A 106,173-nucleotide genomic window follows, 5' to 3' on the forward strand; every position below is an offset into this window, starting at 1 on the left:
ATGTTATTTTTTAAAACACAGTTCTTCAAATTTCCCAAGACGACATCTTCAAAATGCTAATTATCCAAACATACAAAACCCCACTGACAATTAATTAAGAATGATATATTGTAACAGTGAAAGGAAGCAGATCTTCATATTTAAGAAGCTTTTTTGCATAAGAAAACCTGACAAATATTACTGCAAACCTCCTAAAGAGTTTTCAAAAAACTTTGAATATGTAATTGTTTATGTAGTACGTAGAGTTCCTGTCTGTACATTGAGAGCAAAGCAGCCAGCAGAGAGCACCACACACCATCAAAAAACAAGTGAACCAACCAACAACCACACTGGACTGACCTTGACAAAAAAAAAATGCAAACAGAGCCATGAAATTTCACTCTAAAATTTATCAACAGATAAATATACAGCTCCAACACGACTTTAAACATCAAACATACAGCACACTATAATGGAAATGATATTCAGTGACAGTAGTATACTCAGAACAAAAACCTCAAATAACGGTGTGATTAACGGTGACAACAAACATACAAACAAAATATGACCATCGCACTCGTCAAGTGTCGCTTTCTCTGCATACAGGTAAAGCATCGCTTTAACAGATGCAGAGGGAAGACGTGAATGTGTACAGTATATGCCGTCATGCCAGTGGAATTAAAAGGTGAAATAAAGTGTATCGGATCAATAAAAGATTCAAACAGAACACCGGAGAGCCAAGCAATCATAATGAGCCATAAAGTGTCTTAGCACTGAAGTGTGAAACATATTAAAATATATTTTTTGTTCTTGGGCATTGCACATTTAAATCTACTGCAAAAATATTTGTTTTTAATATAATTAATTAGAACTTGTGGTCATTGAAAAATTCTTCAAAAGTGACAGCAAAACATTTTTGGGGAGCATAATTTACATTTTGTCTTCATGGTTTGTTTTTTTGCAATAAAACCCTGCAAATGTATAAAATAGTTAATATTCTTACTTCTTTGGGGACATTTAATATAACATTTCATTCACAATAAAACCCAGCTTTCAGAAGACTCTCAAGAACATGTGGGGTAAAGAATGTGAGTACTGAGGAGCTGTGAACTTTAATAGTGGCTGATTTTCAGGGAGCTGACATTCCTACATGTTGACTTAAAACAAGCTTTTCCCATGAGCCCCAAAGAGCGCGTTTATGTGTAGTGATTGAGTGCAGCACATTCCCACCTATTTTTAGGGCATTACTCATGCCATGGGCCCCTGTAAATGACTGTAGGTGGACTGCCATCACAGACTTTCATCTGGCCGTGGAGAATAATGTATCTCATATTTCACGTTAATACCCCAAGCTTAATAACATAATAGTAAAATTGAATATGGACTGTAGGTGAAGTCTGGAAAGGTTTTGGAAATAAATCATGATCAGGTATGTGTCATGATGTAAAGTGAATCACATCTTACAGTTCTCAGTCTTTAACTTTTGGGGGTCCATCTAAAAACATCAGCTGAATACCTGAGCAATAGTTTGCAAAATCATCTTTAGATTATTCACTCTACTGCACATTACACTTTCAAAGCATTTGTTCGTTCAAAGCACTGCGGAGTTTAAAATTTAAATCTGACAAAATCACTTTGTAACACTTTTATCATCTACAAACAACTTGGTTAAAAGGCAGACCATAACATATGAAATGCTAATGGAAGTCACATGACTTGAAATGTGAATAGGATAATTAATAACCCCTGCATTTCAGGCGTGGATAATAAAGGACTCAGGCAAATAAAGTGTTAATAGAGAAGAGAGTGCGGTTGATTACCACATCCTGAACTAGATGCTAATGACCTCAGAAAGGGCTTTTACTGGACCCTCTGCGCCTCTGAGACAACTCTGACAACACTACAGGATGACACAAGGAGGACACGGAGGTTTAATCATTGCGTGTGTGGGTCTGAAACACAGAATTTGCTCCGGCTGATAATCTGTGGGAGGGAGAGGCAGTCAGATGTGTAACACAGATATTCATACACCGGAAATAATACAGAAAAGATACAATCTTTCACTCCCAGGAAGAACTGCATATACAAACGACTCAAATCATATACTATACAGGACATATCTTTGGCAAAAAAAAGGAAAGCTATGGAGCCAAAGCATTCATTCTTATCAAACATCAGTGCTTTTAGGAAAACATACTGTAGATACAGTATGTTTATAATGGCCTTCAAAACCCCATCTCTATTCGAAGCCCAGTTTTATACAATATGGCTTAAAGTGTATGTATAAAAATAAATGTGCTATGTAACACAGCCCTGAGGGTTTTGTTGTCCACCAGTCTTCCCGCCGTCTCCACATCCCTGTACGGATGTGGGTCTCCATCAACAGCTCCACTCTCGCTGGCTGGGAGTTACCTCCTTTGAGATTAGCTGAATTCCACAGCAAGTGTCCTCTGGCAAGCCACAATGTCACCTCAGAAGCCTGTTTCCTGGACCCCCACCCACAAAAAAATATCAAGTCTCCAAAAAATATGGAGAATATTCTTCTCTTCCACATATGGAAGACTGAAGGGCCTGGTGCCACTGGGGCGGCTGGGCTGCGAGACCACGTGCTATTGGATCCTTCTCGACCCAATCCCTAATCTCATTGGCTCCTGTGGGACCCCCACTGCAAGTCTCAGTGGTTCTTTTCCATCCAGTCCCAGCTTTCATCACTGTCCTTTCTGTTCTTTTCAGCCTCAATGATCTCTCTGTAGCGTCGACGGAAGAATCCCACCTGTCAAAGAACAAGAGGAACAAAAGTCAGAGTGGTTAGTAAATGAGTAATGTGTATCCGGGTCAGATCGGATTACAGCAATGAAAGATCTGTGGTTTTTGCATATTTGAACTCTGTACAAATCACATATACTTACATCACCGCGGCTCATTTTCCAAAGCATGTCATAACTTTTTATGGTGAACTTTCCTCTCTTGGGGAAGTCATTTGAAAACTTGAGATAGGTAAGGATTAGCTGTGAGCCCGTCCACTGGTTGATAATCTCACCTCATATTAGGATATAGTCTCTTATTGGCAAATGTGTCACACTTTAAAGGAAAAGTTAAAAATAAAAATAAGCTTCGGCTCTCTTGAGATGAGAAAATATGAAGCAACATCCAGCAGCAGCTGATTACAACACAAAGTCATGTCACGGGGGGTAATGTGCTATTTCTCTACTGGCCGCAGTAACTTCTTGGCCTAGAAATATTCCTTAGAGTAACAAGACATTGCGGTACATAAATCCACAAGATATGTTGATGATGATCATTTAGAAACAGTGTTGTCGTTATATACCAGAAATTACTTTAGGGAGCACTCACAACTATTAGTATTTTTCAGTAAAATGTCCTACTCATGTCCTGGTTCCATAACGCAATTTAAGGGATCCTTAACAAAAACGTTTGCTCGTGTTATTCATTTATGTTAAAAAGATATTATCTGGTCCAGTACATTATTCGATTCCACAATTCGGACGATACTGTGAACTTTTAGTCAGCTTTACTCTTTTGTCAAATGAATGTTTGTCAAGTGTCACAACATAGTAGAATTTTGCCTTTTCGAGTTTTTGTTTTATTAATGTTTCATTCATTTATAAAGGGAGCGTTCTATCGTGTTGTTTTGGAAATAGTTACATTTTTCGTCTCAGTAACCGAACAAGAAAGCTACAACGGATTACTTGTTGAGTTACAATAATGACATAATTTTGACTCAGTAATAATAATATCTCAAATCTTGAGTTCACCATGACGGATTATACATCTCAACGTTACAAATACAAATCTGAAAATTCAGATTCCTCCTGCAGTAAAACAAAATGGCAAGCAATGGATATTTGGGAGGTAGGAAATCAATTTAAAACATCATGGCATGGTATGCTTTGAAAAATGTCCGGCAGTACTATAAAGTATACACAATTTAATAGGCTAAACCACACAAAACCCCCTGTAGAAATGTGTTGTTTCTTTAAGAAAGTAATATTGTATTCTAATTTACATTTACCTACCAAGTGTAATATAAAGGAGATATGAGAGAGCGGTGAATTCTCGCCGTGTATCTAAACAAAGCCCCACTGGGATGATGCCTCTCTCACCACGACTCCATTAATTTATCAGCGTTTGGCTACTAAAGTTTATTGATACAGACCTGTACTCTCCTCAGGCATTTCCTGAAAAGAGCAATACGGGACATGTGCTGCTCTTGTAAGTGTGGTTTATTTTGGCAAGGTCCGAGGACCTGGGGATCGGGGTGGGGGGGTGGGGCGGTGGGGGGTGTATCCCAGGACCAACATTCCAAGGTTTCGTTGCAGTATTCCCGGTGGAAGATCAGTGAAAAAGAAAAGGCGTTTTGTGCAAACAGGGCCTCTGGATATCAGTATAATTGTCATGTCCCTTTAAGATTCTTCTTTCATGTGAGTGAGTGGTATGGTGTGAATTATTGTCCAGTTCATGATTTGTCTTTTTTTATGGTTATTAAAGCCCCAAAGCAAGCTCTCTTTCCCTTACCTCCAGATGTCTCTGTACAATTGGATACCTTACGCTTACGCAGCACTTCTGGCTTTGACACACAAATTCGTGACAACTGCCAACTTATTGCCAACTTATTTACTTCATATATCGTGAGAAAATACTCTAAACTGAAAAATCATAATCTGTGTTTGTGTGTTGGTTACCTTCCAGAGTAGCACAGCTAACAGCAAAAAGATGAGGATTCCCACCAGCAGACTGATGGCAATGATCCAGCCGACTACGTAACCCCTCGGCTCCTGACTGTGGAGAGCCTCGAACACCAGCTGAAACACAACAACAATTCAGTCATCCTGTGAGTCACGCTCAAATACAACACACACACACAAGAGTAATCATTTAGTCATGTGTCGCTAATGATGCAATGCAATGCAACAATAACATCCAAGACACATCTTGCCTTCGTCGCTTTAGCTGCGTAACTCTTTATTTGATTCAAGAAGAGCTATGTGTAAGCCCAAAACACCATACAGCATGACACTGGACACTAATGGAGTTTATTTTATACAGAACACATTTAATCAATCGGTCACACACAAAGAAAACACTAAAACGGTCAACATCAATGCATTCAGAATAAGTTTATACTGTAAGGTATCATGTTTCAAGCAATTGAATTATAATTAGATTTATTTTATTGAAAATATATACTCTTCAGTCTGAGTTTTGAGCACACCCAGGGCAGGACAAGGTGAATGCCACGCGTTTTGCCACGCTAGCAGCAATGTCACTAAATTTGTCCAGACTGAAATATCCGAACAACGAATGAACGATGAATTGTGAGGACATGTTGTACAGGCTTTCATTGTCTCTAGAGGATGAGTCCTACTTACTTTGAAGATCCCCAGACTGTTGATCTAGGTTTAAATTTGAATTAGCATGTTAGCATGCTGATGTTAGCTTTAGCTCAAAGTGTAACCTCACAAAGCTGCTAGCAGGGCTGTAGACTGGCCTTTTATCTCTGGTATGAATACAATCATAGCACTAGTCAGTAAGCTTGACCATCACTGTTTCATAAAGCACCACTCTGTGTGTGTAATGCCAACAAGTATTCATCTTATTAGGTCAGTGCAGTTAAAAATAATATACCATCCACAATGAGGCTGATTCTGATCTCGGGAGGATTGGCAACTCTTAATAAATAGCCTGGCTCCACAATAAATAAGAGCTACTTAGGCAGTTTCCCATAACATTAGTGAACACTGACCTGCTGGATAATATGTCACTGACAGCAAACTCACTTAACCCAATGCACACACTTATTTTAAATACTTTTCTAGCACCAGTACTTTGATTCTTATTTGATTTTATTTGTGTGCTACTAAAACAACTATTTTGATTTTCTTGGAAAACTTATTTTGAATATATTTGATACTTCTAGTCATGAGTCATTTCCAACACAATTACATTGATTTGATTTGCACTTAATTAACAGTGGTGTGAAATATTACATTACTCTGCACCACAGCTAAGCCTGCTTTATTGTCCTCATTTGTGTCTTAAATAGAAAACAACACATTCACTGGGATCATGAAATACATGAGTTTGTTTACTAATAATCTTAAACAAAGGCAAATTATGTGTATTTTCCTAAATGTCATAAAGTCTTGCATAATTTGTTATTACAAACAATGGGGACAGTTTCAGAAATGACTGAGGAAGTCACTGCAGTGCTGCATGGGCTTTGAACACAAACGTGGCATGAGACGCCAACTGTGAGCCAAGACAGAACCAAGAGAACAAGTGGAGATTAGTCTCTCTGTTGAATAGTTTGCCACATTAACACCTCCCCTTACTCCCAGCTCTGGAATCCAACTGTTGTCATGCATGCCAAAGCGCTTGCGTGTACAGAAGAGATGAAAGCTCTACTGGTCGTTGATCTCTGACTTTCCCAGTTTAACTTGTACAATGAGTTAATTCTAGGAATGTGTAATTGAAGGTTCATTCAACTGCAATGCTAAGTTTGTAACTTACGTAATAACAACAGAATCCCATATATGCACGTCAGTTTGTTTACACGTCACGGGGGATAAAAAGTGAGCAAGTCGTTCTGCCAGTCGGCTTGCTGGGAACGATACAACCAGCGACCACAAATCATACTTTGCAGTGTGTACTCTAGCCAGCAGGGATCCTGAGGGAAAAGGTAACTGTGTTTACTACATGGCGGGGTAACAGTCGCTGGAATGAGCACAACCACTAAGTGCTGAAAGAGCGGCATGGTATGGACATATTCATAGCGGCTCTGAATTTTCCGAGGACCGCTGAAGCTCAGGGTCAGCAGGGCTGCAGGCTCGGTCAGCACCCTAATCACTTGAGAGATCCCACTGCGAGCATGCCGGGCGCTCAATATAATCATCACGTCTGATCTGGTGGGCCATTCAATCACTCAGCAAACAACAATGGGGGGAGGGTCTGTCCTTGAGCACAGCTGAGGACCCCGAAAAAAAGCAAATAGAAGTGCCACCATAAAGTACTATACCCAGAATCCCCAGCTGTTCCATGGGCTCACAACAGCGGCTCAAGGATTGTCTAACCACATCACAATGGACTGTGCATCTAAAGATACAAGTATTTATGCGCATTGATAGAACAGCGGTGAGTGAGTACGCTGTCCTTCAACCAGAATGCCTGGATTCAAGCCGCAATTATTATTATTTTATTTAACCTTTATTTGAAACAAGTAAGCTGGTTTCATTCTCAAGAAACACCTGGTTCTAGCATCTTCCCTGCCACAGTGCCTTTGAGCAAGACGTACCAGCTGCTGAAGTTCTGTTCTGCAATTTAGCCTCTAAATCATGGCAAGAGAAAATGTGTCAAGGCTGTTAATCCAGACTGAGCGAAAGTGAACACATTTTAAGTGATCTGTTCACCCAAATGATAAAAAACACGGTTTGTATATCCGGGTCTTTAGCATCTGGACTGAACTTAAGTCAAACTGTGGTCTGTAAAACCAAAACAATGAGCTGAGGGACGCTAAAGGAGTGCTGAAAAGAGATATGGGAAACTGCAGAGTTTGGTGATAATTCTGTGTGTTTGTCATTATAAGCGTTACACATAGTCATCTGACCAATAGTTAATAAATCGAGCAACTTTAAGTATTTTCTAAACATTAAAACCCAACCTCTGATACGCCGAAGCTGCGAGACATCACCTGATTGTGATGTTCACTGTAGCTATTTTGTGTGCTGTAATTTGCCTTGTTTTGCATTCTGTCAAAGGTGGTTAAAGTATTCCAATTAATGTGGGTAGTTGATGAATTAAGAGTTCATAATGTACTCACAGAAATGTCCTCTGGCAGGCCCTTTGGCACCTCCACCGCCCTGTCATTCACTTCCACGCTGCCCCTTGTCACAAACTGGATCACAGAGGAACTATCCTGTGGGTCGAGGGTGGATTAGTGTTTCTGTTAGAATAAAAACAACTTGCAACTACATTTAACAAGCTTGTGTCATGTTTCTTACCCTCTTGAGAATTTCAGTGTTGAGTAGAAGTTTTATATCTATGCTCAAAGCTTCTTCTTTTAATTGTGGGCCCAGATGGCAGGTGATTGTCATACACGCTCTTCCAGGCCGGTCACAGTCCTTTTAAGAAAGACAGAGAAGAAACAAAAAGGGGGGATGAGAAGGAAAATGTGTGTGGGAGAGAGAAGGATGTGTGATGAACAGATGTTAAACTGACTAAAACAAATACAAACAGGAACCCTCACAAGGGGGTGCCTGTCAGTGACCACTGGAATGTCAAAGTGCAACATTAGTGCTGCATATTTACCAAGACTTTGCGTCCTGATTTGGTGAGGAAGGCAAATATGGAGTGGAAGATGCTCTCTCTGTCCTGGGGGATGGTGCACGGTGTTGGGTTCCTGTGAGGGGTGCAGTTCCCTCGGCCGTCGGCCACCTGAAACAGGACAGAAGTAGAGAAAAACTGAGTTATGAAGACTAAGATTTTAGGTAAAATCTAATCTGATTAACAAAAATGAAGTCGTAACGTAACACAGTTGAGGGCAAGATATAGGCAAGAACAATGTTTTTTCATGCACAGGTCAATTTTGAGAGTTTAACGTGTCTTCTTTCAGACTAGTGGAAAGAAAACATTCAAAATACACATTCAGGTGTAACTCTATTTGCATCTGTAGATTTTCCTAAATTCCCCAAAAGTTAGCATTAGATAATGGCTGCTTTGCAATTTTGAAATATAACATTTGAGAAAACTTGTAATACAAAAAAATAATTGTCTTAATGTAAGTAATCAACTGGGGAAGTTTCATGGTATATATTAGTTTAACACTCCTATTCCCCTTCAGACTGCATCTTTAAAGGCTGTTTTCTCAAAGTGATGTTTTTCTCATACGCTGAGAAAAGAAAATCACCACTTCAGCAGAACTTACAAACACCAAACTTTCCCAAAAGCTTTACAGAGGGGTTTGTTCATTTCATTTATAGCCTTTATATCTCACATTTTATTCCTAAAAACAAGGTGAAAATGTTTTATGGCTGTTGATGGTGTTTTCTGATTTATGGAGTGATACAAAGAGATATCCAAAATTCCTTCTGCAAAAGCTTTTAACTCTAATATGTCAACAAAATGAAACAATATTCTTGAACCTGGCTTTATCCAATGTTAAATGTTATGCATATTAACCATAGATATTAGCACTAGTTTAATAAGATAATGCCTCGAATGCATATTTAAACATACAATTTCGGAAAAATGTAATACAAAACATCATTTTCTTAATGTAAATAATTAAGTGGGGAAGTTTCATTAGTTAAAATGAAACCCCATTCACTTATAATGTCTCCCATTAAAAAGGAGTTTTGTCATGTTTTATGTAGCAAAGATGGGTTTGACAGCAAAAAAGTAGACACAAGCACTTTTTTCACCTAAACTGGTCCAATCCCACTATTGTTATGAGTCTCCAGGGCTCACAGGAAGTTCTCCCCAGCATGAAGCTGGGACCCCTCCCTGCCAGATTTCCCATATGGAGTGATTTAGAGGTGTCTGGTTTACTGCCCAGCCCCTCGGGAACACTTCCCCTTTCCCCTTTCCTCGCTCCGACCTGAAGCTCTGGAGGTGGAAATCTCCTCTGGCCTTCCTCATTGTCCGCTCTGTTGCCACCCAGCATGTCTGAGCTTTTATTGCGGGGCTTTCTCATGTCCTGTGATTCTGCTGCCGTGAAGATTCATAGGCTGCACTAACTTTAACCCTCATGAGGACACACATTTTGGAGAAAGTCATTTTGAAAAAAAAACTAATACATATGAAGCAACAGTGAGGAACGTGTATATCATGTCTGAACAAATGGAGGTCTGTATAAAATGTAAAAATATCTGGCTATAAATTTAAGTGTGCAACTGTCCGGTGTGCCACAGGCTGGGCGCAGTGTTAACAGCGTTAATGATCTGTGTTTCCAGGCTGCGGATGGTACAGGGCAGTAGCCAGCTCTGCAGGTGTCCCATTCCCGTTTCGTGCAAGCTGTCTGATCCCCTGAAAGTAATTCCAGATGGGCTCAAGGAGGGTGGGATACAGTCAACCCCGCCTACCCATTCACAGTAAATACAATTAACAGCTTGAGTTCCCCCATGATCTACCTATATGAAAGGAGCAATGCAAGGGTTAAGAAAACATTTAAACCCGGTGGGAGTATTGCGTTTCTTTATCTAAATGCAAAATGTTGTGAAACTAAACGGTTGGCGAGCTTCAGTAGCAACATCAACAGTTTCGCTTCAATTTTCACTGGCCCAGTGGATCCTCACACTAAGCAAATTGGCCGTGCCGTGACAAAAAGCCCACCGGTTTAGCAGCTTGCTGTGTATAAAAGTGTGCTCTGAGGTGGATACAGGCAGCTGTGCCAAGTGCAGATGCAAGACCGACAGGCGTAGGCGGGACAAATGAGCTAAAAATATGGCTGCATGCAGGTGGGTAAACTAATAAATAATGATTTTTGGACTGGGTAAATAATGTAGATAGACTGCTGTTGGCATCCACCTGTGTTTCAATGATGTGGAACATGTCAGCTCCACTGCCAGCCAGCCGGTTAGGTATCCTGACGTCCACAGTGGAGCCAGGCAGCCTGCTGGGCCCCTTGTTTATGGCCTGGGACAAACATCAGACAGAGACGGGAAAAGATGGAGACAAAGGAAAAGAGAAGTTAATATATAGAGAAATATGTATAAAAAAAATACTGAAAATCATTATGGTATGTGCAAGCAGTACCTGGAAAGTGAGATTGAGAGGCTGAAAGTTGCACTCCATGTCTTCCAACTGGACGAAGCGCGAGGCATCGATGGAGTTTCCATACACAAAGGAGCTCGGTGTCACCACACTGCAGACAGCGGCCACAGTGTTCAGGAGAGAGACAGAAGACGATGCATTAACGATTTATTTAAATGCCATCAGAGTTGGCTCAGGCTCAGGTTATCTCAAAAATAGCCTAAAGATCTCTGGCTTCTGTCAGCAGAGTTTTCATTAGCAGATGAGATATGCGTCAGACGTGTCCAGCTTTGCTCTGAAGCATCCCTTCACATTAAAGACAGCACACAGCAGCTTTATCACATGTCAGACTTCTGGTGGATTCGGGCTGTTTTACATCTGTGAAGCAGCAGAGCTACGATAAAGCCTTCAGAGATAAGGCTTTTCAAGTTGACATGCTCCATACTGACAAATGTACTCCCTTTCCTCCCAAAAGCCAGCAGATGGGAAACCAGTTCCAGCTTTAAGCTTTTAGAATAGTAACGACACAGCTATGGTTTTCCTTGTTCTTACCCAGTGATAGTCGTGTCCGTCTCGTGAATCAGAGGGATGGACAGATCTAAACTGTTGTCAGAGAGTTTGTGCTCGGGATTGGCGCTGCAATGAGGAACAATAAAGTTATTCAGTCACTTTATATATTAATTCAAAGACTGTATACAGGATTTGATTCTACAAAAACCCACAAAAAACATATTTACACATTTATGGGGATAAATCAGCATTTTAAATCACGAGAAACAAACAAAAAATAACTATTATTATGTATGCACTAAAATGATAGTTACCTTTTTGCTTTAACTAAGAACTGCAATATGTCATTTTCACCAGAGAGTTGACTCGTGTCAAAAATCACTGCAAAATGATACTGGAGAGAAAGAAATTTGAATAAACCAGGGTGTCATTGACTGTATTCTCAATTATTAAACTGTTTTCCATGTGATAGAGTATGTTGTATGCAGTCAGCAGGAGGAATCTGCACACTATATTGTGCTTTCCTGAGATTACAACACCTCTTAAACAAGGTATGTATGTATACTGCATGTTTTTACATTGTGCAATTCGTTCTCTCTTGGCTACCTTAGTCTGTGCTCTCATGAAGGGAAATCCCACGCTGCATTTGAGGAAGTCCAAATCAACAAGTCCACAGGAAATGCCCTTCTCTTCCTGCAAAAAGACAGATAGACAGAGAGTGAGGGGAGGATATAGAGACAGACAGACTGGAGACAGAGTGGATGACACTCAAAGAGACTGCAATAGGAAACAATCATCTTGATAAGCTACCAGGCAAACAAGCATCAGCAATGGCTTTGGGTGGTAAAAGAATTGCAAATATCAACATAATTTACTGGTAGAAGCTTTACTGCAGCTTCAGAAACACACAGACAGATACTTGCCAACATTTACAGTAAGATCAAAGTTATTGTTAGAAACTTCTATATGTAAAAGAATAGGTTCTCATATCTTATTGAACTTCTGAATTAGGTAAAACATAAAGAATGTACAAAGCAGTGATGGCAGACACACATGTCTTAGCCAGTGGGTAATTGGACAACCTCCAGGCTGTGTGTTTGGAAGCTTGTCTAAACAATATGGAGCTTCACCGGCTGCGCTGTGTAAACACTCGGGCCTTGACCCTACGAGGAGTAAGAATTCTTTTAGCGAGAGTTCACTGGGAGGCTGTCGGCTGGGCTCGTGTGCTGCCTGGGAGCATAAAAACAGGGCATACCTTCGTTCAACGTAAAGATAAAAAATAGAGACAGACAAGCGCTCCTGGAACATTCAGCAGGGAGCTTAAGGTAAGTCACACAAAACGTCCGCCTGCGTCGGCTGCCTGTGTGTGTTTAGAACATGTTTCCAAAAGTGATAAGGAAAAGAGGAGTGAAGGTTGTCTCTGCTGACATATTTTAAGGCAGACATCTATTCACAATATCATCCATGCTACCATTCCACTCATTCAGCAGATTCCCGGTGTAAATCCTGGGTGTGGCTGTTCTCCATCTTCATTAAGTCAGCTTAAATAAGCAGCACTTCCCTTTGCATGGAGACTAACGGCGAGGCAATGGGACCCCAACGCAACCGGCAATGATGGAATTTCCTCTATTTCCCCTATTTCTTAATGCTGCTATGCAAACACCGCCTGTCCTATGGGGCTGGGCAGGATTGGGGAAGTCAGCCTGTTTACCCATCATCCACCTGGCAGCCCTTGAGAGAGAGCAGAGCACTTAGACATATGGCGTGTTGTGCCTCCATGGGAAGAAGAGTGACAAAGTCTGTTTGTTCAGCACTTATTCACTTTCTCTCTCTTGTCTGTCTCTGTCAGGAACAAATACACGCCGGGATTTTCACAAATGGCAGGCCCACTAAATACCACCAGGATTGTTTACCCTGCTTTAGTGTCGGCTGAAGCCTCTAACAGAGATGTACGTCAGTGTGGATGACAACACAGAGGAGGCCCGTTTTCAGCAAGTCTCTTTATGTCTCCATCCACTTTGGTATTTGTACATTTGGCTTTACTTCGGTCTACCTCTTCCAAGCCTGTGTCATTGCCTACTTAACACTTTTGACACAGGTATGAAGATTGAGATTTACCTTTTGGCTTTTAAAAGCTTGTGCAAAGCTGCGTTTCAAAGCCAAGAAAATCAGTGCTTCGCATATTCTTTGGTTTGAAGGTCAACTGAAATTCACAACTTCACACATTTCTCAGTTGCATTCACTATTTCTTGGCTTTTCAGGCCTTTTTTTCACTTGGCCAAGTTCATCTGTTCCAACTGTTAAATCACCAGAAATCAGTGGAGGAAGAAGTATTCAGATTGTTTTACTTACATAAAAGTAGTGATGCCACACCATAATAACACACCTTTACAAGTAAAAACTAAAAACTAAAAATGTACTTAAACTATTTAATGTAAAAGTACTCATTATGCAGAATGGCATACATTATTGTGACATACTGTATATTAGGTTTGCAACTAATGGTTATTTTTATCATCGATTGTTTTCTAAGATTAATAAATTAATTGTTTGGTATATAAAATGTCAGAAAATAGTGAAAAATGTCCGTCCCAGTTTCTCGAAGTCCAAGATGATGTCTTTAATTATCTTGTGTTGTCAGTCCAAAACCCAAAGATATTCAGTTTAATATGATATAAAACAGATTAATGAACTGTTAATCGATAATCAAAATAGTTGCCGATAATGCCACTGCCAGAAATACAATGGCACAAAACATCTGACACAGCTAACAATTCAGAGATAAAAAAGAAAATACAGAAGCCGGTGCAACTGTCTCTGAATCCCCTGGGAAGTGAACGCTCCTGAAACCAATTCACCTTCACAGCTTCCTGACAGCTTGTGTTGCAAGAACAACAGACAGATAACACACCCCACTCTCAAATATGAAGGGGGAGTGCTAAGTTCACGCTTCGCTCACTGGAGAAAAAGCCTCAGGGGAGGATTGGGAGTTGACCTTAACTTTGCAAAAAGGGGTCACATCCTCACCTCAGACTTTAGAAATTAGAAATGTCTCAAAAGGCATATGGCAGTAAATCTGCTCGGTGGCCTCTTTGTCATCTCTTCATACTGTTCACTTCCTGCTCCCTTTGTGCAGTGGTCCACCCTGACTTATCAGGTTCCAGAACAAAATGAGCCTCTGTGGCTGCTGGTAACATGATACTTAATTAGTTCATTAGATTAGCTATGAAACTCAAACTGAAACACTGTTTTTCTAATATTTTCCCGCAGCATGTATTCTATTTAAATTCAATTTCAGCTTTGTTGGGGGTATCGCAGGTTGTGTGCTTTACAGAGATGATCTTATCCATGACAGGGCATGCAAAACCCAGCTGCAGGATAAACACAAGGTCCATTATGAAAGGAAAAGCCTTCTTGATGGATGTTGTCCCCTCTAGCATCTGCTGAGCCGGTGCAAGCTTGTGTCAGAGCGCTCTGACTGACTGACGTGGCCAAGTGAGCAAACAGACGTGAGCAGAGGCGGCCGCTGTGAAATCCATCCGCATACAGCACAGCGGGTTCTCGAGGAAATTCTCTCAGGCTTAATGTGGGATGGCAGTGGGTAGAAATTTTTTTAACAGAGACAGAATGCAGATTTTTTTTTCTGTTTGAGGTGAAAGAGTGCAAGGAAAAGGCCTGATCAGTATCTCCATGAAGGTCAGTCATAATCCTCACTTTACCGCGTTTACCCCATAAATTATAGCCCTTTTTATACATGAATACTGCGATTTGTCCGGTACATAAGTCAAGCTTGTGGGAATATGAAGTATGCGTGTTCTGATTTGTTCTCATGCACTCAGCTCATATGTTGTTGACATGGTGTGTCTGCCTTGAATGAGTCAGAGAAGCGTGTGACAGCTCAGCCAGAGGAGCTGTGAGACGGGACAGCTGCTGCTCTGCTCCACTTCGTCCTTTCATCTTCAGGGCTGCCTACACAGCTCCGGTGAAGCTTTAAATTAATCTGTCCTCTCGCAGGTCCGTCTTTCTTTCTGTGCTTCACTGTTTAGACTGCGCTCCTGTCTTTTTAAATAAACCGTCTTTTATGATAGAAAGTGATGATATGCAGCTGATACGTATGTGTAAAATGTGGCTCTCCACTTTATCAACATCTTTTCAGCCAAACAGCCAAATACATTTCAGAAACAAACATGGCACTCGAGTAAATAAACAACAGATACTTCAACAAGAGTAACAGACCTTTTGCCAGAAGTTGATGTAGAAAACTTCTCTGGAGAAGTTGAAGTAGATGTTGGTGTCGTAGGCGTCGTCCCCAGTGTTGGAGATGGTCAGGTTCAAAGACACGTTCCTCACTCCTCCGAGAGCCAAATGGGGTTTGCTATGCAACCTGATGGGAAAATAATGCATTTCAGAGAATATATAAACTTCTTACAAGAACTTGGGGATGTCACAGAAGCAGCAGTAAGCTAATATTAATATTAACAAGGAGTTTAAGTTTTATTTTGACATTTTTACTTAAGTGTAAGTTAAGAAGAGAGACTTTTAAATGCTCGTTTCGGGAATAAAAAAAGATGACGTAAAAGATGACGACTGCTTACCATGACAGACACATGCTGTCACTAAATGTACAGAGAACAAAAGATGCACAATAAAAAGAAAGGGAACTCCCTAAGTATGGAAAAACATATGGATATCCTCCAAGCATGCGTCATGGTTCCACTCCCCACACCCATATGGCCTATGACGTCAGCTCGCTTCCTCAGTACTGAGGAAAGCCAAGACACAGACTGAATCCAAACTGTGAAGTTGAACGTTTCTTACCCAGAAAGCAACAGTTTCCCGTGAAGCCTCAGGTCTGCAGCACAGTCGTCTGACAGGCAGTTCTTCTCGAACCAAGTCTGAAGAGGAAACGGCAAAGTACACAGTTCATATGACCTCATGCTGTCCATGCACTGAACACACCGACTCCACATTCAGTCTAGGGGGCAGTGTTGGGTTGTTGTTCGGGCTACCCAGGAGTTTTTTTTATCCAGGAAGGCCAACATCTTTAGTCTATCTGATCTCTTTTAATTAGTCGGAGGCCGGTCTTTGGTTTGAGGCTAAATCATGAAAGGAAACTTAAGTAAAGCGGAAAAGTTCGATGTAACCTTGATGAGTTTTAGATAAATGGATTCTGGAGGTGTTGAGAGACGCAAATCCCACCGTTTCTTAAGAAGTGCAGACAGTGGGGAAACACATGTGGGGCAGGTTAGAGGTGGTCGCAAAGAAAATAAATGAATCGGTCTTTTTGGATTCCACTCAAGAAAAGCTAACACAGACAATAATAAGCTGGTAAGTAACCCGCACCAAATGATTATAACCTCAATTTGAGCTATTTCCTTCATTCCTTCTGTGGTCCAAGAGAAGACACGACTTTGTTCTTTATAATCAATTGAGGAGATGCAGAATCAGAATAAAAATAACTGTTGGAGTAATTATCCTCATCTGCCTGCACCAAAGCACTTCTATATCAAAGTGATGCGGTATCTGAATTGTTTACCAATAGAAATCAAAAACTACATTGAAAGAGGTTTAAATGAAAAAGCAACACATTTTGTGCTCATTTTCTTGCTCAGAACAATAAATGCTGTATTTGATAACAGCTATAATCATCCATTATAGTATATGAAAGTCCTACCACAGGAAAATAAATGTCCAATGATCAGGGTAATGATCACCTTTCTCTAAACATCTTTTCTCTGGAAATGTACTTCCACCACACATCAGACATTGGGAAGACCTGAAACCTTCGACATCCTAATTTAAGGGAATTTCTACACATTTAAAGATCAATTAATCCCAAACAGCACATAATTTCTTCACAATTTCACAATAGTTTACCTCATTCCTCGCTGCGATCTTGTTTCCTTTCTTCCATCGTAGCACTGGCTTGAGCGCAGGCAGGTCTCGCGTTTGGTCTCCCGTCAGCACATGCTTCCCAAGGCTGTAAGTCACCTCGAACGTGATAGCTGTGAACACGTCCTTCACATCTTTCTGCAGAGAGCATAAACAAAACACAAAACTAATTAAAACTAGTATCATGTAACAGCCTGCCTAAGTCATTATGGTAATTTAACATCTTTCTCCAATTGACGCCTGGCGCAAAGACCACCAAAAGATCATACAGTGTGGATATGATGTTATGACTGTGGTCGCTGGACCAAAGATCCACGGGTTTGAATGCAGATGTAAGTATACTGATGAGCCACAAAATGATCTGAATTGGTTTGAATGGATGAGTGACACACTCTCTCATTAATTATTATTTCAATCATTCATTTTGCGGAAAGTAAAAAGAGCCACGAATAAGTTATCCGAAAATGAAAGGTTTTTTTCAACCTGCTGGCACTGCCTCTGAGAGATATCTTTGAGATCCTGGCGGCCTCGTCTGAGACCACAAGAGAAGTGTTTGATTTGGCATCAGGTTTGGAAACAATATAGCAAGAATGAAAACAGAGAGCTAAATATGATCAAATCCCATATCTTCATTAGATGATGGTGCTGAAAGACGTACATGGCAAAAGCAGATACTGAAGCTGATTGAAACTCTTCTGTCCATTACAGTTACACTCAGCCCTTTGAAGGCAGCTCTGGCTTCGGTCTAAAAGCCGCAGCAAAAAAACTGATGTCTACCAACATGGAGCCAAACCCACAATATAAACACAAAGGTCTTCCCCGGGTTTTCCGGTGGTCACTAAGGCCACTCGTTCTTTTGCGCTTTCTCTCTTTTGTCCATTATTGCAGCATTTTCCAGTGTCCACCCTCCCATCCTCTTTCCTCGGGCAGAACCAGTCTGAACACATCACCAGTGGAGAACACAGCCAATTCATCAACAGCGAGAGAGTTATAGCAGGAAAGAGAAAACCTTAGTTCAGGACACGAATAGACAAAAACAGAAGATTTGGGGCTCATTTGGGAAATAGTGCTGCACACAGATAAAGACCAAAGAAATCTGGACTCATATGTTCTCTTGATATTTGATTGGCTCTACCACTGGAAGTTTAAAATAGTTTTGTAAATCACATCTCTGTTCACTATCAATGAATCTGTCCAATATTTTCTTGATTTATCAATTAGTCGTTTAATTTATACAATTTCCCAGAGCCCGAGCTTCAAACTGCTTTGTTTGACCGACCAACAGTCAACAGTCAAAGATATTCAGTTCACCATCACGAAAGACTAAGAAAAAAACAGCACATAGTTACAGAATATTTTTTTTCTCCAATCAACAAATGGATTTTTCCACTAATTGCTTCATCTCTAATTGAAAATGAAAACAGTAATTGTCCATTACCACAGTAGAACTGGTCAATAGCATAAGTGTAATAGCACTGTAGATGCAGGGGGTTGACCTCACATCCATCACTGGACTGCAGTTCATGCCTCATTAGACTTATAGAGACGGTGCTGTTCTAATAGCATGTCGTCTCAGCTGGGAGGTAACATGACACAATGTTGTAGTCAGTTCTGAACAAGAGGTTGTATACTATGTGAGGCACTGGCGAACGACTTAATAGCCACTAAAGCAGAATGCTTGAAATGGCCCATGTCCGCTGGCCTCTGAGTGAACTGACCCCCTGGGAGATGACTGCTCCGAACTCCCAGCGATTATCTCACATTTTCATCAACCGCAGGAGAAGTGGGGGTCATAATGACCTGAAATGAGATGTGGTGCTTTTGAACAATCTCATGCTTAAAGAAGGGCTTTTAAGTACAAGTAAATAGGCATAATCTTTCCATCCTCTAACAGAGCATCTAATAGTATGCACATACAGGATCTCTTTCTTCTTGACACACAGGATGACAGGCTGCTAACTAACTGGAGAGCTCCCAAGACACGCAGCAAGCTCACATTAGGAGTGCCAGAGACCGTTCGGTAACACTTGGCCTTAGCTTTTATTGTCCCTTGATCAATGCTGCCAATTGCCCCACCCAGATCCACGCCCCTGGCCCATTCACCTACTCCCTACTGATCCTGCTTTTAATTCTTGTATTTATGGAACAGTGGAGTTCCTGAGCTCCAGCTGAGAAGGACACCGGCTAGTGTTAACTGCCTGCTAGCTATAATTTTCTGGAAAGAAAAGCAACAACTGTTCCTTACATGCTGGTGAAGCTTGTGACAGGTCATTCTCTACTCAAAGGCTTCCACTGTGTTAATCCTCATTCAGATATAGAGGCCGCAGGGTGGGTCTGTGATCGCAGGTCAGATAGAGCCATTCTGGGATTCAGGTTATTTAAAGACCATTACAATGAACGTGAACATATAAAACAACAGGTTTATATCAGTTTATACCTGTTTTAATAGTTACTATATGCAGTTTAAATCAAAAGTTTACTTCATAAAGAAGTAAACTCATTCTTGCTCACTTGTCTGGTATGAGCAGTAGCTTATGGTGGCTAAAGTTAGCTAATGTTAGCAATCTTTAGACATTATTGATGTGTTTGCTGACTTTATGACTCTTTCCCCTGGTGCTCACTTACACTATGTTTAAGTATTTCACAGATTAACATTTATATGGGTTTATCATCTTAACAATAATCAAAACAAACGTAAACACACCATTACGGAGGCATGGTTATCGTTTCCTACTTTGGGTCCGATTTAATTTGCTTTCTTTCGGGTCTCTACGGACGTCTTTAAGGCAACTGGCTCGAGAAAATCTTGAAAAATGAAGGGTGGCATCGTCCTGTAATTACCACTTATGGCCATAGACTTAATCTTTCAAATGATTCTCATGCCATACGTTTTTTTTGGGTGGTTACAGACCTTAATGTCCACCAACATAAGTTGTTTAGAGTTTCGAATATGTCTGGTGTTTTGCTCATTGACAGCTATTTCTGCCTGGAGAAGCAAACAACCAATCAGAGCTTTATATGCGGAATTTACAATGTGGATGTCATCTTCCTACATAGTTACCTAGCTACACCCACGAAGAAGTAGCAACAGAAAGTTAGCGACAAAGTGTGAATGAGATGGACCCAGCTTTGGAGGTTGTTGTTAGTCAACTTAGAGAAACAACAGCACCACATTTGCATATTAATAACATAACTGTTATTATACTTATTATTATAATTAATAATAACTGCTTCTAGCTTACATGTTGACTGTAAATGACGTCAGCAACTTAGATCTGTTTAGGGGTGTGGTCTGCTTTACTAACATTAAACTTTGTTTAAAACCACTATATATATATTCTTTTGTTGGAGTATCCTTAGAGAGGGAAATACTGCCAATAAAAAAGGTAAATTTCCTGCATGGCCACTTAAAAATAGTCCGAAACCTCTCATCATCCCAAGGACAAAATTACTTATTAATGGTTCCAGTCGTATGCAGAGATGCCAGCAAACTCAGCAGGAAGCAACTGTTTTCCAGCAGTTCCCACCACATTTTGGAAACTGTAAATCCTCAACTATAGGACAAAAAAATCTGCATGTTACAGCGGTTGCAATCTTTAATGACACACTTGATACAGAGTCTGCCTGTATGCATATTCATATAGTTAACTCACAGGATGGAGGACAGCTTGCCACTCTGCATGTTTTGAAAGAAAACAACTGGGATTTAACCCTTCACCTACAACACCCCTTCTCAGTGGAACAAGGTTTCTGCCAATATACTATCTCAATGTTTATGTTCACACTTGGGATACTTTTCTTTGGTATAGCAGAGCATAACTCCTACCTTACCTTCCATTTCCCCCCTTCATTTCCCTCTCTGCTGCCTGTATGGCTCTTTCATACGTTAATTAATCTGACTTAATTGAACATCATTAATAGATTTCACCCTGATCTCTAGTTGAGATGTACTTTATACTGTAGTATAAACTCCGATTCTCACATGTTAATCTGATCAACAAGATGGCAAACTGCCCCTGCATGCTCACATAGCTGCTCCGCCATGGTGGGTGCGGGGTGAATGACGTCAGGCAGCGAAAGGCTCTGATCCTCAGTTTAAACGCCTCATGCTTGGCTGAAATGCACAAGAGCTCCACTCTCAGCCAAACCATTGCCTAAAAAAGCATATAGCTTAAGCCCGGTCGTGGGAAGTCTTTATTAACTTGTGAGTGAAACGTGCACACAGCAGTCCATATTAGGACAATGGATATTTGGATGACTTGCAGGTTGAGGCCATTTCATTCAAGGGCTAAACGCCAGGGAATCTTGGTTTAAATGGAAAAAGCTTTTTAGTTAAGTGATGAATGGATTCAGCCTGTCAAAGGTCAGGGTTATGTGTGTGTACTGGGACACAAGGAGACGACTTGAAATTGAAAGTATTTACAGTAATGTCTGCAGCATATGGCAGACATGCACTTAGGCAGCTTATCTCAGTTTGTCCATGAAAAAAAGTCGAGATGGGGACAATTGCTAAAGTTTTTTGTGCGTGTTACTCTCTGCCAGATTGACTGCTGGTCAAACTACGGCAGCTGCTCAACTCAGAATAGGTTAACAGATGTTGAGAAGTCTAGAATGACAAATTGAGTGGGACTCGGAAAGAGTGTCGTCCAATTGTTTTAGCTAGAAACCTTTTTGAGTATGAACAGCTTCATTCTGTCTGTGAAAACAATCCTCTTGGTCCTCAATCTTTCTGGTCACGTGTCACGACAGAATGTCAGAGTGAACCTACTTTGACACTATAGATTCTTAAAACTGACAAAACTGGCAAAACTGCTAACTCTATTCTTATACCAAAACAGATCACACATCTATTAAGAAGTCCCATGGCTCATACATATATTTAACATAATTCCTTTTGGTTTGATCCCTTCTGACTTGATTGATCTGTTGAACTTCACTCATAACAACCACCCTTTACATCCTGATGAAATCCCTCAAGGAGCAGCTCCTCGGTTCAGACTGCTGTTGACCGTGACAGGATATTTAAAACATATTTTTGAATGACTTCCTTCAAGGACATTGTCAAGGACCTCTTAGTGAGAATGAGTGCAGCTGCCTTTAAAGCTGGTTATTTGTTACCGTTATGTCCTTTATGTGCTTTTCCTGTTGTTGTTACTGTTTGTTACTTTAACTGAGCCTTGGTTGTACATTTCCTGCAGCCAAGAGGATGCCCTGATTGGCTACACATTTCAAATGGAGGTGTTTTTCTGCCTCTTGTATATTAATGTAGTTATTATTGTATTTTTTTATTTGTCATTTTTCTGGTGTTATTTTAGTATTAATTGATTGTTATCGACATTTTGGGGCAGCAGAATGAGCTGTAAACCCATCACTGACACATTATCAGCTAATAAAGGTTATTGTTAGCTAATAGTTGTTTATTTACACATCCAGCAGACACGGCCATCTGGTGAATGTTAGTCCAATATCTCCTATTAGCTTTATTTTGATATCCTGAGGAAAATATCCGGCTAAACAGTTGCGGGCTGTAAACATGTTAGCAAACAGTTGCATATTTACACACCCAGTTAAGAAGCAACATTAGCATTCATATGGAGTCCCGTTTCTGATGAATATAAGTCCAACATTTACTCTTTTAGCTCTGTTTTGGGAACTCCTGAGGGAAATATCTGGCTCTTTAGCTGCTAAATGCTCCACCATGTTCACTAGCTAGTCGCTAACTGTGTCTGTCTGTTGTTTGGTGCTAAGCAGGTAGTGTACAGTGGGTTATGAAAACTATTGAGCTGAAAAGAGTTGCTCACTGCAGTCATAAAAGATGCTATAAGGGCTTTGAGAGTGAAACAAAACAGTTAAGTTGCAACCAGACAGCTAAACAATGAGCTCATGGGCACTATAAAGCTCAATAAGGACGAAGGGAGCTGCACATTCAGGGGATAATTCTCTGTAGGCTCATCACTACCAGAGACCCCTTTTCGTCACATTGTTTTCTCATTGTCATTTGACAAGCCACTTTAAACAAAATGTCTTCTCTTAAACAATGACATGAATCAGTGAAACTACCGATGTTCTTAATTACCCGTGTGGTTCAGGAAAGTTATGAGTCAACTAAAAACGCACTTGGGTTTTAATCCCTTCAGCCTGTCCAAAGCCAAATTATTTCTGAGTAATCTAAAAAAGACCAGGCTACCAGTCATACCAAATGTATGCAGTATGCCTTTGAAACCTGTTCCCATTCAACATGAGCCATGTTTACTCCAACCACTGGAAAATAATTCAGCCTGTCTAATGTTATAAGTAGTGGCAGTGCTTCTCAGATGTCTGTCCAGCTTCAGGCACTAACCTGATAAATGACACACTGCAACTGCACAAACTGTTGTGCATCCAAACACACTGTGCCAGAAACAAATCCAACGGACAAAGCGTTTCACAAGAGGGAATGACTGAGCTTATTGTACAATGTATCTAACAAAAGCAAATATGTTGTTATTATTGAGAGGGACTCTGGGTATATGAGTAGTGCTCATTTAATTTAATTCTGACTGACAGGTCAGGAATGTACCTTCAAATCAGAATTGTTGGTACAATGAGTAAGTCAGACATTCATGGAGTCATATTATTATAATTTCTCCTTTCTAACCATTTCTATTTGTCATTCTTTCCCTGCCTAAATCATTACTGTCTCATATTTTCACTTCTTTCCAGATGTATGTCGAGTTTGATGATGCATTTGCGAGGTCATTGCTATTGCCGGATCAGAATAGTCCTTAATTAAGATTTCCCTTTAATTCCAAACCCTCTTATACCCTCAACACCTACAACAGGTATAGAGAGAAAAATAAATAACTGTACATTTTCAAAAACAGAACACAGAATCTTGAGTATGCTTCCAGTGAAAACATAAATCAACCATATCCTAACCTTTAGCATTACTGAGAGCTGCTAGATACGGCTGTGTTGTAATGTCTCCCATGAGCAAACACGTATTTCCTCCCGGCTACCATCTCTTAACTGACAGGAAACGTACACTATCTGTACTGTCATTGATGAGGCTGCATCATAAATAGATAAAAACAAAAAAAAAGAATACCATGTTTTAGCGCAGCATGCACGCAGGAACACAGTATTTGCTATTAAAAATCCCTTATGAAACACACAAACAAAAACACACACCTCTTTGCTTCAGACTCTCCCAGGGGCGCAGATAAGAAGATATGCATCTCTTACGCCTCGGAGAATCCAAGTGTATTGAATTTATTGCTTTTTAAAGCATCGTTCACGTAAACACAAATTACAGGAAACTTTTATGGTCTCGCATGCATCATGAAGAAGGCATTCAACATTTGACCCTCAGACAGTTAAGACCACAGCTGGGATTTATAAAGGAGGAGAGAAAGGTGCCTCACGTCCCCCTGTGGAAAACAATCGCAGATGGAATAGGTTTACTGCTCAAACATACCAAATTCATCAGCATGTTATTTTTTACTACATTCTATCAACAACAGCTTGATTTAGCGCCAACGCTAAGTAAAGCTGAATTAGTGTATAATATCTGAATCTGAAATCCAGCCAGCCGCCTATAAATACACAGATGTGTTTCCTCATATCTCAGTTCCTCCTCACTTAACTCCCACATTGTGCTGTTCTCAACACATTTTTTGTTCCTGTGCTATTTTCAGTCTCATTATTACATCTCATGTGAGAGCATTACAAGGCTTTTCACTCTTAAAATGACCCCAAGGCCGTAAAGTTGAGTTCTAGCAGCAACAGGAGCAGAACTGATGGGAAATTAGTCTAACAGGTTCCTCAAATTCTCAACCTGAAGCACCCATCATTGCCTATCTACCTTTAACCCCTCGCTGATCTTTATTGCAACCCGGCTGACGAGCTTGGAGTCACCACAAGGACACATGCACGGCTTTCCTAAGAAGCAAAACAAACCTTGTGCTGGTAAGAAATATAGGAAGAATCTAGATGAGATCCTTTTAAGGAAGCAGTTTAGGGCCTCGAGAACCGGGAATGAAATAGAAACAAGGTGGATTTAGTCACCAATCCGTATTATGTGTAAGGCACTAATGGGAATTATACTAATACTACTAATAATAGGAAGAAGAAGAAGAAGAAGAATGAAGACTTCCTCTCTCGGACAGACTCCCCTCAACATCCCGGTAAACCTTCTTTGTGCATAAACAGGAAACTTGTTATCTGCACTCTTATGAAATTAATTGCAGAAGCACATTTTCCAAAAATAATGAACATTACTTAAAAAGGTTCACAGTTGCTGATATGTGCACCATGTACTGACAGTTTGAACAATACTGCACTGGAATTGAATGCTTTTGTTGAAAATTGCTATTTGAATCTCAGGTGAAAGAAACCCTCTGATAGATGAGATACGAGCAGGGAGGAGCAGCTCAAAATGTGCAGTTTAGTGTGCGTTTGTGTGTGTGTGTGTGTGTGTGTGTGTGTGTGTGTGTGTGTGTGTGTGTGTGTGTGTGTGTGTGTGTGTGTGTGTGTGTGAGTCTGTTCCATCCTGGTGATAGAGGAGGTCTCCAGATGCTTCCTGCAGCTGATTTTGTCACTGCGCGCAAAATCTGGGGCACTTTTACTTCACTGTTATTGTTGGAATCATTGTTTTTAGACATAGCCCTGATAAACTTGCAGCACGCCAACACTAATTTGTCAAATCTACCTGGTGAGGGCAGGTTACAGTCTCCACCGGACGCAAACAAGCGTCTTGTGCATATATGTGTTCCACTTCCTTTGTGGCAGATCCTGCCCGTTTACACAGGAAGCAGAATTTGAAGTTGACGCCACCACATCAGGAATATACACTAATATTAACAAACGGCTCAAGTAGTGGGAAATGATAACAGGGTCGCCGCCAGGTTGTTAAGGAAGCGCCATGACGATGCCAAGTATTGACGTAATCCCAGCCTTTTGTCTCATCCCGGTGTGGTGAAGCTCATCGTACTTGTGACGTTCTGATCCAACACGCACACACTGAACACCCGTACATGTTTCCTCTGCAGTGGAAGTGGGAAACATGGCGAGAGAAACTCTTTCATCGTGGTCAGACTTGGCCACACATTACGTTGCCTTGCGGGAGCATCGTGTGGCAGTAACGCGGCCAAAAGACTGCGGAAACATTTTGCCCAGCATGCTTAGCTGCCAAAATCAACAAATAATCAAATGTACCCAACCTTTGGTCGGTCTTGATATGAGTAACAATGAGGCATTTACTATGGCAACGGCATAGAGCAGGTCTAATGAGCAGCCATACCAAAAGTAATACCTCACTTACATCTTCAATGCACATGCATGAGAGGAACTTTATGAGAAATGCGACTTGTTTTACTCTAACAAACGTCTGTTGGCTGTGCACTCCCAAAGCAAGCCTGGAGAAGAACTGTTTAATGTTCACTCTGGCACGACCATGTAGGGAAATCCTGACCAAAATATTACCCTGAGCTAAAATTAACCTGAAAGCTCTTCTTTAGTATCCAGTGAATGGTATCAACACTAATACTTGCAGACAAAGCATTCAGCTGAACGTGTTCGTTTGTCAGTGTCTATGACATGTTCCACTCGATTTATTATCGTAGTGCACTGCTCGTATATTTAACTTTTTTTTTTTATTATATCCTTTATAAATAGACTTGCTGCCATGTGTAAAAAAAGACAGCTGGATATGATTACCTTCCTGCTATATACTTACATTGTATCAGCTCTCTTGGCCTGAGGTAAATGAAACCGGGGGAAAAGCATCAAGGGAATTGCACATTTCTGTTGAACTGTAAAGAGGCAAACAAAGCAGGCAGTGTGGCAGCGACCCCGCTCTGGGTTTCCACGTGCCAGACAGTGTTGAGGCTCTGGGACTTTGTCTTACTGGAGATTCTTTGGGACGCAGCGACAGGAAGTCCTGCTTTGCTTTACTCTCCAGGGTTTCCTGTTTGTCTGTGGAGAGCAGACTTAGGTCAAAAAGTAAGCGTAAATTATTTTTCAAATTAGTTTTGACTTCTTTGGAGGAACAGATTAGTAGATTTCACTGCATAACACGATACAAATACTGTCAGGTGAGTTGTCAATCACAGATACTTTTGTTGGGCCCAAGACTTCTCAGTCTTCCAGGTCTTGAAAAACACACTTCCTGTCCAGCACTATATCCATGAAGGTAAAGCAACTACAAAAATACCTTTTTTAACAAACTCTTATTAAACTGGGAACAACTTTTTCTCGATTAATCAATTAAACATCATGAATGTACAAAATGTCAGAAAATTGTAAAAGAAATAAAAAAGGTCCTTCACATTCTCCCAAAGCCCAAGTTGACACATTCAGATCGCTTCCTTTGATTGACTAACAGTCTAAGACCTGAATGTTTGTTGTAAAAGACTAAGAAAACATGCAAATGTTCAAACGAGGAGCTGCAACAGGTAACTTCTTGGCATTTTTGCTTAAAACATAACTTAAACAATTAATCGATTCTCAAAATAGTTACGGATTAACCACTTATCAATTAATCAACAAATTATTTCAGTTGTACTATCAACCATTTTGACTTTACCGTTTTCTAGAGCTTAATTTCAGAAGTCAGTCATTTGTGGATACAGGCAGATTGTTCTCTAGGTTATAACTGCATACAAGTCAAGCTAACAAATGAACCTGAATAATATAATATGAACAAAATTTAGCATGTAAACGATGGATCTTTCCACTAAATGAGATACGAATGAGGTGCAGTACGATGTTAACAAGCAGACACATTGGCAGATTAAAACATTAGCTCCTTTCAATTGAATTAGCTGAGGTAATGACACAGAGAATCTGCTTCCTTCTGTAACTTCATAGACCATCATCAGTCCATCTACCCAGTAGAAAAGCTCATACATTGCATTGCTCAAATCCCACAAGCCTCTCTAGTTTGTCACTCAGACATAAGAGACTGGTGATGGCGTCAGTTCATTCACTTTGACAGATACATGTTTATCCTGCAGATGCCCCACTAACAGCAGCAGTCATCACAATACAGTTTGGTGGACCTTTAAATACTCCGGTGGTGCTGAGCAAATGTTAGGGGGACATGAGATATAGGGCACATACTCAGTGGAATATAGGCCAGAGGAAAGCAGGGGGGAGAAAGTGAGCAGGATACTTTACAAGCTAAATTAAACAGACAACTGTTACAGGCACGGCTTTAAATGGCTATTCTGGCTCCTCCTTGGAGACTGCGATGCATCTACAGAGCTACACAATACCACTCATGACCACACATGGAATTGGCTCTTGGCATGATTTCAAGGCTCACGTGCGCTGTGATGGGACTGCTGGAGGGAAAACATGTAGCCTTTATGACCATGGATAAACTGCCAGAGACGTAAACATGCCATGAGATGTATAGATCATGGAAGAAGTGCAGCACATCCAAGAAAGGAATATTGTTTACTAAGACGATAAAATAAAGCAAAGCTAAGTGAGCAGTAACCCTCCACCAACTAAATAGAACTTGAATAATGAATAATGAATCCTTTATAGTTTATAGCATAGGTCTTCAACAGGGGGTCCGCGACCCCCAGGGGGTCCGCGGAGGTACTGCAGGGGGGTCGCAAAATTGTTTGTAGATAAAGCAATTAAAAAATATATATATATTTAAGTTTTTATTTTTTTTTATTTAAAATGTTTTATTTGCTTTGCCATTCACATTCCCTCCTCCGCTGTACTTCACGAAAGGCGGCGACACACACCTACAGTCAGAGACAGAGTGGAGGAAAGGAGAGGCGTGAACTAAAATACATTTCCGCTAATATCAATCAATCCACCAGATTGAAATATATCAACAAACGTTGGATGGATTGCCTTTAAATTTTGCACATTCATGGTTCCCAGATGATGTATCCCAATGGCTTTGGTTATCCCCTGAGTTATGAAATTATCATAATTAGCATATCAATTCTTGACTTATGGCAAAGAAAAGTGTTTTGTGAGGTCACAGTGACCTTGACCTTTGACCACCAAATTCTAACCAGTTCATCCTTCAGTCCAAGTGGACATTTGTGCCAAATTTGAAGAAATTCCTGCAGGCGTTCAGGAGAATGTGACGGATGGACACACCCGAAGACATTATGCCTCCAGAGGCATAAAAAGATACCAGTTTCATAAATATTTGTACTACTCCAGTTTTCTGTCCTTGCTGCCACTCTAATGACGTTAAATTACTGAGGCGTCAAGTTGCACATGAATAATACTCGGAAAAAAAACCTTCAAGCTATTTTACTACAACTTGAGACACTACCATACCACAGAAGGATACCATGCCAATTGTGCAAAATAACTTAATGCAACACATCAAGCTGAAGAATTCCTGCTCAAAGTTGGTGGTTTTCTTGTAAAATGACTCATTGCCGTCTCACGCACACGGCACCTCTGGTTATCGGAACCCCAATCAGTCATCACTGCTAGGAACTGTTCTCCCTTCCTAAATGTGAGGTACAGCTCAAGTAAAAGCCTGCATGGAGTTTATTTAGCTAAAAATAACCAAACAAAGACCATCTGGATGGCTGGTATGCTGTTGATCGATGCCAATGAAAACATGCTTAAAATTATCAGCATGAAAGACTTCGTAATTTCAGGAGAAATTACTCTTGAAAAAGTTATAGTTTGAACTATTAGCTTCTGTACTCCGCGCTCTCTGAATAACTCCAGTTGTGCCCTTGTGTTCTCAACACTGCATGATTTACTGAGTGGCAGGTCAATCTTTTGACTTTATGTCAGATGGCGAACAAATGGTCTGTTCCAGTCCTTTTTTTCTGCAAGTACAGTACATCATGTAGAGCAAACACTACTGTAACAGTGCCTTATTAAGTGTGGCTGTTAACTGAGGTCCTTTAATAATGTTTGTATTATTCATAAAGCCAACAAATGGGGTCGACAAATGGTCAGCGTAGTTACAAACGAGAGTAGCTCAGAATAGCTCATGGTCTGCTTCCACCGACCCCTCGTGTATCAGGGCTTGAGCAATCAACCCTGACGTGAGGGGTTTCCATCAGCAGCGCCGGCATGCAGCTCCAGTTGACACAACAGCAGCCCAGCACCCTGCTGTGACGCCAGCCTCAGTCCTGTGTTTTCCCTGTGAGTTTTAGCTGAGAGGAGGGTCGGGCGGGGGTGCGGATGCAGTCGGGCAACCAGCTGGTTCCCATTAGCATACCTCTTCTGGGGAATGGGAGGACTGGCATGTGGGCAGACACATGAGGAAGATAAATGATGCGATTGGTCATGCAGACTAGACCCATCTCAAAGCGGAGCCAGATCACCTCTGATTATGGTGATTCTTGACAAACACGGACTGTATGATGAAGGAGACTCCTGGCAGACAGCGATCATGCTAGGTCCCAATCTTTGTTCTCTTTACTTTTCATACCATTTCTAAGGTCATTTAGTCTCTAAACTGTTTGGAAAAGTTGTAATTTGGGCACCACACCTTTACCGTCCTGTGTGGCTTTTCAGATGTTGGTAACTCTGGGAATCTCACCTCTTATTTTAGCTGCTGAGCAGGTGGAGTTTGTGGCCATATAGAGAAAAAACAATAATCCACGCAGCTAGAGTGGCAACCGGGCTGCACTTCACACCTCAGTCAAGCCAAACCAAATACTCCTACAGACAAAAGACGTAATGTTTTCTGCGTCATCTGCTAACTTATATGCAAAGGCATAATGTGACATTTTTGGAAACACACTTCACAAATCACTTTCTCATATTCTTTAATAAGCTGGAGCCAGGAGACGGTAAATTTAACTTAGCATAAACACTGGAAACAGGGAGAAACCACTTGCCAGGCTTTGTTCGAAAGTGAAAAAAACCCCATCCATCAGCTTTAAAGGCCACTAATTAACACTTTATATCCTGTTCGCTTAAACCGTACAACAACTTTAATGTAAAAACGACAAGTTGAAGACTTCAGGAAGTTACCACACCCGGCCAATAAAAGGTTCAGCACATAACCCCTCGTGAATCCTCAACAATGTTTCCTGATATTTCCCAAAAAATCTATTCCTATAGCAACATCAAAGTGTTATTACATCCAGGAACATTAGTACCTTAAGCTGCAAAATACTGGCTCGTCCCTGAAGTAACATCTGGCCTGATGGATGACACTTAAAGTATAAGTGTGTTTATCTCACAGCTAGAGAGATGCCACTGATATGTGGCATCTATGAGCTACGACTGAGTGATAATTCACTCGGCCACCCACACACCTAAAGAAGTTTGGTTCAAGTGTTGAAATGTTTGATTTACTTTGGGCAGAAACACTACTTTACGTGACTTACCCTACTGTTAATGTTCTGCGTGTTAAACTTTAGATGGAGAAGTGAAAATTAAATCAAAAAAGTTAGATTATTTTATCCAGGTTCACTGAGGAGCCTGGATAAACACATACCAGTTGCACTAAGTAAAACTTGCTAACTGTGATGTGTATGTTGTGATACATAAAAGGAGATTGCTGCAAATGCTCTGTGTGCTATACACTCATTACAGTCTGAATGGTTGAAGGAAGAGAGCAAGGCGCGGTAATGACAGCCCCCCTCGGTCAGCAGCTCAGCCTCCCACGGTGAAAGCGCCTGGAGAGCACAGTTAAGAATGGCAGTGAAATTTACAGACCCGCGGTGGGCCTCCGCATTAGAGGTGAAAAATGGATGGTGCCCTCAGGACGGGGACCCTCTCTGAGGCTACACGGCTAAATCACAGAGGAACACAATAGAGGGACTATGTGATGACAAAGGAGACTCTGTTTCCTGTTTCTGTCAGTTTCTGCAGGCGCACACTTGAGCAGCATGGTTCCACGAACCATCAAGCGCCTGACTGTTACCTTTAACCTAACCCAGCGGCGTGACAGCTGAAGCCTGCTGATCCGTAGCATTCAGCTGCAGCAGCCGCTGCTCTTACATAAGAGATGTGATGGTCTTTAAAAAGACGTTCTTTTTCCTCTTGCTTTGATCTGTCTAAACATTTTAGCAGGAAACATACGGACCTTGACGCTCCAACCAAAAGCCACATAAACAGATAAGGAAAAAAAACAGACCGCATAAGCAAATAACTTGTATCACACATCAACATCGCAGGGTCATAGTGCCTGAGGTTATGTGAAAGCAGCTTAGAGATCAGCTGAGGACAAGAGCAACACATGGACAACCCAACACAAACACACCCAGCACTAAGACCAAAAAATCCAACCTTACCTTAACGTAGGCAGTGTAGCGCTGGCACTCCTGCCTGTTGATGTCCAAGCTGAGCTGCTGGCTCATCTGGCTGATCTGAGATCCGCTCTGAGTGAAGTAGACCCGGGAAGGCTGGCTCTTCTGTCGCTTATCCACATCAGCTGTCAAGTTATACAGCAACTCTGAGAAGAGACAGAAACACTGTTACACATACAGTAACATCAAGTGACAGCGATGGTTCCTTGAGTTAAGATAATCTTGAGAAAATCTTCAAGTATGCAGAGTTTGGTTTTATGGTGACCGCCATCAAACACGGGTAAAAATGAATTATTGCTTATTTCAGTAAATTAATGTGAGTCAGAGGGAAGATTAGAACATGTTTGACATTTCTTGGTCAAATCATCTGATATTACTTGAACAAGAGCCCTTTGTTCCATGTTGAGTAATGCAAACAGTTTAGATTTCCGTAGATTTAATGCAACTGCCTTTAGGTTTGCTACTGTGATGAACACTGACTTAGCATTAGCTTTGGAAAATCAGGAATTACAATTGCATCTTGAGCGAGACACAGATCTTTCATCCACAAAACAGCAAATACGTTAGCTAATTAATCAAGTTAGCTCAAACTGAATTTATACATAAAAAGAGACTTTTTTTGCTGATATTTTATTATTAACAAAGAAGTCATTTTCCAGCTGGTAGGACATAACTAGAATTACTGTGAAAGAGGACATTTCAATAACAACATTCCCGCTGGTCCCACCCCTGGCCTTAATAATATTGAGACACAGAACATTTTCAAATCTATTTTGAATTGAGAAATCATAAGCATGAAGTAAACATTACCAACATTTCCTGAGAAATCCATATATGGGCCTCTGGTCATTTAACAGCCATTACTCTGAATGAATCAGCCTCAGTCTGTAGTAATTGCATCAAGAGGGTGTCACACTGGTAAAACAGCGGGAACGGTGGCAACACACCCCAGTCGGACCAAAGCCTACTGTTTCCTCCGTCCAACAGAGGGAACGCCATGAGCTCACCCCAGAGGAGGCAAAGGAAGGTTTCATTAAGGGAGTCACCTAACACATCGTGCTTCACTTTCCATGGTGTTTGCCAGACGGCTAAACAGAGAGGCTTTATTGCTGCGAGCCCGAACGTAGTCTTTATGTAACGACAGGGCTACTGCTCCCCTGGGGGGCCGTGAATGACCACACCCAAACACTGGGACAGGACTGCACCTCAGTACTCAACAGGCACCGCACCCAAGAGCCAGTTAGACCATCGGCCAAACACACTGACAGGCCAAAGGCTAGCCACACCGGCCGTCTCCGAGCAATGGGGAGAATTGCTCAGCATGATCGTGTTAACAAATTTTCTCCATTTAAATGACCAAGGATCAAGGAGCGTACATTTCACTTTCTCACAACATTAATGACCAAAAGATACTCTATATGATTACCACCAGTGACACATGACTACTGAGATTTATGGCTTTGAGATTCATTTTCAAAAGGTGTGACTGGACGCTGGTCACCAAGAAATACACTAACTCACCATAAAACCACAGCTTGTAGTTTTTATATTTCTGGTTGTACGATTTAAACAAATGAGAAACAAAGTCTTTATTACTAAGTTTTAGCCACGCTAGTTGCCTGCTTTAAGTCTTTACTTTATGCTAAGCTAAACTACTGTAATCACCTCGTAGCCCTTTAGCTCCAAAGTTAGCACACAGACACGAGTGGTATTAATCTTGTAACCCTCTGCAAGAAAGCTAATAAGCTCATTTCCCAATAAATCAAATTATTCCCTGAAGTCACAAAAACTAAAACATGATTTGAGTATTCTGCATTCTGCTTTTTAGCTAGCTTACTTTTTTGGTATGGTGAAAATATGTTTATGTTTCAGTGGGATCTATGCAAGTAATATAAGATGGAGGTAGGTTTGTGTCCTTTTCAGTGTGGACTATAGTTTCTCTTGTTAAGGATTTGTCCTTACCTATCTGTCCGGGCAGCTGTCGTCCCTGGAAGAGCATGCAGACGGTGACGTTGAAACAGTTTAGGTTCTGGTTGTACAGGTGGCCCTCGTGGCACTGCGGTACAGAGATGTTGATGGAGACGGGCAGGAAGATGGAGACATCCACCTGTAATGACAGGCCGGGTCCTACAACCACATTGACCGACACAGGAACACAGTGTGAGAAAGACTGGACATAATAACATCTCAGAAGTAGAAAACAATAGTGCAGTGTCACAGAGAACAACCTGAGTTGCTCACCTCAGCAGCACCACACTGTTCGACATGAAAGCTCCAATAGTGACATCTGTAACAAAAAAACATAAATGTGATTTATTGGCAAAGCCAAAAAGAAGATATGATATTAATACAACACCTGCTGACAGCACTCTTTACACCTGCAAATACAAAACAATTCACAGAGGTCTTTAACTGTCATGCTGGCTAAGTCTGAATGTCAGCTTAAACAAGATGTCTCTATCACAAGTCTCAAATCAAATCACTGCTATTGCAAGAGAATGAGGGTCAAAAGCATGAGAGCGGAAGAAAAAAAACTAATGTTTAATGTTTTCAACTTATTATCCTGATGCTGTTAAGCCTTCATCCAGTCTGTTATGACCGTACCTGCGTATCCATTGGCATCCATGTCAACATTGCCAGAGATTGACTGGCCAAACATCTGCAGACCAGGGTTTACACTGCGCCCAGACAGTTTCTGTAACAGATAATACCAGCCTTCAAATAACACATGAGAGCCAACATGGAAAAATTGAGCACATTGTATGATTTGTTTTTGTTCTGGGTTTGTTTTTCATAGATGAATTATCTTTGTTTTTACAGATTTATAGTAAATAACACATTTGTTATCTTAGCATTAAGACGAAGCACAGGAAAACAGAGTTTAGAGTTAAGAAATACAACTACTAATTACTACTACTTAAATGGACAACATAAATTGTGTTAAATAGTGAGCTTTGGAGATGCTGGTAAGTGGATTGTTTGACATTTGTTTGATAACTTTAGTTACTTTGCAGATTCAGATTAATAATACAAAATGTATTCAACAAATAAATGATGATGTATTATTAGAGGTTAAGATAAAACTTTATTGATTTTGAAATTCACAAGCTACGTGGCAGTACATAAAACATTAAAGTAATGTACATATTAATGCATCCATAATTATAGTTCAATAATAAAATGGGCCATTCTGCATGATGAGTACTTTACTAGTTGTACACTAGTTGTTTGTGTTACTTTAAGTACATGTTGATGCTAATACTTTGTCATTTTACTTTGACATTTTGAATGTGGGACTTTTACTTGAAACAGAGTATTTCTACACAGTGGTATTGTTACTTTTACTTAAGTAAAAGATCTGAGTACTGAGTACTAGCAGTTGTAATGATGTGAAGGTTAAAAAGGGTGATTTTTTCATTGAAATACTTTATAATCCCTAATAAAAAAAGAAGCCGAAGCAGAACTGCTTGCTCCTCATTCAGAGCGACGTGGGTTTTCCGTGTTTTCCCATTCACCACCTGTGACCTAACCACACATTACTCAGCGACTTCAACAACTCAGCACACAAGGTGAACACATGGGTTTCATCAAAATGTAGCATGCGTTGGTAAAGCTACAGAGAAACTACTACAACTAAAGAAGAGGGAAAAGAGAATCACATTAGATATTCCAATGCTTAAGAAGAGTTCTTACCATGGAGTATTTGCTAATGATTCCTGTGGCATCCCCATGGTAGATATACACGGCTCCTCCAAAGTCATCCTCTTTAGGCGCTCCTATGGCTACATCTGAGAGACACACAGAGGACAAAAAGTGTTTGTGTGAAAAGGCACGCTTAGAAATGAATGAGTAAGTAAATGACTGTGAGTGTGTTTGTCAATGTGCACAAGAGCTTTCATTAATCCTGGGAAACAAGCTGTTACAGTAAGAGTCTTAATAGACAATCAAGTGTTGTTAGAGGCCATAAAAAAAACTTGGGCGACCTCTGAGAGAGTGGAAACAAGACTATAAAGTGCCGGCAAGAGCACTGAAACAATGTCTCCTTATCCTATTTTCACGGAAAGTCCATATATAAATGTTCTTTTTATAAACCAAAACACTTCCATGCCACGTGGTACAGCATACCGAAGCAGAAATGCTAAAACAGTGGCTCTTTTTAAGTAAATATTATATACTCATTATGTTGAATTAGATTCAAACAAGGGATTTGTTTTTAGTGAAACCAAATGTGTATTCTTATTTCTACAGTAGTTATTTCAAGTTAAATGGTAGCAGTTTGGTTAGATAAATAATTGTCAGTCAGCGAGCAAGTCTGGCTCTTTCGACACTCTGAGAGCGACGAGTTGCAGGATGAGTTATGCTTCCCAGCTGCCATCTTTCTCCGCACACACACACACACACACACACACACACACACACACACACACACACACACACACACACACACTTTGAACCAGGCTGCAAGCCTGAAGGCATATCTCACACGGAGATGAAACCGGGTAGCAGCTCCCAGAACTCGAGCCTGAGAGGGACACTAAGTCACTCAGAGCCAAGTCGATGCGAATGCCAGGAAAACAGACATCGTAAATGTATGTCTGTGTGTTTGCGTCTGAATGACTCTGAGCACACAAGGGTAAGAGAGGGCAATATTTTCTAAAGAGCGACCTCGCAGCAGGGTAAACAAAACTAAATGTGTGTGAAATTGACAGGTTTTTTTGTACCCACTGAGAATCTCAACCAGCCAACATTTGCTTGTGGGCTGCTGTGGGGTATTTAAACTGTGTGAATTTATTGCTCACCAAATGACAGAGGAAATAGATTTGTAATGGCAAAATGAACTGAATGCTATTGAAAAGTGACTGGATTATAGATTTATAGAGCAACATTACAAGACTAATACATATAAAAACATGACCCCAATCTGAGTTCTGACCTCTCACCAGTGACTCCAGTGTTACAAACGGTTTACATGCCCAGAGATAGTTTAGTGGTTAAAGGACAATGCCAGTAGTTTTGAATTTAAAGACCTCTTTTTTTGTACATTCAAGGACTCTCTGGCATCTGAGACACAAGAGGAAATTAATGTTTTGTTTGGTTGTTTTGCTTTGGATTGGATTGCAGAAGCTGCTTCATGAGGAGCATGTTATAAAGACTCTCTACTCTTTATGTATCAATAAACAACAATATTAAACTTCAACAATAACAATACAACATATGGAAACTGTTATGGACGGCCTGCTTCAAGTAGGTTTTAAGTTGCAGCAAGTTTCACATCTTACTGAAACTAATTAGAAACAGTAGCTGCCTGCAAAGTCAATCTTGAAAGGTGTTGCATGGTTGTAAAAATGGTCAACATCACTATCGTACAACACATATATACGTCAAACCTCCAGTCTGCTCGAGTATGTCAGGGGTTCTCAACCTTTTTGGCTTTCGACCCCTCAAAGTAAAGCGGTGCCTACTTGTGACCCCTTGTCACAGGTTTTAGATGCCGATCAGTTGTGAGCAGTAAAACTTCTCAGGTTGTGTTATTGAATTACTGTTTACAGCTCAAAGAGGAAATACGATCAATGCAGAATGCAAAAACACTAGGAGAGTACTGTCTCTTTTAAAACATATACAATACTTTATTAAACAAATAAACAATTTATTTATAATAAACATTTTTTAAATAATATAAAAAATATATAAGCCAACATGGAGGGAAGTCCTAATTGTGCTGAGAAGAATGCAACATTTGAACATCTACAGTGACAACAGAGCAAACGTCACCTGCAGATGAAGACCATGTGATACAGTCACATGCGCCAGAACAAGCAAGTAAGTGGACGTTGAGAGGATATCGTTATAATTGATAAAAACGTCTTTATGAAGTCATAAACAGGCCGTTTTTAATAAGTTATTAATGTACTGACCTTGATATCCATCGTCATCTATGTCTCCGATTGCGGCGATGCATTCTCCAAAGTGTGCATTAAAAGCATTGTCGCCACTCAAAACAGCTTCCTCCTCCATCACCCCCTGAAACAGAAGCAGGGAAGAAAACTGTTTAATTACTGAGCTGGCAGAAGAAAAAAGAAATGTCCTACAGTATACTGCTGCAGTGAAATGATTGCAGCTCGCTGATAAAAATGATTTGTCCATGACTGCGGTTAGTTGGCTTTTATCCAAACAATTTAACAACCAAACAGACGGTCAACTTCCTCGCAATAACTCATAAATACAAAATGTACAAACAGAAGCTCTGGTCTTGGTCGGTTAAATCATTTCACAGTCGAGTCTCACAATGCTCCACTGTGTTATTCTATCATCGTGATAACAAACACGGTCAGAAAGAAATCAAACATGAACATGAGCTAAAATTGACACTGCAGACGATAATAGCAGTACAGAAACATGGACATACTGTAGTAAAATACATCTGATCGTGTTCTCATGTTCCCGTTGACCCACGGATCCCACTCACATTGCCCTTGCTGAGGTACACAGATACCTGGCCCTCGTCCCGGAGCTGGCTGTGCATGGGTGCCCCCACCAGCAGGTCCGACAGGCCATCCTGGTTCAGATCAACTGCACACAATGAGGAGCCAAAGTAAGAGCCCATCTGGAACCAAGCCGAGCCACAGAGCAATGGGTCAGATCACAGACACTTCTTCTTCACTTCATACCATTGACATACGATTCACGCTCTGACTGGATTTACTTTCCCTTTTATATCTACACCAGCATTAAAGCATCTACAAAACGTGCGTCCTAAAGCCACCCTGACCTCCTTTGATTTACTCCGAATGGAAAGCATTAGCTACCTCCCTGCTTTTGTTTCTGGCAAAGTGTGTTCCTTCTTTAAATTGCTGTTGCTGTCTATACACTTGAGGCAGACATAAACAGTGCAGTTCTGACAACAAAGCAATCAGAGTAGCGTGTCTGCAACACATCACAAGAATCAACTACATGATCCCTAGGGCAGATTAGCTTACATAAAATATGGTTTTATAGTAAAACAATAGCCTCAATGTAAAATACTGTATGTGCTGCATAATGATTGGAAACAGGAACGTCAGAGACCTTTGGAAGAATATAAGAGCACATCTGAACTCATACCATTTTCCCTGAAGCTTGAAAACTCTTCACCAAAGACGCACCGTCGATTTTGAAGATGTAAACCTGTGCGGGAGAAAAATGAATTAGTGTAGCGAGCAACACCGGAGGAGTTCAACTCAACAGCTGGAAATAAGACAAAAGAAGAATGCCCTACTTTTCCACTGCCACTGTGCTGAGGCGCCCCTGCAGCTATGTCTATCAGATTAGGAGAGGAGAAGTGTCCCGCAGTGACGGCATATCCTGGAGACACAGATAATAATCAGTTACAGCTTCTTTGGACTCATATATTTGTGTAAGTGTCAGGGCTGTGTATTAGCAAGAATCTGGCGATGCGATATGATACGTATCATGATACAGGGGTGACAATTCAATATATCGCTGTTATTAGTATTTTTTAAATCTAATTTTAGGAAAACTGTCATAGTATAAAGAACACATGTGCATTCGCATTTTTTACAGTCCGTTCAACATCATAGCACTACTATGTGTGCCATCTGAGCAAAGGAATTAACATTTGCCTATATCTGTAAAAACATTCAAACATATATATATATATATATATATATATACATATATTATTATTTAAGTTAACAAATAAAGTCAATAAAAAATGTATACAGACAGTGTTACTGTACAAACAGACTGTATATTTTTTTTACTTAAAAAACACCCCGAACAATCACCCTCTTTATCAGGCTCTCACCAAGGTAGCTGTATCTGTGTGAGTCCACGTCTTCTTTGTTCGGGCTGGAGAAAGAGTCAGAAGTCAGGTTGTACACCTTGATGGTCCCAGTCCAGTAGTATGACCCCGGTGCCCCCATCACCACCAGCTCCTGAAAATGAAAACCACATTCATTCATATGGCTGTGATTCACCTTCTGTCTGCACAGCTAAAGCCTGCTGGAGAAAAAAGGGGGAGGAAAAAAAAAAGAAAAACGCTGCTGGGTGAACGTCTGGTTAACCGACGGCCACAGACTGGTTTGTGCTATCTGCTCTGGACCACACAGCCAGATGGCATGCAAGCTGAAGCTGCCTCCTTTGATGTGATGAGGAATTCAGAGCCCAAGTAAAATGAGTTGTTCGCAGCTTTTTGTTGTGATGCTCCACGGCTATTGAAGAGCACGACAATTAATACTCTGCTTCGGCTGCACTGGAAGTTCAGCCCTTGCTCACAGTCCGGATTTTCACACCTGATTTTTAGTCAAACCTGATACTATGTCATCTGTCTCAGAGGATGTGTAGTCACCACTGAGAACTCAAACAAACTGAACAGCATAGGCAGTAAAGACCTCACTCAGAGGTATATATCCTCTGTGCTGTGGTGTCCAAAATCTGAGCACCATGGTTCAGACAAGGATAAGGTTTAACAGTTGGACATCTTTTCTTTAAATTCCTCACATTCTTTCAAGGGGGGTTGTTCAAATGCTTTAACAGATCAACGCTGACGTGCTCAGTCTGGATTTGATGACTTTCCTTTTGGTTTTAAAACATTAGGTTCCTTGTGGAAGCAAACAGGCAGGGGGATCATGTGGAATTATCCAGTATTGGTATCTATGAAAGGAAAAGCTCTTTTTTAATTCAGAGTTTGAGGCTGCTACTAATGATTATGTTCTTTATCAATTAATCTCCTGTTTATTTTCTCAGAAAATAGTGGGAAATGTTCATCACAGTCTCCCACAGCTGTCATCAAATGTCTTGTTTTGTCTGTCCAACAGTCCAAAACAAGATATTCAGTTTACAATGATAATAAACATTGTGAAACCTCAGAATGATGAGAGTTTCTGCTTAAAGAAATGACTTGACTGATGAATCGATGTTTAAAAAAGCTGTGTTTAAAAGATTTCTGTTCATTGACCAATCGATTAGTTGTTTGCAGCTCCTAGACTAGAAAGCTAAAACATGAAAAAAAAAAAAAAAAAAAAAAAAGGAACACATTACGTGAACTTTTCCTCACTCTTTCTCAACAATGAGAATGTTTTCCCCCTTAGGGCAGAGCTGTGCTCCGAGGACACATTTTGAAGTCACTTACAGTCCACTGTATTTTACTGTACGACCCAAATTGAGCGTAACTGTAATCCGAGACTTCAAAAGGACCTTTGCAGAACATGCCGCTCGTGGGCCACATCAGGAAAGAATTAAATTGCTAATGCATGAAACACAAAATGTCTAAACTGGTTAAATATACACTTACAAATTTCGATGTATTACTCGTATGCACATTTTTGCCCGTTAAACTATATTTTTGCTCAAATGCATTTATTTGTCCTTCCTCTCACCACTACTGCTCACTGCACCAGATTCACCTTATTCACGGCTTACAGATATAGTGAGGAGACCAAGGTATCTATCCTAGGATATGAGCTGAGATGATCTCATATGTTAATATCCAACATTAGGGCATCGAGGCTATAGAGAAATAAAGGAAACTCATATTTTCTTAAACGTTTTATCTTGTGGAAGCACAGCAGGTGAAGTGAGTTTGTTGAAGCCTTTTCCTTATCACTTATAAGGAGTTGGTCAGCAGAGTGCTGCTTTGATACAAATACTCATGTACAATATATGTGATTGGAGAAATGTTAACATCATTGAACAACTTGGGGGGAAGAGTCCCTCACAACCCCGTATATGAGGTCTCTGCTAACTATCTAACAGAGCCAAATTCAACAAAGAATGAGGGAGATGTTCTTTGAAACCTGACACATGTGGTAATGTTAACGGAAATCATACATTTCAGTGAGAAAATAATTTCCCTTGATAAGAAAAAAGAGACAGAAAGGAAGGAGTATGTAACATGCAAAGAACGCAAATTGTTATTGAAGACGTGCTCAGTTTACCAAACTTGCCTGAAGCATGTCCAGAAAACAGAGTTTGGATGACAAGAATCATCTATCTCTGTTCGACTAACAGAAAGAGAGTAATACATGGATTAAGAAGATGAACAAGCACTGTTACTGACCTCCGTAAAAACTCCCGCTATCCCAGCTTGGCACGACCCGTGCTCTTCCCCATACTTCCGCTTATAGTCTGAAAGAAAAAACAAACCACAAATTATTTCACTGTGTGCTTGAGCCAGCGTTTACTGGAGTTTTTCCTGCATTCCATATGGAGCTAGTCAAAGTCCCAGTCCCATCTACGAGGAGTCTGGGGCCAGAGAGCAGACTGGGAGAAGGGGTGCAGCAAGAAGACTTCTTACTTGGAGGGGGGACACGCAGTACTATCAGGTTACAAAAATATTGAGCTTGGATCTGCGGCGCAAAATGCACTGTAAACACGCACCCATGCCTGGCTTCTCCACAACTGCTGGCAAAGAGAGTTGCGGAAGGAAGTGAAATCCTGACCTGGGAGCACAATTAAGGTATAAAACTGGCTTTGATAAAAAGCTCCCAGTCATATATTAAAACACATGAAGAACACATTTGCATGAGTCAGTTTCAAATCCTATACAGTACTTTTTAAAAAAAATTCTTTAATGGATCTTGATTTTTAGTGTTTTTTAGTTAAAAAAAAAAAAACTACAGCACAAATGTAACTACAATCATATCAAAATCTAATTTAAGCACCTGACTTCTGAAAGAGTCAAAGTCCGTGCTGCAGAAATTAAACCTTTTCAAAAAAGAAATTCTTGTGCAAAAAGGTGCACAGGGAATACAAACTCTCCATCAGACGAATGCTAATGTATTTGGATTAACAAACTCTTAGGAGCTGGCTCTTGCCAAAGTACTTGTGTTGGACTGAGGAAGATAGATCACACTTCAAGGCTCTCCTGCTACTAGTCTTCAGTGCCAGAACTCCAATCAGAGGCCATGCGGATGATGGCGCGGGCAAAAGACATCACGCGCTATGGTCAAATGTAACCGCAGAAGAGGAAAAACAGACTAAAACCTTTCTCCCATTTTATTATTTTTTCTCAGGAACTAAATCTTCAGACTTTTAAAAATCAATGTGAGGCCATAACCTGGGTCTTGAGTTTAAGGGGTTACGCGTCAAAAGGAGCACATGTATTAAACCAATACGAGTTCTCACCCCTTGCAATGTATTTGTTATTTTCTAGTGTCTGCTAATGTGAGAAGTTATGGGGGTTAAAATGAAGGATCCTAATTAAATATGTGCCTCTACTGTACCTTCATAACAAGGGATGAGCGGCTTCGTCCTGCCCTGAAGAGTGGGAGGAATGATGGAGCAGTATCCGTGTGGAAGGATATGCTCGTTTTCGTAGAAGACGTTTTTCCAGCGATGAGCACAGGCCTGCGAGAGAAAAGCAGGAACGGAATACAAATTCAGTCACATGTTCATGTAGTAAACACAAACATTTCAGACAGGCAGGCGTTCCTCGGCCACACTGATTGTATAAGCCTCTTCCTCGCTGGGCTGGAGTCAGTGCGTCTCTGCGGCTGTCAAATGATCGTCAATGAGAGGGGGAATTAAAGCCCATCCATAACCCCCGACCATAACAGCCATGGTCTGTGGTGTGAATATCTCCGCTGCAGCGTGAGATCTGTGTTTTGTAAGCAGCATTTAGCATGCAGAAAGAAAATCTTCACATCAACATTTGTGTTTTTAACGTTTTTAATATAAAAACAGCTCCTCCGGGCCTTTCAAGGCTGCTGAAAAAGCCAAAAGGTTCAGACAGTGGATCAAAAGACAGAGAACAAACTCCTACTTTATTATGCTGCTGCTGAAACAGAGGGGTACATTTCTAAATCTGACAGTGAGTTATTCTCAAAACAATATTTTGCCGCTGTGTTTTTGAAAATGAAACATTCCACAGATCGATAGGCAAACAGGAGAATATAGACTCAATTTCAACACTCTGCACAAATCAGGCCACATAAATGTGTAAATGTGGTAATAATCTAGCACCCTGGAGAGATGGTGGTGTGGCTCCTGTGGCTCTGGGGACAGATCTGGATGCCTCTGTGCAGACAAAGTTCACTTCATTTCCCCTCGCACTGTTTAACTCCCCCACGCACGCACACACACACAAAGCCAAATGAATATAAGAGCTGGGCAGATTGTGGGCGTCTGGAAGCAAGATGCTGTGTTGAGAAACGCTTGTGATTCAACGGATGGCTTGGACAACAGCAGTAGGAATACCAGCATGAACTCTCCCTCTTGAGTAGAAGCAGATTATTAAAAAAAAGATCAATCAGATGACATAAACACAGCAAAAGGAGCTCTGGCAGCAGCTGACGAGTTCTAGGCAGCAAAAAAGGCTTTTTTGGTTAGAACTTGCGCTGTTGTCATGTTCTTGCTCAGTTAAAGGGCTCGCTGGTCACAAACAAGGCCTTCACTGATGAAATCACCACTGTACACATCTGCTAAGCAGCCCTCTCCCTCGTGTTGCACAGTATCATGGGTCCATTCAGATGAGATTAAAAAAGAGAGAAGCAGAGCAAACCGGACTCTGGAAAAGTCACCACCTTTCTTTGTGCAGCTAAAAGCGTGTTGTTATACAACTCTACGCTCAAGTTCCAAAGACCGACAGCTCCAAGAACTCTTCAAGTTTTGGGGTCATGGTTCAGAAATCTGCCAATACATTCCACTGAGGTAAAAAAAATCTACCAAAGACAAACATATTGAGGTTTAAGAGTGGCCAAACAGTTATCTGGACGTCTGCACGAGTAGGAATTCTTGTGATTTATTTGACTCCCATAGGAGGAGGTCAACCAGCGGCAGGTATCAAACACACACCTGTCATGAGTGTTTCAAGAGCAGCCCGGTCCACCAGTTGCCCTCAGACTGTCCTGTAAGGCTGCTGGTTCCCCTCGCTACCCACCGCCAGTGACTGGGGTTAATGTTTAATGAAAGGCTGCCCTTGGACGGGACCACCACTGAGGGGCTGAAGCCTAAACAAACCCTGCCAGCTGCCCTATGATCTCTGTGCAAATACCCAACCAAGCACCTCTGGGATTAGCACCACCAGTTAGTTAGTCTTCTGGTTTCTCTAAATCCCTCTCTTGCTTTTTTATAAACAATCTACTTTTGACAAACCCTGTTCCACTGACTCTTCCAGCTCCAAACACGAGGTAAATGTTTCACAGATTATGTAACCACACCAGCAGTTTCCAAATGTGTCTGACTTTTAGTTGTTACTCCAGCTTTGAATGTGCAGAAAGGTTGTGCATGAACATCACAGAATAGAAGGAAAGGGTTGTATTGTTGAGAGCAGTTGTTGTTTACGAGTGCCGTTCATGGTAAGACATTAGTAACAATGATGTTGGTATAATTAGGTCTGTTTTTACAAGTGTCCACGGTTTGGTTTGCATTAAACAATTTGGCGAGGTGAAAGCAGTTTCATGTCCTTGAACTCACCAGTATTTTGCCGTTGGCTTTATCCTGGCGGGCCAGGCTTACCCCCATCCACTCATCATCCCTGTCTCCTTGACACGTCTTACCACACGACTCCCTCGGCCTGTTTCCTGAAAGACAATGAGATCAGTTTACGCAGACATTGATTCATCAGGACGGAGGATGTCTGGGAGATAGTAACTTGTTATTTGTCAGCTATTATTAGCTTTGTGTTCACTACTAACGTAAATAAAAGTAAAGATACTGCTCCGTAATAATATAAGTGACTAACCCTGGACCAGTTTATGATTTACTTTAAATCATAAAGATGATTAAGAATATGAATCCAGTGAAAGTAAAATGAACACAAATGTGCATAATTAGGAGAATAAAGCCAATCAAAAGACAAGGATCTATTGCACTTCTACAACTTTTCTTCAGTCAGAAATCTTCACTTCCCCAAGTTTTATTCTCTTCTCCCTGCAGCCAATTGATTCAGCACAATGGCATGTAGCTGTGAGTGTTTCTGTCAGTGTGTTGTGAGTTCAGCCCTCTGCACCATGTGGCTCACTGAGCACCAAGCACACGCTCACTGTTGATAATGTATGTTTTTTTTGGTGACACATTGACTGAGCACAGGGTTAATATTAAATCCATGCCTGGTGCAGCTTTCTTGACCACAAGAACAGAGCTGACACTAACGTTTTGGCTCACATGCTTGGAAAATATTAGTAGTAGCATAAATCATATTTATCAAAAATATTTATGGACCTCTGCACACAGAACCCTCTTGTGCTTTGCATGTCTCCATATAGCATGTTCAGAACTAAAAGAACAACTGTCACACTGTTAAGAGTAGTCTTGTATAAGGCTGCATTATTCTGATAAAACAAAACAGATGCTTGGGGGAGTTTAGGCAAAAAGAGAGGACAAGGAAAAGCTGCAGGAAAGCTCAGCATGCGTGTGTGTGTGTATGAACTGTAATACCAGATAGCGAACTTTTCTGTGAGATGACTGTTAATTTCTGAACTGTTCAAGCTGCGTGAGTGCGTGCGTGTGTGTGTGCGTGTGTGTGTGTGTGTGTGTGTGTGTGTGTGTGTGTGTGTGTGTGTGTGTGTGTGTGTGTGTGAGAGAGAGTGTCCCTAAGGCTGCAGCTAGTGTGTTTGTCATTATATGCTTTTATATTTATGCTGCAGGCAGTAGTGACTGACCTCTCCCCAGATCCATCTCTGTGCAGCGGCGCTCTGGGTTGCTGTGAACTCGACACTTGTATACAGCTCCAGGAGAGTGCACAGAGCTACTGTAAGTAGAGTTTGCCTTCGGAGCCCCTACTATTACCCTGCAGACATGAGGAGAGGGGAGAGGATGGGACAAACACTTAATACTATCTTTATGAAATGAAAATGAAATCCTTTGCGAGTAGAAAAAGTTACAGTACAAGCAGAAATGTTTTTTCATGAGGAATATTAAGCATTATTGTTTCGTATTCATTAGGTGTCATTGCAACCTGAGATCTAGAGACACTCTACGTTTGCTTAATATTTACAAATTCATTGCATCATTGACCGAAAATAACAGCATTTCCAGGAACAGTGAAACATGGGACTCACCAGCGTGTGTTGTCATGATAATGCTCCAGCACAGAATAGCCAAAAAAACTAGAATTTGGTCCGCTGAACACCAAAGGATGTTCTAAGTCTATATTGTAAGAATAAGCCACTGAAATAGAGAGATATACGTAAAAAACATGTTGTATTCCCGTGTTGTTTCTCCGAAGAGGAGCCATCCCTTTGCGCATCATGCGTAATAACGCGGTTAAAGTGTCCAAAAAGAAAAAGAAGTGGGGAAAAACAACCAGGAGGAATTGTCAGCTCTTCAGTGGTCAAACTGTTACCAAACTATCTTTCAGTTGTCTCTCCCTGGTCTAACGGAGCATGTAGGCTGTGTTGGAAAAGCTTGAGGAGGAAAGTTAACGGTCCGGTAAATAACGGTGCGTCAGCTTCTCTCCATTCTGTGTCAATCTGAGAAAGTTGTTGCTCGCAGGCTCCCTGTCGTGGAGATAAATGCAGCCACATGTGTCAAGTTAACAAGAGGTATCCGGGATAAGACCGGAAATACGCAAAGTGTTTCTCAAAATAAAAGCATCGCTGCTGGTTGAACTGCTGGTACGATCATCGATAGTTTTATTGTGAAAGGTTACAACTGGAACGAGTACTTACAATCTGGCACACTGACACTGGTAACGCGGTCATGGAGAGACGCGGATGGTTTTGAGGCGCAAAGCTTCACATTTCACCCTTGGGCTTTGGGGGCTCCATTCACCTAAACTGAGGGATGAGGGCGCACTGCTGCCATCTAACGTTTTCCAGTCACAATGAAAAGTGTAACATCTTCATTAGCATAATAAAACCGTTTGTTTTATTGAGAAGCTTATTGATTGGCACTATATCCCGAGAGATATTGCAATTTATTTACAAGTCGGCACAATTAGACAATGGTACACTAATATAAGGAATTCAAAGCTTTTATAATAAAATAGCTTTTGTAGCAACATTTTACTCAGTAGCCCCCTCTGATATGATTTATTGGGTCATATCTTATTATATTAGGCTATATATTACAACAGTGGCTCTCCTTAAAACAAAGCAATGTCCACCAATCGTGACCAGTCAACCAAATATTTTAAATACTTTTTATTATTTTAAATACTATTACTAATACTATTTATTTTAATACTTTATTATTTTAAATAGTCCTGACTAAATTAATTATCAAGATTTACAATAAAATATTACAAAGATTAAAGGAGAGTAATCTGAATATTATGTAGCAGAAATGTTTTTTCTTTTCTTGTTTCAGGCAACCTCTTAATTTGATCTTGCAACATCTTGTGAGGGTCCCGAGGGGATGGAACATAATGTACATAATATCCTTTAGTTGTCATATGTATGGTTTAAACAAATTGTATGTAATCTATAAAATCTTCCAATTCAAGTATATACTATCAATCTGAGCCGTGTGCACAGCAGTTTGTTGTCCATGTTTCAGTCAAACTCCTTTTGTGTCAAAATACTTAAGAAAATACCAATTAAGTTTATTCCGATTCCCATACAATAAAAGTTTCTATGGTCGAATATAGCAGCATTTTTGCTGGGTAGGAAAGAAATAAAGGTCAAACAAAGGTTAGCCTTGCTGAAGTATGTGACCCAGTACATACAGGCTCTTTAAAACAGGGCTTAGGTGTGATGTCTGCATTCCACATGCGTCCATCTCAACAGGAAGTGGTCATTCTTTATCCTCCGTTAGGCAGGCTAAACAATGTCAAACCAGGTAATGAGATAAACAATTGGATTTAACACAGAATAAACCATATGACAATAAAGACAAAGAAGTGACAAAAGGTTTTCTGTAAATAAGATTTAATTTATTTAGTCTGAAAATGTATAGCAAGTCATCATATAGTACCCTATAGCACAGTCTTAATTATCATAGTACAATTTACAGTTTTCGTGTTTTTTGGGTCTCTATGTCAGTGTAGTGACAAAATATAAAGCATAGAAAAGCTGTGTTAAACAAACAAGGTCCAGAGGCCAGGATATCTAATGTGGTGCGAGTGCACAGTTAAAGGGTCGTTTACAGTTTTACAGAAGTGATTCAGACAACAGCACAACACAGAAACCTATAAATCAACTGACCTGTCAGCATAAAATACGTGATAATTATATAATTTATTGCACAAGCCAATCTGTATAAACACATTCTAAAATAAAAAGGAATCAATTTAAACTTCATCTAAAAACATAAATTAACAAACTCAATTTCAGAGTAAAACTAGATTTATGGAAGATTTGTGTTTCTGGCATATTCTCTAATTCCCTCATACTTTTAGATATATTCAAGCATACGGCACCCCACACACACACACACACACACACCCCCCGTTATGCCCCAGTGTGTGCTCAAACACACATACAAACATCCACACATGCATACACATACAATGACAAGAAATGCAGAGAGAAGGGCTCGATCACATCCATGGCAGTCTTCCCCTTCAGCAGCAGCAGCAGCAGCAGATTTCCGTCCATAAATACCCGAAACATTCACACGCTCAACCCTAACCAAGGCTGTGGAGGGACAGATAGGAAAGTAATTAAATTAATCGTCCAATCATCAATGAAGAAGTGCATGTCACATGTTTGTAACTGCAAGAGGACTGAAGTGAATGAGCTCATGAAAGCAGGCAAACAAATGCTTACCATGGCTTTTGTGTCTTCGTTTTCCAAAACCTTTTGCGCTTGGTCTGGAGGAAACTTGAGCATGGAGGTTATCACTTTGGCCATCGTCTGTGGATGAGGAGCAAATAAATAAACAAATAACAACTTGACAATAGGCATTTCTTTTGTGTTGCTTGTACAAATGTTCAATTTCAAAAACCAGACACACTAACCCCCCTACCTTGACAACACGATCCAAACAAATCGAGCTTGTTCTATGACAATTAAAGCCCAAAAAAAAAAAAATCAACTCCAGACCTATCTGTCAGGGTGCATGTATTTCCCCATAAACACAAGGGATAATCAGAAACAGGGCAGCTGTGTAGGAAACCAAACCGCTCAACTAATGCTAAACAAGGCCAGCATGTCTTTAAATGGCAAATCCGCGTCATGCAAGATGTATTTGCTAGCAGGCAGCCTGGGGGACATCCTCCACACTGGGGAGGTCTGCCATGTTGCCATAAAGACTAACTGTATGCTGAGGAACTGGGAATATCCCGCTGACTTTAGGGCCATGTCAACTGCACTGTTAATTAGGGAAATCACTGTTAATTTCACCCGAGAACACTGGACACAACATGACTTTTATATGGCGTCCTAAATGCTCTCACGTTTTTCTGTGGCGGACGGAGGTCATTGGGTATCCTGTAAAAAAAACCTGTGATGGGCTGACTCTCCGACATTTCAAGATAAATAGTTATTAAGTCAGTCCAGTGGTTTTAAATGTTCTCATTTCCAACTTCAAAAAAGAGAAAATCTGACTTTCATGTTTTATTTTTGAAAAACGTTACAAAGCAAATGCTGCTGTGTCACACTTTAAGATATGATGTAACCACCATGAAAAAAGAATTATAGCCTCGGATTGATGAAATCAAATACAAAGCTTCATCAAAATTGAATGATATAAACAATTACTCAATGTTTCTTTGTGTGTATAATACTGTAAGAAAATAAAAAGCGTACTTTTGTTTCCCGTCCCATCATGTATTCAAACAAAACCTTCCTCAGGTACTCCATCTCAGTAGGCTCGCTGCTGTTGTATACAGGTTCTGTGAAAACAAGCAGAAGACATTCAATCATCTGAAACCTGGTCAGCCAATAATCTATAGTCTATAATGCACACTCGAGTGAGACTGTAATAATCATATTCAAATTATATTTTCAGATAGAAAAGTTTCTCTCTCTTTCTTGCTTCTCGGGTCAAATTTGTTTAACGGGACTATGTGTTAAGCCAAAATGCTGCTATTTTAGCCGGGTCTCTCGTAAAAGAAATAATATATTGCAAGAGAATTTCTGCTTGAATACAATAAAATAAAAATAATAATAATAAATAAAAAATCTAAAAAACACAGCTGTAGCATCTCAATCAGGATGCACTTCTAAAAACATTAAAAATAATCTTGTAAAATAAGACTAGCATACAATGCCTGTCAAAAACACAGCATTAGCACATTAACGTCACAAGAGTCAAAGCATGAACGTTTTACTTCCACGCCCAAAGCTATAACGCCATTATCCCTCTAAAAACTACGAATGAGAAACTGGTACGGTGTGGATAGAGCTGGTAACATTTAGAAATACTTCTACGGAACAACACTCAGTCGCTTTCTTTATCTGGAATAGTCATTCAGAGGACGGTCTGTCCCTGCATGCGCTAAGAGAGACCGTGCGATTAGAGGACAGGAACAGGTTCTAGAGAAGTGCAAACAACTCTTTGATCTCTTGTGTGAAGTAATGGGTCACCAATAAATCCCAAAACCTTTGCCCTCCTGACCCCGTGTTGCCCCCGAGGAGCCTACCATCCCAGCCCACATCAAACCAAACAAACAGCCCTCAGATCAGCCCTTCTACCTGAAACCACCGCTCTGTGATCTAAGAAGGCTCGACGGATTCAAAATGCACTAATAAGTACTGTAATCCAAAGGTGATACAGGACAGAGTAGCTTGAATATAATTTGTGTATTAGAAGTAGAGGATTTGAGAAAGTAAAAGTCTGTGTGCTGCAGGGACCTGTGTGGGAAACCGTCACACCAAAATGTGCAAAACACATTAAATCCAATGATGGCTTCTTCACCGGCCCCCCCTTCTGACAGCAGATTCTCTTTATTACACCAGCAGGGATGCTCTAAGAGGAGGGTCAGATTCACTAAATCTCCCCCCATCGCTCTCTCTCTCACACACCACTATGTTCAGTTATGATTTACTTGGGAATATTGCATTGACTTACAGTCAGCACCCAGAGGCTTACCATAACCTTAACCACAAGGCTTATATGTCTAACCCTCACCCTTTACTCTAACCTTAACCAAACCCTAATTATAACCGCAGCGCTCATCTTAACCAGTGATCTTAAAATCCTGCTTAGTTGGCTAAATGTCCTCAAAGGCATAGTTAAACCAGACCACACACTCCTCAGGATCTGCATCTCTTGTCTCATTTCTGATCCAGGAAGCTATGTGAAGTCTGGAAAACTACTGGTGTCAAAACACCCACTTTAGGCTATGGGGACAATAACTATACAATTCATATGTTAAGACAATATACAATCATCTGTTATGTGTTAAAAATCCCTACTACCGTGTTCCCTGTCTTATACTGCAGGTGTATGTTATGTGTTACATGTATGTTTCCCATGATACTGCACTGTGTTTAAGCATTTTGCATGGCATCTAAAAAGGAAATTGGCTCAAGCAGCAGCAGAACTAAGTGATTCATGGTGTTAACATTACCTTTGTATGTGCTCCCGAGATGAGTTACAACAGTGGCTCGGTGGAAACATTTAATCTTGTCCTCGAGCGAGTGAATCTACCGTGGAAAAACACACACGCATGCACAGATTAATAATTAAAAAGAGAGCTATTTGACCCCTGTGGGTTAATTCTATGCGTTAGTCTAATTGTTGCGTGGGACATAAGCACAGCCTTTTGTTGATCATCCTCGGGCGATGTTTGTGAGAATGACGATGTGTGTGAGAAAACCTGTGGGAGGCGTTGCTGTGATTGTTTATAGGGTTAAACCAAATGTAAACAGATGTGCTTTGTTATTAAGTTGATGCAGCAGGAGAGCAGTAGCTCCTCGTGCTGGAGGCCACAGAATGCTGGGAATACACTGCATGGGATTTGGTGTTCACTTGTCCCCGCGAAGAGCACACACGGAGTTCGACACTCACTCTCTCAACAAAGCCCTGCTCCTTCAGCCGAGCCTCGCTCAGCAAAGTCGTCTTCTCGGCTAGCTGAGCCTGAGGTGGAGAAGGACGGAACATCGTCAGTGAGAACGGCAAGGTTTAAGGTGGAACAAGTAATGCAAGACACAAACAGTGCGTGTCCATCAATGATGTATGTTTTCAAGATCAAACAATTGTTTTACAGGGTTAAGGGGTTCAAATGTTATATGTCCGTAGAGACAGTGAAACGAGTGATGCTGGAGCCAGCAAACATACCTGTAGTTCTTCTGCGCTCATCTGTGCACAAATAAAGAAGAAATATACTTTATGTTACAATAGAATGAAAAAGGTTTAGACAAAACTGTGAGGTGACAAATATTCATATATACGCTATGGTGGGAGTTTTGTCCCCTCTGCCATAGCATCACTGTGTGTATGAAGGTGGACACACATGTTCCTTCATCCCGATCAACATGGGCACTGCAGTTTATTTTTGAATCAACCTCACATACGCAAAACTTGCTAGAGAATAGAATCTGTATTAATGCACCGATGAAAGTAGAGGCAACTTAGTCCCGTTTGAGTTATGTTTTGCACAAGCTACAATGCCCAGCTGCTTTTAGGGAATTATTTAGCATTTTTAAAGATGAAACCATATATTTTTGTGACCCATTTTGGGAGCCGCACATAGGTGGAAGATGTCAGAAAGGGATGAGAGATGGTGTTGGTCACAGAATAACACCGGCCATATCTTTTATTTGCACGGAACACAGTACTTGTGCCGTCTCCGTGGAGAGACACACTGACACACTGTCTAAATCAAGAATGCTTTGCGAGGCCTGTAGTAAGGAAAGGCCTCCCTGAGCATGGACCCATCCAATCCACCCATAAAGTTATTACCTCACTAGGGAAAAATGCAGCAGAGAGAGCAGCATAATTCTTTGTGTTGGTGTGCATCTGGACCCAGTTGTAAAGCTAGCAGAATCAGCCCAGGGGTCTCATGGCACCTCAACACCTGGGTTAAAACGTCTCGCTGGAGTACTTTTGTCCTATCTGGCCTCTTTCCAGCACGCACATATCGCCTGTGAGTATTGCTGTAGTATAAATCTGAGGCGGAGAATCACCCCGTATGATGATAATTGAGAACAGGGATCGAGGCTGGCTGCTGCCTCACAATCTCTGTTTTCCGAGGGGAACATTCCTGAGTGATTCAAACGAGCTTCCCAGCATCCGGCACGCTTTGGAGGCCAGCCACACGACCGGAGCGAGAGGAGACTGATCAGGAGAGTTTGTGAACAAATTGTCCCTGAGCTCTTATGCGGAATCCTTCAATTACAAAGTAAGACAAAAGGAAAAGGTAACCGATAACTGCCGAGGCTGTGAACCTGGATATGAACTTTCAAATAATAAAGGCATCCGAAAGGGCCTCGTGGCACGGACACAAAAATAAGTCTGGAATAGGTTGTCATTCAAAACTAGTAATGCTTCATCAGACAGACTTTTTCCCAGAGGAGGAGAGAGAGCTGAAAAAGCTGATTTCATTCAGCCATTGTTATTTCATGCAGACATAAGTGACATCACAACGGCTGATGGTTTTAACAGCATCGCTATATAAATCCAATCTAAACCTCCATTCTCGTATATAATGGACTTTAATGACTGCAGGTATGATTTTCTACATCTGTGCAAACGGAAAAATTTTCCCAATACATCAAGCAGTAGTGACAGCAATCACAGATGTTTGACCTGGTGAATATGTTCAGTCGGTCAGAAATGTTTGTACCTCAGAAGTATCAAGGCCCTTTGCTTGCAACTCCTCCAGTTCTTTCTGAAACCTGCCACACTCGGTCCCCCATCTCCTCCTCTCGACTCTGGAAAAGAAGAAAGAACGGCCGAGTCATTTCCTGCGTTTCATCTCAGCATCACAACTCAAGTATGTTGGTTTTAATCACTTGCTGCCTCAGGACATCCCATTCTTAATTATGTTATGACACCAATTTCATACCACACTCTGACCGGTTTTCCCTAATATATATATATATATATATATAAAATCATACAGAAGGCATTCATTGATAATTAAGTCAAGATTTGTTTAGACCAGAAGCTCGACCAGGGAGGGGCCTGCAGATGATATGGAGACAGATCTTTAAGTAGTAGAATTTATCATTTGATTTAATATATAAATACACATATTAAGTCAGCCATAACACCCAAACAGTGTTGTGTTTAAGAATGTGTGAAAACAAGTTAATCAACAGTTGAATAATTAGAAAAAAGGTCACGGATAAGTAGCTAACAAATAAACAGCAGAAAGATAGATAGTTAAAGTTAAGTAGCTAAAAGTACTGGATAACAGATTAAATAAACATCCTCCTTCTGTCACTAAGTGATATGGTAGAAATACAAACATTACCTGTTTATCAAATAATATTTAAAAATAAATTCAAATGGATTTGGTGATGGTCATGATGGTTGGTGTCGATGCTATGGAGGCATGTCTTACAAAAGAGGTTAAGAAGCACTGCTTCAGAGTAAGAGTGGTGCGCCTGCCAACAACTGCACTGACGGCTTCCAAATGACGGGGTGGGAGTTCATTTCCTTTCCACGATTAACTTACTGTGTAAATAGGGTCTTGTGTGAAGCTTTGAAGCTCATCGTTTTACAGTACCTGTAATACCTCTTCATATTTCTGAACAGTTCTGTGCAAATCATCCTCCTTCTGGTCAATCACCTTCCTCAGCTGACAGGCTTCTTCACTATGGCTGCTGAGGAGCTCCGCCTCTACGGTCTGGGCCTTCTCTGTGTCGAGGAAGGGAGAGAAGCCAGAGTTAGCACATAAAAAAGTAACCACGTCATATTCCAAACCGCTCAGTCACATCCCATCTGGAATGCAACACGATTTAACCGAAGAGGAAACAAGGGAACATGGCAGTTCAGACGCCACTGTTTCCAAATGCAATGATCCCTTCATTTTGTTCCACCCATTGTCCAGATTAAAAAATGCGTCATGTGTTTCATGTAGTTATTCCACCCTACATGAAGGTCCTTCACTTTCAATTTTGTTATTTGCTTGACTGAAACAGAAGTAAAGTAGAGTACATTAAATCATTTCACCACAACAAAGAAGCATGATCACTTATTCCTCCCGCTTAACAACACAGCTGTAAATCTTGTTTAATTTCATGAATGACTTTCTCCCGCCTCACCGATGGTCTCCTTCACTGTTGTAACGAGCTCCCTCTCTTTCAAAGCCATCTGTGTGTGAACTCCCTCATTAACTGCTTGATAGCAGAATTGTGCTTCATCTCCAGATCTTCCAGCTCCAGTCTATTAGAGCAGAGAAGAGAAGGACATTTACTAACTTAGTTTTCACTAGCATGTTTCATTATCAATGATCAACTTGACATCGTAAACTTACTTCATCTGTTTCTCATTCTCGCCCAGCAACTCTTTCTTCATGTATTCTAGGTCCTGCTCGTGCTCCTTCCTCAGCAATCGGATGTCTTTCTGTAGCCTGACGAAGTCCTTGTGGATCTGCTCTTTCTCCTTCTTCACTTGACTCAGATTGTTCTCGAGAGACTCCAGAGCATCACCGTCACTTCCTGCGTCGCAGAGTGTTTTGCATCACACTCTTGGTTTGCTGTACGCTGCTACATTCCACCTTCATCTCAGCTTCTGATGGATTTTGGACCTGCTTAATCATTTCTCGATGTTCATCAAGCTGGTCATCCTTTGCACATATTTCTTCTCTCAGGCAATTTATTTCTGCGAGAAGGTTTCCATTCTGCTCTTCTGCTTCCTTCAGCTTGGCCTCGATTTCGTGTAGCGCTGAGTCGGTTTCTTTGAGCTCGTCCTAGTTGCGCGCATCTCTCTGGAGTGAGGACAGCTTCTCTTCGTACACGTTTTTCAGTTCCTCTAAAGACTTTTCTTTCTCGAGCCTCTCAGAACTCAGAATCCGTTCAAGTTCTTTCTCCTGCTCTTCCTTAAGCATGACGAGCGCTTCCTCGAGAGCTTTTGTTTTCTCCTCTAGCGTTTCTGTGTGTTGTTTGCCGGACGCTTCATTGCTCTTGATTTCCTCCAGACCCGCCTGAAGAGCCTTGATCGCCTGCTCTTTCTCCTCGAGCTGCGAGGTGAGCTGTTTTTTAATCTGAGCAATTTTCTGCTCAGCTTTCTTCTTCAGCTCCGAGACTTTCCGAGCGCTCTCCGCAGATGACTTCTCCTCAGCTGCCTTCAGACTCTCCTCTTTGCTCTTGATAATCTCGTCGTTCACCCTTTCGAATTCCTCCCTTTGACTGTCGAGCTTGTGTTTGCACGTTTGGTTGTCTTCCTCGAGGGGAGCGAAGTTTCTCCACCATCTCCTGCTCCAAATTGCCATTCTGAGTGCACTGCATCTGGGTCTGCTGCAGCTGCTCCACCAGCTCTCTCTTTTCATTCTCCCTAATGCCGTGTTGCTGTTTGAGGTCAGCCGTGAGTTGTTCGCACTCTTTTGTCTTCAGGGCTAACTGTTCCTGAAGCTCGCCAAGTCGACTGATGCAACTCTCCAGCTCCGAGGTGAGCCCGCCGAGCTTCTGCTCCTTCTCGCTCAACACTTGGTCCATCTCAGACTTGCTGATGGACTGATTGTCAATACTCGCCGTCAGCCTTTGCAGGGCTTCGTTCTTTTCGGAGATTTCTCGCTGCAGCTCATCAAGCCTGGTCTGCAGAGATGTAATAATGTGGTCGTTCTGGGTGAACTTGGTCTCTGCCTTCTTCTCGCTACTCCGACAAACTGTCCTGAGTGCTCTGCCTCCTCTGAAGCAGACGTTCTCTCTGCTCTAATCTCTCAATGGTCTCTTGCATTTGAGCAGCGGCCTGCTGTCTCTCCTCTTTATACTGCTGGTTCAGCTGATTTATGGCTTCCTCCTTCTCTTTTATGCTACTTGCTAGTGATTTTTTCAAGTCACAGGTGAAAGCTTTCCAGGTTACTGATATGCAACTCGTTCGCTTTCATACTCTTCAGATATGAGTCGGTTTGCTTACTCAGCTCTTCAATTTTCAGAGCTTTCTCACCGATAGACTGAGAGTGACCATCTTCTCGTGCGTTTAAGGCTTTGACATGCTCGTGTGAGAGTTTACCTGAGCGGTCATCTGTTTCCAATGAAATGCATAGATTCTTATTCTCCTCCGTCTGCTGCGGAGATTCCCCTCCAAAGTGCAAATTCTATCTACTTTAGTGACGATGACGTTTTTGAGATTCACAACCCTTTTTCTGACTACACAGCAGTCTTTCTTTCAGCTCGTTCAGCCTACACTCAACTCTTTGACAGAGTTCATTAGATCCACACTCCACTTTAGACTGAACATCCTTACAGTGATGCTGCATTTGGTTTCTGATCACAATTAATTGCTGCTGGAAACTCAGCTTCCTTGGCTTGTAGCTGAACAGCAGTTTCTCAAATTTATTCTGCAAGTCCTCGCTTTCCTTACACGGGAACCCTTCCAGTGCTTTACGCTGCTTCTCTGCTTCCTTCAGCTTCCTGACAAGACCTTTAACTTCTCTCTGCTCTCTTCCTTTGTCATGTTGAGCTTGTCTTGGATGGAGCTTCTCTCGTTCAGAGCCTGGTTAAGGTTCCTCTCCACTGACTCCATTTGCTCTTTGAGCAACGCCTCACCCTCAGACAAACTTTCGAGCTTAACCGCTGCTTCGTTAAGCTCTTCTTGCAGCTTCTGCACAGTGGTTTGTCTAATTGCCAGGTCTTCCTTCAAATCCTTTATTTCAAACAACACTTGCTCGTTCTCCTCTCTGCCTCTGCTGAGTTGCTGAGAAAGTTCCTCCAGTTCCTGAGCTTGACCTAAAAACGATTCATTCACGCTCTGACTGGATTTACTTCCTTTAATATCTACACCAGCATTCATACATCTACAAACGGCGTCCTAAAAGCCACCCTGACCCCTTTGATTACTCATAATGGAAAGCATTAGCTACCTCCCTGCTTTTGTTTCTGGCAAGTGTGTTCCTTCTTTAAAATTTGCTGTTGCTGTCTTACAACTTGAAGGCAGACATAAACAGTGCAGTTTTCTGACAACCAGCAATCAGAGTATCGTGTCTGGCAACACACACAAGAATCCACTACATGATCCCTAGGGCCATTAGTTACATCAAATATGTTTTTATCGTAAACACTAGCCCAATGTAAATAATGTATGTGCTGCATATGATTGGACACCCATACCAAGCAGCGTCAAGACCTTGGAAGATATAGAGCACATCGAACTCATACCATTTTCCCTGAAGCTTGAAAACACTCTTTCACCAAGACCCCGTCGATTTTGAAGATTTACACCTGTGCGGGAACAAAAGAATTAGTGTAGGCGAGCCACACCGAGGAGTTCAACTCAACAGCTGGGAAATAAGACAAAAGAAAATGCCCTACTTTTTCCACTGCCACTGTGTCGAGGCGGCCCCTGCAGCTATGTCTATCCGATTAGGATAGGAGAAGTGTCCCGCAGTGCGGCATATTCCTGGAGACACAGATAAAATCAGTTACAAACAGCTTCTTTGGACTCATATATTTGTGTAGTGTCAGTGCTGTGTATTAAGCAAGCTCTGGCGAGCGATCTGATACTTATCTGGATACAGGGGTTACAATTCAATTATCGCTGGTTATTAGTATTTTTTAATCTATTTTAGGAAAACTGTCCAGTATAAAAGAACACATGTTCCATAATCGCATTTTTACAGCCGTTTCAACATCATAGCACTACTATGTGGGTTTGCCAACTGAGCAAGAAGGATTAAACATTTGCCTGAAAAACATTCAAACATATATTCTATATATATCTTTTATATAATATAATACTATTGTATATACATCATATTAATTATTTAAGTTAACAATAAAGTCAATAAAAAATGTATACAGACTGTTTTACTGTACCAACAGACTGTATCTTTTTTACTTCAAAACCCACCCCGAACAATCACCCTCTTTATCAGGCTCTCACCAAGGTACTGTAATCTGTGTGAGTCACTTCTTCTTTTTCGGTAAAAAAGAGCTGGAAAAGAGTCAGAAGTCCGGTTGTACACCTTGATGGTCCCATCCAGTCCAGTAGTATGAACGCCCGGTGCCCCCATCACCAACCAGCTCCTGACATGAAAACCACTTCATTCATATGGCTGTGATTCACCTTCTGTCTGCACAGCGAAAGCCTGCCTGGAGAAAAAGGGGGAGAAAAAAAAAAGAAAAACGCTGCCTGGTGAACGTCCTGGTTGAACCGACGGCCACAGACTAGGTTTGTGCTATCTGCTCTGGACCACACAGCCAGAATGGCATGCAGACTGAAGCTGCCTCCTTTGAGTGATTGAGGACTTCAGAGCCGCAAGTACAATGAGGGTTGTTCGCAGCTTTTTGTTGTGATTCTCCACGGCATTGAAGAGTCAAGACATTAATAATCGCTTCGGCTGCCACTGGAGTTCAGCCCCTTTCTCACAGTCCGGATTTTCACACTGATTTTTAGTCAAAAAACTGATACTATGTCATCTGTCTCAGAGGATGTGTAGTCCACCACTGAGAACTCAAACAACTGAACAGCAGGCAGTAAAGACCTCACTCAGAGGTCATATATCCTCTGTGCGTTGGTGTCCAAATCTGAGCACCATGGTTCAGACAAGGTAAGGTTTAACAGTGGACATCTTTTCTTTAAATTCCTCACATTCTTTCAAGGGGGGGTTGTTCAATGCTTTAACAGATCAACGCTGACGGCCGTCAGTGTCTGATTTGATGAGCTTTCCTTTTGGTTGTAAAACTTAGGTTCCTTGGAAGCAAACAGGCAGTGGGATCATGTGGAATATCCAGTCATTGGGTATCTAGTAAAGGAAAAGCTCTTTTTTATCTCAGAGTTTGAGGCTGCTACTATGATTATGTTCTTTTCATTAATCTCCTGTTTATTTTTCTGTCTTCCTCAGAAAATATGGAAATGTTCATCCAGTCTCCCCATGCTGTCATCAAATGTCTTGTTTTGTTTCTGTCCAACAGTCCAAAACAAATATTCAGTTTACAAATGATCCTAAACATATTTGTGGAAACCTAGAATGATGAGAGATTTCTGCTTAAAGACGACTTGGACTGATGAATCGATGTTTAACAAAGCTGTGTTTAAAAGATTTTCTGTTCATGACCAGATCGCTTATTTTGTTTCACTCCTGACTAAAAGCTAAACATGAAAAAAAAACAAAAAAAAAAAAAAAAAAGGAACAACATTACGTGAACTTTTTCCTCACTCTTTCTCAACAATGAAATTCTTGTCCGTCCCCCTAGGAGGGCAGAGCTTTCTCCGAGGACACTTGTGAATTCACTTGAAGTCCCTGTATTTTACTGTCACGACCCCAATTGAGCGTAACTGTAATCCGAGATCTTCCAAAAGGACCTTGGCAAACATGCCGCTCGTGGGCCCATCAAGGAAAGAATTATTTGCTAATGCATGAAACACAAAAAATGGTCTAAAACTGGTAGAATATACCTTACAAATTTCGATGTAGTACTCGTATGCACATTTGGTGCCCGTTAACTATATTTTGCTCAAATGCATTTATTTGTCCTTCCTCTCACCACTACTGCTCCTTCAGCACGCAGATTCCCCTGGTTGTTCACAGTCTTACAGCTATATGAGGAGACCAAGGTATCTATCCTAGGATATGAAGCTGATATGAATCTCATATGTTAATATCATCCAACATTAGGGCAATCGAGGCTATAGAGACTACATGAACTCATATTTTCTTAAACGTTTTTATCTTGTGGGAAGCACGCAGGTGAAGTGAGTTGTTGAAAGGCCTTTTCCTTATCAACTTATAAGGAGTTGGTCCAGGCAGTTGCTGCTTTGATACAAATAACTCATTTACAATTATGTTATTGGAGAATGTTAACATCAATGACAATTGGGGGGAAGAGTCCCTCACAAAACCCCGTATACTGAGTCTCTGCTAACTATCCTAAACATAGCCATTCCAACACATAATGAGGGAGATTTCTTTGAAACCTGACACATGTGGTAATGTTAAAACTGAAATCATACTTTCCGGAAATATTTCCCTTGATAAGAAAAAAGGACAAAGGAGAGTATGTCACATGCAAAAGAACGCATTGTTATTGAAGACGTGCTCTCATTTACCAAACTTGCCTGACGCATGTCCGAAAACAGAGTTTGGATGACAAGAATCATCATCTCTGTTCAACTAACAGATAGAGATAACATTGATTTAAAGATGAACAGCACTGTTACTTGACCTCCGTAAAAACTCAAAAACTACTTCCCGCTATCCCAGCTTGCACGACCCTGCTCTTCCCCATACTTCCGCTTACTAGTCTGAAAGAAACACAAAACACAAAATTATTTCACTGTGTGCTGTGAGCCAAACGTTTTACACTGGTAGGTTTTTTACCTGCATATCCCTTTGAGCTAGTCAAAGGCCCAGTCCATCTAACGGGAGTCTGGGCCAGAGAGCAGACTGGGAGAGGGGTGCAGCCAAGAAGACTTCTAATTCTTACTTGGAGGGGGAACGCAGTACTACAGGTTACAAAAATATTGAGCTTGGATCTGCGGCGAACATGCACTGTAACACGCCCCATAGCCTGGCTTCTCCACAACTGCTGGCAAAGAGAGTTTCGAAGGAATGAAATCCTGACCTGGGAGCACAATTAAGGTATAAACTGGCTTTGATAAAAAGCTCTCCCAGTCATATATTAAAACACATGAAGAACACATTTGGCATGAGTCAGTTTTCAGATCCTATACAGTACTTTTTTTAAAAAAATTCTTTTAATGGCTCTTGATTTTGATGTTTTTTAGTTAAAAAAAAAACTACAGCACAAATGTAACTACAATCAATCACAAATCTATTTACGCACCCAGGTGACTTCTGAAGAGAGTCAAAGCCGTGCTGCAAAAAAAGAAATTAAAAACACCTTTTCAAAAAAGAAATTCTTGTGCAAAAAAGGTTGCAACAGGGAATCCCAACTCTCTCATACAACGAATGCTACTTATTTGGATTAACCAACTCTTAGGAGGCGCTCTGCCAAAGTCTTGTTTTGGCTGAGGAAGATAGATCACACTCGGCTCTCCTTCTACTAGTCTCATTGCCAGAACGTCCAATCAGAGGCCCATGCGTATGATATTGCGGTCAAAGCATCACGCGCTATGGTCAAATGTAAACCGCCGAAGAAGGAAACACGGACTAAAACCTTTCTCCCCATTTATTATTTTTTCTCAGTGAACTAAATCTTCAGACTTTTAAAATCAATGTGAGGCATAAACCGGGTCTTGAGTTTAAGGGTTACCGCCGTCAAACGAGCATGTATTAAACCATACGAGTTCTCACCCCTTGCCCATGATTTTGTTTTTTCTAGTGGTCGCTAATGGTGAAGACGATTATGGGGTTAAAATGAAGGATCCTAATTAAATATGTTCCTCTACTGTACCTTCATACAAGGGGGAATGTCGGCTTTCGTCCTGCCTGAAGAGTGGGAGGAATGATGGAGCAGTATCCGTGTTGAGGATAATGCCTCGTTCTTGTCGTAGAATACGTTTTCCATACGATGAGCACTGCCTGCGATAGAAAAGCAGTAACGGAACTAACAAATTCAGCAGTCCATGTCATGTAGTAAACCAAACATTTCAGACAGGCAGGCGTTCCTTCCTCGGCCACACTGATTGTATAGCCTCTCCTCGCTGGGCTGGAGTCAGTGCTCTCTCTCTGCGGCTGTCAAATGATCGTCAATGAGAGGGGGAATTAAAGCCCCATCCATAACCCCCGACGACCTAACACCATGGTCTGTGGTGTGCATATCTCCGCGCAGCGTGAGATCTGTGTTTTGTAAGAGCATTTAGCATGCAGAAAGAACATCTTCACATCAACCTTTGGGTTTTTCTTTAACGTTTATTAATATAAAAACAAGCTCCTTCGGCCCTATTTCACGGCGCTGAAAAGCCAAAAGGTTCAAGACAGGGATCAAAAGACAGAGAACAACCTCCTACTTTATTATGCTGCTGCTGAAACATAGGGTACATTTTCTAAATCTGACAGTGTAGTTATTTCTCAAACAATATTTTGCCGCTGTTTTTTGAAATGAACCTTCCACAGACTCATAGCAACAGGAGAATATAGAACTCAATTTCAACACTCTCACAAATCATTCCACATAAAATGTGTAAATGGGTAATATCTAGCACCTGGAGAGATGGTGTGTGGCTCCTGTGGGCTCTGGGGACAGATCTGATGCCTCTGTGCAGACAAGTTCACTTCTTTCCCCTCGCACTGTTTAACTCCCCCACGCACCGACACACACACAAACCAAATGAATATAAGAGCTGGGCAGATTTGTGGGCGTCTGGAAGCCAGATGCTGTGTTTTTGAAAACGCTTGTGATGCACGGTGCTTGGAACAACAGAATAGGATACCAGCATGAACCTCCCCTCGTGAGTAGAATCAATTATTAAAAAAAAGTCATCAGATGACATAAACACAGCAAAAGGCGCTCTGGCAGCAGCTTACGATTTCTATGCACAAAAAAGGCTTTTTTGTAGAAATTGCGCGGTTTGTCATGTGCTTGCTCAGTTAAAGGGCTCCGCTGGTCCACAAACCAAGGCTTCACTGATGAAATCACCACTGTACACATCTGCTTAAAGGCAGCCCTCTTCCCTCTCCCTCCCTCCGTGTGCACAGTAATCATGGGTCCATTCAGATGAGATTAAAAAGAGAGAGCAAGCAAACGACCGGACTCTGGAAAGTCACACCTTTCGTGTGGCAGCTAAACGCGTGTTGTTATAATAACAACTCTAACGCTCAAGTTCCAATCCGACATCTCCAAGACTCTTCAAGTTTTGGGGTCATGGTTCACAGAATCTGCCAATACATTCCACGAGGTAAAAAAATCTACCAAAGACAAACATATTGAGGTGTAAGAGTGGCCAAACAGTTTTATCCGACGCTGCACGAGTAGAATTCTTTGTGATTTATTTACTCCCATATGAGGAGGTCACCCGCGTCAGGTCTCAACACACAACCTGTCCATGAGTGTTTCAAAGAGCAGGCCCCGGTCCACCAGTTGCCCAGACTGGGTCCTGTTAACGGCTGCTGGTTCCCCTCGCTACCCACCGCCGTGACTGGGGGTTAATGTTTAATGAAAGGCTGCCCATTTATTTTTTTTTGGGTTTTTCTTTTTTTTTTTTCTTGGACGGGACCACCACTGAGGGCTGAAGCCTAAACAAACCCTGCCAGCTGCCCTATGATCTCTGTGCACATACCCAACCAGCACCTCTGGGATTAGCACCACCAGTTAGTTAGTCTTCTGTTTTCTCTAAAATCCCTCGCTCTTGCTTTTTTATAAACAATCTACTTTTGACAAAAAACCCTGTTCCCCTTGACTCTTCCAGCTCCAAACACGAGGTCAATGTTTTCACAATTATGTCACCACACCAGCAGTTTCCAAATGTGTCTGACTTTTAGTTGTTACTCCAGCTTTGATTTGTCAGAAAGGTTTGGTCATTAACATCACAAATAGAAGGAAGGGTTGTATTGTTTTGAGAGCCAGTTGTTGTTTACGAGTGCCAGTTCATGGTAAGACATTAGTACCAATGATGTTGGTATAAATAGGTCTGTTTTTACAAGTGTCCACGGTTTGGTTTGCATTAAACAATTTGGCGAGGTGAACCAGTGTCATGTCCTTGAACTCAGCCAGTATGTTGCCATTGCTTATCCTGGCGGGCCATGCTTACCCCCCTCCCTCATCATCCCTGTCTCGCTTGACACGTCTTATACCCACACGACTTCCCTCGGCCGTTTCCGGAAAGACAATGAGAGCAGTTTACGCGACGTTGATTCATCAGACGGAGGATGTCCTGGGAGATAGTAACTTGTTTATTTTTCAGGCTATAATGAGCTGGTGTTCAAGGGATAGTGTTGACAGTTTGGGAAATGTTCTAGGAAATGTATCGAATGACAAAAATACAATAACTTCTAACGTACATAAAAGTAAAGATACTGCTCCGTATAATTAAGTGACTACCCTGGACCATTTATTATTTACTTTAAATCATAAGAATGATTAAGAAATATGAATCCAGTGAAGTCAAATGAACACAATGTGCATAATTAATGAGAATACAGCCAATCAAAAGCCATATCTATTGCACTTCTACACTTTTCTTCAGTCAACTCCTTTCCTTCCCCAAGTGTTATTCTCTTCTCCCTGCAGCCAATTGATTCAAGCCACAATGGCAGGTCGCTGTGAGGGTTTCTGTCAGTGTGTTGTGAGTTCAGCCCTCTGCACCATGTGTCTCACTGAGCACCAAGCACAACGCTCACTGTTGATAATGTATGTTTTTTTGGTGACACATTGACTGACGCACAGGGTTAATATAAATCCTGCTGGTTGCAGCTTTCTTGACCACAAGAAAGAAGCTGCCACTAACGTTTGGCTCACAAATGCTGGAAATATTAGTAGTAGCATAAATCATATTTATCAAAATATTTATTGACCTCTGCACCGAACCTCTTGTTCTTTGCATGTCTCCATTGCAGGTTCAGACTAAAAGACACAAGCTGTCACACTGTTAAGAGTAGTCTTGTATAAGGCTGCTTTATTCTGATAAACAAACAGATGCTTGTGGGAGTTAGAGGCAAAAAGATAGGACACGGAAAAGCTGCGGAAGAGCTCAGCATGTTCGGGTGTGTGTGTATAACGTAATAACCAGATAGCGTCGAACTTTTCTGTGAGATGACTGTTAATTTTCTGAACTGTTCAAGCGGCGTGCGTGCGTGTGTGTGTGCGTGTGTGTGTGTGTGTGTGTGTGTGTGGTGTGTGTGTGTGTTTTGTTGTGTGTTGTGTGTGTGTTTTATGAGAGTGTCCACAAGGCTGCGAGCTAGGGTTTTTGTCATTATATGCGTTTATCATTTATGCTGCAGGCAGTATGGACTGACCTCTCCCCAGATCCACTCTGTGCAGCGGCGCTCTGGGTTGCTGTGACTCGACACTTTATACAGCTCCAGGAGAGTGCACAGAGCTACTGTAAGTAGAGTTTGCCTTCGGAGCCCCTACTATTACCCTGCAGACAGGAGGAGAGGGGAGATGATGTGGACAAACAAACGTATACTACTATCTTTATGAAATGAAAATGAAATCCTTTGCGAGTAGAAAAAGTTACAGTACAAGCAGAATGTTTTTTTCATGAGGAATATTAAGTCATTAATTGTTTCTTATTCATTAGGTGTCCTTTCAACCTGAGATCTAGAGACACTCTACGTTTGCTTAATATTTACACATTCATTGCAATCATTGACCGAAATAACAGACCTTTCCAGGACAGTGAAACTGGGACCTCACCAGCGTGTGTTGTCCATGATAATGCGCCAGCGCAGAATAGCCAAAAAACATAGAATTTTGGTCATCGCTGAAGCACCAAAGGTGGTTCCCTAAGTCATATGTAAGAAATAAGCCACTGACATAGAGAGATATACGTAACACAACCATTTGTATTGCCCGTTTTTGTTTCTCCGCAGTAGGAGCCTCCCTTGCTCATCAGCGTACTAACGCGTTAAATGTCCAAAAGAAAAAGAAGTGGGAAAAACCCCAGGAGGAATTGTCAGTATCTTCAGTGGTCAAACGTTAATGTTCCAAACTATCTTTCATTGTCCTCCCTGGTCCTACCGGAGCATGTAGCTGTGTTGGAAAGCTTGAGGAGGAAAGTTACGGTCCGGTAAATACGGTGCTCACTTCTCTCCATTCTGTGTCATCTGAGAAAGAGAGTTGTTGCTCCAGAGCTCTCTTCTGGAGATAAATGCGCCACATGTGTGCAAGTTAACAAGAGGTATCCGGGATAAGACCGGAAATACGCAGTGTTTTCTCAAATAAAAGCATCGCTGCTTGTTGAACTGCTGGTACGATCATCGATAGTTTTATTGTGAAAGGTTTACAACTGGAACGATACTTACAAATCTGGCACACTGACACTTGTACCGCGGTCCTGGGAGACGCGATGTTTTTGAGGGCGCAAAGCTTCACATTTCACCCTTGGGCTTGGGGGGCTCCATTCACCTAAACTGAGGGGATGAGGGCGCCTTGCTGCATCCTAACGTTTCCCCAGTCACAATGAAAAGTGTCACATCTTCATTAGGCATAATAAACCGTTTTTTGTTTATTGAGAAGCTTATTGATTGGCACTATATCCCGAAGATATTGCTTTATTTACAAGTCAGCACAATTAGACAATGATACACTATATAAGGAATTCAAAGCTTTTTAATAATCAAATAGCTTTTGTAGCAACATTTTACCAGTAGCCCCCCTCTGATATGATTTATTGGGTTCATATCTTATTATATTAGGGCTATATATTACAACAGTGGCGCTCCTTAAACAAAGCATGTCCCCAATCGTGACCAGTCAACCACATATTTTAAATAACTTTTTAAGTATTTTAAATACTATTACTAATACTATGTATTTTAATACTTTATTATTTTAAATAGTCCCTGACTAAATTAATATCAGATTTACAATAAAATTTACAAAGATAAAGGAGAGTAATCTTAATATTATGGTAGCAGAAATGTTTTTTTCTTTTCTTGTATCAGGCACCCTTTATTTGATCTGCAACACATCGGTGAGGGTCCCGAGGGGATGGAACATAATTACATAATATCCTTAGTTTCATATGTATGGTTTAAACACATTGTATGTAATCTATAAAATCTCAATTCAAGTATATACTATCAATCTGAGCCGTGTCACCACCGGTGCCAGCAGTTTGTTGGTCCATGTTTCAGTCAAACTCCTTTTGTGGCAAAATACTTAAGAAAATACCAATTAAGTTTTTATTTCCGATTCCCATACATAAAGTTTCTATGGTCGAATAATAGCAGCATTTTTGCTGGTAGAAAGAAATAAAGGTCAAACAAGGGTTTCGCCTTGGCTGAAGTATGGGATGTGCACCCGGTACATACAGGCTCTTAAAACAGGGCTTAGTTGTGCTTTCTGCATTCCACATGCTTCCATCTCACCAGGAATTGGTCATTCTTTATCCTCCTTAGGCAGGCTAAACAATTTCATAACCAGAGTAATGATAAACAATTTGATTTACCACATAATAAACCATATTCAATACAGACAAAGAAGTGACAAAAGGTTTTCTGTAATAGATTTTAATTTATTTATCTGAAATGTTAGCCAGTCATCATATAGTACCTCTAGCACGTCCTTACTTATCATAGATAATTTCCAACAGTTTTTCGTGTTGTTTGGTCTCTATTCAGTGTAGTGGACAAATATAAAGCCTAGAAAAGCTGTGTTAAAAACAAACAAAAACAAGGTCCAGAGGCCAGGATATCTAATGTGGTGCAAGTGCACAGTTAAATGGTCGTTTACAGTTTTTACAAGAACGTATTCAGACAACAGCATCAACACAAGAAACCTATAATCAACTGAGCCTGTCAGCATAAATACGTGATAATGATATAATTATTGCACAAGCCAATTCTGTATAAACACATTCTAAAATAAAAAAAAGTAATCAATTTGAAACTTCATCTAAAAACATAAATGAACAACCTCAATTCAGAGTAAAACGAGATATTATGGAAGATTTGTGTTTCTTCTGGCCTATTCTCTATTCCCTCATACTTTAGATATAATTCAAGGCACGACACGCGCGCACACACACACACACCCCACCACCCACACACCACCCCGTTATTCCCCAGTGTGGGGCTCAAACACCCCTACAAACATCCACACATGCATACACTACAAATGACAGGAATGCAGAGGAAGGCTCGATCACATCCATGGCAGCTCCCCCTTCACATTCAGCAGCACATATTTCCCCGTCATAAATAGCCCGAAACTTTCACACGCTACCTAACCAAGGCTGTGGAGGGACGCTAGGAAAGTGTAAAGTAATGTCCAATCTCAATGAGAAGTGCATGTCATATGTTTGTAACTGCAAGAGAACTGAAGTGATGATCTCATGAAAGCAGGCCAAACCAATGCTTACCATGGCTTTGTTCTTCGTTTTCCAAAACCTTTGCGCTGTCTGGCGGAACTTTGAGCATGGGAGGTTATCACTTTGGCCATCGTCTGTGTCATGAGACAAATAAATAAACAACTAACAAACTTGACACGAGGCATTTCTTTTTGTGTTGCTTTGTAACAAGTTCAATTTCAAAAACGCAGACACCTAACCCCCCTACCTGACAACACGATCCAACAAAGGAGCTTGTTTCAATGACAATTAAGCCCCAAAAAACAAAAAGATCAACTCCAGCCTTCTGCCAGGGTGCTGATTTCCTTCCCCATAAACACAAGGGATACTCAGAAACAGGGCAGCTGTGTAGGAAACCAAACCTCGCGCAACTCATGCTCACCAAGGCCAAGCATGTCTTTAAATGCAAATCCGGTCATGCAAGATGTATTTGCTAGTCAGGCAGTGCCTGGTGGCATCCTCCCACACTGGGGAGTCTTCCATGTTTGCCATAAAGCTAACTGTATGCTGAGACTGGGAATATCCCCCCCTGACTTTAGGGCCCCCCATGTCAACTGCCCTTTTTAGGGAATTCATCTGTTAATTTCACCCTAGAAGACGGGACCAACCTGACGGTTTTATATGGCGTCCCTAAAATGCTCTCCACGTTTTTCTGTGGCGGACGAGGTCATTGGGTACCTGTAAAAAAACCTGTGATGGCTAACCTCTCCGACGTTTCAAGTATTAGTTATTAATCAGTACCACATGGTTTTAAAAATGTTTCTCATTTCCAACTTCCAAAAAGAGAAAATCTGACTTTCAAATGTTTTATTTTGAAAAACGTTACAAAGCAAATGCTGCTGTGTCACACTTTAAGATATGAGGTAACCACCATCATGAAAAAACCGTGATTATTCGCCCCCTCTATTGATGAAATCAAATCAACGCTTCATCAAAATTGAATGATATAAACAATTACTCAATGTTTCTTTGTGTGTAAGTACGTAAGAAAATAAAAGCGTACTTTTGTTCCCCGTCCCATCATGTATCCAAACAAAACTTCCCTCAGGTAACTTCATCTCAGTAGGCTCGCTGCTGCTGTAGACAGGTCTGTGAACACAACAGAAGCATTCAATCATCTGAAACCTCGTCAGCCATATTCTATAGTCATAATGCACACTCGAGTGAGACTGTAAGAATCATATTCAAAATTATATTTTCAGATAGAACAGTTTCTCTCTCTTTCTTGCTCTTCTTCGTGTCCAAATTTGTTTAAACGGGACTATGTGTTTAAGCACCAAATCTGCTATTTTAGGGCCTGGTCGCTCGTAAAGAAAATATATTGGGCAAGAGAATTTCTGTCTTGCATACAATAACATAAAAATAAGAATAATAAATAAAAATCTCAAAACACCGCTGTAGCATCAACAGGATCACTCTAAAACATTCAAAATATCTTGTAATTAAGACTAGGCATACCATGCCGTCAAAAACACAGCTTAGCACATTAAGTCACAGAGTCAAGCAATGAAACGTTTGACTTCCCAGGCAAAGCTTAACGCCCTTATCCCTCTAAAAACTACGAACTGAGAACTGGTACGGTGTGGATAGGGCTGTTAACGATTTAGAACTACTTCCACGTAACAACACTCAGTCGCTTTTCTTTATCTGGAATAGTCATTCCAGAGGACGGTCTGTCCTGCATGCGCTAATATAGACCGTGCGATTGAGAGGCAGGAACGTTCTAGAGAAGTGCAACAACTCTTTGATCTTTGTGTGAAGTAATGGGTCCTCAATAAATCCCAAAACCTTTGCCCTCCTGACAACCCCGTGTTGCCCCCTAGGAGCCTACCATCCCTCCCCACTCAACCTAAACAAAACAGCCCTCAGATCACCCCTCTACCTGAAACCACCGCTCTGTGATCTAAGAGGCTCGACGTATTTCAAAAAATGCACTAATAAGTAACTGTAATCCAAAGGGGATACAGGACGAGTAGCTTGAATATAAATTTGTGTATTAGAAGTAGAGGATTGAGAAATTAAAAGTCTGTGGCTGCAGGGACCTGTGTGGAACCCGTCCCACACCAAAATGTGGCAAAACACATAAATCCAATGATGGCTTCTTCACACGGCCCCCTTCTGACAGCAGATTCTCTTTATTACACCAGCAGGGATGCTCTAATAGGAGGTCAGATTTCACTAAATCTCCCCCCCATTCGCTCCTCTCTACACACACTATGTTCAGTTTTTATTTACTTGGGAATATTGTCAATTGACTTAACAGTCAGCACCCCGAGGCTTACCATAACCACCTAACCACAAGGCTTTATATGTCTAAACCCTCACCCTTTACTCTAACCTTAACCAAACCCTATTATAAAACCGCGCGCTCATCTTAACCATGATCTTAAAATCCTGCTTAGTTGGCTAAATGTCCTCAAAGGCATAGTAAACCAACCACACACTCCGCAGATCGCTCTCTTTTCTCATTTCTGATCCAGGAAGCTATGTGAAGTCCTGGAAGACTACTGGTGTCAAAACCCCCACTTTAGGCTATGGGGACATAACTATACAATTCATATGTTAAGACAATTCAATCCTCTGTTATGTGTTAAAAAAATCCCTCTAACCACCTTGTCCCTGTCGTATCTGCGGTGTATGTTTCGTGTTACATGTATGTTTCCATGATCTACGGCACTGTGTTTAAAGGCTTTTGGCTGGCATCTAAAAAGGAAATTGGGCTCAAGCAGACAGAACTAAGTGATATCATTGTGTTAACCTTACCTTTGTATGTGCTCCCCCGAGATTAGTTACAACAGTGGCTCGGTGGAACCATTTATCCACCCCACCTTGTCCTCGGCGATTGATCTCCCGTGGAAAACACCTCACCGCCAATGCGCAAAAAAAAAAACGATTAATAATTAAAAAGAGAGCTATTTGACCCCTGTGGGTTATTCTACTGCGTTAGTCTAATTGTTCGTGGGACATAAATCACAGCCTTTTGTTGATCATCCTCGGGCGATGTTTGTGAGAATGACGTGTGTGTGAGAAACCTGTGGGGGCGTTGCTGTGATTGTTTATAAGGGTTAAACCAAATGTACACAGAAGTGTTGCTTTGTTATTAATTGATGCAGCAGGAGAAGCAATAGGCTCTCCTCTGCTGGAGGCCACAGAATGCTGGGAATACACTGCATGGGATTTGTGTTCACTTGTCCCCGGAAGAGGCCATCACGGAGCTCGCCAAACTCACAGCTCTCAACAAGCCTCTGCTCCTTCCCCGAGCCTTCGCTCACAGCAAAGTCGTCTTCTCGGCTACTTGCCTGAGGTGGATGACGGACATCGTCAGTGAGAACGGCAGGTTTAAGGTTGAACAAGTAATGCAAACACAAACAGTGCGTGGTCCATCAATGATGTATGTTTTCAAGATCAAACAATTGTTTTACAGGGTTAAGGGTTCATAATGTTATATGTTCTGTTTTTTTTTTTTTCGAGAGACAGTGAACGCGTGATGCTGGGCCCGCAAACATACCGTAGTTCTTCTCTTCCTGCGCTCATCTTTGCACAAATCAAGAAGAAATTACTTTTATGTTACATAGAATGAAAAGGTTTTAGACAACTTTGATTGACAAATATTTCATATATAACCGCATGGTGGGATTTTGTCCCCTCTGGCCATAGCATCACTGTGTGTAGGAAGGTGGACACCATGTTCCTTCATCCCGATCAAACTGGGGCACTGCAGTTTATTTTTGATCAACCTCACATACGCAAACTTGCTAGAGTATATAATTGTAGTAATGCACCGATGAAAGTAGAGGCGACTAGTCCCGTTTGAGTTATGTTTTGCACAAGCTCCAATGCCCAGCTGCTTTTAGGGAATTATTTAGCAATTTTAAAGATGAAACTATCATATTTTGTGACCCATTTTGGGAGCCCACATAGGTGGAAGATGTCAGAAAAGGATTGAGAGATGGTGTTGGTCACAGAATAACACCGGCCATATCTTTTATTTGCAACGGAACACAGTACTTGTGCCGTCTCCGTGGAAAGACACCCTACACACTTTCTAACTCAAAATTCTTTGCGTAGGCCTGTATAAGGAAAGCCTCCCTGGAGCACTGGACCCATCCAATCCACCCCGAAGTTATTCCTCACTATGGAAAATGCAGCAAAGAGATCAGCATAATTCCTTGTGTTGGTGTGCATCGGGACACAGGGGTACACTAGCATAATCAGCCCAGGGGTCTCATGCACCTTCAACACCTGGGTAAAACGTCTCGCGGAGTATACTTTTGTCCTATCTGGGCCTCTGTCCAGCCCGCACATATCGCCTTTGGTATTGCTGTGTAATAATCCTGAGGCGGAGAAACACAACCCACCCCTTCTGATGATAATTGAAACAGGATCGAGGCTGGCTGCTGCCTCATCATCTCTGTTTTCCGGTGGGAACATTCCCTGAGTGATTCAAACGAGCTTCCCAGCATCCGGCACGCTTTGAGGCCAGGCCCAGCCACAAACTACCGGAGCGAGAGACTGATCAGGATATTTTGTGAACAAATTGTCCCTGAGTCTCTTATGCTGATCCTTCAATTACAAGTAATACAAAGGAAAAGGTACTCGATAACTGGCCCGAGGCTGTGAAACCGGATATGAACTTTCAAATAATAAATCATCCAAAGGTCCTCTGGCACGGACACGAAAAATAGTCTGGAATAGGTGTCCTTCAATAGTAATAGCTTCCATCAACAGACTTTCCCAGAGGAGGAGAGAGAGCTGAAAAACGCTGATTTCATTCAGCCATTGTTATTTCATGCAGACATAAGTTTTACACACAACGGCTGATGGTTTTTTACGCATCGTCTCAATAAATCCACTCTAAACCTCCATTCTCTTATATATGGACTTTAATGACTGCAGGTATGAATTTTCTACATCTGTTGAGCAAACGGATAAAAAGTTTCCCAAGACATTCAAGCAGTAGTGACGCAGATCACAGAATGTTTGACCTGGTGAATGTTCATTCGGCCAGAAATGTTTTGTACCTCAGAAGTATCAAGCAGGCCCTTGCTTGCAACTCCTCCAGTTCTTTCTTTCTGAACCTGCCACACTCGGTCCCCCCATCTCCGCCTCTCGACTCTGGAAAAGATGAAGACGGCCGAGTCAGTTCCTTCCTGCGTTTTCACTCTCAGCTCACAACCAACTAAAGTACAAATCGTTGGTTTGAATCACTTGCTGGCCTCAACATCCCTTCTATTATTTATACACAATTTCATACCACCTCTGACGCGGTTTCCTAATATAATATAATATTAATTAATTTTTATATAAAATCATACAGAAGGCATTCATGAAATTAAGGTCAAGATTTGGGTTTAGACCAGAACTCGACCCGGAGGGGCCTGCCAGAATGATATAGGAGACATCTTTAAGTAGTAGATTTTATCATTGATTTAATTATAAATCACACATATTCGTCAGCCATACACCCCAACAGTGTTGTGTTTAAGAATGGGTGAAAACAGTTAATCCACAGTTGAATAATTGAAAAAGGTCACGATACGTATCTAAGCAAATAAACAGCAGAAAGATTATGTTAAAGTTAAGTAGCTAAAAGTCTGGATAACGATTAAATAAACATCCTCTTCGTCCTAATGGAGATGGTATAAATAAAACATTACTTTTATCAACATAATATTTAATAATCAATTCAAATGGATTTGGTGATGGTCATGATGTTGGTGGGATGCTATGGGGCATGTCTTACAAAAGAGGTTAATAGCACTGTTCAGAGTAAGACGTGGGTGCGCCTGCCACAACGCACTGACGGCTTCCAAATGACGGGTGGAGTTCATTTCCTTTCCACGATTAACTTACTGTGTAAATATGGTCTGTGGTGAAGCTTGAGCTTCATCGTTTTACGTACCTGTAATACCCTCATATTGTCTGAACATTCTGTAGCAAATCATCCTCCTCTGGTCCATACCTATCCTCAGCTGACAGGCTTCTTCACTATGGCTGCTGAGAGTCTCCGCCTCTACGGTCTGGGGCCCTTCTCTGTGTCGAGGAAAAGGGGAGAGAAGCCAGAGTTAGCACATAAAGTAACCACGTTCATAGTCCAACCGCTCATTCATAACATCCATCTGGAATCAACACATTTAACCGAAGAGGACCAATGGAACATGGCAGTTCAGACGCACTGTTTCCAATGCATTACCCTTCAGTTTGTTCCACCACATTGTCCCAGACTTAAAAAAATGGTCAGTGTTCATGTAGTTATTCCACACCTACAGAAGGTCCTCACTTTCAATTTTGTTTATTTGCTTGACTGAAACAGAAGTAAGAGAGTACATTAAATCCGTTCAACCACAACAAGAAGCAAGAACACTTAATTCCTCCCGCTTAACAACACACTGTAAATCGTGTTTAAATTTTCATGAATGACGTTCCTTCTCCCGCCTCACCGATGTCTCCTTCACTGTTGTCAGCGAGGCTCCCTCTCTTTCAAAGCCTCTGTGTGTTGACTCCCTCATTAACTGCTTGATAGGCAGAATTGTGCTTCATCGCCAGATACTCCCTCCAGTCTATTAGAGCAGAGAGAGAAGACATTTACTAACTTAGTTTTTCATTTGAATTAGATTCAAACAAGGGATTTGTTTTTAGTGAAACCAATGTGTATTCTTATTTCTACAGTAGTTATTTCAAGTTAAATGGTAGCAGTTTGGTTAGATAATATTGTCAGTCAGCGAGCAAGTCTGGCTCTTTCGACACTCTGAGAGCGACGAGTTGCAGGATGAGTTGCTTCCCAGCTGCCATCTTTCTTTCTCCGCACACACACACACACACACACACACACACACCACACAACCACACACACACACACACACTTTGAACCAGGCTGCAAGCCTGAAGGCATATCTCACACGGAGATGAAACCGGGTAGCAGCTCCCAGAACTCGAGCCTGAGAGGGACACTAAGTCACTCAGAGCCAAGTCGATGCGAATGCCAGGAAAACAGACCATCGTAAATTATGTACTGTGTGTTTGCGTCTGAATGACTCTGAGCACACAAGGGTAAGAGAGGGCAATATTTTCTAAAGAGCGACCTCGCAGCAGGGTAAACAAAACTAAATGTGTGTGAAATTGACAGGTTTTTTTGTACCACTGAGAATCTCAACCAGCCAACATTTGCTTGTGGGCTGCTGTGGGGTATTTAAACTGTGTGAATTTATTGCTCACCAAATGACAGAGGAAATAGATTTGTAATGGCAAAATGAACTGAATGCTATTGAAAAGTGACTGGATTATAGATTTATAGAGCAACATTACAAGACTAATACATATAAAAACATGACCCCAATCTGAGTTCTGACCTCTCACCAGTGACTCCAGTGTTACAAACGGTTTACATGCCCAGAGATAGTTTAGTGTTAAAGGACAATGCCAGTAGTTTTGAATTTAAAGACCTCTTTTTTGTACATTCAAGGACTCTCTGGCATCTGAGACACAAGAGGAAATTAATGTTTTGTTTGGTTGTTTTGCTTTGGATTGGATTGCAGAAGCTGCTTCATGAGGAGCATGTTATAAAGACTCTCTACTCTTTATGTATCAATAACAACAATATTAAACTTCAACAATAACAATACAACATATGGAAACTGTTATGGACGGCCTGCTTCAAGTAGGTTTTAAGTTGCAGCAAGTTTCACATCTTACTGAAACTAATTAGAAACAGTAGCTGCCTGCAAAGTCAATCTTGAAAGGTGTTGCATGGTTGTAAAAATGGTCAACATCACTATCGTACAACACATATATACGTCAAACCTCCAGTCTGCTCGAGTATGTCAGGGGTTCTCAACCTTTTTGGCTTTCGACCCCTCAAAGTAAAGCGGTGCCTACTTGTGACCCCTTGTCACAGGTTTTAGATGCCGATCAGTTGTGAGCAGTAAAACTTCTCAGGTTGTGTTATTGAATTACTGTTTACAGCTCAAAGAGGAAATACGATCAATGCAGAATGCAAAAACACTAGGAGAGTACTGTCTCTTTAAAACATATACAATACTTTATTAAACAAATAAACAATTTATTTATAATAAACATTTTTTAAATAATATAAAAAATATATAAGCCAACATGGAGGGAAGTCCTAATTGTGCTGAGAAGAATGCAACATTTGAACATCTACAGTGACAACAGAGCAAACGTCACCTGCAGATGAAGACCATGTGATACAGTCACATGCGCCAGAACAAGCAAGTAAGTGGACGTTGAGAGGATATCGTTATAATTGATAAAAACGTCTTTATGAAGTCATAAACAGGCCGTTTTTAATAAGTTATTAATGTACTGACCTTGATATCCATCGTCATCTATGTCTCCGATTGCGGCGATGCATTCTCCAAAGTGTGCATTAAAAGCATTGTCGCCACTCAAAACAGCTTCCTCCTCCATCAACCACCCCTGAAACAGAAGCAGGGAAGAAACTGTTTAATTACTGAGCTGGCAGAAGAAAAAAGAAATGTCCTACAGTAGACTGCTGCAGTGAAATGATTGCAGCTCGCTGATAAAAATGATTTGTCCATGACTGCGGTTAGTTGGCTTTTATCCAAACAATTTAACAACCAAACAGACGGTCAACTTCCTCCGCAATAACTCATAAATACAAAATGTACAAACAGAAGCTCTGGTCTTGGTCGGTTAAATAATTTCACAGTCGAGTCTCACAATGCCCACTGTGTTATTCTATCATCGTGATAACAACACGGGTCAGAAAGAATCAAACATGAACATGAGCTAAAATTGACACTGCAGACGATAATAGCAGTACAGAAACATGGACATACTGTAGTAAAATACATCTGATCGTGTTCTCATGTTCCCGTTGACCCACGGATCCCACTCACATTGCCCTTGCTGAGGTACACAGATACCTGGCCCTCGTCCGGAGCTGGCTGTGCAGGGTGCCCCCACCAGCAGGTCCGACAGGCCATCCTGGTTCAGATCAACTGCACACAATGAGGAGCCAAAGTAAGAGCCCATCTGGAACCAAGCCGAGCCACAGAGCAATGGGTCAGATCACAGACACTTCTTCTTCACTTCATACCATTGACATACGATTCACGCTCTGACTGGATTGTACTTTCCCTTTATATCTAACACCAGCATTAAAGCATCTACAAAACGTGCGTCCTAAAGCCACCCTGACCTCCTTTGATTTACTCCGAATGGAAAGCATTAGCTACCTCCCTGCTTTTGTTTTCTGGCAAGTGTGTTCCTTCTTTAAATTGCTGTTGCTGTCTATACACTTGAGGCAGACATAAACAGTGCAGTTCTGACAACAAAGCAATCAGAGTAGCGTGTCTGCAACACATCACAAGAATCAACTACATGATCCCTAGGGCAGATTAGCTTACATAAATATGGTTTTATAGTAAAACAATAGCCTCAATGTAAAATACTGTATGTGCTGCATAATGATTGGAAACAGGAACGTCAGAGACCTTTGGAAGAATATAAGAGCACATCTGAACTCATACCATTTTCCCTGAAGCTTGAAAACTCTTCACCAAAGACGCACCGTCGATTTTGAAGATGTAAACCTGTGCGGGAGAAAAATGAATTAGTGTAGCGAGCAACACCGAGGAGTTCAACTCAACAGCTGGAAATAAGACAAAAGAAGAATGCCCTACTTTTCCACTGCCACTGTGCTGAGGCGCCCCTGCAGCTATGTCTATCAGATTAGGAGAGGAGAAGTGTCCCGCAGTGACGGCATATCCTGGAGACACAGATAATAATCAGTTACAGCTTCTTTGGACTCATATATTTGTGTAAGTGTCAGGGCTGTGTATTAGCAAGAATCTGGCGATGCGATATGATACGTATCATGATACAGGGGTTACAATTCAATATATCGCTGTTATTAGTATTTTTTAAATCTAATTTTAGGAAAACTGTCATAGTATAAAGAACACATGTGCATTCGCATTTTTTACAGTCCGTTCAACATCATAGCACTACTATGTGTGCCATCTGAGCAAAGGAATTAACATTTGCCTGAAAAAACATTCAAACATATATATATATATATATATATATATATATATATATATATATATATATATATACATATATTATTATTTAAGTTAACAAATAAAGTCAATAAAAAATGTATACAGACAGTGTTACTGTACAAACAGACTGTATATTTTTTTACTTAAAAAACACCCCGAACAATCACCCTCTTTATCAGGCTCTCACCAAGGTAGCTGTATCTGTGTGAGTCCACGTCTTCTTTGTTCGGGCTGGAGAAAGAGTCAGAAGTCAGGTTGTACACCTTGATGGTCCCAGTCCAGTAGTATGACCCCGGTGCCCCCATCACCACCAGCTCCTGAAAATGAAAACCACATTCATTCATATGGCTGTGATTCACCTTCTGTCTGCACAGCTAAAGCCTGCTGGAGAAAAAAGGGGGAGGAAAAAAAAAAGAAAAACGCTGCTGGGTGAACGTCTGGTTAACCGACGGCCACAGACTGGTTTGTGCTATCTGCTCTGGACCACACAGCCAGATGGCATGCAAGCTGAAGCTGCCTCCTTTGATGTGATGAGGAATTCAGAGCCCAAGTAAAATGAGTTGTTCGCAGCTTTTTGTTGTGATGCTCCACGGCTATTGAAGAGCACGACAATTAATACTCTGCTTCGGCTGCACTGGAAGTTCAGCCCTTGCTCACAGTCCGGATTTTCACACCTGATTTTTAGTCAAACCTGATACTATGTCATCTGTCTCAGAGGATGTGTAGTCACCACTGAGAACTCAAACAAACTGAACAGCATAGGCAGTAAAGACCTCACTCAGAGGTATATATCCTCTGTGCTGTGGTGTCCAAAATCTGAGCACCATGGTTCAGACAAGGATAAGGTTTAACAGTTGGACATCTTTTCTTTAAATTCCTCACATTCTTTCAAGGGGGGTTGTTCAAATGCTTTAACAGATCAACGCTGACGTGCTCAGTCTGGATTTGATGACTTTCCTTTTGGTTTTAAAACATTAGGTTCCTTGTGGAAGCAAACAGGCAGGGGGATCATGTGGAATTATCCAGTATTGGTATCTATGAAAGGAAAAGCTCTTTTTTTAATTCAGAGTTTGAGGCTGCTACTAATGATTATGTTCTTTATCAATTAATCTCCTGTTTATTTTCTCAGAAAATAGTGGGAAATGTTCATCACAGTCTCCCACAGCTGTCATCAAATGTCTTGTTTGTCTGTCCAACAGTCCAAAACAAGATATTCAGTTTACAATGATAATAACATTGTGAAACCTCAGAATGATGAGAGTTTCTGCTTAAAGAAATGACTTGACTGATGAATCGATGTTTAAAAAAGCTGTGTTTAAAAGATTTCTGTTCATTGACCAATCGATTAGTTGTTTGCAGCTCCTAGACTAGAAAGCTAAAACATGAAAAAAAAAAAAAAAAAAAAAAAAAAGGAACACATTACGTGAACTTTTCCTCACTCTTTCTCAACAATGAGAATGTTTTCCCCCTTAGGGCAGAGCTGTGCTCCGAGGACACATTTTGAAGTCACTTACAGTCCACTGTATTTTACTGTACGACCCAAATTGAGCGTAACTGTAATCCGAGACTTCAAAAGGACCTTTGCAGAACATGCCGCTCGTGGGCCACATCAGGAAAGAATTAAATTGCTAATGCATGAAACACAAAATGTCTAAACTGGTTAAATATACACTTACAAATTTCGATGTATTACTCGTATGCACATTTTTGCCCGTTAAACTATATTTTTGCTCAAATGCATTTATTTGTCCTTCCTCTCACCACTACTGCTCACTGCACCAGATTCACCTTATTCACGGCTTACAGATATAGTGAGGAGACCAAGGTATCTATCCTAGGATATGAGCTGAGATGATCTCATATGTTAATATCCAACATTAGGGCATCGAGGCTATAGAGAAATAAAGGAAACTCATATTTTCTTAAACGTTTTATCTTGTGGAAGCACAGCAGGTGAAGTGAGTTTGTTGAAGCCTTTCCTTATCACTTATAAGGAGTTGGTCAGCAGAGTGCTGCTTTGATACAAATACTCATGTACAATATATGTGATTGGAGAAATGTTAACATCATTGAACAACTTGGGGGGAAGAGTCCCTCACAACCCCGTATATGAGGTCTCTGCTAACTATCTAACAGAGCCAAATTCAACAAAGAATGAGGGAGATGTTCTTTGAAACCTGACACATGTGGTAATGTTAACGGAAATCATACATTTCAGTGAGAAATAATTTCCCTTGATAAGAAAAAAGAGACAGAAAGGAAGGAGTATGTAACATGCAAAGAACGCAAATTGTTATTGAAGACGTGCTCAGTTTACCAAACTTGCCTGAAGCATGTCCAGAAAACAGAGTTTGGATGACAAGAATCATCTATCTCTGTTCGACTAACAGAAAGAGAGTAATACATGGATTAAGAAGATGAACAAGCACTGTTACTGACCTCCGTAAAAACTCCCGCTATCCCAGCTTGGCACGACCCGTGCTCTTCCCCATACTTCCGCTTATAGTCTGAAAGAAAAAACAAACCACAAATTATTTCACTGTGTGCTTGAGCCAGCGTTTACTGGAGTTTTTCCTGCATTCCATATGGAGCTAGTCAAAGTCCCAGTCCCATCTACGAGGAGTCTGGGGCCAGAGAGCAGACTGGGAGAAGGGGTGCAGCAAGAAGACTTCTTACTTGGAGGGGGGACACGCAGTACTATCAGGTTACAAAAATATTGAGCTTGGATCTGCGGCGCAAAATGCACTGTAAACACGCACCCATGCCTGGCTTCTCCACAACTGCTGGCAAAGAGAGTTGCGGAAGGAAGTGAAATCCTGACCTGGGAGCACAATTAAGGTATAAAACTGGCTTTGATAAAAAGCTCCCAGTCATATATTAAAACACATGAAGAACACATTTGCATGAGTCAGTTTCAAATCCTATACAGTACTTTTTTAAAAAAAATTCTTTAATGGATCTTGATTTTTAGTGTTTTTTAGTTAAAAAAAAAAACTACAGCACAAATGTAACTACAATCATATCAAAATCTAATTTAAGCACCTGACTTCTGAAAGAGTCAAAGTCCGTGCTGCAGAATTAAACCTTTTCAAAAAAGAAATTCTTGTGCAAAAAGGTGCACAGGGAATACAAACTCTCCATCAGACGAATGCTAATGTATTTGGATTAACAAACTCTTAGGAGCTGGCTCTTGCCAAAGTACTTGTGTTGGACTGAGGAAGATAGATCACACTTCAAGGCTCTCCTGCTACTAGTCTTCAGTGCCAGAACTCCAATCAGAGGCCATGCGGATGATGGCGCGGGCAAAAGACATCACGCGCTATGGTCAAATGTAACCGCAGAAGAGGAAAAACAGACTAAAACCTTTCTCCCATTTTATTATTTTTTCTCAGGAACTAAATCTTCAGACTTTTAAAAATCAATGTGAGGCCATAACCTGGGTCTTGAGTTTAAGGGGTTACGCGTCAAAAGGAGCACATGTATTAAACCAATACGAGTTCTCACCCCTTGCAATGTATTTGTTATTTTCTAGTGTCTGCTAATGTGAGAAGTTATGGGGGTTAAAATGAAGGATCCTAATTAAATATGTGCCTCTACTGTACCTTCATAACAAGGGATGAGCGGCTTCGTCCTGCCCTGAAGAGTGGGAGGAATGATGGAGCAGTATCCGTGTGGAAGGATATGCTCGTTTTCGTAGAAGACGTTTTTCCAGCGATGAGCACAGGCCTGCGAGAGAAAAGCAGGAACGGAATACAAATTCAGTCACATGTTCATGTAGTAAACACAAACATTTCAGACAGGCAGGCGTTCCTCGGCCACACTGATTGTATAAGCCTCTTCCTCGCTGGGCTGGAGTCAGTGCGTCTCTGCGGCTGTCAAATGATCGTCAATGAGAGGGGGAATTAAAGCCCATCCATAACCCCCGACCATAACAGCCATGGTCTGTGGTGTGAATATCTCCGCTGCAGCGTGAGATCTGTGTTTTGTAAGCAGCATTTAGCATGCAGAAAGAAAATCTTCACATCAACATTTGTGTTTTTTAACGTTTTTAATATAAAAACAGCTCCTCCGGGCCTTTCAAGGCTGCTGAAAAAGCCAAAAGGTTCAGACAGTGGATCAAAAGACAGAGAACAAACTCCTACTTTATTATGCTGCTGCTGAAACAGAGGGGTACATTTCTAAATCTGACAGTGAGTTATTCTCAAAACAATATTTTGCCGCTGTGTTTTTGAAAATGAAACATTCCACAGATCGATAGGCAAACAGGAGAATATAGACTCAATTTCAACACTCTGCACAAATCAGGCCACATAAATGTGTAAATGTGGTAATAATCTAGCACCCTGGAGAGATGGTGGTGTGGCTCCTGTGGCTCTGGGGACAGATCTGGATGCCTCTGTGCAGACAAAGTTCACTTCATTTCCCCTCGCACTGTTTAACTCCCCCACGCACGCACACACACACAAAGCCAAATGAATATAAGAGCTGGGCAGATTGTGGGCGTCTGGAAGCAAGATGCTGTGTTGAGAAACGCTTGTGATTCAACGGATGGCTTGGACAACAGCAGTAGGAATACCAGCATGAACTCTCCCTCTTGAGTAGAAGCAGATTATTAAAAAAAAGATCAATCAGATGACATAAACACAGCAAAAGGAGCTCTGGCAGCAGCTGACGAGTTCTAGGCAGCAAAAAAGGCTTTTTTGGTTAGAACTTGCGCTGTTGTCATGTTCTTGCTCAGTTAAAGGGCTCGCTGGTCACAAACAAGGCCTTCACTGATGAAATCACCACTGTACACATCTGCTAAGCAGCCCTCTCCCTCGTGTTGCACAGTATCATGGGTCCATTCAGATGAGATTAAAAAAGAGAGAAGCAGAGCAAACCGGACTCTGGAAAAGTCACCACCTTTCTTTGTGCAGCTAAAAGCGTGTTGTTATACAACTCTACGCTCAAGTTCCAAAGACCGACAGCTCCAAGAACTCTTCAAGTTTTGGGGTCATGGTTCAGAAATCTGCCAATACATTCCACTGAGGTAAAAAAAATCTACCAAAGACAAACATATTGAGGTTTAAGAGTGGCCAAACAGTTATCTGGACGTCTGCACGAGTAGGAATTCTTGTGATTTATTTGACTCCCATAGGAGGAGGTCAACCAGCGGCAGGTATCAAACACACACCTGTCATGAGTGTTTCAAGAGCAGCCCGGTCCACCAGTTGCCCTCAGACTGTCCTGTAAGGCTGCTGGTTCCCCTCGCTACCCACCGCCAGTGACTGGGGTTAATGTTTAATGAAAGGCTGCCCTTGGACGGGACCACCACTGAGGGGCTGAAGCCTAAACAAACCCTGCCAGCTGCCCTATGATCTCTGTGCAAATACCCAACCAAGCACCTCTGGGATTAGCACCACCAGTTAGTTAGTCTTCTGGTTTCTCTAAATCCCTCTCTTGCTTTTTTATAAACAATCTACTTTTGACAAACCCTGTTCCACTGACTCTTCCAGCTCCAAACACGAGGTAAATGTTTCACAGATTATGTAACCACACCAGCAGTTTCCAAATGTGTCTGACTTTTAGTTGTTACTCCAGCTTTGAATGTGCAGAAAGGTTGTGCATGAACATCACAGAATAGAAGGAAAGGGTTGTATTGTTGAGAGCAGTTGTTGTTTACGAGTGCCGTTCATGGTAAGACATTAGTAACAATGATGTTGGTATAATTAGGTCTGTTTTTACAAGTGTCCACGGTTTGGTTTGCATTAAACAATTTGGCGAGGTGAAAGCAGTGTCATGTCCTTGAACTCACCAGTATTTTGCCATTGGCTTTATCCTGGCGGGCCAGGCTTACCCCCATCCACTCATCATCCCTGTCTCCTTGACACGTCTTACCACACGACTCCCTCGGCCTGTTTCCTGAAAGACAATGAGATCAGTTTACGCAGACGTTGATTCATCAGGACGGAGGATGTCTGGGAGATAGTAACTTGTTATTTGTCAGCTATTATTAGCTTTGTGTTCAAGGGATAGTGTTGACAGTTTGAAATGTTCTAGGAAATGTTATCGAATGACAAAAATACAAATAACTTACTAACGTAAATAAAAGTAAAGATACTGCTCCGTAATAATATAAGTGACTAACCCTGGACCAGTTTATGATTTACTTTAAATCATAAAGATGATTAAGAATATGAATCCAGTGAAAGTAAAATGAACACAAATGTGCATAATTAGGAGAATAAAGCCAATCAAAAGACAAGGATCTATTGCACTTCTACAACTTTTCTTCAGTCAGAAATCTTCACTTCCCCAAGTTTTATTCTCTTCTCCCTGCAGCCAATTGATTCAGCACAATGGCATGTAGCTGTGAGTGTTTCTGTCAGTGTGTTGTGAGTTCAGCCCTCTGCACCATGTGGCTCACTGAGCACCAAGCACACGCTCACTGTTGATAATGTATGTTTTTTTTGGTGACACATTGACTGAGCACAGGGTTAATATTAAATCCATGCCTGGTGCAGCTTTCTTGACCACAAGAACAGAGCTGACACTAACGTTTTGGCTCACATGCTTGGAAAATATTAGTAGTAGCATAAATCATATTTATCAAAAATATTTATGGACCTCTGCACACAGAACCCTCTTGTGCTTTGCATGTCTCCATATAGCATGTTCAGAACTAAAAGAACAACTGTCACACTGTTAAGAGTAGTCTTGTATAAGGCTGCATTATTCTGATAAAACAAAACAGATGCTTGGGGGAGTTTAGGCAAAAAGAGAGGACAAGGAAAAGCTGCAGGAAAGCTCAGCATGCGTGTGTGTGTGTATGAACTGTAATACCAGATAGCGAACTTTTCTGTGAGATGACTGTTAATTTCTGAACTGTTCAAGCTGCGTGCGTGCGTGTGTGTGTGCGTGTGTGTGTGTGTGTGTGTGTGTGTGTGTGTGTGTGTGTGTGTGTGTGTGTGTGTGTGTGTGTGTGTGTGTGAGAGAGTGTCCCTAAGGCTGCAGCTAGTGTGTTTGTCATTATATGCTTTTATATTTATGCTGCAGGCAGTAGTGACTGACCTCTCCCCAGATCCATCTCTGTGCAGCGGCGCTCTGGGTTGCTGTGAACTCGACACTTGTATACAGCTCCAGGAGAGTGCACAGAGCTACTGTAAGTAGAGTTTGCCTTCGGAGCCCCTACTATTACCCTGCAGACATGAGGAGAGGGGAGAGGATGGGACAAACACTTAATACTATCTTTATGAAATGAAAATGAAATCCTTTGCGAGTAGAAAAAGTTACAGTACAAGCAGAAATGTTTTTTCATGAGGAATATTAAGCATTATTGTTTCGTATTCATTAGGTGTCATTGCAACCTGAGATCTAGAGACACTCTACGTTTGCTTAATATTTACAAATTCATTGCATCATTGACCGAAAATAACAGCATTTCCAGGAACAGTGAAACATGGGACTCACCAGCGTGTGTTGTCATGATAATGCTCCAGCACAGAATAGCCAAAAAAACTAGAATTTGGTCCGCTGAACACCAAAGGATGTTCTAAGTCTATATTGTAAGAATAAGCCACTGAAATAGAGAGATATACGTAAAAAACATGTTGTATTCCCGTGTTGTTTCTCCGAAGAGGAGCCATCCCTTTGCGCATCATGCGTAATAACGCGGTTAAAGTGTCCAAAAAGAAAAAGAAGTGGGGAAAAACAACCAGGAGGAATTGTCAGCTCTTCAGTGGTCAAACTGTTACCAAACTATCTTTCAGTTGTCTCTCCCTGGTCTAACGGAGCATGTAGGCTGTGTTGGAAAAGCTTGAGGAGGAAAGTTAACGGTCCGGTAAATAACGGTGCGTCAGCTTCTCTCCATTCTGTGTCAATCTGAGAAAGTTGTTGCTCGCAGGCTCCCTGTCGTGGAGATAAATGCAGCCACATGTGTCAAGTTAACAAGAGGTATCCGGGATAAGACCGGAAATACGCAAAGTGTTTCTCAAAATAAAAGCATCGCTGCTGGTTGAACTGCTGGTACGATCATCGATAGTTTTATTGTGAAAGGTTACAACTGGAACGAGTACTTACAATCTGGCACACTGACACTGGTAACGCGGTCATGGAGAGACGCGGATGGTTTTGAGGCGCAAAGCTTCACATTTCACCCTTGGGCTTTGGGGGCTCCATTCACCTAAACTGAGGGATGAGGGCGCACTGCTGCCATCTAACGTTTTCCAGTCACAATGAAAAGTGTAACATCTTCATTAGCATAATAAAACCGTTTGTTTTATTGAGAAGCTTATTGATTGGCACTATATCCCGAGAGATATTGCAATTTATTTACAAGTCAGCACAATTAGACAATGATACACTAATATAAGGAATTCAAAGCTTTTATAATAAAATAGCTTTTGTAGCAACATTTTACTCAGTAGCCCCCTCTGATATGATTTATTGGGTCATATCTTATTATATTAGGCTATATATTACAACAGTGGCTCTCCTTAAAACAAAGCAATGTCCACCAATCGTGACCAGTCAACCAAATATTTTAAATACTTTTTATTATTTTAAATACTATTACTAATACTATTTATTTTAATACTTTATTATTTTAAATAGTCCTGACTAAATTAATTATCAAGATTTACAATAAAATATTACAAAGATTAAAGGAGAGTAATCTGAATATTATGTAGCAGAAATGTTTTTTCTTTTCTTGTTTCAGGCAACCTCTTAATTTGATCTTGCAACATCTTGTGAGGGTCCCGAGGGGATGGAACATAATGTACATAATATCCTTTAGTTGTCATATGTATGGTTTAAACAAATTGTATGTAATCTATAAAATCTTCCAATTCAAGTATATACTATCAATCTGAGCCGTGTGCACAGCAGTTTGTTGTCCATGTTTCAGTCAAACTCCTTTTGTGTCAAAATACTTAAGAAAATACCAATTAAGTTTATTCCGATTCCCATACAATAAAAGTTTCTATGGTCGAATATAGCAGCATTTTTGCTGGGTAGGAAAGAAATAAAGGTCAAACAAAGGTTAGCCTTGCTGAAGTATGTGACCCGGTACATACAGGCTCTTTAAAACAGGGCTTAGGTGTGATGTCTGCATTCCACATGCGTCCATCTCAACAGGAAGTGGTCATTCTTTATCCTCCGTTAGGCAGGCTAAACAATGTCAAACCAGGTAATGAGATAAACAATTGGATTTAACACAGAATAAACCATATGACAATAAAGACAAAGAAGTGACAAAAGGTTTTCTGTAAATAAGATTTAATTTATTTAGTCTGAAAATGTATAGCAAGTCATCATATAGTACCCTATAGCACAGTCTTAATTATCATAGTACAATTTACAGTTTTCGTGTTTTTTGGGTCTCTATGTCAGTGTAGTGACAAAATATAAAGCATAGAAAAGCTGTGTTAAACAAACAAGGTCCAGAGGCCAGGATATCTAATGTGGTGCGAGTGCACAGTTAAAGGGTCGTTTACAGTTTTACAGAAGTGATTCAGACAACAGCACAACACAGAAACCTATAAATCAACTGACCTGTCAGCATAAAATACGTGATAATTATATAATTTATTGCACAAGCCAATCTGTATAAACACATTCTAAAATAAAAAGGAATCAATTTAAACTTCATCTAAAAACATAAATTAACAAACTCAATTTCAGAGTAAAACTAGATTTATGGAAGATTTGTGTTTCTGGCATATTCTCTAATTCCCTCATACTTTTAGATATATTCAAGCATACGGCACCCCACACACACACACACACACACACACACACACACCCCCCGTTATGCCCCAGTGTGTGCTCAAACACACATACAAACATCCACACATGCATACACATACAATGACAAGAAATGCAGAGAGAAGGGCTCGATCACATCCATGGCAGTCTTCCCCTTCAGCAGCAGCAGCAGCAGATTTCCGTCCATAAATACCCGAAACATTCACACGCTCAACCCTAACCAAGGCTGTGGAGGGACAGATAGGAAAGTAATTAAATTAATTGTCCAATCATCAATGAAGAAGTGCATGTCATATGTTTGTAACTGCAAGAGGACTGAAGTGAATGAGCTCATGAAAGCAGGCAAACAAATGCTTACCATGGCTTTTGTGTCTTCGTTTTCCAAAACCTTTTGCGCTTGGTCTGGAGGAAACTTGAGCATGGAGGTTATCACTTTGGCCATCGTCTGTGGATGAGGAGCAAATAAATAAACAAATAACAACTTGACAATAGGCATTTCTTTTGTGTTGCTTGTACAAATGTTCAATTTCAAAAACCAGACACACTAACCCCCCTACCTTGACAACACGATCCAAACAAATCGAGCTTGTTCTATGACAATTAAAGCCCAAAAAAAAAAAAATCAACTCCAGACCTATCTGCCAGGGTGCATGTATTTCCCCATAAACACAAGGGATAATCAGAAACAGGGCAGCTGTGTAGGAAACCAAACCGCTCAACTAATGCTAAACAAGGCCAGCATGTCTTTAAATGGCAAATCCGTGTCATGCAAGATGTATTTGCTAGCAGGCAGCCTGGGGGACATCCTCCACACTGGGGAGGTCTGCCATGTTGCCATAAAGACTAACTGTATGCTGAGGAACTGGGAATATCCCGCTGACTTTAGGGCCATGTCAACTGCACTGTTAATTAGGGAAATCACTGTTAATTTCACCCGAGAAGACTGGACACAACATGACTTTTATATGGCGTCCTAAATGCTCTCACGTTTTTCTGTGGCGGACGGAGGTCATTGGGTATCCTGTAAAAAAACCTGTGATGGGCTGACTCTCCGACGTTTCAAGATTATTAGTTATTAAGTCAGTCCAGTGGTTTTAAATGTTCTCATTTCCAACTTCAAAAAAGAGAAAATCTGACTTTCATGTTTTATTTTTGAAAAACGTTACAAAGCAAATGCTGCTGTGTCACACTTTAAGATATGATGTAACCACCATGAAAAACCGTAGAATTATAGCCTCGGATTGATGAAATCAAATACAAAGCTTCATCAAAATTGAATGATATAAACAATTACTCAATGTTTCTTTGTGTGTATAATACTGTAAGAAAATAAAAAGCGTACTTTTGTTTCCCGTCCCATCATGTATTCAAACAAAACCTTCCTCAGGTACTCCATCTCAGTAGGCTCGCTGCTGTTGTATACAGGTTCTGTGAAAACAAGCAGAAGACATTCAATCATCTGAAACCTGGTCAGCCAATAATCTATAGTCTATAATGCACACTCGAGTGAGACTGTAATAATCATATTCAAATTATATTTTCAGATAGAAAAGTTTCTCTCTCTTTCTTGCTTCTCGGGTCAAATTTGTTTAACGGGACTATGTGTTAAGCCAAAATGCTGCTATTTTAGCCGGGTCTCTCGTAAAAGAAATAATATATTGCAAGAGAATTTCTGCTTGAATACAATAAAATAAAAATAATAATAATAAATAAAAAATCTAAAAAACACAGCTGTAGCATCTCAATCAGGATGCACTTCTAAAAACATTAAAAATAATCTTGTAAAGTAAGACTAGCATACAATGCCTGTCAAAAACACAGCATTAGCACATTAACGTCACAAGAGTCAAAGCATGAACGTTTTACTTCCACGGCCAAAGCTATAACGCCATTATCCCTCTAAAAACTACGAATGAGAAACTGGTACGGTGTGGATAGGGCTGGTAACATTTAGAAATACTTCCACGGAACAACACTCAGTCGCTTTCTTTATCTGGAATAGTCATTCAGAGGACGGTCTGTCCCTGCATGCGCTAAGAGAGACCGTGCGATTAGAGGACAGGAACAGGTTCTAGAGAAGTGCAAACAACTCTTTGATCTCTTGTGTGAAGTAATGGGTCACCAATAAATCCCAAAACCTTTGCCCTCCTGACCCCGTGTTGCCCCCGAGGAGCCTACCATCCCAGCCCACATCAAACCAAACAAACAGCCCTCAGATCAGCCCCTCTACCTGAAACCACCGCTCTGTGATCTAAGAAGGCTCGACGGATTCAAAATGCACTAATAAGTACTGTAATCCAAAAGGTGATACAGGACAGAGTAGCTTGAATATAATTTGTGTATTAGAAGTAGAGGATTTGAGAAAGTAAAAGTCTGTGTGCTGCAGGGACCTGTGTGGGAAACCGTCACACCAAAATGTGCAAAACACATTAAATCCAATGATGGCTTCTTCACCGGCCCCCCTTCTGACAGCAGATTCTCTTTATTACACCAGCAGGGATGCTCTAAGAGGAGGGTCAGATTCACTAAATCTCCCCCCATCGCTCTCTCTCTCACACACACTATGTTCAGTTTATGATTTACTTGGGAATATTGCATTGACTTACAGTCAGCACCCAGAGGCTTACCATAACCTTAACCACAAGGCTTATATGTCTAACCCTCACCCTTTACTCTAACCTTAACCAAACCCTAATTATAACCGCAGCGCTCATCTTAACCAGTGATCTTAAAATCCTGCTTAGTTGGCTAAAATGTCCTCAAAGGCATAGTTAAACCAGACCACACACTCCTCAGGATCTGCATCTCTTGTCTCATTTCTGATCCAGGAAGCTATGTGAAGTCTGGAAAACTACTGGTGTCAAAACACCCACTTTAGGCTATGGGGACAATAACTATACAATTCATATGTTAAGACAATATACAATCATCTGTTATGTGTTAAAAATCCCTACTACCGTGTTCCCTGTCTTATACTGCAGGTGTATGTTACGTGTTACATGTATGTTTCCCATGATACTGCACTGTGTTTAAGCATTTTGCATGGCATCTAAAAAGGAAATTGGCTCAAGCAGCAGAACTAAGTGATTCATGGTGTTAACATTACCTTTGTATGTGCTCCCGAGATGAGTTACAACAGTGGCTCGGTGGAAACATTTAATCTTGTCCTCGAGCGAGTGAATCTACCGTGGAAAAACACACACGCATGCACAGATTAATAATTAAAAAGAGAGCTATTTGACCCCTGTGGGTTAATTCTATGCGTTAGTCTAATTGTTGCGTGGGACATAAGCACAGCCTTTTGTTGATCATCCTCGGGCGATGTTTGTGAGAATGACGATGTGTGTGAGAAAACCTGTGGGAGGCGTTGCTGTGATTGTTTATAGGGTTAAACCAAATGTAAACAGATGTGCTTTGTTATTAAGTTGATGCAGCAGGAGAGCAGTAGCTCCTCGTGCTGGAGGCCACAGAATGCTGGGAATACACTGCATGGGATTTGGTGTTCACTTGTCCCCGCGAAGAGCACACACGGAGCTCGACACTCACTCTCTCAACAAAGCCCTGCTCCTTCAGCCGAGCCTCGCTCAGCAAAGTCGTCTTCTCGGCTAGCTGAGCCTGAGGTGGAGAAGGACGGAACATCGTCAGTGAGAACGGCAAGGTTTAAGGTGGAACAAGTAATGCAAGACACAAACAGTGCGTGTCCATCAATGATGTATGTTTTCAAGATCAAACAATTGTTTTACAGGGTTAAGGGGTTCAAATGTTATATGTCCTAGAGACAGTGAAACGAGTGATGCTGGAGCCAGCAAACATACCTGTAGTTCTTCTGCGCTCATCTGTGCACAAATAAAGAAGAAATATACTTTATGTTACAATAGAATGAAAAAGGTTTAGACAAAACTGTGAGGTGACAAATATTCATATATACGCTATGGTGGGAGTTTTGTCCCCTCTGCCATAGCATCACTGTGTGTATGAAGGTGGACACACATGTTCCTTCATCCCGATCAACATGGGCACTGCAGTTTATTTTTGAATCAACCTCACATACGCAAAACTTGCTAGAGAATAGAATCTGTATTAATGCACCGATGAAAGTAGAGGCAACTTAGTCCCGTTTGAGTTATGTTTTGCACAAGCTACAATGCCCAGCTGCTTTTAGGGAATTATTTAGCATTTTTAAAGATGAAACTATATATTTTTGTGACCCATTTTGGGAGCCGCACATAGGTGGAAGATGTCAGAAAGGGATGAGAGATGGTGTTGGTCACAGAATAACACCGGCCATATCTTTTATTTGCACGGAACACAGTACTTGTGCCGTCTCCGTGGAGAGACACACTGACACACTGTCTAAATCAAGAATGCTTTGCGAGGCCTGTAGTAAGGAAAGGCCTCCCTGAGCATGGACCCATCCAATCCACCCATAAAGTTATTACCTCACTAGGGAAAAATGCAGCAGAGAGAGCAGCATAATTCTTTGTGTTGGTGTGCATCTGGACACAGTGTAAAGCTAGCAGAATCAGCCCAGGGGTCTCATGGCACCTCAACACCTGGGTAAAACGTCTCGCTGGAGTACTTTTGTCCTATCTGGCCTCTTTCCAGCACGCACATATCGCCTGTGAGTATTGCTGTAGTATAAATCTGAGGCGGAGAATCACCCCGTATGATGATAATTGAGAACAGGGATCGAGGCTGGCTGCTGCCTCACAATCTCTGTTTTCCGAGGGGAACATTCCTGAGTGATTCAAACGAGCTTCCCAGCATCCGGCACGCTTTGGAGGCCAGCCACACGACCGGAGCGAGAGACTGATCAGGAGAGTTTGTGAACAAATTGTCCCTGAGCTCTTATGCGGAATCCTTCAATTACAAAGTAAGACAAAAGGAAAAGGTAACCGATAACTGCCGAGGCTGTGAACCTGGATATGAACTTTCAAATAATAAAGGCATCCGAAAGGGCCTCGTGGCACGGACACAAAAATAAGTCTGGAATAGGTTGTCATTCAAAACTAGTAATGCTTCCATCAGACAGACTTTTCCCAGAGGAGGAGAGAGAGCTGAAAAAAGCTGATTTCATTCAGCCATTGTTATTTCATGCAGACATTAAGTGACATCACAACGGCTGATGGTTTTAACAGCATCGCTATATAAATCCAATCTAAACCTCCATTCTCGTATATAATGGACTTTAATGACTGCAGGTATGATTTTCTACATCTGTGCAAACGGAAAAATTTTCCCAATACATCAAGCAGTAGTGACAGCAATCACAGATGTTTGACCTGGTGAATATGTTCAGTCGGTCAGAAATGTTTGTACCTCAGAAGTATCAAGGCCCTTTGCTTGCAACTCCTCCAGTTCTTTCTGAACCTGCCACACTCGGTCCCCCATCTCCTCCTCTCGACTCTGGAAAAGAAGAAAGAACGGCCGAGTCATTTCCTGCGTTTCATCTCAGCATCACAACTCAAGTATGTTGGTTTAATCACTTGCTGCCTCAGACATCCCATTCTTAATTATGTTATGACACAATTTCATACCACACTCTGACCGGTTTCCTAATATATATATATATATATATATATATATATATATATATATATATATATATATATATATAATCATACAGAAGGCATTCATTGATAATTAAGTCAAGATTTGTTTAGACCAGAAGCTCGACCAGGGAGGGGCCTGCCAGATGATATGGAGACAGATCTTTAAGTAGTAGAATTTATCATTTGATTTAATATATAAATACACATATTAAGTCAGCCATAACACCCAAACAGTGTTGTGTTTAAGAATGTGTGAAAACAAGTTAATCAACAGTTGAATAATTAGAAAAAAGGTCACGGATAAGTAGCTAACAAATAAACAGCAGAAAGATAGATAGTTAAAGTTAAGTAGCTAAAAGTACTGGATAACAGATTAAATAAACATCCTCCTTCTGTCACTAAGTGATATGGTAGAAATACAAACATTTACTGTTTATCAAATAATATTTAAAAATAAATTCAAATGGATTTGGTGATGGTCATGATGGTTGGTGTCGATGCTATGGAGGCATGTCTTACAAAAGAGGTTAAGAAGCACTGCTTCAGAGTAAGAGTGGTGCGCCTGCCAACAACTGCACTGACGGCTTCCAAATGACGGGTGGAGTTCATTTCCTTTCCACGATTAACTTACTGTGTAAAATAGGGTCTTGTGTGAAGCTTTGAAGCTTCATCGTTTTACAGTACCTGTAATACCTCTTCATATTTCTGAACAGTTCTGTGCAAATCATCCTCCTTCTGGTCAATCACCTTCCTCAGCTGACAGGCTTCTTCACTATGGCTGCTGAGGAGCTCCGCCTCTACGGTCTGGGCCTTCTCTGTGTCGAGGAAGGGGAGAGAAGCCAGAGTTAGCACATAAAAAAGTAACCACGTTCATATTCCAAACCGCTCAGTCACATCCCATCTGGAATGCAACACGATTTAACCGAAGAGGAAACAAGGGAACATGGCAGTTCAGACGCACTGTTTCCAAATGCAATGATCCCTTCATTTTGTTCCACCCATTGTCCAGATTAAAAAAATGCGTCATGTGTTTCATGTAGTTATTCCACCCTACATGAAGGTCCTTCACTTTCAATTTTGTTATTTGCTTGACTGAAACAGAAGTAAAGTAGAGTACATTAAATCATTTCACCACAACAAAGAAGCATGATCACTTATTCCTCCCGCTTAACAACACAGCTGTAAATCTTGTTTAATTTCATGAATGACTTTCTCCCGCCTCACCGATGGTCTCCTTCACTGTTGTAACGAGCTCCCTCTCTTTCAAAGCCATCTGTGTGTTGAACTCCCTCATTAACTGCTTGATAGCAGAATTGTGCTTCATCTCCAGATCTTCCAGCTCCAGTCTATTAGAGCAGAGAAGAGAAGGACATTTACTAACTTAGTTTTCACTAGCATGTTTCATTATCAATGATCAACTTGACATCGTAAACTTACTTCATCTGTTTCTCATTCTCGCCCAGCAACTCTTTCTTCATGTATTCTAGGTCCTGCTCGTGCTCCTTCCTCAGCAATCGGATGTCTTTCTGTAGCCTGACGAAGTCCTTGTGGATCTGCTCTTTCTCCTTCTTCACTTGACTCAGATTGTTCTCGAGAGACTCCAGAGCATCACCGTCCACTTCCTGCGTCGCAGAGTGGTTTTGCATCACACTCTTGGTTTGCTGTACGCTGCTACATTCCACCTTCATCTCAGCTTCTGATGGATTTTGGACCTGCTTAATCATTTCTCGATGTTCATCAAGCTGGTCATCCTTTGCACATATTTCTTCTCTCAGGCAATTTATTTCTGCGAGAAGGTTTCCATTCTGCTCTTCTGCTTCCTTCAGCTTGGCCTCGATTTCGTGTAGCGCTGAGTCGGTTTCTTTGAGCTCGTCCTAGTTGCGCTGCATCTCTCTGGAGTGAGGACAGCTTCTCTTCGTACACGTTTTTCAGTTCCTCTAAAGACTTTTCTTTCTCGAGCCTCTCAGAACTCAGAATCCGTTCAAGTTCTTTCTCCTGCTCTTCCTTAAGCATGACGAGCGCTTCCTCGAGAGCTTTTGTTTTCTCCTCTAGCGTTTCTGTGTGTTGTTTGCCGGACGCTTCATTGCTCTTGATTTCCTCCAGACCCGCCTGAAGAGCCTTGATCGCCTGCTCTTTCTCCTCGAGCTGCGAGGTGAGCTGTTTTTTAATCTGAGCAATTTTCTGCTCAGCTTTCTTCTTCAGCTCCGAGACTTTCCGAGCGCTCTCCGCAGATGACTTCTCCTCAGCTGCCTTCAGACTCTCCTCTTTGCTCTTGATAATCTCGTCGTTCACCCTTTCGAATTCCTCCCTTTGACTGTCGAGCTTGTGTTTGCACGTTTGGTTGTCTTCCTCGAGGGAGCGAAGTTTCTCCACCATCTCCTGCTCCAAATTGCCATTCTGAGTGCACTGCATCTGGGTCTGCTGCAGCTGCTCCACCAGCTCTCTCTTTTCATTCTCCCTAATGCCGTGTTGCTGTTTGAGGTCAGCCGTGAGTTGTTCGCACTCTTTTGTCTTCAGGGCTAACTGTTCCTGAAGCTCGCCAAGTCGACTGATGCAACTCTCCAGCTCCGAGGTGAGCCCGCCGAGCTTCTGCTCCTTCTCGCTCAACACTTGGTCCATCTCAGACTTGCTGATGGACTGATTGTCAATACTCGCCGTCAGCCTTTGCAGGGCTTCGTTCTTTTCGGAGATTTCTCGCTGCAGCTCATCAAGCCTGGTCTGCAGAGATGTAATAATGTGGTCGTTCTGGGTGAACTTGGTCTCTGCCTTCTTCTCGTACTCCGACAAACTGTTCCTGAGTGCCTCTGCCTCCTCTGAAGCAGACGTTCTCTCCTGCTCTAATCTCTCAATGGTCTCTTGCATTTGAGCAGCGGCCTGCTGTCTCTCCTCTTTATACTGCTGGTTCAGCTGATTTATGGCTTCCTCCTTCTCTTTTATGCTACTTGCTAGCTGATTTTTCAAGTCACAGGTGAAGCTTTCCAGGTTACTGATATGCAACTCGTTCGCTTTCATACTTTCAGATATGAGTCGGTTTGCTTCACTCAGCTCTTCAATTTTCAGAGCTTTCTCACCGATAGACTGAGAGTGACCATCTTTCTCGTGCGTTAAGGCTTTGACATGCTCCGTGTGAGCGTTTACCTGAGCGGTCATCTGTTCCAATGAAATGCATAGATTCTTATTCTCCTCCGTCTGCTGGCGGAGATTCCCCTCCAAAGTGCAAATTCTATCTACTTTAGTGACGATGACGTTTTTGAGATTCACAACCTTTTTCTGACTACACAGCAGTCTTTCTTTCAGCTCGTTCAGCCTACACTCAACTCTTTGACAGAGTTCATTAGATCCACACTCCACTTTAGACTGAACCTCCTTACAGTGATGCTGCATTTGGTTTCTGATCACAATTAATTGCTGCTGGAACTCAGCTTCCTTGGCTTGTAGCTGAACAGCAGTTTCCTCAAATTTATTCTGCAAGTCCTCGCTTTCCTTACACCGGGAACCTTCCAGTGCTTTACTGCTGCTTCTCTGCTTCCTTCAGCTTTCCTGACAAGACCTTTAACTTCTCTCTGCTCTCTTCCTTTGTCATGTTGAGCTTGTCTTGGATGGAGCTTCTCTCGTTCAGAGCCTGGTTAAGGTTCCTCTCCACTGACTCCATTTGCTCTTTGAGCAACGCCTCACCCTCAGACAAACTTTCGAGCTTAACCGCTGCTTCGTTAAGCTCTTCTTGCAGCTTCTGCACAGTGGTTTGTCTAATTGCCAGGTCTTCCTTCAAATCCTTTATTTCAAACAACACTTGCTCGTTCTCCTCTCTGCCTCTGCTGAGTTGCTGAGAAAGTTCCTCCAGTTCCTGAGCCTTCTCCTGTAGCATGTGTGAGTGTTTCTCCGTTAACTCTTCCTCCTGCTGTCCTAACTTCTCCTGCCAACGATGCTCAAGCTCCCCAATCTCGTGCTTATGGGTGTCATGTAGCTTCTCCACTTCCTCCTTATGGTTGGCCTGCAGCTCCGACATTGCACTGCTGAGGCCATGGGAGCTTTTTTGCGACATCTCTACAATTTTCTCTTGAACTTGTTGCTCTGTCTGCTGAAGCTCCTTCTCCTTCTTTGCAAGCTCCTTCTTCATGGTTTCTTCATTCTGCTGAATCTTCTTCTTATAACTCTCGTGCATTTCTTTGGCCTTGTTTTTGAACTTTTCCATTTTTGTTTCCTGCGTCTTCAGCTTAGCTTCCATCTCAGTTATAGTGTTTTTCATCTTCTTCTCGAGGGCAGCTGTTTCCTCCTCCAGCTGTTTCTTGAGGCGAGTTTGTTCCTCCTGCTTAGTGTTCAGTTCTGCAGTAAATGACTTCTCCTGCTCCAAGAGCTCCTTTTTGGTCTGCTGTAATTGCTGCTCTAGTTCTTGAAGAGACTTATCTTTTTGCTGACAATCATTCTTTGCTACTTCCAACTGATGCTCCAAATCTGACAAATTCTTCTTACACTGATCCAGATCCTCTGACATCTTACTTAAGTGTGCATTCGATTCCTTTAGGCTGCCACTCTGCAGCTGGGATTGTGATAAACATTGCTGCAGCTCCTCCAATTCCTTAACCTTGACATTTAAGTCCTGTACAGTGGAATGTGATTCCTTTTGTAGTGTTTTTTCTCTCAGGATGTGTTCTTTAATTTCTTTTTCCTTTTCCCTCAGAACAATATTCAACGCGTTAAGTTCCTCCTTCAGAGTTTTCTCTACACCTCCAAGTGACTGCTCGTGCTTCCGTTTGATTTTTGAAAGGTCTACATTGTGCTTTTCCACGTGATCTTGAAACCTCTTCTCATGTTCCCGTTGAGCTGAACTATGAGCATCTTCGGCTGCCACCAACTTCTCCTCCAGAAGCCGTTTACTCTTCACAGCCTCAGAGAGTTCAGCAGAAACTGCCTCTAGCTCGGCCTGCTTTGCATCGAGTTTCTCCAAGGTTTTCTGGTTCATGTCTTCAACGTGTGCTTGGAACTGCAGTTCTTTATCTTTCAGAAGGGTCTCCAATTCAACTCTGTGCTGTTTTTTGAGCTCCTCAAGAGCAGCGTTGTTCTTCTGGGTTAGGGTGCCCTTGTGTTTTTCCAGCTGCTTCTGGTGCTTTTCCTCTAATGCAGAGATTTGCGCTTTGTGTTTATCCTTCAGCTTCTCCAACTGACTGGAAAGTTCATGGGACAGACTTGATCCATCTTGTGAAATCTTCTCCAGAGAGCTCTCCAGCTCCAATACTCTCTGCAATCACATACACGTAGGCTGTTTATTATTCTAAGTCACTACAGTTTGTCATTTATCAGAATTTTGAGCCAAAGATAAAAACAAAAAGGTCAAGAATTGGGATATTTCTTTTAATAGTGGGACTGTTCAGAATCAGTACAGTTATCACCACACAAGATGAGATTTAAATGTTCAGAATGAAAGCCTTTTTCTTGTTGTTACTTAAAAAATACATTAAAAAATGTTACATACAGCGGTTCAAAATGATAGGTACTAACATTCATCGTCCTTCATTCTCTGGCTTATATCTGTATTTCAGTGTGTGTGTGTGTGTGTGTGTGTGTGTGTGTGTGTGTGTGTGTGTGTGTCTAGAGCTTGCCAAATAACTTATACATCAGATAATATAAATGCTATTTTTGTTAATTAATTGACATGGACATAGACATGAACAGACTTTGAGCCTCAAAGAATTCAGTCAGCCCGAAGTAGAAGATCTAATATTATCCAAGGACCTGCGGGGGGGGGGGTTATTTTTTAAACTGTAAAAAAAAAAATACAACTCACAGTTCGTGCAGCTTCCAGCTCCAACTGGATCTCTTTAACCTTGTTGTCAGCTTCAGTCCTCAGAGCAGTCTTCTGTAGCTCTACATCCTCCAGAGCCAGAGAGGTCTGCTGTTCCCGCTCCTGGCCTAACTGAGAAAACTCCTCTTTGCATTGCTCCTAGATACACAAGCAGCACAAGCGTGTCACGACAACATTTAAAAGCGATTGTTTTTCATCCGATTTACTTGATTATGTTGCGATATTAAACAAATGAAAACTTTTGGCACATACCAGAGCTTTGTTGATTCTGGCACTCGTCTCTTCTTCTTTAGCAGCCAAAGCGTCACTGTGGAGTTTTTCCATATTGGCCACGGTTTCCTCCGATGATTTCTAAAAATATTAATGATAATAAAAACACATCTGATTTGTAAATTGCTTTTCTGTGTAAATATTTTAAAATCAACAATATTGTTAATAATTATAAGCGTTTCCTGTTTCCTATATAACACTTCTAGCTTCTATTAAGTGACTCTAACATGTTATATTCAAAGAAACCAAATTAGCCAAGTCAGAGGGTAATGGCAATAATACTAATATACTAACGGCTTCTTCAAAATGAAAATAAAAAGGCATGGAGTATACAGAAGACGTCACTTCCTGACCTTCATGATGGTGACGACCTCCTGTTTGACTCGTGTGAGTTCCTGCTGCAGACTCTTCCTCTCTTCCTCACCGGCTCTTTCAACATTTTGCACTTGCTCCTCCAGCTGAACCTGCAGCTGTTTTCGGGCCTCGTCCGCCTTCTGAGCTGCACCCAGCGCCCGCTCAACTTCTTCAAATGCTTTGGAGGAAAGAAAAATAAAATAAAAAATGACAACACATCACCAACATATCCTGAAAAGACATTTGCATGTACACGACCAGGACTGGATTCTCACCTGATTTCTCAGTTTTTTCTTTCTGTTCTTGTAATTCTTCTTTCTGGGCAGTAGCCTGCTGGATCCTGGAGCGTAGCTGTGCAACCTCCTCTTCTTTCATTTCCAGGGTTTCGTGCATCTGCCGCTTTGTCTCAGCTATGACCATTCCCTAAAAGCAACCCATGAAAGAAAAACCTTTAAACTGTGCTGTCTGAACAAATGTTTTGTGCTGGAATTGATGCTGGTTTGATAAGTACTATCTCTATTTTACACCCAAACTCAAGCGTCTGGAAATCTTTTTTGACTTTAAGTGGTTTCAGCATTCCTAAACACAGATCACATGAGCTGATGTCCATCCTGCCGCGCTGGGGTCAAAGTGTAAGAGAAACAACATGGGACTTCAAGGTGCGACTTCTTTACCCCGTGGAAGAGTAGAAAAACATGTCATGTCTGAATCTGTAGGATCGTCAATCAAGATGTGCCTAAAGCCTTAAAAACTACTCACTCACCTTGTCCTGCTCCAGCTGTTCAACAAGGTTCTTAGCATCACGCAGCTGAGTGATCAACTTAGTCTTTTCTGATGTGTGCAGTTCCTATAAACAGAAAACAGAGGATCATTTCAGAATTGTTAGTCATATTCTCTATATGCTTTGGTCAGATAACAGAATGAGTGGTTTTCTGCACCACCCAGGATGCCTCACCCACAAGCCAAATAACCCGAGAGCGTGCACAAGCCCAGCTAAACCAACAAGTCGACCCAAATTACAGCCCAGTTCAGCAGCAGTGGCATGTAGTAGCTGTGTCTCTGTGGCACCGCTGTGTAACCAGTGGTTACTAAACAGGAAATGCTGGGCTGTGTGCATTTCTCCGTTGTTTGATCCACGTGTGCCCCCAGGCTACGCAGGCTCTGAGTTAACAGTATCCTGATGTTCAAAAATTCATAGAACAAACTTTAAAAATGTATAATTTTACTGCATAATATACAACAACAAAAAAATCCAATAAAGCATACAATACTCTGTCAGCACGACTGCATAATAAATTCAAAGATCCCTGAGCTGAAGGTCTGGAATCGTAGACAGATGGTCTGTTTTATGGGATATTTGTCTGAGACGGGATGAGCACAGCACAGCCCAGCAATTCCAGGATGCCTTCATGCTGCTTAAGAGGGCTAAACACCGGTTAACCTCTGCTTTTCCTGACACAGGAAAAAGGCCCTTGTATTCCCAAACAGATGGAAGATTCAACGCAAACATGATGGCAAAAAAAACCAAGTCAATCAACATTCATCCCAGGCGAGCTGTGTATTATCACAGTGTCTTTGTTATGACAAACATTTGTTATCGGCCGCAACACATCAGAGCAGCCATGGACAAGCTGAAAAAGCCAATCATACCGCTGAAGCAAAATGTTTTGAAAATCCATGAAAACAACGGTTCAGTCGTGTCACGCTGACACGACATGAACCCTCGTCCTGGAGCTTTGCCGGAGAATTCGGATGTTCGGACTCTGAGAACCGCAGCTATCCACTGCGTCACTGAGATGATTGAGCCGCTTCATAAGTGGACCGTAAAGACTCTGGCAGACGTTTTGCAAAACATTAATTACTCTAAAAACACTGTTGAGTCACTTGCAGCATCTCAGTGTCATTTTAATCAAACCGCTTCATAATTACAGTTTACCGCCCAAACACTTCTTTGTGAGCGTCAATTTGACTGGAAAATGTTCTAATATTAAAGTATGACCACGGTTGTCCCCCCAGTGTCATTGCTGTTGAACACGGGTTAGCCACCTTTATCTTCTCTAGCTCCTGCAGCCTCTCCTGCAGAGTTTCATTCTCAGCGCCCAGCTGGGAGCTGCGCTCCTTGTGTGTTCGCATCACTTCTTTGCACTTCTGAAGCAAGTTTTCCTGCCTCGTCACTCTCTTCTGCAGAGCCTCCATAAGTTTGGTTGGATCACTGTTGCCCTCTCCTGCCCGGAAAATAAAATGCACTGGTTAGAAAAAAATAAATACACATAAATCTAAAGGATTCTCATAGAAGTCCCATAAACTATGCATAATAAATGTGCTTACCCTCAGTGACTTCAGGCTCTACACGCTGCTCCTTCGAAGGACTTTGTGTGGAAGAGGTTAAGTGTGAATCTGCATCTTCGGGTCGAGCGACGTCCCCCTCAGGTGGCCCGGCACCTTCAGAGACCACCTTGGATCGTTTCTTCAACAGAGCAACCTGTTGGAAAGAGCAAAAAAACACAGTTAGTGAAATAAACCTCTGACTACTTTTTACATTACATTTAGCAGACGCTCTTATCCAGAGCAACTTGCATTGAACTAAGTACAGGGACAGTCTCCCTGGAGCAACTCAGGGGTAAGTACCTTCCTCAGGGGTACTATGGTGGCAGCCTGGTATTGAACTCCCGACCTTCTAGTGTTTCGTTTGGAAGGTGTACCACTAGGCCATCACCATTACTTTGGTTAAAGACGCAATTCTGGCATTATCCAACGCATGCTTAATGTTGTATATGTACTTGTTTTTATTGGTAAGTGCATAAGGGACACTGATCCAGGTTCTGAGGTTTAAGTGAATAAAAAAACAACAAAGAAATTAAGTGAAATGTAAAATATTGCCACATGTATTAGTTGATCACTGCTGTAAAATTAGCATATGGAATTGATTCAGTGCTAAGCTTTCTTTCTCTCTGTAAATCAGCCATGTTTATTCAAAGTACTGTACATGATCACATGATCACATGATCACATGTTGTACCAGCTGCAATTAAATCATTGTGTTGGTTTAATGCATAAATCGAAAAACCTTTTATTCTTTATATTATTTTGGCCCTAATAATTGTGTAGTAAAAATCTGCTGTCATGACTAGAGTCATACTTTGCTGGCTAAATCCTGAAAGTAACAAACTTTGTCCCGCATACATATCCCCGCCACCATCCATGTACGAACACTCACCTGTGTTTGGAGTACAGTGATCAGCTGGTCTTTCTCTTCCAGCGCGACATCAAACTCGTCTTGTAGGTGTTTCTTGGCCTGCTGGTCCATTTGAAGCTCCTAGTGATCATTCAATATGTTCACTCATGCGTAAATATCATATTCCAAAAAAAGAAGACACATACTGACCTCGAGAGACAACAACATTCATAACATATGGCCATACCTCCCGCAGCTCCCCTATCCTGCGGAGAGATTTATCTTGACTCTGACTGAGGATGGCCTGAAGGGAAGGAGAACAGTCATGAATATATGATCACTTCAGGCATGCTACATATGTTCCAAGTCTGATGAGAAAAAAAAACCCTGGGGAAAAACATCATATAAAAAATAAAATATTAGAAATTACCTGCGTTTTTTCTTTTTCTCGTTGTACTGTGCGGTACGCAGTGACAAGCTGTGTGGTGAAGAAGTGGAGGTAAGTGAAAGGGGAGACACACTAAACAGGTTGACAAACTTTACATTTCAATCTTCGAGGAGCCGTTCTCTGTGTGACTCTCACCTCCGAGTACTTCCCTCTGTACTTCCCGAGGCTCGACTCCACTTTATGCAGTTGGTGCAACAACTGCTCTTTGGAAAGGGGCTCTGCAACTCCTGGTGGATCCTCAGCCTCACTCTCAATGTCTGATGGGGGATCATATGTGGGGGCGCCCGGGGAGTCGCTTTCTCCCAAAGGTGTCAGGGACTCGCGCGATGAGCTTCGGACCAGGCTTTCTTTAGAGGGAGAGCGGAACAGACTTTCTGCCCGACTGGCACCGACGCGAATCAACGACTCCATTGAGGGAACTCTGAGCTGCAGTTTCTGGGCAAAGGAATGGGTCTCATCTCTCTGTTGGGGAGAATCGAGAAATGACATAAAAAGATAAAAAAAATTTAAACTAAGATTAAGTGACAGCATCATAACATT

General features: G+C 41.3%; 5 protein-coding genes and 1 long non-coding RNA gene across 6 annotated transcripts in view; all 6 read right to left on the reverse strand.

Moving 5' to 3' along the window:
- Positions 1-369: 369 nt before the first annotated feature.
- itga9 (integrin, alpha 9) lies at positions 370-47,789 on the reverse strand. Its single transcript, XM_029450350.1, is given in 29 exon segments — positions 370-2,752; positions 4,683-4,802; positions 7,817-7,912; positions 7,998-8,117; positions 8,305-8,430; positions 10,522-10,629; positions 10,750-10,858; positions 11,299-11,382; positions 11,571-11,650; positions 11,863-11,949; positions 15,493-15,640; positions 16,075-16,151; positions 17,134-17,286; positions 32,379-32,539; positions 34,356-34,500; positions 34,502-34,520; positions 34,635-34,680; positions 34,998-35,088; positions 36,087-36,181; positions 38,309-38,414; positions 38,860-38,997; positions 39,495-39,557; positions 39,649-39,734; positions 40,198-40,327; positions 42,451-42,518; positions 43,616-43,739; positions 45,807-45,913; positions 46,994-47,121; positions 47,393-47,789. Coding segments are annotated over 29 exon segments (3,105 nt in total). The 5' UTR covers positions 47,584-47,789; the 3' UTR covers positions 370-2,653.
- A 1,395-nt stretch (positions 47,790-49,184) lies between these two features.
- LOC115020385 (golgin subfamily A member 4-like) lies at positions 49,185-55,052 on the reverse strand. The gene is made up of 7 exons (XM_029450375.1): positions 55,006-55,052; positions 53,499-53,519; positions 53,229-53,297; positions 52,789-52,864; positions 51,023-51,108; positions 50,042-50,128; positions 49,185-49,909 (listed from the first exon to the last, which is right to left on the reverse strand). Exons 2-7 carry the CDS (start codon positions 53,517-53,519, stop codon positions 49,886-49,888), a joined length of 363 nt encoding a protein of 120 aa, XP_029306235.1. The 5' UTR covers positions 55,006-55,052; the 3' UTR covers positions 49,185-49,885.
- Positions 55,053-55,054: 2 nt separating this feature from the next.
- LOC115020388 (uncharacterized) lies at positions 55,055-57,082 on the reverse strand. The gene is made up of 4 exons (XR_003833564.1): positions 56,644-57,082; positions 56,432-56,552; positions 55,894-56,024; positions 55,055-55,093 (listed from the first exon to the last, which is right to left on the reverse strand). It is a non-coding gene; the product is annotated as an uncharacterized LOC115020388 (long non-coding RNA).
- A 5-nt stretch (positions 57,083-57,087) lies between these two features.
- Positions 57,088-58,295, reverse strand: LOC115020258 (golgin subfamily A member 4-like; the record flags this gene model as incomplete). The annotated part of the gene is made up of 3 exons (XM_029450211.1): positions 58,275-58,295; positions 57,729-57,922; positions 57,088-57,583 (listed from the first exon to the last, which is right to left on the reverse strand). Coding segments are annotated over exons 1-3 (711 nt in total), but the record flags the coding sequence as incomplete, so codon positions are not given.
- Positions 58,296-79,747: 21,452 nt separating this feature from the next.
- LOC115020387 (integrin alpha-9-like) lies at positions 79,748-88,133 on the reverse strand. The gene is made up of 8 exons (XM_029450378.1): positions 87,737-88,133; positions 87,338-87,465; positions 86,082-86,188; positions 83,890-84,013; positions 82,727-82,794; positions 80,475-80,604; positions 79,907-79,992; positions 79,748-79,816 (listed from the first exon to the last, which is right to left on the reverse strand). Exons 1-8 carry the CDS (start codon positions 87,925-87,927, stop codon positions 79,748-79,750), a joined length of 903 nt encoding a protein of 300 aa, XP_029306238.1. The 5' UTR covers positions 87,928-88,133.
- Positions 88,134-89,528: 1,395 nt separating this feature from the next.
- Positions 89,529-106,173, reverse strand: part of golga4 (golgin A4) — a 23,693-nt gene continuing 7,048 nt past the window's right edge. The window contains 23 exon segments of the mRNA XM_029450348.1: positions 89,529-90,260; positions 90,393-90,479; positions 91,377-91,462; positions 93,141-93,216; positions 93,581-93,649; positions 93,850-93,870; positions 95,354-95,440; positions 96,271-96,401; positions 96,811-96,932; positions 97,024-97,457; positions 97,459-99,096; positions 99,098-100,822; positions 101,369-101,524; positions 101,639-101,737; positions 102,010-102,188; positions 102,286-102,433; positions 102,774-102,857; positions 104,057-104,235; positions 104,339-104,492; positions 105,228-105,326; positions 105,433-105,489; positions 105,616-105,663; positions 105,769-106,095. Of these exon segments, the coding sequence (XP_029306208.1) occupies positions 90,237-90,260; positions 90,393-90,479; positions 91,377-91,462; positions 93,141-93,216; positions 93,581-93,649; positions 93,850-93,870; positions 95,354-95,440; positions 96,271-96,401; positions 96,811-96,932; positions 97,024-97,457; positions 97,459-99,096; positions 99,098-100,822; positions 101,369-101,524; positions 101,639-101,737; positions 102,010-102,188; positions 102,286-102,433; positions 102,774-102,857; positions 104,057-104,235; positions 104,339-104,492; positions 105,228-105,326; positions 105,433-105,489; positions 105,616-105,663; positions 105,769-106,095 (6,030 nt within the window). The 3' untranslated portion in view covers positions 89,529-90,236.

The sequence above is a fragment of the Cottoperca gobio genome, chromosome 15 (assembly GCF_900634415.1).
Source record: "Cottoperca gobio chromosome 15, fCotGob3.1, whole genome shotgun sequence".
In the NCBI taxonomy this organism is placed as follows: domain Eukaryota; kingdom Metazoa; phylum Chordata; class Actinopteri; order Perciformes; family Bovichtidae; genus Cottoperca; species Cottoperca gobio.

Excerpts from the sequence above, each read along its gene's own strand:
- LOC115020387 (XM_029450378.1), bottom strand. The coding sequence starts at position 87,927 with ATGATGCGCAAAGGGATGGCTCCTCTTCGGAGAAACAACACGGGAATA. Across the intron at positions 87,466-87,736 it reads TATCATGACAACACACGCTG|GGTAATAGTAGGGGCTCCGA; the intron begins GTGAGTCCCATG and ends TCATGTCTGCAG. Across the intron at positions 80,605-82,726 it reads TAGCGGGAGTTTTTACGGAG|GAGCTGGTGGTGATGGGGGC; the intron begins GTCAGTAACAGT and ends TTTCATTTTCAG.
- LOC115020385 (XM_029450375.1), bottom strand. The coding sequence starts at position 53,519 with ATGAGCGCAGAAGAACTACAG. Across the intron at positions 53,298-53,498 it reads TGAGCGCAGAAGAACTACAG|GCTCAGCTAGCCGAGAAGAC; the intron begins GTATGTTTGCTG and ends TCTCCACCTCAG. Across the intron at positions 49,910-50,041 it reads ACGAAGACACAAAAGCCATG|CCTTGGTTAGGGTTGAGCGT; the intron begins GTAAGCATTTGT and ends GTCCCTCCACAG.